Source organism: Malaclemys terrapin, chromosome 5 (genome assembly GCF_027887155.1).
Source record: "Malaclemys terrapin pileata isolate rMalTer1 chromosome 5, rMalTer1.hap1, whole genome shotgun sequence".
Classification (NCBI taxonomy): domain Eukaryota; kingdom Metazoa; phylum Chordata; order Testudines; family Emydidae; genus Malaclemys; species Malaclemys terrapin.
Window position 1 is genome coordinate 87,937,486 of NC_071509.1, and position 136,573 is coordinate 88,074,058.

The following is a 136,573-nucleotide window of genomic DNA, read 5'->3' on the forward strand; positions in this document are numbered from 1 at the left end:
GCTTACTGTGACACATGGTACCACAAAGTTATTTTGTTTTAACAATTTCTATTACAATCTCTCTAAAAGCTTTAAAACATCCTTAACTATGCTGTACTTAAATAAGAGTTCTAGAAGTTTACATTTTTCTTTTTGAATATAATCTGTGGTAGTCCCAGAAACTAGCTTTGTTCCTCATGTGCATTATGTTTGCCTGAGTCAGAAAATAAATTTAGTCAGAGCTACATTCAAGTATGCTGCAGTAAAAGATTTGAAGCCATGCTTAGGAAAATTTTATTTAATGTTTAAATAATTTGTGCAAATTGATCAATGACACAGTAGAACATGGGATCTTAAGGTCTGTCTTTGAATGCTTTCAGTAATAGGTCTGCTGCCAGCCCTGGAGCCAAGACACCACTGAGAACCTTTTCTTCTAAAAGTGGAATCTTATCCCTCACTGCTAAATGACTCCGAAAATGGTCCAGCATATTTTCTTGGATTAGATTCCACATCCACACTTTCTGCTGTTTCCGTCGTTTGGTGATCAACTCACCACTTGTAAGCATGAGATCATGAAATTCTGTCATTTTATCCCACATATCTGAAATGCCTTCTCCAGTTTTAGCAGACATGCGCATTACCTGTTGGATTAAGGAGGACATTTTAAAAGAAACTAAGTGGGTTGGGGAGGGTGTCTACACCTGAGTTCTGCGTCAGCTAGATTCTATTAAAATCACAAGTTCCAATCCTAGTAAGGCAAACTCATCCTTAAGTGCTACTGTAGACTTTTCCCCCTACCAGGCAGCTTATGTTGCATCTCCTTCTAATGAGACTTGAAAACCAAGCTTCTGCCACCTCCAAAATGATACTCTCATCCCATAGCATTTGTGACAAAGAGGATTTGCCTAAGTATTTTTGAACAAAGTTCCCCCCATACTGTCTGACGGCTTACACCCAAACAGTTGCTGCAGTTCAGTAATATAATTTGTTACTGAAGGTTTTAGGATCTTATCAAATTAAAGGTAAAATATACAATATTACTACTTAAATGGAAAGTCAATTGGATATTTGCATAACCACATTTAGAGCCAGTACAGCATTAATATGAAACCCTGCACAGTTTCAATACTATAGTAAGAACAGTATTAACTTCCCTTTGTACCCTGGAAGAGTGATTGTAGGCTAGAAAGCAAACATCCAAGCCCTTTTCAACACGTTCTAAAAACAGCCTAGTTAGAGAAGTGTTTTTATTCAGCCAAAAACCCCACACGGGTCCGATTTTTTTTCTTTTACTATTAACAGTTGCCAGAGATGCCTGGTCTGTTAAGTGTGTATAGAGAGCTTTCACGGAATGTAATAAAATCTCTAGAAATAGGTGTTGTAATGATGCTCACTCTAATATCTAATACTCAACTCTACTCCTGTTTTTTTTTTTTTCTTTAAAAACTTAAAGCTTACTGTTATAAGAATTGTTTTGGTGCTGATATTTACAGGGCAAGGATTTGTAAACTCCTTAACATTTCCTAAATAAAAAAGGATGTCTCTATAGCTTCTAGATCTAAACTTCTGCTCAGCAGTGCTGAGGAGAGTGTGGCTTCTGCCAGATTATATAAATCTCAAGTCACCTGTCACCACTCTTGCTTTGTGTTTATATAGAGCAGAAATGAACCAGACAGGGAAAGGCTACATTCCCTACTAAAATTTATGGGGTAAAGGTTTCAGCTCTGTGTAAATTGCTCTGCTGCTTGAACAAATTAATCACTAGACACTGCAAAGCACAAATGTATGTGCCACCTATGTAAATATGTTAAAAGCAGTCAATACAGTCATAAAAAAAGCAACAACACTGTTTGGTAGAAGGGCACATTCAGGTCAGTTTGCATAACTTCCTGGTTTTTGTTTCAAAGGGATAAGCCAGGGGGCTGAAAAATCTGATCAGGAAGCAAAGTAGTAGTGGCCCTGCCTTCTGCAGTGACATCCAATCACTAATGGGGTTTCACATGACTGGAAGCTGAGGCACTCTAAGTTTAGGGGGGAGAATGGGAACAGAAAACTATGACCAAGCCTCAGGCAGTCCAGCTGGATCAAACTGTCTGATAGCCCATTTTATCCAGTGTTCAAGAAGCCTCATTTATATATAAAAGCATTTTACTACTGCCTCTTTGCCTCAATTATAAATTCTAATTATTTGTATTGCAGTACCACAGGCTCAGGAACCCATTGTGGTAGGTGCTGTACACACACAGGAAGACTAGGTCGTTGCACTAAAATCCCATGAGACATCACAAGTGGGTATAACAAGGAGGAAAAAAAAAAAAAAACCATGGATCATAGTAGTTAAATAGGTTAGTATGGTTTACAGCAAGATGGTTCCCAAACTTCTTAAAAATGTATAGAAATGATTACAAATCAGCAAGCCCCACTGACCCTCGGTCTAGCCATTATCAGTTTGCTGTAGGCATCACAGCAGACGAGAGTTTTGAGGAAGGATTTGGAGGAGAGCGAGCGTGTAAGGGCTTTCCAAACTAGTTCAGGGAGGGTACCCAATAAATAAGGGATGTGTGAATGAAAGATGTTTCAGACAGAGGTGCACAAGTGGGGCAGAAGAGACTTTTATGTAAATATCCAGGTGGTTAATATGTAGTTAGGATGACGTTAGGTCCTGTAACGCACACACCACCTCTTCTGAAATAAAGAGAAGAAAATTGTGAAAACATACAAACCTTTGGTCTCCAAACCTTAGAGCGCTTGCGAAGTAGTTTCATAGCACTAACATATTCTGCTTGTATCCGCCGTGCAGGCACAACTAAATCCCCATCAGCTTTAGTTATAGCAACTAGATCTGCCATCTCAATTATACCCCGTTTAATACCCTGAATGGAATAAGGAAAAGGGAAAAAAATGAATGCTTAGAAAAACTCAGTCATAAAATAATGCTCAGTCATAAAACCTTCATAAACTAATGAGGCTTGTTTGTTTTATTATCTTACCCCCTGATTTTCTTCTTAATCTTTAGGCACCAGGAATTTCCTAATATTAGGAATGTCTGAGGTTTCATTAGTAGTTAGGCAGTTATAATGACTCTCTGAACCATTAATTCACATATTCATTCCTCTACCATGAGAAACTAACATCCTTCATGTATGTGTAGCATGGGTTGGCATATATTATCTGAAAGGAGCATAATTGAGTTTGCTAAACTAATCAGTTGTGTAAACTGATTGTTGCCGCCATGTACCTATACTAGCATTCCAAGTGAGAAGAAGTTAATCATATCTAATGAGTAATGTGGATCATAAGAGACTGGCCAGAACCAAAACTTTAAATCTTAACACCCGAACATTTGGGAAAATTCAGATCCAAATTTTGTGGGTCAAGTTGGTAAGATTCTGACTTCAGTGGGAGAAGAGCTAGGACAACACCAAGCACTAATACTTGATTACTCAGACTTAATGCACACACATATTCCAAATTCAGACTTATATTTTAGGTCACAATTAGCATTTCAAAAAGATAAATACCTGTAACTCATCTCCTCCTGCTGGTGGTAGCAGCAAAACAAACATATCAACCATATCAGCAACTGCAAACTCTGATTGCCCCACACCTGAAAAATTGAAACCAGAATTGACCTTTCACGGCCATTCTAATGACAGTACTAAGAAGAGGTCCCACTGTGGCTCCCTCTTTCTGGGCTGAACAAAGTTGGATACAATGAAGGTCAGTATGAAATCTAGTTTTAGAAAAAAATTCTCTCTCAGAACTTACAAGGCTTAAAGATATAACAGTAAGGCCCCATTGGGTGAAGTCAACACACACTTATGAAAGGAATGGACCAGAAAAGATTAAGTACCAGAAATAGACAAGGAAGAAGAAAAGCTGTAAGAGGAAATATGCATCATTCGTGCCATAAGTTGGCCTGGACAGTACAGTGGGATGCAAGTGCTAAATTTTGGATTTTTACATTTAAATCACATACCTACTGTTTCCACAAGAATGATGTCATAGCCTCCTCCCTCACATAGCAGAATAGCTTCATTTGTGGTCCTAGTCACACCTCCTAACGTCCCCCTCGTTGGAGATGGCCTGATGTAAGCATTCATGTCCCTTGACAACTCAGTCATCCGTGTTTTATCACCCAAGAGTGAGCCTTAAACATGTAACATTAACAATTTCAAAAAGGGCAAGTAGTCAGTTATTTTCAATAGTCAGTAACATAGGTGCAGGTGAGTGTCTCTGCTGAAGAATCAAATGAGAATTTCCCAGTGTTGTGTGCTAGCAAGTTCCTGTGTGGCTCTTTCGGCTTGCAAGATGTGAGAATATCACAGAAGCATAACAGCAAGTTACTGCAGCCCACTGTCCCTAAACTCAGAGGGCTTCCTCTATGCCAGCACGGACTCTGCAAGTCCCGAACCCCTATGTGTGACCTGAGTGCAGATGCGTCAGCAAACTCTTACCTGTTATCCCTCCCTGAGAGCAAAGCCTTATCTCCCATTCCATAGCAAATTGCCCAGAGATAAGCAGTGTCCTCCCAAGAAGAAACTCTCCTGTAGTCATTTTTTATTTGAATTTAATGAGAATTTATTGGTATGACAAGTGTTGCTAAAGTTTAAAAGGAGACAGGTCCTTTCAGTCCTTCTCTTTGTTCCTTATCCTGACCCCTTTCTCTGGTGATCTAAAAGTCTGTCTCCACTACACATTCAAGGAATATTCCTTCTAGCCACAACTAATTGCAGTCGTTATTCATAGTTAACCTGTAACATCTCCATGTAGTAGAATTATAACAAGTTTCAAGAGGACGATATACAGAAAATGAGAACGTATTAGTCAGATACAGCCATATATGACAAAAGGATTAAAATCTCAGTTACTGCTGGGTAGGTCCCAGGTAAGTTTGCTAAATCAAGCTTAGTCAGCATTGCCCCATAGAACATAAATTTTGGGAGGGGTAGTGTTTTGCAGATGAAACCAACTTGGGTTTGGAGAGCCTGATGCTGAAGAGCAGGTGGCCAACAAAAGTTAATCAAGTTCAGTGACACTGCAACCTCACCATGACTTACTACACAGAAGAGTCTATCTTGGAACCAAGATAGTCCCACAGAAGCTAAACAATTTGTTCCCATTCAAGGATGATAGTGTATTTTTCCAAGATCCAAGGCAAAGCAGGAATATATGGGGGGGTAGGGGGGGAGAGGAGGACTGAGTTGCAAGTGTATTCTGATGGCCTCTAAATGAAGAGATTATTTGGCATCACTTTCAGTATACATTGCAAAGTTTAACAACAACAGTACGGATCACAGAAAAGGAACTTTTCCCTTTCCCCTTACAATACCAAGGAAGTAATTTCATACAGGAGAGAGAGAGAGAGACAGACAGACACTATACAAGGCCACCAGAAGACAGCACAAGTTTGGGGACCTCACAAAACTCTGACTATGATGCCTAATTCCATAGCACACCAAAAATGACTAAAAAGCAATATATAGTTCACTAATGTAACTTTATAGGATAAAATTTCAACCACACACACCAGAAGCTCCAGATATTGTCAAGATTAAATGCTGGAGAGCTGCCAAAAAACTTTTAAGACATACTCACCACCACTTGTGCTAGAGGAAGGGTCCACAGCCAGCACAGACACTTTGTGTCCCCTCTCTGTAAGCATTTTCCCAAAGCATTCTATAAATGTTGATTTCCCAGCACCAGGGGGACCAGACAATCCTAAGTAGTAGAAGGACAAAAAACTCTAGTTTAATGAAATAGGCAATAGCCTTTACTGATCTTTCCTTCTTAATGCTCTTCACGTAATGAACTAATCCCCAACACACTCCTTTGACAATAACGTGAAGGAAATAACTTGTCTTAAAAATATATTTAAGAAAAATACTATGAAACCCTATTCTAATTATTTACTACAAATAATCTGAAGCCTGTCACTGCTAGTAAATTACCCCTCCTCTTTTGCACACACCCCCATCTCCACACAAAACCCCCTACTAATAGAGGGGTGTTTGTTTTTTTTAATTTATATTTGTCGGAAAAAGTAACTTTCCCCTTTCCCGCCTCCAGATATATCACAAAATGCAACCAATTGCTACAACTAATCACCTTCATAAACCACATACTGGTGGATTTCATCTTCCTGTTAAGACAACTAGAATTACATGTTAATATTGAATTTTCTAATGAAGAAATCCAAGCCTTCTCATTCTAGATTTGCAGTGTATTATATCAGTCTACTCCAGAGGGGATCATTCACTTCTCTAACACTTATTCATTTTGCCCATAGCAACATAAGATTGATTTAACCTCTTCTCCCCTCCCCAAACAGAAGTTTCTCCATACTGGTTTGCACTGCAGAACTTTAAAAATGCAACATGTCAAATCTACAATTTTCAGAAATCATTCAATATTTAAAATTGCTGTTTCAGATAAGAAGATGGGTGACTTGCATGCTAACTTAAGACAACTAAACTAGGACTGGCCTGTTGCTTTGGGGTTTGTACTCTTCACTAACTTTAAGATGCCCTGCTCCAGTTCTTGCTTCCTTTGGGCAGACATGCATAAGGCAATTGTGCACTATACCACTCTACATCGATCCTTCCAGTTGATATTGAAGCATCTGATAGGTTGTAAAGGGAATCTCACCCACCTCTCCTCAGCTATAAGGTAGGTTGCTTTAAGGTGAGGCCTTTACTAATGATAAAACAACAAACAATTTTTTCTCCTCCTTTTTTTGGGGAAACACATGCACCTCAAGAAAAAAAGATACAGTCATTTTGGCAATGCTCATCTAAACTTTGAATAGCTGGCGCAGCTATGCCTTCTAGCCCCCCATATTCTTCAGCTCAACAAAACTAATCCTATCATCCATGAGAAATTCCCCTTTATTCTCCCCAGAAATTGAGGTGCCATTTTTAAAGTCTCCCCAAGAGTATTTTCCAGCATTGTGGAGAAACTATTCTTATGAACAATACAAGTGACTCAAAGATGGTTACAAACTATTAATAACCCAATGATTTCAGACTATACTCCATATTTGCTTAAAATGATAAATATCGGAAACAAGAGGTGATATCATAACATCACAACAGTTACTGGACAGACAAAAGAGGACTGACCCACTCTAAAGGCTAGCGGTTTTCCTTTATTTAACTTTTCTTGTTCTCTGTGGTAGGATAATACCTTCTGAATGAGCACCTGGGCTATTTCCTTTTTCCTGCTCTGAGTTGATTCTATGAGAGTAATGGCCTCTGCCAAGCAGGCTCTGTGCCCTTGGATTAATCCACTGTAAAGTTTGTCTACGAGTCTCTGTTCCTTGTCACAAAGTCCCTGTGTTTGTTGGTCTACGGTTGCTTGATAACACATCCCTCTTTTCAAATCACTTGCTGGCAACATCCACTTTGTACAATACAAGCATACTGAATTAAAAGATTGAATATATGGAAATAATGATCCAGGAGTGAAATTTGAGTGGAAGCTTTTGAAATAAATCTTTCTAAGAAAACGGTAATGAGGGAATCTTAGCAGCAATGACAATGTGTTCATCTTGTTTGGAATCAGACAGTATCAGTGGTATCTGTTCAACTGTGTTTGCAGCCAGCCTAGGAGGAGAGAAAAAACACTTTAGTTTCTTCAAAATATCTCTAAATATTGAAATTAACAGATGTAGAGGATCAATCTTTTCAGTCAAATCATTAGTTTTTACTTTATCCATACCTGTGTCCATAACATGTACAAAGGAGATCTGCACATAAAATAGTTGTGTTAAGTACTCTCTCTAAAAGATGGCATTTTATTCTTGTTGGAGAAATATCACCATGTGAAACCTCCCATTAGGTGGATTTAGGAAAAGACACAATTGTTTATTTTTAAAGCTGAAGTTAATAAACTAAACCATTTGTTTAAAAAGTTTGTACTCTAGCTATAGGGAGAAAAAAAATCATTGTATAAAAACACTATCCTCTTGAGAGCCAGAAAGCTTTTTTTTTTAAAAACAAAAAACAAAAAGAACCAAAAAAGTTCACCTCAGCAGGTAAGAAAGCTCTCATGCACATTCCCCTTCTGTGCTCTTGACACAACACACCTTATGTTTATCCAATATTTCCTCAGGTCTGTTCTGCTCTGAAGCCCATAACAAAATCAAATAAAACAACCCTCTGGAGTTTAACTTTTGTACCTCTTCTCCAGAAGTAGATGTAGTTTAGATGCACTAAATAAATATGGGGAATTTGGAAATAATTTGATAACTTTGGGGATTTAAGATGGAGCCCTATTAGGTCTCATCTACATGAAGCTTATTTTCGGGGTGCGGGGGGGGTGTCCCATAATTGCATTCTCATAGACAAGTTACCAGAAACACTATAACACCTAGGTTTAGACACTGGGTAAAATGTTGGCAGCCACCTGAAGCTGCATCTATACTACTGCTCTGCTCAGTAGAACTATGCCAAAATTAGCAATGATGGGAACTGTCTCAGAAAGTCTAATGTAGAAATAGCCTTGCAATGCAGGAGATATTCCATTCTATAATCCTATTTTCACTTCCCTGTAAATTTCACAAGCAGCACACTTCTAGAGCCCTGTAAATTTGCAGTATCCCCAGACCATGTTTGCAGATTGCAGATCAGATGCGGATACAAATATTGTATCCACATAGGGCTCCACACACATCTACAGTCAGTGAGTTTCGGCAAACAGGCTCCTCCTGCATAGAACTGTATTAACTTTAAACTACCTATACGCCTTTTCCAAGGCACCCGGGTTGTCTTAACTGAGCTACTGTAACTCTAGTAGCTTCAGACAAAATTAAATGCATTAGCAATAGGACAAGATTTGACTACACTCCATAGCATGCACACTTTACATAATACACGGTATAATGTATTCTGCTTATTTTTACTGCAGCAAATCTTCATAAAAAACCCATAGACAAAACTGTACAACTAGTTCACTGTGATTGGGAAACACATTGACCAAAATTTTCAAATCTATGGGACTAAAGTTAGACTCCTAAATCAATATTTAGGCATCTAAACAAAGTAGCTCTTATTCTGAGGGACTGAGCATCTGACATTCTCATTGACTTAAATGGAAGCTGGTTTGCTCAACACTTCTGAAAAATCAGGCCACTTCTATTTAGATGCCTACAGCACAGGTCTTGCAATGACATCTGTGCAGGTGGATCTCTGCACTCGCACAGATGTCATTGCAGAATCGGGACCCTGACATGGATTTAGGAACCTAACTTTGGAGCAGACAAATTCAAAAATGGTGGCCATTCTGAATTACTGGATTCTGCAAAACATCAAGTTTGTTAACAGATGACATAAGGAAACTGAACCACAAAGTGACCATTGTTCATTTATTTTGACAATGGAAATTTAGAAAAGAAGAACATTGGAATGGCCAATCTGCGTCAAACCAATGGTCCATCTAGTCAAGTATCCTGTCTTCTGACAGCAGCCAATGCCAAATACTTCCAAGTGAATGAACAGGACAGGGCAATCACCAAGTGATCTATCCCATCATCCAGTCCCAGCATCTGGCAGTCAGAGGCTTAGGGAAACCCAGAGCACGAGGTTGCATCCCTGACCATCTTGGCTAACAGCAACTGATGGACCTGTCCTCCATGAACTTATCTAATTCTTTTTTGAACCCAGTTATAGTTTTGGCCTTCACAACATCCTCGGCAATGAGTTCCACAGGTTGACTGCACTGTGTGAAGAAATACTTCCTTGTGTTTTAAACCTAATGGTGTTGGGTGACCCTGTGTCTTGTGTTACTTGAAGGGTTAAACAGAACTTCTTTATTCGCTTTCTCCACACCATTCATGATTTTATAGACCTCTATCATATCCCAATGGTCCCTTATCTGAGATGAATAGTCCCAGTCTTTTTAATCTCTCCTCATACAAAAGCTGTTACATAATCTTAATAATTTTTGTTGCCCTTCTCTGTACCTTTGCCAACTCTAATATTTTGGATGGGGCGACCAGAACTGCACGCAGAAGCAGACTTGTGGCATACCATGGATTTATATAGTGGCATTATGATATCTATCCCTTTCCCAATTATTCCTAACGTTCCGTTAGCTTTTTTGACTGTCAGTGCACATTGAGTGCATATTTTCAGAGACTTATCCATGACTCCACGATCTCTTTTTTGAGTGGTAACAGCTAATTTACACTCCATTTTGTCTGATAGTTAGGATGATGTTTTCTAATATGCATTACTTCGCATTTATCAAAACTGAATTTCAGCTGCCATTTTGTTGCCCAGGCATCCAGTATCGTGAGATCCCTTTGTAACTCTCTTACAGTCTGCTTTGGACTTAACTATCTTGAGTAACTGTATATCAGCAAACTTTGCCGCAGCACTGTTCACCCCTTTACTAGATCATTTTTGAATATGTTGAACAGCACTGGTCCATGTTCAGATCCCTGTGGGACACCACTATTTACCTCTCGCCATTCAGAAAACTGACTATTTACTCCTACTCTTTGTTTCCTGTCTTTTAACCATGACCCATGAGAGGACTTTCCTTCTTAGCCCATGACTGCTTACTTTGCTTAAAGAGTCTTTGGTAAAGAAACTTGTCAAAGGCTTTCTGAAAATCCAAGTACATTATATCCACTGGATCACCCTTGTCCACATGTGTGGATCCCCTCAAATCTATTAAATTAATGAGGCATGATTTCCCTTTACAAAAGCCATGTTGAACATGATTTGTTTGGGAAGAGTCATCTATGTGCTTGATAATGCTGTTCTTCACTATAATTGCAATTTGCTTGGTTCTGAAGTTGGGCTTAGCAGCCTGTAATTGCCAGGACCGCCTCTGGAGCCTTTTCTAAAAATTGGCATCACATTCATAAGGATACAATTCTGTCAGAGGTCACGGATGCATATTGCTGAGACCTCCATGACTTCTTCAGGGGCAAGGCTGAAGCAGCTAGCAGCCCCGGACTGCTGGAGCAGTGGCCCCAGGGTGAAGCAGCGGCCAAGGTTGGGTCAGCCCCCCCCGGGATTGAAGCAGCAGCAGCCGGTGAGGGTTGGGTCAAACCCCTGGTGCCAGAGCATAGGCTGCCAGAGCAGCAGTCCCCAGGGCACTGGAGCAACAACTAAAGGTCAGCCCCAGGGTTGCTGGAGCAGTTGGCTGGCAGGGTGACCCCTCGGACCAGCAACCCCAGGGATGAGGCAGTGGCAGGGGCTGGAGCAGTGGTAGTCAGCTCCTACCACAGGAGCAGTGGCAGGACTGGAGCAGCTGCCAAAGGTCAGACCCTGGCAATGCTCTGACTGTTACTGTGCTTCCCTGCCCCCCCTGCAGTATTTTCAGTAAAAGTCTGGGACGGGTCATAGGAGTCTTTGAATTTTTGTTGATTGCCCATGACCTGTCCCTGATTTTACTAAAAATATCTGTGACAGAATCTTAACCTTACTCATTAGCAATCCTCCAATCATCTGGTACAGAGGCCAATTTAAGTGATAAGTTACATATCACAGTTAGTAGTTCTGCATTTCAAATGAGAATCCGTTCAGAGCTCCTGGGTGAATCCCATCTAGCGCTGGGGACTTACTACTGTTTAATTCATCAATCTGTTCCATAACTGTATAATGAGTCCATCATTTATCAGTTCCACCCCCATCACATTCAGGGATCTGTGCTCTCTCAGCGCTCACACGGTCAGAACATGGTTTGTAAAAGTATCATTATTTGTACAACCACAGCGCCTAGGAGCCCGCTGCACCCGCGCTGCGCAACACAACAAGGACGGTAAAGAACCGCTGGTCTACAGGGAGCTACCTGTGTAACTAATGGGCGTGGCTACACAGGTGTGAACAATGACGTGTGTAACACTACACACCTCACCCGCCGCCCTAGAGCAATCCCAATGCGCCACTCTACACAGGCCCCCGACCGCCCCGCACCACGCACACAGCCCCCCTCAAAACCCGCTCCCCTCCAGACCGCCCCCGCACCACGCACACAGCCCCCCTCAAAACCCCCTCCCCTCCAGACCGCCCCCGCACCACGCACACAGCCCCCCTCAAAACCCCCTCCCCTCCAGACCGCCCCCGCACCACGCACACAGCCCCCCTCAAAACCCCCTCCCCTCCAGACCGCCCCCGCACCACGCACACAGCCCCCCCACGCGCCCTCCTCAAACCCCCCAAGCCCGAGCCCTACCCACCCAGCAGCAGGTTCCGGCGGCTCCTCCCCACCTCTCGGCAAGGCCGAGCTGGACATCCGGGGCAAAGGGCACGGGGGGGGGGGGAGCTCCAGGCATGCGTGATACGCATTAGAGAGCGCACGATGTTTGCACGTTTCTAGAGCCCGTGTGCACAAAGAACAGAACAATCCCCCACCACACCCAGAGCCCGCTCTCTCCCTCCTCTCCCACATGTCCCCCAACACCCCAAGCCACCGCTCCCAACAGACACCCCCAGTCACTCCCTGTACACACACCTCTCCCTACACCCCCCAGCCACCCCCTGTACACACACCTCTCCCTACACCCCTGACACCCCCAGCCACCCCGTGAACACACAGACCCCTCTCCCTACACCCCCAGGCACCCCCTGTACACACACCTCTCTCAGCAGACATCCCAACACCAGCAGCCACCGCTTAGGGGTTACCCCTTCACCCCAACCCCCACACACATCCTGAACCCCTCATCTCTGGCCCCACCACAGAGCCCACACCCCCTCCTGCACCCCAAGCCCCTGCCTCAACCTACAGCCCCCTCCCACACACCAAATCCCTTGGCCCCACCACCCAGCCTGGAGCCCCCTCTTGCACCCAAAGCCCTCAGCCCCACCCTTGAGCCCACATCCCAGGCGGAGTCATCACCCCCTCCCTCATCCCAACTCCCTGCCCCAGCCCAGAGCCCCCTCCTGCACCCCTCATTTCTGACCCCACCCTGGAGCCCTCACCTCACCCCCTTCCACACCCCAACCCCCTGCCCCAGCCCAGTGAAAATGAGTGAGGATGGGGGAAAGCAAGCCACTGAGGGAGGGGGAATGTAATGAGCGGGGGGCAGGGCTAGGGTGTTTGGTTTTGTGCAATTAGAAAGTTGGCAACCCTACCCTGTACACACACCTCTCCCAACACACACCCTTAGCCACCCCCTGTACACACACACACACCCACCCCTCTTCCTACACCCCCAACAGCCACCCCCTGTATACACACTTCTCCCACCACCCCCAGACACCCAACAGACACACCACCACTCACATAACTGTCTCAATGCCCCGACAGACATCTCCCAGCACACAGACACATACACCCCTCCCTATACACTCACCTCTCCCAACACCCACCTTCATACACACCCCTCCCAACACCCACAGACTTCCCCATACACACACAGACAACCTATACCCAGACACCCCACACCCATAGCCCTTTCCCTCCCCCCCCTCCCCCCTGTACTGTTCTGCTATTACATTCTAGTCCTGGCCAGCATATCTCATGGGAACAGCCACAAAGAGGAGCAGGTAGGGTGAAGAGAGCATAGTATCCTGTCACCTGTCCTGAGCACTGCTAAACAACCCTCAATTAGACTTCAAACAGTGGGATTTCTACCCTCCCCTGACAACTTCATCCCCACAGCAACTCATTCACCAACATGCTGTCCCCCTGTGAAAAAAAGATAAGAATGTGTGTATACCTGTTTATAAAGGAAAACTGAAAAGCCTGAGATTCCACCTTGGCTGCTTTACCCACACACCCTAGCTTTTCTTTCATTTGCAAGGCCAAGGGGTGGGAGGACGGTGAGTGTGTTGGAAGTTACTGAACTTAGTATTTTCCTTATGAGAAAAAAAAAATCATCTCCCTTATTTTAAATCAATCCAGTCACCAGTGGGATTCTCACTACCTTCTCTGGCCTAGCTGGACATTTCTCTATTTGCCCACTACTTCATTCAGCATCAGTTGTATGGTCATAGGACCACAAAGATGCCATCATGAGAAAGCCCCCTAAAGTCTGACGTGCATATCAGCAGCCTGGCAAGTAGGCTGGAATACACATCAGTTTCATATAGTAGCTGCAACAGCAGCTACCCAGTTGGGTTTTGGCACACCAGAGATCCAGGGCCTGTAAGGCCTATGTGCAGCTGCCTGAAAGGAGGCTGACATGGTGGTGATCCATAAGCACCACAGGTTTTAACCATGTCTGCTTCCTTCCCCGTCTATCATATAGAATGTACTGAGCAGGTCTATAGCTGGTGATATGGATTTGCGGGTGCAGCACTGTGCACTGGACTTACAAAAGAGCGTGTAATTCAGCAAAGGGCTTGCAATTGGTCTTCAGGCTGGATGTGATTTTATCTTGGCACAGCAGACAGGGCATGTAGTGGGATCAGCTCATGCCTCTTTTGCATGGACTAATGCCCTGTAAGGATATGCCACAAATTATTATCCCCCTAGGGAAGAATGACCTGGGAACGTGCTCCAGGCTCCACCTGATTTGGAAGGCTAAGCAGGATATTGGATGGCTGCTGGACATGTTTCCTAGCATGGGGATAATACAGTTGGAGTTAGTAGTCTGCAGGGTTTGGCAGACTGCAATTCACCCACAAAAATGTGGATAGGGCCTGGAGGAGGGCCAACTGGAGAGTACTAACATGGCTGGAGTCCTGAGGTAACTTGGTTATCATCAGCCCAGCCTGTACCAAATGACGGGGCTGTCCCTCAACAGGAACCTTGGATGTAATTTAACTAATAGAGCTGCAGCCTAGTTAAAACCCTTACCGTGTGTCTTGCCTTCTTCCGTGCAGTGAGCACACCAAACTTCTTTTCAAATGCCAAGCTGCTAGATTTAACTTGCAGAAGAACTGGTCTATACAATAACAAATCCAGCCCTGGAGTCAGGAAAAATGATGGGTTTATTGACATGTTCACCAGGTTAGGAAACCAAGATCTCCTGGGCCAAGACAAGATACAATAAATAAGTGCAAACAACAATAAGAGGGAATGGGGTGAAAGGTAGGAAGAATGATGATGTACATGAAGAAATAAAATCCAGTTCACTCTGTCTCTATTGGAGCTGTGCTGGCATTGAAAGACTGATGCCAAGTCTATATCAGAAAAAGTTTGCTCGTACAGTTATACTGGCAAACCGTCCCAGTGTAGACACACTTCATATAAGAAAAAAAGTGCTTTTAATTGGGATAACTTATAGCAGTTCCCCAAGTAAAATAAGCTATACTAGCAAAAACACTTTCTGCCCGTGTAACTGCATCTACACTAGGGCTTTTACCAGTATAGAAATATTGCAAAAACGCTCCTAAACTACATTGCTATACTGACAAAGTTTCTAGATTAGACCTGGCCCAAGAGGAGTAAAAATGTATTTGTCCCTAATGTCAGGGGATCAGATTCTGAAAATACACAGAGAACAGACACGTTACAGAAGAAAGAACAGGAGTACTTGTGGCACCTTAGAGACTAACAAATTTATTAGAGCATAAGCTTTCCTGGACTACAGCCCACTTCTTCGGATGCATACAGAGTGGAATAAATATTGAGGATATATATATATATATATACATACACATACAGAGAGCATAAACAGGTGGGAGTTGTCTTACCAATTCTGAGAGACCAAGAGGAAAAAAAAAAAAAGAAGGTGCCACTTTTATCTAGTCACTTTTCATAGTAAGACCACACTTTCAGAGAAACTTTGTTTCTCATCTATCCCATATTTTCAGACAGCAACTTTTTTGTTCCCAGTAATATATTGACCTGAGTGCTCTGATCTGCAGCACTTACCTGAATGGCAGTCAGGTAATGGAGGTGGATATATCTTGGTGATACAAGACACGTTAATAATCCATATCTTAAGCGTACACAAGAATATAGACCTACATTTCTGTAAAACTTTTCCTGCCCAGGGATTGCTGCTCTCTTTGGCCAGAAGGGGAAGCTAGTACTATATCTTTGTCTAATACAGCTTGAATGTGCCTTGATTTCATTGGAATTTTTATAAATTACATCATGATCATAAATCTGTACTGTTCAGCCAGAACAGTTTTAATCACTTGCCCTTAAAAACATTCAGAGTTCATTCAGTAAGACTCCAGAACGTGTGATATAAAAATCACAGAGCTCAACCTTTGTCTATGTGAAAGGATTTAAATCCATGTTTTATTTTATCATTTAATCAAACATGACCAGCAGCGAGTGACCTTAACCCTGTTTAAAAGTCCTGGATTCTGCAGTGAACCTCTGACTTTCTAGAGCCTGGTAGAATTATGTTGTTGCTTTCTCTGTGGGCTCTGCAATAGGTCAGAGAGCTCTCTAAAGTATATGGTACTTATGGGGACTTCATATCTTGTTAGTTACAGAAGCAGATGTGGAATGCAAAGCATAATTTTAACTAGTAGTTCTGTTTTTGTGACAGGGCATTTATTCGGAAGGTGAATGTGGGGGAAAAAACGGGAAACAGAGCATATTAAAGGTATGAACAGTTGCCCTGTGGTATAATTCAGTATTTATCAGATTCTTTGTGGGTTATTGCTGAGAGGCTGAAAAAAGAGAAAACTGCAGCTTTTGCCTCAGATGACTCATGCTCAGCTGTATATGATAAACACCCTTCACCCTCTCTAAACCAAATTCAACTTATGTTGAATGTGCTTATTTTGATGCTTTGCAATTTTAGTAGAGAAGGAGACAGACTGAACCACTGCGTCTTTTTTGATCAAATATCCTATTTCAGCTTGTCAGCATTAAGCAGAAATGTCTGGTTATTTGATTAAAACTAATCCATTGCCAATGTTAGCTTGTCTTTCTCCTGATGCTGTGGGCTGTAACACTAGCACAGTCAGACATCAAAAGCTGTGTTCAATTCCTTTTAAATTTTCTAATTTTACATCGGTCACGTGGGTGTTATTTGGCAAGTTCTCTGAAGACTTTTTGCCATTTGAGAAAGGCCACTGGCTATCCCAGGTTTCAAGAGTGCACCACATACCTCCGCCAGGGGGCAGTCTGCTGCTGCCTGCCATCAAACCTTCACAGGACAAAGCAAAGAGGAACACAAAGATTGCCAGAAGAATAGCTTGCATTACATATTCATACCATTTTCTGCTCCCATTACATTTCTTCCAGGAGATCGGATTCCTGTTGTGCCATTTTCTGTTCTTACCAGTACTTTGAATACCTCAGTTAGGGTGACATTTACACAGGTGTAGAGGCCCACAGAAGGCCAAACACACTCTTTATATCCTTTGTTAAGTTCTTAAACATAACCTAGAAGAGGGAGGAAAGAGTGAACTGAGCTTGTTCCCGGTCATGTATGAAGGGACCTAAATGGTTTTGCTTTTAAAAGGTTTTTCTCTTCCCTACTGATTTATCTCAGGAATTCAAGCCTTACTTACCCCGGAAGACTATGGATGACTAGAGAGCTGCTAGGATTACAAAATTAAAAGTACCAAGGAAGATTTGCCTTTTTAAGTGAGAAGGTAAGTGGTTTTTATTCAGACATTTTTGTTCAGCTTTATTCACAACTATTTATTTCAAACACTTAAGTGAAAAGATCTCTTTAAGGCTTCAACAGCCTACCGCTTTCAGTTAAGAGCCGAGAAAACGCCCAATATACAATTCTGGGATCCCAAATGAGTCCACCATGAAACCAGGAAAGACCAGCCTTGACATTTTCAAAGTTAAAAGCAAACAAACAATACCTTTGATAAATGTCTCCATCCTTGTAGGTTTTATTTAAAGATAACTGGAAAAAAATGGGGGGACAACACAAACCTACCTTTCCTCCCACCCTCCATCCCCACTTTGCTGGTTGTTTTTAAGTGGTGATTATAGCTTTGTGTGTTGGATTTCACAAAAACTCTACTGCTTAGGGTGAGCTAACATGCTGTGTGTTAATTTGGTTCACCATTCCAATTCTCCTCCAGTTGGAGCAGCAGTGAAGACTAGGGAGCAGAGAACCCAGTGAAACAGTAAAGAAGAGGGTGAATGAAGAGCATCATTCCTCCTTCTCCTTATCGCTCATCTAATTGGAGGCAAAGGGGAAGGGTGAAGCAAATCAAGATTCTGAATACACACCAGTCCTCAATTTAATTTGGCTGGCATTCTAGGAAAAGGCCAGTGTTCTAAGCATTAAACATTTCCATCCTGGACTGAGCAAGACATACAAATTCTGTAGACATCTTCTTAAAATGAATCCATTTTTCTAACTAAGCCAGTCCCAAGAATCTGCTTTTATGACAATGTCTGTAACATTTCTCATTATAAAAGTAATATCTCCAGTACAATGTCAAAGTCGTTGCCCATCAGCCTATAGGGCTGTCACCACCTTCCCATGTTCTCTGCAGGAAGTGAAGAGAGTTTTAGTAGTTCCCTTTCCAGAACATTAATAAGCCTGTAGGACTGTCTCACATTAGGGTAGTGGTTTTCAACCTATATGGTCCACAAACTATGTCTACGATTTCGAAAGGAGTCCGCACCTCCATTTGAAAATTTTTAGGGTCTGCAAATGAAAACCACTGCATTAGAGCATGCCTACATTTAGGCATTTTTACTGCTGTGTAGTTTCAAACCAAGGTTAAGTTATACTGGCAGTGCCAGCCCCACTTCATACTGGTGACCAGGCAGCACACCTACATTGGGGGTCTGTCTGCACTTGAAACAATACAGCAGCACAGCTGCATGTGCACCACTGTAGTGCTTAAGTGCAGATCCTACCTATGCTGATGGGAGGGGTTCTCCTGTCGACGTACATAAGCCACCTCCGCTAGAGGCGGTAGCTAGGTTGACAGAAGAATTCTTCCATTGACCTAGCACTGTCTACACAGAGTTATGTCAGCTTAACTAAATCACTCCGAGGTGTGGATTTTTCACACCCCTGAGCGGCATATTTGGGTCGATCTAATTTTCTAGTGTAGACCAGCCCTGGGACTTTACAGTACTGTCGTAGTTATATCAGTGTTAAAATCATTTAATCCTGAAGAAGTGCTCTGTATAAGATCAAAAGTTTATCTCTCTCACCAACAGAAATTGGTCCAAAAAAAGATATTTCCTCACCCATCTTGTCTCTCTAAACCCTTGTGTCATATACAAGACTTTCAGATTACACTTTGATCGCCTCTCTTACCATACTTTTAGAAATCCTGGCCTGATTTGCATCAAACTGATACAGCTCAATAAATCTGACTTAACTGTAAGGACCAAATTTATCATGACCACAACTTCACTCTCTTTCATAAGTGAATTTGTGTCTCAAATCTATGAGCCTGGCCCCAAACTTTCTCGAGCCTATTTTTCATATTATGTGTCTCAACTACTCAGGGCCAGCTCCAGGCACCAGCTGAGCAAGCAGGTGCTTGGGGCGGCCAACAGGAAGGGGCAGCACGTCGGGCTCTTCGGTGACAATTCAGCAGAGGGTCCCGGTCCCTCTCAGAGTGAAGGACCTGCGGCCGAATTGCCACCGAAGAAGAAAGCGGCGGAGTGGAGCTGCCGCGGATCGCAGCTTTTCTCCCCCCCCCCCACCCCCGCCGCCACTTGGGGCGGCAAAAACCCTGGAGCCGGCCCTGCAACTACTCAGGCTTAGAACTTTAAAGGTGATTGCAAATGGGTGGGAAGAAGGACTGTGCCCTTCTCCCGCTTTGTTTGTTTGTTTTTGTTGTGTATAAAAGTAGCATTTGGGGAGGTGTGGGGGGGAGCTTTAAGTGGTGGGAGAGAGTGGGGATGACTTCTTAGCTTTAACATTAGAAATTCAGAACTTGAGTACGCTGTTTTTACTGGAAGACTGTCCAGACAACTGAAGAATATCAGAGAAAGTGGAACGTGACTAACTAAGGCCCCAATCCTTAATCATTGTGTTCAAATTAATGGGACTACTCACTACATCAAGTACATGCATAAGCATTTGGAGGATCAGCATCTAAGCAGGGATGGGGTTTTTAGTTAGACAAATCTGATTTTTGTGAATACCTATTTAATTCAAATGCCTGAGTAGAATTGGAAGAAACACTCTTATTGAACATTTAACTCCCTATCCTTTCAGTTAATAGCAGAGATCTCCTCCACTATCAAAGTCACCTAAGAAAGATCTCCAACTAAACAGAGAAAGACCAGATTTAACATTCCTGCTAGTAACAAGCAGATTTTTTTTTTAAATGGGGAAACCTTAACAGGGATCTTAAGAGAGCATTTTTACACATCACAAACCAAAAAAGGTGACTCATTCCTCTTTTCCTTTGCAGGTCACCTTTAAGTCCCACCCTGCCTACCAACTTACTTGTAGAGCAAGCTTTTCCATAAGGCATACATGGCTCCTTCATTTAAGTTTTGCTTCTAATTTTCACTTTGTTTCTCTGAAAATATGTAGAAGTCAAGAAGTGTACACTAAAAATTCCAGTATAAAAGAGGCACTGTAATTCAATGTAGTGTGTTTTAAGATGTAATCTAGTACCTTCCCTGCTTTGTAATAATTTTAGTATGGTTATTGGCAGAGAAAAATTACTATTTCAAATCAGGATTTCACTTTGAAAATCTGCTTACTGTATGTATTGAAATTAACATCTGCCGGTCTTATTAAAACAACAAGGAGTCTGGTGGCACCTTAAAGACTAACAGATTTATTTGGGCATAAGCTTTTGTGAGTTAAAACCTCACTTCTTCGGATGCATAGAGTGAAAGTTACAGATGCAGGCATTATATACTGACACATGGAGAGCAGGGAGTTACTTCACAAGTGGAGAACCAGTGTTGACAGGGCCAATTCAATCAGGGTGGATGTAGTCCACTCCCAATAATAGATGAGGAGGTGTCAATTCCAGGAGAGGAAAAGCTGCTTCTGTAATGAGCCAGCCACTCCCAGTCCCTATTCCTGCCCAGATTAATGGTGTTGAATTTGCAAATGAATTTTAGTTCTGCTGTTTCTCTTTGAAGTCTGTTTCTGAAGTTTTTTTGTTCAATGATAGTGACTTTTAAATCTGTAATAGAATGACCAGGGAGATTGAAGTGTTCACTTACTGGCTTGTGTATGTTACCATTCCTGATGTCTGATTTGTGTCCATTTATTCTTTTGCGGAGGGACTGTCCGGTTTGGCCAATGTACATGGCAGAGGGGCATTGCTGGCACATGATGGCATATATGACATTAGTGGATGTGCAGGTGAATGAGCCCCTGATGGTGTGGCTGATGTGGCTGGGTCCTGTGATGCTGTTGCCAGAGTAGATATGGGGACAGAGTAGGCAACGAGGTTTGCTACAGGGATAGGTTCCTGGGTTGGTGTTTGTGTGGTGTGGTGTGTAGTTGCTGGTGAGTATTTGCTTCAGGTTGGGGGGTTGTCTGTCAGCGAGGACTGGCCTGCCTCCCAAGGTCTGTGAGAGTCTTATTGACAGTTTTGGTACCTTTAAGTCTTGTTAGTACGGCAAAACTCAGCAATGGGAGAACTAGCTTGATTTTACTCCAGCTTATGCTTGTAACAGAGTTGTTAACTAAGTCCATGTTGCAGAATTTTTATTGCTGCTAGTGGTGATGTGTTGAGCTAGAAAGAACCCTCAATCACAGACATTGAGAGAACCCGGATATGCAGTTTCCCCAGTTGTTTTTCCCCCTTGGAAATTCAGCCACCGGGGCTGCAAGTATTTTAGTGATGGTTATTTTTGAAAAAATTATGGCTGACCTTTTTTGGAAGACTGAGTGGACAGCTAAGGCTGGTTATCCTCATCACATGATGTTGGTAATTCATACAATAATTCTAAATAGGAATTTAAAAGAGGGATCTACAGAGAGAAGATGCAGAGGGAGTCTTACCTGTTTTTTGGGGGATGTTTTTTGGGGTGGGGAGTTCTTTATGATGCATAAGGACCTGAAAGATGTGTGTTTTCCAAAGGAAAGACAAAACTGCTTTTTCCCCTTTTGGATTATCATCAATTAATGTCAAGTCTTGTCTTTTCTTTCTTTTTTTGAAGACTTTCTGGATGATTTTCAGATGTTTATTAGGAGATCTCTCAGCTTTTATCTGAAGTAGCGGGAGTGTTAAATTCTTAAACAGCTTTTCTTCCAAGAGCTATAGTTTAATAGGCGTTAAAGAAAAAAAAAAAAAGTCTTTCAATCTGAATAAATACCAACTGAGGGACCTGATCTGATTGCCAGTTCACTTGAAGGTAGTTAACACTTCTGTAGAGACTAGTCTGGATACACCCCAGTCCTTTGCTTCAGGCTAGAAACTTTTGTAGTTTAGCCTAGGCTGACCTGGACTGGTAATTTTGTTTCCATCAAAATTCTACTAAATTCTAGTTATTCATCAAGTCTTCCAGGAAAGCAGGATAGAAAGACCCAAGTTTTTAAACGTAAAAAAATCATGAAAAACCCCCATTATACCCTCCTGCCTCTGGAATGATCAGTTGATGTTGGAGAAAGTCCACTGTTTATCCACAGACCAGTACAATGTGGGCTACAGTGACAGTTTCCCTACACTGCTGGGCCTCAGTCCTGACCTGCTTCCCAGGTTAGAGTCCCCCTAATTGCACCACCTTCCCCTGAACAACTTAGGGCTAAAGTTAACCTATTTCCATCAATGTAGTGCTAGTACAGACATTGCATTACCTGTGTCCACTAACCGACTTCCTGATGGAGGAGAGGCAAAGGGACCGAAAGTTTCATTGGGAAGTGCAGTAGGACATTATGGCTTTGTTCAGGCTACAAAGGCAGATGTTGCACTACATAATGAGCTAAATGCCTACAGACCCTGTACACAGCAGCCTTTCTTCCATGGGAAACTCCACACATTGCTTCCAACACCACTCATAACACCACATGGCAGCATGGCATAAACCTTTACCTCTACCATTCCACATCCGGGGAACACAAGGAGAATCATGACTGTACCTGTACTGGCCTGTGATTACCACAGGATCCACCAGCAAGCACACTGCACTGTTTGTTTTTACCATGAATGAAGCATTTTAATATGTAAACAAATGTTTGTTTTACTTGTGCTTTATAAGTATGGGTCACCCTAAGAGTGCTGCTAAAATGTTTTCATCTTGTTTATTTGCAATTAAAGTTTGTTGCTTGTTCAGTTACACAACATAAACTTAGTTTTTGAAAACCAGAGTATATGTATTGATTAGTTTGCACAGAGTAGATATGTCACAGTCTACCCCTCTGCAAAAATAATAATGGGAGTTAGTGTAAACACACAACACTACTATGGCTGACTGTTCAAATGATATTTTAAGGCCTCCCTCAGCCACATAGCCTGTGTGTCTGGCCAAAATCAGCAGTTGACACACTTCACCCTTCCATCCTGCTGATGGCCTTTCCACTTTTGCTTCTCAAACATTATGTAATGTACAACATGCAGCAGCAACAATGGGAACATTTGCCTCGCAAATGAGATGAGATCCAATCTAGCATTAAACATCACCAGCAAGCTTTAAGTCTTCCAAAGCACATTCAACAGTCATTCTGCACCTGCTCAGCCAATAGTTCAGTCATTCCTTGGTTCTCTCAAGGTGGCCAGTGTATGATTTCATAAGCCAGGTGAGCAAATGTTCTTCCGAATCACTACCGGCATGTCAACTTCACCAATATTAGTAAGCCAGTCAGGCAAGAATTTCCCTGCTTGCAGCTTTTGGAAAAGTCCTGCATTCTTAAAGATGACAGCATCCTGCACCTTCCATGACCAGCCCACATTGGTGTCAGTGAAGCAACAAGGTGGTGGTCAGGGAAAGTGTTGGCCCCTTACTGAATGGGGGAAGCAACCTAGTGACAGAGGATGTGGAAAAACCTAATGTACTCAATGCTTTTTTTGCCTCTGTCTTCACGAACAAGGTCAGCTCCCAGACTACTGCACTGGGCAGCACAGCATGGGGAGGAGGTGACCAGCCCTCTATGGAAAAAAAGTGGTTCAGGATTATTTAGAAAAGCTGGACGAGCACAAGTCCATGGGGCCGGATGCGCTGCATCTGAGGGTGCTAAAGGAGTTGGCTGATGTGATTGCAGAGCCATTGGCCATTATCTTTGAAAATTCGTGGCGATTGGGGGAGGTCCCAGATGACTTGAAAAAGGCTAATGTAGTGCCCATCTTTAAAAAAAGGGAAAGAGGAGGATCCGGGGAACTACAGGCCAGTCAGCTTCACCTCAGCCCCTGGAAAAATAATGGAGCAGGTCCTCAAGGAATCAATTTCGAAGCACTTAGAGGAGAGGAAAGTGATCAGGAACAGTCAGCATGGATTCACCATGGGCAAGTCATGCCTGACTAACCTAATTGCCTTCTATGATGAGATAACTGGTTCTGTGGATGAGGGGAAAGCATTGAACATGTTATTCTTTGACTTTAGCAAAGCTTTTGATATGGTCTCCCATAGTATTCTTGCCAGCAAGTTAAAGAAGCATGGGCTGGATGAATGGACTATAAGGTGGATAGAAAGCTGGCTAGATCATCAGGTAGTGATCAATGGTTCCATGTCTAGTTGGCAGCCGGTATCAAGCGGAGTGCCCCAAGAGTCAGATCCTGGGCCGGTTTTGTTCAATATCTTCATTAATGATCTGGAGGATGGCATGGATTACACCCTTAGCAAGTTTGCAGCTGACACTAAACTGGAAGGAGTGGTAGATACGCTAGAGGGTAGGAATAGGATACAGAGGGACCTAGAAAAATTAAGAGGACTGGGCCAAAAGAAATCTGATGAGGTTCAACAAGGACAAGTGAAGAGTCCTGCACTTAGGACGGAAGAATCCCACGCACTGCTACAGACTAGGGACCGAGTGGCTAGGCAGCAGTTCTGCAGAAAATGACCTAGTGGTTACAGTGGACGAGAAACTGGATATGAGTCAACAGTGTGCCCTTGTTGACAAGAAGGAAAACAGCATTTTGGGCTGTATAAGTAGGAGCATTGCCAGCAGTTCGAGGGACGTGATCATTCCCCTCTATTCAGCATTGGTGAGACCTCATCTGGAGTACTGTGTCCAGTTTTGGGCCCCACACTACAAGAAGGATGTGGAAAAATTGTAAAAAAAGAGTCCAACGGAGGGCAACAAAAATGATTAGGGGGCTGGAGCACATGATTTATGAGGGCAGGCTGAGGAAACTGGGATTATTTAGTCTGCAGAAGAGAAGAATGAGAGGGGATTTCATAGCCACTTTCGACTACCTGAACGGGGGTTCCAAAGAGGATGGATTTAGACTGTTCTCAGTGGTAGCAGATGACAGAACAAGGACTAATGGTCTCAAGGTGCAGTGGGGGAGGTTTAGGTTGGATATTAGGAAACACTATTTCACTAGGAGGGTGGTGAAGCACTGGAATGGGTTACCTAGGGAGATGGTGGAATCTCCTTTCTTAGAGGTTTTTAAGGTTAGGCTTGACAAAGCCCTGGCTGGGATGGTTTAGTTGGGGACTGGTCCTGCTTTGAGCAGGGGGTTGGACTAGATGACCTCCTGAGGTCCCTTCCAACCCTGATATTCTATGACTCTGATTCCTTGGTGATCCACTAGCACTTGCATAACCATGGAGAAGCACCCGTTTCAATTTATTACTCACTGGCAAGGTGGGGTGGTGCCAGAATAGGGATGTGTCCTGTGTACCCCACCACAGTCCAGTGCTTCAAATCCATCTGCTATTTTCTGTACATTTCCAAGAGCCATAGTTCTGTACAGGAGACAGAATGGCCTTGTGCAGGTAGAGGACAATGGGGAAAAAATATTTATCTACAAATGGCCAACTGACTGATAGCAATCTAGTATTGCAAGCTTCCAGACCATGATTACCACTCACTTTTCCACTGTCAATGCAGCTCTCATTCTGTTGTCCTAACACTGGAGGGTTGGGGCAAGCTTGGCACTCAGATCCAGGAATGGGGCCTATTGCATCTCAAAGTTCTGCAGCCACTGCTCCTCATCCCAAATCTGCATTACAACATGATCCCCCATGATCAGTGCTCATTTTTCAGGACCAGAAGCACCTATCCATCATGCTTCTCCATGAATGCCTGCAACAACCTATTTTTATTTGCGGTCTCCTTCATCCATACATTAGCCTCAGGCATCTCATCTTCATTACTGCACCACTGGTAGTGGTAATTGTTGATGTTCTGCAGATACAGAATTGTGGCATCCTATATTGGCAAAAGACATGAGAATTGTGCTGAACTGTATAGGGTCCATGCTTCTGCCACAGAAATGGCAATCACCAAAAAAATGGCATATGGAACTGTGAGAATAAAAAAAAAAGTGCAAAAATTATGTGATGGAATAAACATTATGGGATGAAGAAAATGACCCTGTGGGAAACTGACTCTTAACTTCCCAGAAATCCTTGAGTGAATTGTTGGTGTCCCAAAAAGCACAGCAAAAATGTTCCACAAGGCATTGCCCCAGACAATAGTGCAAGGCACATTGTACCTAAGAGATACCACATCTTCTGTAGATACCATCACTCATGGTGAGGACACAGCACGATACAGGCAGCCAAGTGTGCATGTAAAAAGTTGGCAGCTGTAAGCCACCAAAACTTCAATCAACCAAATTTTGTAGTGTAGATACAGCCTTCGATGTGGTAGGGTTTCCAGCCATAGTAAGGAGAACACAGAATCCTGAACTCCATCTGGATGGTTACATATAAGGGGAAACTGTTTGATACATAGGAATTAAAGTGTCCATTACTAAAAGAAACTTCTAGATGGCTCTCAAGACACACTCTTTAAAAGAGAACACACTGTTTTCCTTTTTAAATAAACAAAAGTTTAAGGATGGACTGGCTATCATAAATCTGAATTCACTGCTTCTGCCCATTTAAGTTACGCAATTAAAATTATAGCATTTGTTAAAACTGGTAGCATAAGGAAAACAAGTTCAAGTATCTATTGATATTACCATAGCATTTTCATCAACATAATGGCTATATATGGCGATGCAAGACTAAACTCTTAGTGAAAACACCTCCCCCTTTTCCCTTTCCATTCACTAGAATGGTACTTTAAAGGACTGTGGCCCCTTCAAACTCAGTGTAATGCAAATGGAGCTGCAAGGGTATTCTCTCAGTGAATTATTAACATTGTTTGCAACTAGTAAGAGTATTAAATGTGCAGTAGCTGCTTTTCAAAGTTATATAACTCAGTCATTAAAAAAAACTTTGGGGAAAAAAATGGAATCAAGTCACCTGTCCAATAAAAGAGGTAGTAACTACAGAGTTTATTTGTAAAACTGGAGGCAGCATTCAGGGAATTAAACCACTAAATACAAACAAAAATTGTGCATATTGGCTGACAACTTATGTGGTTTCAGTTGGATGAAAATAAAATGCTAGCTACTGGAAAAAGGGCTTTAAAATGAAAATGACCTTTAAAATGAGAGCTGGTACATAACCCGGAGCAAAACTAAGATAAAATTACAGGGATCCTCCTCCTTCATTGGAGGGGGTAAAGCAGCAACAAATGTGGTGCCTATGAAATTTGCATCTTTATCTGGTTGGTTTCCAGAACCGATGAAAATCTATAATTCGTCATCTGCCTTTTGGCAACTGCACTTTAAAGCCTTGTTGTCTGACTGGAACATATGCTATCCAGCAGTTATGAGAAAACCATTTGGCAAAAAGTTGTGTGGAAGGAGTTGGTCAAAACAAGAGAATGGATTAGCCATGAAGTAGAGAAAAGGTGGCTCAGAGGTAGACAGGGATAAAATGCTAGTGACCCCAGAATGATGTAGTAGAAAGTCTGCCTGGAGTAATCTGTAGAGTATCAGGCACAGCAAAGGAGACTCTGAACTTAAGCACCCACTTACTTCTCTCTCCCCACACATATAGAGATGTGGGCAAAATGAACTGCGAGATGCATATGAAAGATATATTACTATATCATGACTGGTGATGGTAAGAGTTACATTGTATATTTAGGCACACACCCAAAGTAGGGTGACTGCCAGTTCACACAGTTCTGAATCATGAATCTCAAGAAGCTGAACAAGAGGCTAGTGTGCTGAACAGAAGGAACCAGAAAGTAATTAATAAATCAGACTATGAAAACACTAGTAACTTGCAAAGGGGTGAACAGGGATTTGGAATATGACAATACAAAAATCCCACCAAAACGAATGGTGCATACCATGAAAGGTTCATAACGCAAAAAGTCACAACATTGAGATATCCAAAACCTTTGGAAAGCTGAAGAAAAGTATGAACAGCTCTGTAATAGGAAAATAAATAACCCCAGAGAACAAACCATTTGCACTCATTCCAGTTAGAAAGACTACTGTAGTTGTTAAACCATGCCTATGGAAGGAGGATTGATTTTAGTGCCCTGGCAAGCAGGATACCAAGGCCAGACTATAAGAACAGATTAGTGGCTTTCTGTACTGTATGTGTTTTTGACATACACTACAATTACAAATAAATAGCAGCAGAAATCGCTCAGAGAACGTGTAGTTGAAGGCGATGTCACAAAGATCGTGACCTACAAAAACAGCTCCAGTCAAAATCTTTGAATGAGACTGTACCCCAAACAAACATTTTAAGCATTTCTGAATTCAAGTTTAGGAATAGCCATGCTGGAAAATTACTGCAATATAGTCAAAGAGATGGGGCCTCAAAATGCAGTTGATTTAAAAAAACACCACCACCACAGTAGTGACATCAGGAGACTAAGAATCCTGATACAGTAATTTGAGAAAGAGAGAAAGGTTTCAAATATATAAGCAAACACTACCGCTATTTGTTTTAAATTTTCAAAAGGAAGGCTTTCCAAAGGAGGTTTCAAAATCCTTTCAAGTTACTTACATCTTCATCAAGTTGTACATCAGACAAGTCTCACTCTCACTGCCTCAGACATCCCAAACTATTTGGAAAAAAGTGTTACATACATTTTGTAAAAATATAAAATACTAGCAAAGGTATCTCTGTTTACTAGAAAGGTTACACAGTGCAATGTAGTCAAGAACTCCCAGTGAAACCACCCTTTGTTCCAATATCATTGTAGAGTTCTCCAAAACTCGTTTGCATTGATCCAAATGGAAAAAATCTTGTTCTCAAGCTGTGCATCACTTATTGTAATATTACTGTGCTTACAAAGGCCACCATAAAGTGCAATACTGAATATACTTCTCAACAAATGCAGCTGTTGGGAACATCTCAGCACAGAGATTGGCGGGCTGAAAAGAGTGCAAAGATAACATTTATTCAGCAGTATCATTCACTCCCTTTTAAATGTGTCCAGAAATGATGTGTCCAGATTTAAGAATTAGGTTTATGTCCATTATTGCTTATTTATTATGTATAAAAAAAATGTCTGAATTGTTTTTAGAAAACACAAAATTCTGGTTTTTTGTTTTTTTAATTTTCTGAAACATTAGGAAAGTCAAATTCTGATCTCCCTAAAATAAAATACCTGGAAGATCTCTGGACATCTTAGAATATATAGACCATTAGTTTGCAAACTTTTATTAAACCAGTAAGGCTTGATTCAACAACCTCTAAACAGTAATTTACTAAAGTTAAGCATTCACAACGAAAAAGAAAATTTCAAACCATCTACTAAACATGCATTCAAGTCTCCAATGCTCAGCTTTCACTCTCACTCTTGTGATATCACCACATCATTTCACTAGTTCTCTAGTCATCAGTGGATTCCAGGCTAGACAGGAAATGAATTTCTAATGTAAAAAACAAGTAGAAAACCCATCTTTACCAATCCAGCACACCACCTTACAGGCTTTTACATGCTACAAAAAGGAAAAGAAAAAGGCAAAATGGTATTTTGTATCCATTCTAACTGAATTACCTTTTAGGCCCCATCTACACAATGTCTTACTCTTATGAAGCTCCATGTAATTGTGCCCCAGCCTTTGCAACAGAGCTCAGTCTTATCTACACAAGCAAGATCCAACTGCAGGCCTGACTCTTCCCCACCCTGTTATACCAGTTTTATGCCAGTGTAACTTTATTCAGTCAATGAAATTACAGTGGCATACCTAAGTGAAGAATCAGGCTCTGGGTTTATAACACATTAAAGCTTCATTATAGCAGCATTCCGATATGGGGAAGTCTAGTAAAAACAAAAAATTAGGCATTGTTTACACCTAGGGCCTGCTTTCTTAGAGGGCTGAAAGAAAATATCCAACTGGCTTCCTCTAGGCTACACAATTTGTTTTTTGTTCTTCTATATTACACACAAAAAATGTATTAAAAGAGAATTAAGGTTACAAAGTCAAGCATTCAAGTTAGGAAATGCCAGAATTAAGGTTGCTGTGCTCCCTGTCCCAGTCTCCTTCTCCAGGCTCCTCACCCAATCTCAATGTCTCACCTCCGCCGTCCCCTGTCTCCCCACACTGGTTCCTAGTTCTCCTTGCTCAACCAGTCAGCCTCCCTGGCTCCAACTATCAGTCATTGTTTTTCTCCCATAGTCTCAACCTCACCGCCTACTCCTTTCCCTCCCCCATCCAAGTTTGGGTTTTTTTGTTGCCTCCGCATTTGTACCAGGCACTTTATCCTCCATACTGCCAGCTGGGAGTGGAGCAACTGAAAGCACAGGAGAGAGAGGCTGCTCCCTGCTCTCAATTCTGGTGCCCAGTCCCACCCTGGCCCAGAGCAGCAATTTCAGGCAAAGTCCTTCTGAGCCCCATAGCCCTGGGCTGGAGCATACCTCGTTGCTATGTAGGGATGGCACATACAACGTCTGGTTGGCACCAGGAGCTGTGAGGGGGATGGAGCAAGGTCAGTGAGGACAGAATTTTTGGAAATTTCAGCTGCTTTTAAAAGGAAAAAAGTTCCTATGGAACATGTGCAAATTGTGGATTTTTCAAAGGCTTATAACTAGGCCAATATTTGGACATTTTCACCGGGACAGCAAAAAGGAACATCCTGGACACAAGCCACACCCTTGCCAAATTCTGAGTCCTTGATCCAAAGCATGGGGACAGTAGAGTATGTCAAAGAAAAGCTCACAAGATTATCATGGGCAAAACAAACCATTTTTCTATAGCCTCGTTCTCAAAAATGACAAACTTTCCAAAAAGGTTTAGCACGAGGCAGACACCTGGAATGGAAAGTTTAAGTCCAAAGAGTTCAAGTTTGGCAAAGTTATAAGCAACTGACAAAAGGGAAGTGTCTGGTAACCTTAATAGGTGGTGCTACCTACCCCAACTGTAATTACCCCTCACCACACACCAGATCTTACCTAGTTTTTGAAGACCAGTGTGTTTTCCTTGTCTCTGCTAGTATGAAAACTTCTCTCCCACAAAGGCTGCCAAAGATTTTTTCAGTGCCCTTTTCTGGATCTTTGCTGTCTCATTTGAATGGAGATGAGAGACTGAATACAAGTGTTGACAATATTATTCTCTAACCCCAGGGTTAATTACAGTTTAACATCTTATTTGCTCTCCTCTCCCTGATCAATAGTACATTTTTCTTCAACTGATAAGGATTGCTAGGATTTGTGTCTTTCTCCCCTGCACCTGGAGAGATTTACCACTAGTTCAGACATTTTTTCCAGAATCCTGCCACCAAGGCTTTGCAGTTCAAAGCAATCGTCTACCTGGGGAAGGAGGCAGGAATAGAATCAAAGACAAGAAATCAAGAGGAGGTGACTGCATAACCTCAGATCCATCCAGCTCTTCACTTTCCAGTGCTCCCACTGCTGTGGATAAAGCAGCATATAACTCTTGGAAAGCTATTTCCCCTCCCACTGCTTCTTCTGACTCACTGTAGGGAGCAGAACAGTAAAACGTATGTCAGGCTCTGGCAGCAACCCACTGATCCAAGTTTCTCTTCTCTATTCCCACTCAGTTCAGGGGCAGCCTGATGCCACCAGTGATTCCCCAGCCCTGAGCATCTTGTAAGACTTTGGGTGAGAGCATGTGTGGGGGAAATGACAACTGGGGGACAAACAAGAAAAAGCAAAGCACTTCACAACCAAGGGAAAAAGAAAATACAGATGCTGTCCACTGTGCCAGAGAATGGCATAAGAAGCTGCTGAGGGTGCACTTTAATTCCAATGAATCTCAGAAAAAATGGCTTGAAACCAGAGGTGGATAGCGTATGCTATCATCTGGCTCTCACACAAAGAGCCAGTAAATGCATTTCCTTTGTGTCAGTCCTAAGAATGTTCAAACAATACCTTCTCCTAAATCCTTCATTAACATAGGCAGGTCCTGAGACCAATACAGTTTTGCAACAGTGCTATTCTTAGGGGAATTTCTGACTCTGAGCTCCCAAGATGTTAGTCAGTTACAAGTCTCCAGTAAAGGGTGGAAAAGTGGCAGTTTAGTCCCAAATCTCTGATCCATCCTCACTGGAGGTATATAAAATTTCTGCAGATATTCCATACTAAAAATATATATATATATATATATTCAATGAAAGAGTCTATTAAGTTATTAGGGCACATTAGTTCTACTGAATCTATTCTATTCTCACCTGATGAAGAAATCCATTTCCCCCACAAAAATCACTCATCACCAGTACTGACTTAGCATTGCTACCAAGCTGTATCAGAAGTTAAAACGTTTTTTTCCATTTGATGCAGTATTATCCAATAGAATCTTTTAGTCTGGGTTGTTATAAAGCTGCCAAGAAGTAGACAAGACAAAGCATTAATCAAAGTAAGCAATAACAATGGTTTTATTTAAAACTTCCAGTAAAGAAGACCCTCTAGTTTTGGAATAAAAGTACTTAAAGTACTACAGAGTAAGTGAATATAAAAGATTAGCAGAAGAAAAAAACAAAACATAAACCAGTAAAAAAAATTTTTTTTAAAAGTTTGAAATAGATCCAAACAGGGTTTTTAAATCCTCCAAACATTTAACAGTTACTAGGTTTGGCAAAACAAAATTCTTTTACACAATTAAAAGCCTACTTCTTTTATGTAAACTGCCTAAAACTGCTCAATAATTCAAGAACAGACTGTACAATTTGTCTTGAAATATACAGAGCTGCAGTCTCAGGACCGCAGGAATGATTAATTTTGCCTTCTTCTCAGCTATATGAATTAACCAGCTACATAAATTGTTTTTGGGGGGAGGGAAGAGGCAAAAATAATCACCGTTAACAAGATAAAGCCACTATAAAAAAAATAAATGAAATGCACAGCAAAGTTCAGACCTCCATTTCATTTCTTTAAACTAACAAGCTACGTTTACAGTATATTCTGCATGTCAATTGCCATTTCCCCCTCCCCTTTTCCCCACTCAAATATTCCTAAATCCTCTAGTCTAAGCTAATTAATTCTAAACTTTCAAATACACTGTACATACATTTAGCAAAGAGCATACCTAACATTATTCTTACAGCAGTATGGTCAGTACACAATTTCATAAAGATTATTACACATGACCATTGTTAAACCTCCCACCCCCCCCTTCTCTCTTTCTTTCAAGGGAACAGCAAACTATTACTAGACAAATGGTTTTAAAATATTTTGTAGAAAGCCTGTGGAAAGCAGACTTCATCAATAAGGGCTATCAACCCCAGAGAACACAAACAATGAATGCTGAACATATAAAAGAAAGGTGACCTCAGAGTGCCAAGGAAGATCCCTTGGGAACACTGTCTAAAAGATTATTAGCTTGGTCATCCCTAACTATTACACAAAGTCCTGCTAAACAATTTGCATGTATCAATTTTACAAGAGACTGGTACAATGTAAACTGAAATTCTTGACACCAACAGTGTGTTAAAGGCTTTTTTTTTGCGTGCTTTTTCCCTGAATCCAAAAGTTGGTCACAGAGGTCAAGTATTATCAAGGCTCTTATTTAGCTGCTGCCAGTTCATACATGTGTCTGACTCATACATCCTTCAAGTACATGCAAGGCTCAATAGTTTCCAAACTGCAGAAGCTTGGGACCCTTTAAGACACAGAGGAAATAGGATTATGAGGTGAGCCCATCTGAGTAAGAACTTTATCCAGCCACTGAAGGGGGCCATGCAGGTGTATCTCAATCCAGCACGGAGTGCTTGTTACATCTTGGCGATGATATTCGGCTCCCCAACCCTACAAACAAAGTCACATAGAAAAGTTATTACTTTTATCTTATTTTACAATGTCAAGGAAGTGGGAAATGTTTCTATCTCATTTTATATAGTACAAAGACAACAGATATAACCTAGCCTTACAGGTGGAGGTTACCACTGTAGAGGAGCCATTTTTGCATGAGTTATGTTACCACATTTTCCCCTGTGAATCTGAAGCAGATTTAAGGTGACAGACTGAGATACCTGAAAACTGAAGTCTCACTTCCAATTAGGAAATGGTAATGCATGCGTCCCCATATCACCCAGCTAGTATGCCCCAATGTTGCCCTCGAGACACCACTCTTCTGGATTCCATCTACCCTAGGGAAGTGACCTATGAACAATCTCCCCTCCCCCCCAATGACCTTGGTACTGAAAACAGTTCAGCTACCAGTGCAAGTGGGGACCGGAACATTTTTGAAGACCATGGCAGAAAGCATTGGCCTCACATTAAGACAGTCTGACTATTAGAGTATGCCAAACCATTTTTAATACCATGGCAAAAGTGTGCACTACTTTCATAATAGACTGTTCGAATGCTATTGCGTTAAAAACAGTTTGCCCTCTAGTATATGTTGAGTCAAACTGTTTTCAAACACCTGTGGAGGAGCTAGGGACTCTTGGGGGTTTGTTGACCAGGTTACCAACCTGAGGTTATTTTCCTAAGGCAAACAAACTCAGGGTGAATAGACCGTTCAGCCCCCAGGCCTTTTTGGCCCTTGCCTTCTCTAGTGTGATTGCCACCAGTGTAATTAGTGCAAAGTCTCAGGCTGGATTTTTAATTAATTTATTTATTTTATTTATTTAAATAATGGACATCTGTGCACTAGGAACTGGATTAAGCCCACAAGCTCAGGTCCATCAGCCAGTGATTGTCTTCTTCAGCTTTCACTCAATACTGACCTGGGCTGAATAGGAAATAGTGACCTAGAAGAGGAAAGGCTCCATGTGTCCCATTATGACTCCCAAAGCAGATGTTGCTTTTGAATTTTTCACAAGGTGACATTCATTTTCATATCTGTTTATACTGACTAAAGGGGAGTCCTATAGCAGATTCATATAACAATGCATTTTGCAGAACTAACATTAAAATGCAAGGAAGCTCTGTGTCTCCCAAACCCATGGCTTTTGTGTTGCCCATGATAGTCCTAGTCCTACTGGAGATTCCCCCCAAGTCTCTCCTTTTCCAGAGGACATGGAAGGAGGCAGGACACAGTATTCTCTTAGAGGAGAGGGAAATATATTAACCGATTAAAAACAATTAAATACAAACAGGATTGAGGCTACCATGTTTGTGTATTTTTGCACTTCTGGAAAGGTACAGGTAAAAGGATTGAAGATAAAGGCTATTGGAAATCCCATAAGGCCTCTAGAAAAAGACTGAAGAAACCTCATGTACTAAGACTAAAAAGAGAGTGAGATGGGAAGATACACTGCCAAACAGATTAATAGGCATAAAAACAAGAGGTCATGGATCAACATTAAGGTGGGAACTTGACTCCATGCAGCTAGGGCCAAGGTTTCTTTACAGGATGGGAGGACTGAAACAGATAAAGCTTCCCAAAACATCTAGGACACTCTTGTAGCTATAAAAACAGCCAATTGAAGAAAGTAGTGTGCACAATAAAAAGTTGTTAATAAACTGGACAATTTTGGGGAGAACGGTGGCATTGGTCATATCCTAGATAGGAAATATCAGCCCAAGTTAACAGGGCGAGCACTGATGGGTTCTCTTTTAGCTAAAACTAAGTCAGTTATAAGATTTACTAATTATCTGGAAAGAAATCTAAAAGTTCATTGTGTAGTTTGATAAAGTAAATTATCTTTTTTGGGATGGGCTGGGAGGCAGTAGATGGACCACAGGAATCACAAAAGTAAAAAACCCACACCACACTATGTATTAACCTCAGATTAACCCGTAAGGCATATGCCCAAAGAAGTCACCTCATCCCTTTAAGGTACCACTTTAGGATACTGTGCAATTAATTTGGCAGTCTTGAAATATTTGACTGACCCTTTTATCCCAATCCACATTTCTGTCCCTCACATCATTGCTACAATCCTTACATGTACCCTGAGAACAGAACAGTATGCACTATGTTTATAGAATTTCTAATCACCAGACAGACCTCAGGGAACAATGCTACCTATCTTCCAATCACCTACATGATAGTCCCAGCTGGTATGTCCAAGAAATGCCCACTACTAAGGCAGCTTAACTTCACGATTTAATCCTTCGGACAGTAGAAGATTGTTATGGAATACAATGTGGTTATTTGAAGGGCATGGAAAAGACAAAGCCTGGAAAAGTTGCTTGTTAATTACCAAACTTTAACTTGAGCCACTATGCATCAACTCTGTTCATAAATCAGCTGTGGTAAGCAACAAAGATTATTGCATTAACTTTTCTAGATATACAGTAAAGAGAAGGAAGGAGTCTCCATGCTTGCAAAACACAAATATTCAATCTAACACTCTTGGAGAAGTGGACTAAACACTGGGTAAATGGAGAGGAAAGCCACAAAAATGCTAAAAATTCAGAAAACCTGACCAATAGGAAAGGTTAAAAAAAACCTGTGCATGTTAGTGTTGTGTAAAGAAGACTGAGGGGGACCGGATGACGGTTTTCAAATATGTTAAAGGCTATTAAATGACTGATCAATTGTTTTATATGTCCAATGACATGACAGTAGGACAACCAATAAGGGGCTTAATCTGCTGTAAAGGAGATTTAGGTTCGACATTAGGAAAAATGTTCTAACCGTAAAAGGTAGTTAAGCACTGGAATAGTCTTCCAAGGGAAGCTGTGGAATCCCCATCCTTGGAGATTTTAAGAAGTCAGAAGAACCTGTTTATTAAGAAGCTGTCATGGATGTCTAGGTTTAGTTGGTCCTGCCTCAGTGCAGGGGGCTGAAGTCGATGACCTCTCAAGGTCCCTTCTCACCTCTACATTTCTATGATTTTAATGCAGGGGTGGGCAAACTACAGCCTGCAGGATTGCCACCCCATGGCACCGCAGGGCTAAGGCAGGCTCCTTGCCTGCCCTGGCCCCGCGCCGCTCCCGGAAGCTGTCGGCACCATGTCCCTGCGGCCCCTGGAGGGTAGGGAGGAGCTCCAATTGGCTGGGAACTGAGAACCGAGGCCAATGGGAGCTTCGGGGGAGGTACCCGCAGGCAAGTAGCAGCATGTGGAGCCCTCTGCCCTACCCCCTACAGGCCGCAAGGACATGGTGCTGGCCGCTTCCGGGAAATGGGGCCAGGAAAGGCAGGGAGCCTGTCTTAGCCCTGCTGCACGCCACTACCACCCCGGAGCCGCTCAAGGTAACTGGTGCCAGGCCAGAGCCTGCACCCTAACCCTCTGCCATGAGCCCCCGCCACACCCTCCTGCACCCAACCCCCCTGCCCTGAGCCCCCTCCTGCACTCCCCATGCCCCAACCCCCTGCCCTGAGGGCCCCCCCCACACCCTAACCCCCTGCCCCAGCCCTACATTCATGGCTTTGCATGTAATTTCCCCACCCAGATGTGGCTCTCGAACCAAAAAAAGTTTGCCCACCCGTTCTACTGTAACATTCTATTGAGGCAATAAGAATAGTTGCTAGGCATGATAGAAACTACTTAACTGCACCATTATCAAACCTAAAAAAACTTAATGGGGAGAAATCTGAAACTGAGAACCTACAGGATGTACCTTTGATTTTAAAATTCTGTACACCAACAAAATGATGTTTGTCCAAGGGGATAGCTTTGTATATTTAAGGACATGCATACAGCTTTTGTTTTATAGAGAAAGTGTTAATAAAATATAACACACATTTACAATCAATGTAATTGTTGATAGGGGAACTTCTCCAATACAAGGCATGAAATGGAACGGTTTTCACCAGGATTATTTAACGTAATTCAAAAGGGAATATTATTTTGCTTACAAAACACAAGCCCAACTGAACTCTTACCTACCTTTACAAAACTCATACGGATAGTGCACATCTTAGTAAGCTCATACACTGTTTCAAAGCCATGGTTCACTGATTGAGCCAGAAGCTGAGCAAACTCTTGGTTGTTGAAAATTTTCAAACTGCAGCCACTGGGAATTTTACAAACTGTGGTTGGATGGAACCCATGGTGATAGTTGCAGTTTCGACTTTGAACAAAAATACTGCTGTCACTAAGGCATTCAGCATACACTTCTCCCCCAACATAATAGAGGTGAACTCCTAAAAGGAAAAAATATTTGTTATGGACAGGTCAAATTAATTCATCTCACATGTACAATCTGGCACACATCTTTGTGGAGATGTTTTTGTGCTTCTCCAGCCTAAAGAGAAACATTATATTTCACTCACTAGTAGGACTCTTAAAGCTTTGTTGTACCTGTACCTCCAGATTCCACCAAAGTTTGTTTTTCAAATCAACTGTTCATTGAAGTTCTGAAACCTGTTCATTAAAGTTTCACTTCTTGTAAACCACACAGAAGAAAATTACTGTAACAGTGCAAGATGACAGATTTACAGGGCCAGAACATCTGCACACATCCCATGGGTTCATACTCAGGGAACGAAGGTGGACAGAAGATTGACTGGGCCCAGGGTAGGGAGAACAGGCAAAGAATCCTCGGAAAATAGTAATACAGCTCCAAGATGGATTCTCCCCCAGCATGTACTAGCTAGGATGAGTTTCTGTTAGGATAGCTTCAACAGAGGTGCACTTCCAGGGAGCCAGAGCACAGTGCATTGTCCAGAGGAACAGCTTAAGGCCATGTGAATCCTATGGCTTCTCATGGACCCCTCAAGATCTGAGGCCATACCTTCAGCCTTTTCTATAGGCAACAACAAACCTCTATGGGATACTAGTGGAGGGTGTGGAATCTCTAGAGATCTCTCCTCCTGAGCCCCACATACAGGCTTTTAAACTTTACGAACTGTGGGGCTCAAGTTTTCCACTGTTGGAATAATCAATTTGAAATAGCAAAACCAGAAAAAACGCACAGAAGTTATTAAAGTAAATGAAATTCCGAGAAAGAAAATCTTGACGGCATTTAATAGTATGGGCCACGTAAAATTTTGCTGATGACGTAACTCCCATATCATCTTATCAACAAAACAATCTGTGGCCATGTCTTCAAGCTGTCAATATGTTCTTCTTACAAATGGTGAGATTTAAATGGCATTTCTATACAAGAAACAAAAGAATGGCCATACTGGGTCAGACCAATGGTCCATCTCACCCAGCATCCTGTCTCCAACAGTGGCTAACAGAGCTTCAGGGGAACGATCTTAAACAGGGCAGTTGGAGTGATCCATCCCTATTTTTCCCCCTCCTGGCTTCTGGCAATCAGAGGTTCAGGGTCACCCTGAACCTGGGATTGCATCCTTGATCATCTTGGCTAACAGCCATCAACAGACCTATCCTCAGTGAACTTATTTAACTCTTTTTTGAGCCCAGCTATACTTTTGCCATTACAACATCCCATGGCAATGAGTTCCACAGGTTAATTGTGTGCTGTGTGAAAAAGTACTTCATCTAGTTTATATTAAATCTGCTCCCTATTAATTTCATTGGGTGACCCTGGTTTTTGCATTGTGGGAAAAGGGTAAATGCGTCTCTATTCACTTTTTCCACACCATTCATGTTTTTATAGAGTTCTATCATACCCTCCCGTAGTCGTATCTCTTCTAAACTGAATAGCCCTAATCTTTTTAGTTCCTCCTCATAGGGAAGCCATTCCATACTCCCATCATCTTAGTTGCCCTGTTCTGAATCTTTCCAGTTCCACTATATCCTTTTTGAGATGGGGGACCATAATTAGACACAATATTCAAGGTATGGGCGCCCTAGGGATTTATACAGTGGAATTATATTTTCTGTCTTATTTTCCTATCCCTTCCTAATAGCTCCTAACATTCCATTAGCCTTTTTGACTGCTGATGCACAGTGAGCTGAAATTTTCAGAGAATTATCCACGGTGACTCCAAGCTTTCTTTCTTGAGTGGCAACAGCTAATTTAGAACCAAATAATTGTATATGTGTAGTTGGGATTTTCCCCCAGCATGCATTACTTGGCACTTAATCTAGAATTTCATGTGCTATTGTGTTGTCCAGTTACCCAGTATTGTGATAGCCCTTTGCAACTCTTCAGTCAGCTTTGGATTTAACTACCTTGAATAATTTTTCATCATTTACAAACTTTGTCGCATCACTGTTCTCTCCCTTTTCCAGGTCATTAATGAATATGCTGAACAGCGCAGGTTCCAGTACAGATCCTTGGGGGACCTTGCTGTTTACCTCTTTTCATTCGTAAAACTGACCATTTATTCCTACTCTTTGTTTCCCCATCTTTTAACCAGTACGAGAGGCCCTTTCCTGTTAGGCCATAGCTACTTAGTTTTCTTAGGAGCCTTTGGTGAGAGACCTTTCTGAAGGCTTTCTGAAATCCAAGTACCATATATCAACTTGATCACCTTTCCCACATGCTTGTTGACACACTCAAAGAATTCTAGTAGACTGGGGAGGTGTGACTTACAAAAGCCACGTTGACTCTTCCCAACAAATCATGTTTATCTCTGTGTCTGATAGTTATTTACTATAGTGTCTACCAATTTGCACAGTACTGAAGTTAGGTTTACCAGCCTGCAACTGCCAGAATCACCTCTGGAGCCCTTTTTTAAAAACAGGTGCTACACTCGCTACCTTCCAGTCATCAGGTACAGAGGCTTATTTCCAGCAAAAGGTTTCATGCTGCAGTTAGTTCTGCAATTTCATTTGAGTTCCTTCAGAACTCTGGGTGAACACCATCTGATCCTGGTGATTTATTACTGTTCAATTTATCAGTTTGTTCTAAAACATCTTCTACGGATATCGATGAGGGACAGTACTTCAGATGTGTCACCCAAAAAAGATAACTCTGATGTGGATCTCTCACCCACATCCAGGGGCAACAGGTTTGTAGAAATTTTGGTGGTGCCCAGAGCCCTCTGCCCCCCCGCACCTGCCTAAGGCGCTGGGAGGAAGTTTGGGTGGAGGGAGGTGGTCTGGGGTGCAGGTCCTGGGCTGGGACAAGGGACTGGGAGGAAGTTTGGGTGCAGAAGGGGTGAGGTTGGGCTCTGGGAAGGGGGTGGGGGAGGGGGTCTGGGATGCGGGGGTAGGGGTGCAGGAGGAGGGATTGAGGGGTGCAGTGCATAGATTGGGTGTGCAGGCTCTGGGAGGGAACTTGGGACGGGAGGGGGTGCAGGCTCTGTGAGGGAATTTGGGGGCAGAAGGGTGTGTGTGTGTGTGTGGGAAAGGGGTGGGGTGCAGGCTCTGGGAGGGGGTGTGGGTGGTGCAGCGCTTATCTGGGGCTCCCAGGCGGGGTGGGCCAGGTGGCCTCCGCATGCTGATACCCCCAGGCACTGTCTCGACAGCTTCCTATTGGCCACAGGGGCGCTTGGGGCGGGAGCAGCACGTATGGACACAAACCCAACTCACCCCACCCAGGGGCTGCCAGCCACATGGAGCAAGCAGGCAGGAAGCCGCCCAGGTTTGCTGCGCTGCCAGTGGTGGGTGGGGGCCCTGTGCTGTTTTAAATCACCCGGGGACGCACCGGGGGGGGGGGGGGGGGGAGGGGGAGAAGAGGGGAAGAGAAGCACCTGGGGGTGGAAAACAGGGCTGAGAGAGAAACCCGGCCTCAAACAGTGCTGGAGCCAGGCCCCAGGCCAGGAATATTCCTGGTGCCCAGGCACCACGGACCCATAGAACTTGCCACCTATGCCCACATCCTGTGTAGTGAAGACCGATGCAAAGAATTCACTTAGCTTCTGTGCATGCTCCTTTAACACCTGAGTTTAGGGGCACCTGTTCAGCAGACTTCCTGTTTCTGATGTAAATATCTTACTGTTAGTTTTTGTCTCTTTAACAAGTTCTTTCCTGGCCTGCCTTATTATACTTACACACTTAACCTGCCAGAGTTTGTGTACCTTCTTATTATCCTCACTAGAATTTGACTTCCAACTTTTGAAGGATGCCATTAAATATGAAATCAAAATTAGCTTTATTTTAAGCACGGAATTCCTGCCATCATTCATTATATATAGGTACTTATTTTATAGCTTTCTTGCATTTTCCATCCTGCATTGGTATCTGGCCCAGTTAATGTTATTGTATCTCTGGTATCTGTACAGTTAATGTTTCAGTAGAACTTTGCTTGCAACAAGGCTGCTTTTAAAAGTTTACTTTGTTCATTTTCTATTTAAAACTATAAAAGTACATAGATACTTTCCAGGGTGGGGGAAAAGAAGAGAAAGAACGAGACTTAGTGGCAGAACCTCTGAGTATGAACCTGAGAGCAGCACAGGTACTAACATGGAAAAAGGATGCTTTTCAAAATAAAACTGTATGAAAACTAATCTCCCTGTGGCACCAGCTCAGTTTCAAAACAGTTTCCTGTGAGGTCCAGAACAACATCACTGTAAGAAACTGATCTCTGAGCATAAAAAAAAAATGAGTAGGGAGACATTCAAAGACAACTTTCCCTCTAAACCCATTTCATAGTACATCAATTTAAAAGGCAATATAGCCCTTTCCCTGAAATACATTTTTATTCCAAGGACCCCTTTCTGGAAAAAAGGTCAATAGAATTTTTTCCCTGCCTAAAAATGCACAAAGTACTTTCTTTTATTTTTCACGCTACATGGCTTTTTATTATCTTGAAGTTTTGAAAAGGTCTGACTGTCCATTTTGTTCTAATGGAATTTTTTCAGCATCTAGATACCACACCAATTGGTGCTCAAAATATACACCTATGGTTTGGGCAAATCAAACCCCTACCACCTCACCTCACCGCTCCTCCAATTAAATTGTTTTAAAAAGCAAGTTTACATTATTGTTTGTATTACAATACCACTGCTAGGTGCAGTGGTATTGTAATACAAACAATAATGTAAACTTGCTTTTTTGCTAATGTAAACTTGCTAATATAACACATTTGCTACCACAAAAATTAAAATAAGTAAATTTGGATTTAATTTACATGACAACATTCCTCTCAAAATGGACTATTATGAAGCTAAATTAAAAACAATCAATTCTTTTGAGAGAAGACTGTCAAAGACACAGACAGGAATACCATGAACTGTCCTTTGGACTTCTGAAAATCCCTCTTTTAAACTGTATTTGGAATATTACTTTAGCAGGCCTATACTCCTTTAAGGGAGTTTAAGGCCCAGACAATTTAGCTATCTTTAATCCAGAAAAAAAAAAAAATTATTTTGTTCAGAGAGCTAGCTGCAGTTATATAGTTCAGATTTCCAGAATCATCAATAGCCGGTCTGTGTGAGAGAAAGAAACTGCCTTAAATTGTTGTGCTAATTAAAATTAAAATCAATGAGAGTCTGCAGACAATAAAAAAAAACTGATTAGAAGATAGAAAGCTTCCTGCAATTATACAACAGGTGAGAACTTACAAGCATATAGGACTTGGCAAAGAAATGATATATTTGCCAGTGTTTATCATATACATTATGAAGTCATGTTCTAATGGTCTGTCCTTGAGGCAAGAAGCCCAGATTGCTGCATTTAGCTAGAAAGCAAAACAAACAAGAGAAAAACTAAATGCACCTTTGCCAATATGCCGCCTGGTGTTCTCAATGGTGGAATTCCGGTTAACATTAGAGAGCAGCCCAAGGCAAAATCTGTTCTTGTTGTTTGAAGGATCAGTAAAACCATCTACCAACACGCTGGTGGAGGAGGCATGAAATGCCTCCCCAACACGATTGTTCAGCTCATAGTAGACAATAGAACACCAGTGTTTTGGCTCTTCATAAGCAACTGCCTGAACATCTGCAAAGAAACAAAGAAAAGGTTACAATCAATGGCACTGCAACTAATATGTGTCTGAACTTTAAAGTTCTGCAACCTGTAGACCTTGGCTTAAGATCACAGAGAAATTCTGGATAAATAACTGCTAATTAAGTGCAGTCTATGGAGTTCATCTATCATTTAATTATTAAAAAAAAAGAAAAGAAAAAAAACCCACTTTTCAGAGCCAAAGAAAGAATTTGTACAAATACAGTTAAGATAAAATTACTTGCAAGACTTCAGACACAGGAAAAAAATATCAGAGCTGGCAACACGTACTTAAGAGAACATGTTGTGGGCTCAACAACCACACCTATCAAGCACTCCTGCGTTCTTTGCAACATGACCTAGATCAGCACTACCCTGGGTGTTGACAAATCAGTGAAGTACTCCCTCAGTTTATTTTACAGAGCTACCAAATTTTAAAAATATTCTACGTTACAAAATTCTGTATTAACAATGAGAAATCACATAGCAGAAATTGTCAGAGAACAGCTGGAGGTTTTCACAACTGCCTAGGAGACAGCTGGGATTTTGGCCACACAGACATGAGTGAGACATGGCTTGGGTTTTTGGTATCCAGGTGGCAGATTAATCTTTTGCATCTGGGAAGGCGATGCACTTCTTTTCCCCATTCACCTACTGGACAGGTGCAGAAATTACTTTAAAATTTGGGAAGAGGATGTTTGAATTCTTCATTTCTCTGCCCTACAGGCCACGGGATTGGTTCACAGTGACCTTCCCCAGTATCAGCCACTACAATCCAACAGTGGCAGTGGATCTTCGCATATTACAGTTGATGGTTCTATTAAAGTGATCAGCAATGAAATAGTCAACGTGCAGGTAGTCACTAGATTTCAGTGTTAACACCCTAATGAGATGCATAAGCAAATTTCACATTTCAGAGCATTTGTTTCATACTCTTTGCAAACTCAAGCAGACAGTACTGCTTCAGTTTAGATTCTGAAGATTTTTTCCCCACAATCAGAAGGGATAGGAGGCTTTTCTAAAAAGAAAAAAACAAATGAAAGCTTAGACTTTGGAACACAATTATGCAACAATTTAAAAATATGGAATCAGGGGAATTTACAAGGCTATGAAATTACATTATACACAGGAACCAGAATATAGTATTTTGGGCTACAAAAAAGGGAATGAAGTTCAGCAAAATGCCATGGAATAAAGGTTTATGCATCAATATTGAACAAACCTTTAAATACTAACAAATAAGAATGCTTTAAGATTTCATGAGATACCAAATGGTCATTAGGTAACATCAGGATCCCTCAAAACTTGTTTTTCCAATATTCTGATAATGGCAACAATCGTTCTTCCATAACAAACAATTCCTTATTCAGCTAGCAAACTCTGCAACAGTTTGAGAGAAAATGTGTATCCTGAAGCATCCAATCTTCTGTTTGCGCCTGCCTGCCAAGCTCTAAAAATACATGGATGTTTTAAAGGTAATTTTTTTAATTTTTGCTTTGGGATTTCCCGCTTTGCATGAAGGACATTTTCTTTGACAAAGGAGTTTCAAACAGGGTGTCCAACAACAGTATGTGCTTCTTTGGAGGTTTCCACTTAATGGAAAAGGAATGCCCAATATAGCTACAAATTATTAAAATCACCTCCAAATAAAGGAGGTTGAATAAGAGATGGGATGTGGCTGTTCTGTGTGTGAGGGTTTTAAAGTGAAGACGACGACTATTTCTGGGCTTAGTACACACAGTTTAGGAATCTGAGATAGCAGCTCTGCAGATCACAGCCCTAAATGCAAGCTGAAGTGCTAAAATGACAACGACGTTGCAGCAATTTGTTTCTCCTTTCAGCGCATTCCCGATGCCAACATGAACTTTAAGACCAACATTCTACATTTTCCTTTTGCTTAGAAAAATGATTTTCATACACTGATTTTTTTCTGATAAAAAGGACATGAGCAGAATTTTAAAAATATAAAATGTGATTATCAGGCCGACAAATAGTAAGAAAGCATGTAGCCTATGCAACGGCAAGCGATGAAAACTGTGCGAGAGAAAAATCTTGGTGCAGGGTTTTTTCTAGTGTGAAGTCCACTGCGGACCAAGAATATGCTGGGAAATGCTCATGAAAAGGGGTTTAAGTTCTGTAAAGCCACAGTACTGTTAAGCCTTTTCAAGTCATTGTAAAAACAGCCTTTAATTACTAGTAAGGGGTTACTACACTTTGCTTTCAAATTAAGTTGCCAGTAACTACCAAAGCTACCGCTTTGCCCCAGTTCTCAAACTCAGGAAGAAATCTTGCCAGCTGGCCATTCTTACAGAATGAATCATATCTCTCTCACACAGATTTCATACTAACTTCCTTACGTTTGCTTTAAGTCATGCAGAGCAGGTGCGTTTTGTCTCTCCATTCCCAGCATGGGCCAACAATGGAAATTACCCAGCTTCAGTGACAGGATGCAGCTTGTTAAGTCAAATCTCTTAAGACTAACAAATCTCCATAAAGAACATGCTTCTAAACATTTGCAACTAAAACATTTAACATAAAAGTTTATTGAAACAATTGTTTTTATATAACTACAGCAGACCTTTTAGGAGGGCAGTTAGACACTGGATAGGCACCACAAACAGACAGGAGCTCAAAGAATGAGCAGACAGATATAAGCAAAGAAATAAATTTGTCTTTTTCCCTTGCCACTAAAGAAACAGTGAATTAAAAGAGACTATTAAACTTACTAGCAGGAAAAAAAAGGATTTAAAAAAAATAGACCAAGTAGAAATCTTCTCTTAAGAATGAAAAGAAAAATGCAAGCCATTTCCTTTGGTTGTTAAGGGTCTCACATGTGATGCAAAAATTCCACAGCACAGATATAGTGTATTTACAAGAAAAAAAATGTGCAGAAGTCTGCAGAGTTAGGTATAAACACTGATAAATGTACTTTGGGCCTTCATCAGCTACAAAAGACAGTACACAATAGTGTATAGATCAGCAAAACAACTGAAAATGCCAAAGATGGTGCTTATCAAATGCAAGCTCACTCTGAAGAAGGAAAATAAGTGAACACAGAACCGATATAAATTATATTAAAAGAGCAGATATATTTGTGAGCCCAGACATTTTAAGCTTAACAACAAAACTTGTATGAAATTAAACAATAGCTAAATTGTTCATATGCTTGTAATCTTTATAATCATTCTGGCACAGCGTTCAACTTGCTACTCTCTCCCCTGGCTGGATGCACGGCTGTGCGAGCCTAAGTGTTCTCAGAGGGGGCTATTTCTCACCATGTGTTGAATGCACTAAATCCTTTACTCAGCAGTTATATTTGCAATGTGTTTAAAAAGCCGTGTGTAGAAAGTTGCCTGTGCCATAGGACGTAAAACAAAATGAAAAGAATTTAACACATTTTTCCTGCAGCAATACCACCTTATACTACAATCTCACAAGCTAAGCAGGGTCATACCAGGTCACTACTTACATGGGAAAGGAAACATTCCTCCCCCCAAAGCTCCCAGAAAAAAACCCAGAGTGCTGCAAGAAGCAGTGTTGGCAATTCAGTGTCATGCTCTTCTCTAGAAATCAGAGCTAAGCCAGTGCAATATAACGGCGTTTAAGAGGCACTTTGGTTGGACGTACTGTGTTTCAGAAGACGAAGCATATGGAGATCCTGACCCTTTGTATTAAAACATTCATAGGACTTTTCACAAGTGTAAAGATGTTAGTGCCAGTGTCCTGACCAAATCTCAATTTAGGCAACTATATTCCCTGCTCTAAATTCACCCACCCACCAACTGGATATCAACCGTACAACATCAGGCACTGTCTCATTAAGTCACTATAATCATAATAGATACCTTTCACTGCCTGTTAACAGGTGTGCTGTGTGCCATTACACACAATTACTATACTTTACCATAAGAACTGTTTAACTTCAGTGACTGTTACAAATGAGAGTTTGTAATAATGCTTTTGGATTCTTCAGGTTGGAAGTCAACATTTAAAACGTAAAACATGGTGATGCCTTAATTTAGTCATGTATGGTCACTTAGACTTTTTTAGACCTAGAGGCTCATAAGAGAGTATAATTTCACTCCAGCTGGGAGAGGAGGGAAAGGAATCCATATTCCCTTTAGTTTTTCTTATTGTCTATAGTTACATATTTCCATTAAATAATATGAATCTAGATCAATATTCAGCTTAAAAAACTTATGAGACTCTGCACTTTAGAAACCAAGCAGAAAAAAACCACATATAGAAGCATTTTACCTCCTCTATTTATTTCTGGGGGAATTGAGGGTGCCATCATGTTGGTGTCCATTGGCTGTGAGCCATCCTGTGTCATCTGATCTTCCGGAGGCAGGTAAGCAGGAGGGGGAGTATCAGCTAAATATAGAAAAGGCAGAGATACAATTCCTTCCCTCTCTTTAAAATGTACATATATATACACACCCACATAAACAGTTCAGCGTTAAGTTGGAAATACTTTCAGCCTGACTCAGCCATAACTTCCACCCACTCATCAGAATATCTCAGAAAGCGATCATGGACCTTGATTCAGGGAAGCAGAGGATTACTGTGTATGAAAGAATATAAGTAATTTTTATTGTAGCTATAACTATCAACCCACAAGTGAAAGCTTGGCTGCATTTCTGTCAACAGTGCTTCAAAAGTTCAAAGCACTATATATACATTAAATGTCTCCATGCTCAGCACTCTCAGCCCTACAGTCATACAGAACATGAACAGAACACAGGCACAGGATTTGGAGTCAAGAGGTTCTAATCTCATTAATGTTGTTTCCAATGTGGCCCTCCATCAGGGTAGTATCTGAACATACCGCGTGTGTTAATGAATTTCTCCTCAACATCCTCGTGAAATATCACCACCAGTTTATAAATAGGGAACTGAAGGACAGAGATTTAGGCCCAGATTTTGAAAAGGTATTTAGGCATTGCTGTGCTCACTGTTGCAGTACCTAAAATGATTTTAAACAGCCTAAGTCTCATTGTCAAAAGGGATTTAGGCTCTTAGGAGTGCCTTAAAAACTCCTTCCTGACCCCCACAGACTTTTTGCCCTGGTGCATGAGATTTGATTACTACCATTCTGCACCAGAGAGCAAGTAGGCAGCCTATGCAGCACTGTTATCTCCATCAATAAGTGAGTCATTAACTATTATGACAAGTAACCAAAAGGCAAACAGGCCAATAACTACACCATTTCTTTCATGCAACTTTCTGGCCTTCAAAATCTCAAGCTAGTTAAAATTAGTAACACAAAGCTCTCAACTAAGCATTACAGTAATACTACAGCTATGTTTTTCCAATTTTCACTATCCTTTTCCACTTGACCTTACAAACAGTCCCCTTTATGGAGAGTAGGCAGCATGGAATAGAATTCTAAGTTTGTGGGGTGAGGATCAAAATTTTGAGTCTTTATTAGGTCTCTAATGAACTTTGAGACATTTGTGTAATTGCAACTGTTATGCTACTGTTTGTATGTCTATATAGTACTGTGAGAAGGCCATCATTTTAGCCAGCATATATAAAATTTTCCACATTTCTAGATATAGTCCTGCTCCCCTTTCATATTTTCACAACTGGGTCTCCTCCTGCTCTACTAACTCAAAATGGGTGTCTGCCAAGAGACCTATCTCAAGGCAATGACTCAGAATACTGAGTCAGGGCTAAGAGAGCCTCAAGATGGATGCCTTTTCATCTTTTCCACCACAATGCTCTCTCATTCAGTTTCTTCAATGCAGCTGCTGACTCTGCTTTACCTCTAGCCAGGAATGCTGGCAAAGACAGGACTCCTCAGAAACCAAATCCAATGACCTATCATAAAACATCTGGCATGGGGATACTGTAGGAGATCTTTCCCATTACAGACAAAGCATGGGACCTCTGTGACCTGATCTGTATCCACTGGGACAGGGAGTCCCAGAGCCTAAATCATAATCAGCAGTCTTTCAATAAAATGTGTGTGTGTGTGGGGGGGGGGGGGGGGGAAGGAGTGTTAACCATAAAATGTACTGATTTTTCAGAAGAAATTACAAAACACATGCATGCAGCACACACAGTTCTGTAGTCTTTACCCATCAAGGGAAATTCTTGAAGACAGCTATCAGTAGTTAACTTCAATGAACACCCCCTTTACACAAGAAATTACATGTCTATATTTGCAAATCTCTCTCCCCTTCGCTCCTCCAGCCCCAAAGGAAGGAAGGCAGCACACTATTTGCCCAGGCTCCTTCTCCCAGCAGCAGAAAGTTAAATCAAAAACATCTTTCAGAGGCTGCTTTCTTCATGACACTTAGTCATGGACAAACCAGGCAAAAAGATAGACATTTCTGTAAAAGTCTATAGCCAACAATCAAAACAGAAATAAAAGGCAACTGTTCCACTGTCTTTAAGACAGACATGCTGAAGGTTTCTTTCCAGGGCCTCTGCTAAGAGACTGTTTTGCAGCTGAAGCATTTGTTTCTTGGGATTACATCACCATTTGAATGAATTTAATCAAGTGGTGGTAGTGTAATCCCCTTGGGAAACATCTTTAATAGAACCATAACCTAAATGCTGAACTTAAGAGTAAGTCTCTTTCCTGAACAAGGACATTCTGTAGCAATAGTTGTCAGAACATTAGATGTGCATAACACCCCTCCTCCCCCAAACTATATCAGGACTCAATGCTGCAATAATACACTATTCCCTCCCACCCCCACCCCTCCAAATACAGCTGATTTGTAAAGCAAAAACAAAGTATTTTACCTGCATTAGAAAGAATACTAAAAATTGAACATTATTGCTAGGCAGCCTGATTTAGTCGCCACGTTAGGTAGCATCTCTTCAACTAGCTACTGAATACACTTAAGTGCTGGCTGATGACGCTTTTGCTTAACGATACTTGCAATATCTAGCTATACTCTCCTTAATTCTTACAGAAGGTGAACTTACCTGGCATCTGGAAAGGACTTCCTGGATCCGAGCTAGCAGGAGAGTGTGGATAGGTGCTATTGCTGCTTCCAGGGGAGTTGGGATAACTACTATTGGGGGAATGGGGGAATGGATGACTGTTGGGTTGCTGGAAAGAGTCCGGGAAAGTGGCATTGTGTGGCATGTGAGGCTCATTTTGTCCCAAGTTGCGGAATTGAGCCAAGAGACTGTGCTGAGGGTTGTATTCACTGTGTCTTGGAACCAGCACTGGAGGAAGAACTAGAAGGGCAAAAAGAAAAACAACATTGAAGATCTGATCCCTAAGGGTTATATTATGCAGAGACATTTGTACTTAGATGAAGTAAAAAGAGTTCTTCAGAGTCCCTTATGCCATATAGATGTGTCTCAGAAATGAGGTAGTCACATTCTAGGAACATATGTCTAGGCAAGAACCCTTTCCTCGTATCCTGTTACTGCATAATTTAAATTCACAATGATCACACTAGCTGTCTGGATCCCCAGCCATAAACTTGTTTTTATGGAAGGCCAGTGTAGAAGAATAAAGGGAAAAGCTATAACAACCTTTTCTTTTTTTAAAAAATAAATGATCAGAGATGCAATGTATTTCACAATTTAATGCTGACATGTAGTTCATGTTAGTGCACTTGGTTCCCATGCTAATCGTTTAATGGTCTGTAACCCAAAACCCTGCTAATAAGGACAGATTTTTTTTTTTTTTTTTTAAAAAAACACAATGCTAATACTACATGGGCCTGGAACTAATCCTGGTTCCAACAGCTGTAATTTTATTTTTATCCTACGCAACGTTAATTAAAAAAATGTTACTAGTTTAACCCTCTATGCCAATTTACCAACAAATGCCAAATTTAGAGAGGGTTATATAATGCAATTAAAACAGAGCAATCTGGCAAACGAAAGTCCCACCCTATGTTACTATGGGACAAGCGAGATACAGGTCAGAACTTGCTAGATCACACTCTCAAGATCCATACACTCCAGGGAAACAGATTTCCTTTTAATTCATTTTAACAGAGGAAATGAACAGGACACCAGATGTGTTAAAACATAATAATCTTAGTCAGCTCTTTCAACCCAGCATTTCTGCCTCCAAACTCCTTATAGCAGTGGCAGAACCACTCAGAAGTTTATCCAGCTCTTTTAAAAGCACAGCTGTAGATTTTTATTTTGGGAAGGGGTGGGAGGAAGAGAACCATGGGGGGAAGGCGCACACAACAGTGGGAGACACATGGAACACGATTCCTTTTGTTCCACCCCACTTCACTCCCAGGCTAAGGAAAACTTGGGGGAAAAAATCCCTTTTGGAGCCTGCAGAGAAGGAAGGAGAAGGGTGGGAGGGAATAGAAGAAATACAGTCTCTTACCCCAGAGGCTTATGCTGCCTCTCAACTTGGTCTGGCCATGTGAGGAAAGGTCTAAGACCCAGATGAAAATTATGCATGTGGCACTTTGAACAAAGGCCTTCTCATTCCTCTGTTTAAAACTCACTCTCTGATGAAAGCAACTCAGCTGTTTACCTCAACTGCACGAGAGGCCACAAGAGTGTATGCAGTGTTTCTTGACTTTGATATATTATGGGGAGGTTTTATTTAGAGAAGCTAGCCCAAACCTGCAAATCTTCACTCACTCAAAACAGTCCTGACAACATGGGGAATTTATACTTAGAGAAAGGGTTGCAGGATCAGACCCTTGGACTTTAAGGTCAAGCTGCAAGTCAAATCAGTACCAATTTTACATACACATCCAATTTCACCGACAGCGGCTTCAGCACAGTTTTCACTACATTTACAATCCTTAAACCAGGGGGTCATTCTTTAAATGGACTGCTTCATAGTTAACTGTGTTCATTTTATGAGTGGAATGTCACACTAGAGGATGAATGTACGTTATGAGAGGAGGTTTCTTCATCTTCCACATGCTAGAAGTTCTTGCTCTTTGGCCTAATACATCACCAGGCAAATGAGTAGGAGAAACATGTTCATTCTATCGTGCATATTCCTTGCTTCTAAGGAACTATTTTAATTAATAACTGGAGAAAGTCATTTAGATTTACCCCAACATTCACCTCAATATTTCAAATCTTACCAGTTGCAACACCGCACACATCAAATTCCAATTCCTCTGAATATTAGGATTCCTCTTTTCATTAAAGTTCGCTCTGAAAAACTTTTGGGTTTCTGAGCACGTCTTACTCAAAGTTCAAATAGTGTATTACTTGCCATAGCAAACATGTGTTGGCCTAATAAATAAGAAGTGAAAAGGGTAACAATGAGAGTTTATGTTTGAAGATATAAAGATGGGAAAGGGAAAAATAATTCTTCCTTACTTTTCTGGGCATTAAAACACGGCTTCCCTATATATCTATTTCCTGCGGATGAAGGTCAAACTTTTCTAAGCGAATATCTGAAAAACAAAGTACACCATCTACCTTTCCCACCCCTACAATGACATACATGACGTCACAGGAAGCCATGCGATTTATAGCATTTTTTAAAATAGCTGGAGGAACAGGATATTTTCAATATGGTTTTAGCAATTAAAAAAAGCAGTATCAGATTTTCCCAAGGCATGCACACACTATCTCCAGTTGGAACAGAGCCCTTCTTAAAAAAAAAAACAGGAATAAGTACAGATGTAAATTGTACATTTCCCCCTCCGTGTCTTCCCCTCCCCTTGCTCTCCAACCATTTCCAGGTACATGATGTGGCTTTGGCGGGTGGAGAAGAGAAAAGAACTTGCAAAAAAAAAAAAAAAAAAAAAAAAAGTATTGTATTACATCATAATTTAAGCATTATTCCAACTTGTAAAAGAGTTTTGAAGATGTAAAACATTACTGTGAAGGAGCAAAGCAGGGGTTAAAGAAAACCTGTGGGCTCAGCTAGCCCCACTCTGCTATACCTGCAGCCAATGCCAGGCCAATAAGGGGGAGAAAAGAAGTGAGCCAAGCTCAGTTGGGGGCTGACTGGCGAGGAGACAGCAGCAGTTTTCGTAGCTACTGGAGACAAATAAGCCTTCCCCTGCCAAGGGGAGCCTACAGCTCAGCCCCAACTGTGGGGTAATTGAACTAGCAGGGCCCTGCCCCAGATTAAAGAGACTAATAGGAAGTAGCTCAGGGCAACAGGTCTTGAAAGCTCCCCCTCCCCCCGCAGAGAGGCAGATCCATCAACCCCTGTTTAGGGGTCGAACTACACACGACCCTGGGGAGGGTCTGGGTCCCCCCTCCAATCCCTCTGCCCAACAATCTAGCCACTAGGCCACCGAAGGCTCTATCACAAGTGGTAGAAAATGCAGGCAATGCCCTAGTCCCTGCCGAAGGAAATTTAAGAAAAAACAAAACAAAACCGAAAACAAAAAGGTTTCAGAGTAGAAAGCTCTTGAATGGAGATAGAACAGATGCTGAAATGGATGGCCGAGCAAAACACACACCATCAACAGCAGCAACTCCTGCAGTAGATGGCCACACAGCAGCAAATCCACGAATTGGCAGTCCAGCTAGGGTGACCAGACAGCAAGTATGAAAAATCGGGACAGGGCGTGGGGGGTAATAGGAGCCTATATAAGAAAGACCCAAAAATCGGGACTGTCCCTATAAAATCAAGACATCTGGTCACCCTAAGTCCAGCAACAGCAGCAGCAGCTGGTCGTCCAGCAGGTGCCCTCCATACTGCGATCGAGTGCTCCAACAGAATCAACTAACCTGCCCCATCAGGCTTACCAAGTTGGAGCCTGATGATGATCCTAAGTTTTCTTAGAAACTTTTGAGAAGGTAGCCACTGTAGCCCTGAGGCCAATTGACTGCAGTGCTGGCCCCATACTTAATCAGGGTAGCACAGACCACATATCATGCTTCAGACCCTGCAGCCGCCAAGGAACATGCCCAGGTTAAGGCAGCGATATTCGATGCCCTAGTTATGTTGGAGGAGACATTCCGTCAATGCTTCCAGGGGGAGCGGTACCCACCGAGAACCCAACCACGCCTGGTCGCCAAGAAGCTGCGGTACTCATGCAGAAGATGGCTCAAGTGAGAGGCAAAGTCAGGAGCGCAGGTTGCTGAACTGGTCCTGTTAGAGCAGTTTGTCCAGATCCTTCCCCTTGGGGGAAGAGAGTGGATGTTGAGGTACCATCCGGAGACCATGACAGATGCTAGCTATCCAGCTGACTGAGAATTACCTAGCTGCCATGTCCCCCTATGATGACATCCCCTCAGGGACCAGCTGTAACCAAGAGCCCCATTATATGTCTCAGATGATGATTTTTAGTAAATGGCAGAGTTGTTTCAAGACTCTACAAACATCCATATACCACCCCCAAACAGAGGGCCTGGTGGAGCGCTGTAACAGAACCTTAAAAACAATGCTCCAAAGGTTCGTCCTGATGGATGTCTGACACTGGGACCAGTTACTCCCTCCTCTTCTATTCGCAGTCCAAGAAGTTCCCCCGTCTTCCACTGGCTTCTTGCTATTCAAGCTTTTCTATGGGAAGCAGCCCCAAGGGATTTTAGATCTAGTTCGGGAAATGTGGGAAGAGCAGCCATCTTGAGCTAACATAGTTCAGTACATCTTAAGCCTGTGGGAGAAACTTGAGGCTTTAGGTTATTTGCCAGGGAGAGCCTCTTAGGCTATGTCTACACTACCGCCGTAAATCAACCTACGCTACACAACTCCAGCTACGTGAATAACATAGCTGGAGTCGACGAACCTTAGGTTGAGGGGTAGAGCACAGGGGTCGACTGCAGACCAATTTGCAGTCGATTTGGCGGGTCTTTATTAGACCTGCTAAATCGACCGCCGGTGGATCAATCCCAGAGCATCAATCCCGGCTGTAGTATAGACCTGCCCTTATATGCCCAAGAAACTGCCTACAATAAACTAGCACGCTTCTGAGAGTTTCAGATACTGGTGATCAGATACTGTTGTTATTGCCCAGCCCAGAGTCGAAGCTCCTAGCCTGCTGGCAGGGAGACCTATGAGGTCATCCGATGCGTGGGACAGGTGAAATAAGAAATCAGGCAAACTGACAAGCGTAAGCTACAACAAATCTACCATGTGAACTTTTAAAACCGTGCAAAGCCCAAGAAAGCTTATTAATAGCTCCCTACCCACCAGGGCCTGAACTAGGCCCTTGGGCTGCAGAGGTCTCAATGCCAGGTGTGGTCAAGATTGGGGACAACAACCTTACCCCGAGCAGAGAGACCAGGCATCATAACTGATCACTGCCTTCTCCTCTTCCATGTTCTCTACCTTACCAGGGCAGACTCACCTGATAACCCATCAGATTCAGATGGAACCGGGAGTTAAGGTCAGGGAAAACCCTCGGTCTCTGCCTCAGAAGTTAAGGGAGATTGTGAAACAGGAACTCCACTCAATGCTAGTGTTGGGGGTGATCGAAGAGTCTGGAGAAGCCCCGTGGTACTGGTCCCTAAATCCAATGGGACCACTCAATTTTGCATCGACTTCTGCAAGGTCAATGCTGTATCAAAATTCAACACGTACCTGATGGCACACAGATGAGCCACTCTGGACTTACAGGGATATTGGCAGATCCCCCTCACATCTGCATCCAGGAAAAAGATAGCTTTCTCCACCACCTTGAGGCTTTCAATTCCAGACCACACCCTTGAGATTGCATGGGGCCCCAGCCACATTTCAGCACTAATGGACTGAGTCCTTCGCCCCCATAGCTGGTATGCAGCTGCGTACCTAGATGACATGGTGATCTATAGTCATGACTGGTAGACCCATTTGAAATACATGGCCGCAGTGCTACAGTCCCTCGAGGCTGGCCTGACAGCAAGCCCCACTAAATGTTACCTCGGTAAGGATGAGACCACCTACCTCGGGTACACCTTGAGAAAGGGCACAAACTGACCCTTGATTAGCAAGGTCCAGGCCCTCCCAGACAAGCTCCCATCTTCCTCGAAGCAGCAAGTACACCAGTTTCTAGGTCTGGCCGGATACTACTGCCGCTTTATTACAGGGTTCTCATCCATTGCAGCCCCTCTTTCTAATCTATTGAAGAAAGAGCCCCAGAAATGATCCAGTGGACCAGAGTCTGTGAGGAGGCTTTTCAAACCCTGAAAGCCCAGCTTTGTTGAGAACCAGTCTTGTATAGCCCCAACTTCACCAAGGAGTTTTGTTACAGACGGACGCCTCAGAAATGGGCCTAGGGACTGTTTTATCCCAGGTAGTCAGAGGTGATGAATACCCAATCTTACACATTAGCCAGAAGTTGTTCCCGAGGGAGAAGGCCCACTCCGTAATCGAGAAAGAAGCCTTAACAGTAAAATGGGCTGTGGATTCACTCTTATCGCCTTTGGGGTGCACCCTTCACACTAGTCACTGATCACGTCCCTTTCTGCTGGCCACATGCCATCAAGGATACAAACCCCCGAAATATGAGCTGGTACCACTCCCCTCCAGCCCTTCTCCTTCCTCATTCAGCACTGAGTTGGGAGAGCCCATCTGAATGCCAACTTCTTCTCATGGGATGGTGAAGAGCAGTTGGAGGGGAGGCAGACCCCAAATTGTGTCCTAAGGGGGAAAGGATATGTGAAGGAGCAGAGTAACTGCCGCCTGGCACAGTAGGAGTTAAAGAAAACCTGTGGGCTCAGCTAGCCTGGCCCCCTACACCTGCAGCCAATGCCAGACCTGAAGGGGGAAGAAGGGAGCCTGGTTCAGTTGGGGGCTGACTGGCGAGAAGGCTGGAGCTCTATGTTTGGCTGCCTGAAAGTAAACCTTCCCCTGCCAAAGGGAGCCTGCAGCTAAGCCCCAAACTGTGGGGCTACCAGGGCCCTGCCCCAGACTAAATAGCTCAGGGAAACAAGTCTTGAAAGGCCCCCCTCCACCCCCACCCCCCGGCAGAGAGGCAGATCCATCAACCTCTGTTTAGGGGTTGAACTACACAAGGCCCTGGGGAGGGTCTGGGTCCTCCTCCAACACCTCTGACCAATGATCTAGCTACTAGGCTGCCTGGCCACCAAAGGCTCTATTACAATTACATAAATGCCAATTTTTTTTAAACATTTTGAAGAAATTTCAGTCTAGTCTACGGGGTAGGCAAAGCAAAGCAAAGCCGGCCCATCATTATCCCCAATTCAAGCCACCCATACCCTTTACCCCAAAATCCTTAAACTTGAGTTACGTGGTGCTTTTAATAGGCGTCGGCTGGCCCATCAGGCTACAAACTTAGCAGCTCCGAACACACACTAGACAGTTGGAGTGCCATTTCCAACTGAGTGAGAGCTGCCAACTCAAGAGAGGAGTTGGCTCCAGTTATCTGCACTCGAATTAACTGGGCAGGGAAGACATGGCCAGAGATTGTTCAGAAGTATGGAGGAATATGTAACAGTTCAAAATGCTAGTGTGAACACAAACCATTCTTACTCCCCCGTTTAAGTCTGTAGGCTTCTGGTTATGTTGAAGACCTGAATCACATGGAACAACAAATTACCGAGGCTCAGTGCAGCAGAAAAGGATAATGGAAGGGGAGAAAGCATGGGAGAGCATGTTATTTGGTGTTAAGCCAGCACAAATGTTGCTATAAAATAAAATAATCCAGTAGGGCATATCTTTGCTGTGGAGAAACCTGAAGGACACTGCTCTAGGTGACAGGAAAAGGGAGACATTTCTTCAAGCTTTCTCAATGAATAAGAACAGATACAGTGAGAAGCAACAATATTAGTTTTACCTGAGACAATCTTTAACTTGTTTCTTGTTAATACAGATATCCCTATTTAATGAGGGAAATATGTATTCATTAAGTGCTTTTCAGAAAGATGGCTAACAAAAAGGTACCATCTAAACTGGACAGATCTGAGAGTCACATCTGTCTGCTTCATTAATTAAAGTAAGGTTTTTATCTACCAATTAGAGCAATAGCTCAACAAAGCAACAAAACAAAGAGCTAGATTCTAGATCTTCTCAAACACCAGATTATTTTTTTTTACTCCAGGTCTAAAATTTGGTCCTTAGATAAGCTACGCAACTCCACCGAAGACTGAGGACAGCTTCTGCAGTCTGGGGATTGTACACGTTTAATTAAGGACATAAAACAAAGGTTCTACAGGCCAAATTATTACCACTCAGTGCATTAAAAAAGGGGTGGGGGGGACCGGCTTGACTTTCAGATTTCAGTTTAAGTTTGCAGAACTGCAGCTAGAAAAACATCTTATTCGTAAACAGAGTAAATTTGCATCTGGAGTCAGTCACTGATATTTACATATAGATTTACAGAGACACTATTCATAGTAAATAAGAATATGACCACATTCAGTTCCAAGCATGAGCTTGGTGCTGTACAAAAGTACAGCAACAGGGCCATTTCAAAGAGCCTACAGTACCAACACACACACAAACTAGCAGAAACAAGAAGCCATAAATGGCCAGATGAAATTTCTAATTACAGTAGCATTTTTTACTTCAATAGTAATGGTAATCTTTATGGAAGTAGTTTAGGGGAAACCTATTGGTCCCTATTCTTTGTGCTCTGTTTTTCTGTACGTTGAGTCTCTCCATTACTTCATTCTGTTGTCCAACCAATAGTAGTGGAATAAACTAGCGCAGCACATGCTTCTAACACCCAGAGAAGAGTGAAATGTGTGCAATTTTAGTTAGTTTCAACTTTATTTCTGAAATACAGAACAGAACAAAATGGGTGGAGTAAGAACAAATCTGAATTTCCTTTTTAAAATCTTCATGTTTAGAAGTGTAAAAATTAATCCAATTGAAGGACCTGTAACATTTTCAAGTGAGGGCATGTTTTCTCCCTCATTTGGTTTTGCCATCATCCTACATGAGCGCAGATTAAAGGGTTTAGTTCCCTTGCCACCCGCAGCTTTGTATTTACCTCCACCTGCTAGCAACTAAACTTTGGTAAACCTCTCTCTGTTTGAGACAGAATCTCAGAAGCCAAGAACTGAATGGAGGAGACGGGAGGAAGGGAGAAGTGGAAGAGAAAGGAGAGATACTTTGATCATCCATCCTCCACGATGTTAAACTACTTCTTGAACTCCAGGTACATATGCAAATTCCAGTTTTCCCATAAAAGTTATGAATAAGACGATGAATTGCTGTTGCATTTTCACTATTTACTCCTGGTGGAATTCTGTGCATAATATTTTCAAATTCTGCAAAATTCTGCCTACTTTGTCAAAACACCACAATATAATCATACCAGTTTCAATTGTTTTTGGTAATTTAGTTCAAAATAGCTGTCAGCAAGTATGTCTGTAACAATACAGACAACAAAAAAGATTCAGTAAATATTTTTTGACAAAGTTTCCTTACTAGACATGTTAATACAGAGCTCTGAGTAATAATTCATTTAAACTAGAATACAGAACCATATTTCCCACATCCCCCAGAAGCAGTGCAAAGGCTGGGTGGAGTCGGGTAATGGAGGAGCTGAGGGAGAGGGAAATAATTGCTGGGAAGGAGCCTGGGTGCGAACTTGGAAGGTTATTGGGTGTGGATGGGAAAAGTATGGAACAGGTTTTTTTGGGGGGTGGGGAGAGACTGTTAGGGAGCTTCCCCCAGGCAGACCCTGGCTGACCCAACTGACTCTCCCATTCAGTCAGGCACGTGTCCCTCCATCCCCACTCAGCCACACTCCCCCAATCCGCATGTGGCCCTGCGCCTCCACTCCCCTCTGTGGCCCTGCACCTCCACTCCCATTCTGTCCTCCCCCACTAGCCCTGATAAGCCCGTCTGACTGCCCAGCAGCCCCACACAATCTGTCTCCCCATAGCCCCTGTCTCCTGACCTGGCACTACAGGCACTGTGAAGGCGGCTCTGCAGGCTCTCTCTCTCTTCCCTAGCTGGCTGGGAGCAGTTGCTTTGTTCTATTGCCACAGTGCCCTCTGATGGGCAAAAGGTGGAACTGCAGCACCTTTTCAACAGAAGCTTTTTCTGCTCAAAAAATTAAAAATATGCACAGCTCATTAATTACGTACACACACAGTGGCACAGAATAGGAGTAACTATTAAGATTGTAGTATGCATCTGTCAAGTCATGGTACAGTCAAAGGAGCATTTGTACAATTCCTGACACATTGGGGCCCCCTATCCCAAATCAGGGTCTCTGGGCAGTACCATATACCACACACACACACACACACTTTCAACTGCATTTACCCACAGTCACTTGCTGTTTTACTTGAAATGTTCAATTCAGAACAAAACCTGCAGTTTAATTTTTAACAAAAGAGAAATATCAATAGCTAAGGGAAAATAGAAATGTGAGGCTTGCGCTCATAATTCAAGATGGAAAATCTTGTATGGATGAAGTGGCAAAAGAATGATTAGGAAGGAGAAGGAAATCCATATGGTAACAATTTTAGCCTATAAAACTCTAAAAAGGTTTAGGTCTTAGATTAAAAAAAACCCCACATCTCCCTCCTATTCGATTCCTCAGCAGTTGAAATCAGGTGTGACATACTGGCTAGCAGCCCCTCAGTTTAAATAGAGATGGTTTTAGTGCATTTTAAGTTGAGGACTCAAGTTGAATTTGCTTGACTTTCTTTGGCATCTGTAGCGTTAAACAGTTGATGTGAGCGTGCTGGTTGGAACCTTTTGCCAAGAACCCTCTCTTCCTTGCAGAGGTTAAATACTGAGTGGAAAGAAAGTTTTGATGCACTTAATGTTTCAGATAGTGCAAGAGAACAAGACTCTCCTTGGCAAGCATAAGTAGTCTTTAACAACAGGACATGTTCCCAAATATAAAGACACATTTCTACAGTGTGGATTAAGTTGCTCTTAACAATAACTAATATTGTTATATCCAAAGCTGGTCTCAGAGGACCTAGCTAAATTATGCTGTTCTAACACCACCTGGTTCAAACAAGGTTTTTCTATGCCATGTGGTGGTGAAACTTTGCTTTACTTTTTCTCAGAAGTAGAAGTGCCAAGATTTTAGCTGTTTGCTTCAACAGGACTTAAGTTACAGTAACTGTAAATGGAAAGGCTCATTAATAGCCATCCAGCAGTCTGTTTTGGGTGACTATGATCAGACAGGCACACATTCCAGGCTATTCATTCAAGGAGACAGCTGAGAGTCTGGTTTTCTTAACTTTATTTCTCAATTTCAGTAGACTTCATAGCTCGATTTGTCATTTTGCATATTTGCTACTGAAGACTTAGTTTAAAACATTTGTTGCTTCATTTACTGTAATTTTAAAATCAGACATCTGGTAGAACACATTTGGCAAGTAATATTAGTAAGTTTCCTGCATTATAATGCTCAGTTAACATTGGAGGCTTTACTTGGATGCCCACTGATTCATGAAATTGACATTTGTTCAAAGTGCTTCCAGAATTCAGCACTAATTACATGCCTATGATTAAAGCAACACTTATTAGCTTGTGGCAAAAGTAATTCTGACAGTTCTGTAGTGGATAGTTAGTAGTTTGACAGTGTATGTTAATTTAATGACATTTAAAGTGATCGAGCTTCTCATTACACCTGTAAGCAGCACTACCAATTTGCCATATAGATGAAAAGATTTGCAGCTTCAAGTCTGGAGTGACATTTGACAGGAATTTGGTTAATTTTTAAAAGGATTTATTCTTATTAAATCCATCAATAATGGGATCCCCTTCTCTGGTTCACATTGGAGAATGACAAAAATATTTCCCCAAATTGGGTTCCCTCCCAGTTGTTTTCAGTGATGCATTTTAGAACTGAAATTGGCAAAAATTAGATGAAGAAAGCTCAATACCACTTGCCAAACAAACTGGCAGTTGTCTGCTATTTTGGGGAAACATCCTAGAATTGTACACACCTGTTGTAACATGCTATTTTTAAAGCTACGCCCAACAGTAATATTATGAAGCAATATGACAAATCCTCTCACCAGTGACACTCTGCATTCTCCCATCCCTGAACTTGCAGAGCTATAGGATGCCTAATAGAGAAAAAAAAAGTCTAGAAACAAGAATTTCACTAAATACAAGTCAGACCGTTTTTTCTTTTCCTTGTTTAAGTCAGCTAGTGACTAACTCCCTGTCTCCAACCCCCCTTCCCATCCCTTTCTTCTTCCACCTCTAATTCATCCTGTCTCCATTTTCTTGTCTCCTCTTGGATGATTTCCACTCAATTTATCTTCGGTCTTTGAAAAGGACACTTCATTTTTTTTTCCTCTCCATTCTCCAGACTGGAGCAGCAACAGCTTCTCCTTTGCCCTTGTTCTTTTATAGTCTCTCCCCATTGCTTTCCTCCCCCACCTCTAATTCTATTACTGTCTAATGTTCCCCTCAAAAAGTGCTGGCAGTATGGGAGTATTGCACACAGCTGGTCCACTCTGCTCCCTCTAGTCTTCCTGATCAAAGCTTTCCCATCTGGCCGGAAACAGAGCAGAGAACTGAGTGCTGATCAGAGTTCTCCCAGGTGTTGGAAGGAGGAGGGAGTTACTGATCAGTCCTGGAATCCTTACACTAGCCAGACAGGTCACAAGATAGTAGTGCTTAAGAATAAGTTTGCCAATTGTTGTAACTTCTCTCTTGGTCCCAAATTCAATTCTGAAATGATTTAGCAGCTGTTACCTTGAGAATCACTAGAAAAACCACACCAACAGAAACTGCATACCAAGTATGGAACCCAAGGTTCAAATGATAAAGTACTAATTTTAGTGATTTGATTTTAGGTTGGCTAAAACTGCATCAGAATTGAAGTGCAGTGAAAAAAGCAAGATAATAGGTAAGAATGAAATGATATTTAAAGGGCCAGAAACAGTTGCAGGACCAGTAAAGTTTTCTAAATAGTGATCCTAGGACCAGAGAGAAAGCCTTTTAAATCCCCATAAGGTGGATTGGGGGGGGGGGAATCCAGTTTGGGTACAAATTTCAGAGGCACAGCACAACTTTCATTATTTTTAACACATACACGAACAAGTTTTTAATGAAACATGAGACGAAATGCAAGCTAGGACACATTTTAAAGTTGATTTATCTCAGGACAGTGTGGATCTCAAACTGGCTTAGCCAAGACTGTCACCACTTAAGGGTTTTCTCCTCTCTGGTGAATCACAGGGTTGCCTTTGTGATCAGAAAAAAAAAAAATACTTTTTCACTCTAACACAACACACCACACATCTGTGTCTGATTATACAGGCTCGATTTAGACAGCAAGTTACTCAGGAAAATGATCAAGCCAAATCTGAAGAACCATGCGGAGGGCATGAGAGGAGTCCATGCTGGGGATGAAGACAACATGACATGGCTACTGTTTCTCAGAGTCAGACCTCTGCTGCTAAGGCAGCAAGAAGCCTCCTATACATTTAGCATGTTGCTTCCTACCCTTAACTGACCTGCACTTCGAATCCCAGGTGCGCTGACTGACTGGAACATCAGTCTTCAGACTGAAAATAAAAACTGGTCTCTTACTTCAGTTTCCCAGTAAAGGCCACCAAGTGGCAGTTGTGCTTCATATGGCAATTTGGGCAGGGTACATGCATTACTAGTCATATCAACTCTCCTCAGCCTAGGGCATAGGCCACAACTGGCTGCACAGAGCCAGAGGAAGAGTTTAACAAAAGGAATAGGCCAGCTGAGCTAATCATCCATTTCATCCATTTGTTATTGGTAATTACAAGGAAACTGGAGCAGGAGCAGACCAGTTATTTTCAGCTTCAGATTAGATGCACCAGTGAGCCAGACAATACCTATAGGATTTTTGAAGTTTAGATCAGCAATTTGCGCAACTAGTTGTGAGTAATTATGTTTTATATCACCCTTTTGCTATGTGTGCATCTACAGTGCCTAATTCAACAGGGCATCAACTGCTTTTGCAAACTACTGCAATAAAAATACCACCACCACCCACATCATTCAGAGCAGGAATTGGGTTTACTTGGATTAACGGACAACAGGTTTTTTCCTAGCCTGACTGCATGTTAAATTCTCAACAGTCTTTAGAATTTGATGGTCACCTCAGGTTGGAGAAAGTCAAAAGTGCAAGGGATTGCCAAAAAGGAAGACTTCGTGTATTGTACATAACCACCCTCCTTCACATGAGTAAATATCAGAAAAAAAGTTAAATTAAAAAATTATGGATTAGAAATTTCTGCTAGCAAATTAATTAGCTTAGACTCTCAAACTCATTTAGCTGTTTTACTTTCCATTCCTGTTCCCATCCATGTAATTAATAGATGTTCCAGTTATCTCATGGTTATTCCATACCATGAGCATGACTACTGTTTTTAAAATTTCAGAATGATATATAAAAGACAACCTAAGGTTTGGTTTTTAAACCATTTTTTCTGCCTGTTTTTAAAATACATTAGAAACTCAGGTCCTGTCTCGCTTGTATGACTATGATGACCAGAAAACTAGTGAAATGAAAATGCAAGAGACAAGATAGTAAAAGTGATTTTCGGTCAAACTGTTTCCAGTTTATTAAAAAAAAAAAAGTTCTTACACCCCCATATAACTCAAAAGATTAAGTAGCAATTGGGAGAAATTAAGCTTTGGTTAAAGATTCATCACACTCCTCCTCCTTCAGTTAAGGCAAGAGAGTTGACAACAAGTTCCCCAAGCAAAACTTGAGGTGTCATTCCTGATCTTTCCAAGGGAAGGAAAAAATAAACCCTTGACCGTCTCTCTCTCCTTCCGGCCACACAAAAAACCATAATCCCAGCTTTTAAAACCGCCTTTAGGTCACCTTTAACTAAATCAAGGAGTGAAACGTAAAGAGTCAAACAGACTGAGTCATGCTAAATAGGCCAGTCAGATTTTTTCAAGAGGTTCTTAAATAAAAGTTTTGTGCAAGTTTTAAAAGCTTTGCCTTGCCCTGCCAACAGCAGCCAGTCAGATTTGATATAGCCATTAAGTACACCATTGTCTGCACTAGCAAGTGTGCAGCATACAAATGACTCTGCATAAAATGACAACAGTTGAGCTATTCCAACACAGTTGTAGAAGGTACTGCATTCCAACAATTTATAGCTGTTTGCCAGATGACAAGCTTCCCTCAGCATTTTCTTCCTTATACCAGCAGTCTACGAAGAAGCATGCTTTCAACAAAGCCTAGATTCTCCAGTCTTAAAATTCCCAGGAGCCTCCTCTCCTGCCCTTCCCCCAGTGTCTCATAACAGCCAACTCTTATATTTTCAGCCTCCTGTTTGTTGCTTTTTAAAAAAAAAAAAAAAAAAAACCTTATTTGAATGGGATATTTTAAATTTTAAAAAGTAAAAAAAAATAATGACATCTGGGGTTAGAAATGAGATGTTCAAATCTGTAGGTATTTTCTAAAATCTATATGTTCATCTTGTGTACAAGAGATGAATATCACTTTAGCACCACAAGTTTTAAAAAGCAGAAGTGTCCATAAAAATTTGTGGCCTTCATTCCCCAGTGTGATTTTATACATATCAAGGGTAGATTTATTTTATTATGAACCAGCTTTTCAAAAAACCCAATAGGATATTGAAATGGAAAAATGTATGTATGTATATGTGTGTATACATATACATATATACATACATATACATATATACATACATATACATACATACATACATATACATACATACACATATACACACACACACACACACACACACACAGAGTATACAATTCCCCCTACTTTGCACCTTGTCCATATGAGTAAAAGCCTCCACCGTTATTTTAGAGGAAGGGTGTCAAACATATGACCCATGGGCCAAATCAGCTCACATGAGGTAGTGAAATTTTGGTCCCACTTACATTTCATCATCATCACCATCAACTATTAATTCCTGAGAATGTTAGAAGATGAAACAGGGAAAATGAGAGTGAAAACCTTAAAGGGGGTAGGAACTGAAGATAGTTACAGGGAAGAAAATGAAGAGGAAACAACTGAGGAAACCTGACAGACAGAAGAGGACAGAAACAGAGAAAGGAAGAGAAACCAAGGAGGAGACCAAAACCAAAACACAACCAACCACTCAGGGTACTGAATGGACCAATAAGATACTGAATAATAAATACAACTTCAGTTGATACAGAAAAGCTGTATTCTCTCGTAGATCTCTCTGCAAACATCCCACAAACATCAGTGGGACATTAACTGTGCACTGAGGAGAGTACAAAGTCCTGAGTTTATATCCCAGCCCACCGCCTATAATAAAACATGAAATCCATCCCTCCTCCTCCTGACACCCCCGTGCTAGAATTTTTAAACTATCATGTCTAGACATTGCACAGGTCTCAGAACAGTGCTCTATTTTAATTATAAACTGCCAGATCTCCCACTCCCATTCTCTCCACCTCTGCTTAACTCCATTCCTGTCTGTCCTTACCGTCTCCTCCCTGCACTGCTCCGCTCACTCCTACATCCCTTGGCTTTCCATTTAACTGATCCCCTCCTAAGTATTCCACCCCCCAAAACAATGGAACTAACACGCCATTTATCATCATTATATTGCTCACTCAGCTAGTGTGTTTTACACCTTCCACCACCGCATGGCTGTCTTGAATGTTTAGACAATATTGTCTCATTGTTTCCTTGTACTCTCCCATGTCTCTGTTGTCTCGTCTTTTACTTGGATTGTAAGCTCTTTGGGGCAGGGACTATCTTTCTGTTCTACTGGGTGTTGGTACAGAGTTGAGCTCAAAGGGGTCTTGGTCCATGCTTAGGAGTCCTCGGTGCTACTGTAATACTACTACTAACAATGATAATAAAACGTTTAGTTTCCTTGCGTCCATCATAATTTTATATTTCCTTTTATAACAGGTGAAGCGTGGAAGGGACATCTCCCCATTTTACAGATGAGAAACTGAGGTTCAGGGAGAAGAAGGCCCTGATCCAAATTCCACCAAAGTCAATAGAAAGACTAAGGATATGTCTACACAATGATTAAATAGCCGCAGCGGCCCGGGTCAGCTGACTCGGGCTTGCGGGGCTCAGGCTGCAGGCCTGTAAAATTGCAGGGTAGATGTTTGGGGTCAGACCTCAGCCCGAGCCCAAACATCCACCCTGCAATTTTACAGCCCGAGCCCCGCAAACCAAAGTCAGCTGACCCAGGCCAGCCATGGGTGTGTAATTGCTATGTAGACATACGCTAATTCAGTGGCTCTCAACCTTTCCAGAGTAGTGTACCCTTTTCGGGAGTCTGATTTGTCTTGTGTACACGCAAGTATCACCTCACTTAAAGACTACTTGCTTACAAAAATCAGACATTAAAAATACAAAAAAGTGTCAGCAAACTATTACTGAAAAATTGCTTAACTTTCTCATTTTTACCATATAATTATAAAATAAATAGATTGGAATATAAATATTGTACTTACATTTTCAGTGTATAGTATACAGAACAGTATAAACAAGTCATTGTATGAAATTTTAGTTTGTACTGACTTTGCTATTGCTTTTTATGTAGCCAGTTGTAAAACTAGGCAAAATATCTAGATGAGTTGATGTACCTCCTGGAAAACCTCTGCGTACCCCCTGGGGTACGTATACCCTTGGTTGAGAACTGCCCTAGTTCTCTTCAGTGGCCTTTAGATCAGGCCCTAAAGCCCTGATTCAGCAAAACATTTAAGCACAAGTTCAAGTTCAAACTGCATTCTGTTCGGCAGTTATTTCCAGAATATTTTGATTGAGAGGACTGCACAAGGCTTGTGTGAGCTTTTGAACATTTCCATGGCCTCCTAAGTATTTGAATATGTTCTGTCCTCCCTTTAGCTGGGAAAATGTCCTAAGAAACTGGAGCCTATAAGGTGATTCACCAAGAGAGTGTAGTTTTTCCTTAAGATGAGAACTAGAGAAAGTAAAGTGGGGCTTTTTTTTTTTTTTTTTTTTTACTGCTCAACTAAAATCTTTGCATTCAAATATTTAACTGAATCTGGATAACATTTCTTTAAATGAGTGTCCAGGAGTCAAAATGTACAATCTTAGCTTTATTTCCTTAAGACACTATTTAAAATAACAAAACTGAATAAAAGTGACAATGACACTAAATCCAGGAAGATAAGTAAATGGATGGTTTGTAAGCTACCAAATACAACCTTGATGACATATTTTAGATGTTACATTGGAGGGTTTACTGTATATTTTATTTGCCTATCTTGCTGCAGCATCATGATATTTTTGTAGTTTCTTTTTTAAAAAAATACTCTGCAACCAGATGAGAACATTCTCAAACACCAAACCAGTAAGCTGTTGCCAACATTAAATCAAGCAGAGTTAGCATAATGTTAAGAAACATGTTCTAATAGCAGAAGTCCTATTGCTGCTCAATGACTTAAGATGTTATTTATTTATTTATTTAAATATAAAGGCATCCAAGCCTTCAGTACATTGGGATACAGACCACATCTGATCCAACTGTCTATGCATAAAGGACATAGTCGGGGACAACTGCTCATTTTAATATCTCACGTCTAAAGAGCAGAAAACTTTAAGAGTTTATAACTAGGTTTCTCATATAGGACCATTCTTTAAGCTTCTGCTGCATAAAATGTGCATGTTGTGGTATTAGTTTAGTTGTCTGGATTGTTTCCAAATACATACTTAAATGCTGAAAGGAAATAGTATATAGCACCATAAATATGCATTGCACATTACAAAACAGAGCTGCAAAAAACAACCACCTTGAAATATAAGGTCTTATCTACACTGTAGTTTTTAGCCACCTATGTAGCTATGCAGATATAATTGCTGGTACAAATCCCTAGTATAGATGCACTGCACAAATATAAGCCATGACGAACTACTAGTTCATTGCAGCCACCAGGGACGGCTCCAGGGTTTTTGCCATCCCAAGCGGTGGGGGGGGGGGGGGGGGGCGGGGGGAAGCCGCGATCGCGATGGGCGGCAGCTTCACTGCGCCGCTTTCTTCTTTGGCGGGACTTCAGCAGCAGGTCCCTCCCTCCGAGACGGACCGCCACACTAGGGATTGTCACTGGTGCAACTACATCTGTACAGCTACACCAGTGGTGACTAAAGCCTCCTGTGTAGACAAGTCCCAAATACATAAGCATATGCTTAACTTAATTCATGTGAATACTTCCAGTGAACTGAATTTGACTACTCACAAGAGCAAATAAAGCCTGTGCTTAAAAAGTGTTCGCAGGATTAGTGCCTTAAAAAGGCAAGAACAGAAGGAGGTGGTGCCAAACAAGGATTTTACATTTTAAGAGTGGAAAAAGGGGGGGAAAACCAACACATCTGTAAAGTGCATGAAATGGATTTTAAAATTATGTATGTGTATTTAGAAAAAAAAAAACTATTGGTCACTAAAGTATTATAAGCCAAATTCTGAACCTTTCTAGAAAGAATACAGAAATGCAACTACAGAACTATAGTAAAGATTGTGCCAGTAGCTAGAGTTCAACTCTGATCTGGAAGGTCCAAATCACTGCTATGAAGTTTGTACACGTATATGCCACATTTTCCCACAGCGCTACATTCCACAGAAAGACACTTTGCTGCCCTAACGTGCTATTCCACTAATAAATATAATTATTCCTTTGTGGAACCACCTAGTAACAGCCACATACCATCCTCCCAATTGGTTGTCCCCCTTCTGAACCTCAAGGATATAAAGATGAAAGGATCTCTTTGAGAATGAAAATTCTGACTTGGCCAAATGGTTGCCTATATTTTTATTTTTTTGTGAGAATTACAAGTCTGCACATCGAGCCATATTTGCAAAAGAGAGAGTTACCTGACTAATGTTGACCTTCAGAGCACTTTAGGATTCATTAATCTGCAAGCCTGTATAAAACACGTATGGAGAGGGTGAATGACTTACCTAATATTAAACTCAGTGGCCAAGCTAGGAGAAGATAGACATCCTGACTCCCAGTCCTGTGTTCAGACCACCCTTCCGTATAGCCATAGAACACGTTTACACATATTTATAGCCCCCAGCATGTGAAAGAGCAAGCTACTGTATTATCACTTCTCTTTGAAATTATGAATAGTCTGAGACATGACATTCATATTTGCTTAAGTTTAATAGGATACCAGCCATCTGATCACTTTAATTACTAGACTTGTATGTTACTATCTAGATAAGAATTGAGAGTGAGAGAGAAAACTTACCAGGACTCTCCACCCGTTTGTAGTGGTAGGGATTGATGCAAACCTCCTTCTGTTTTGAACCGAAGGGAAACTCACAGCATTCCAGTGGTTTCAGTTCATGATGGCTCTGGAGGTCTGGCCAGCGCCACACTCTACAGTAAATCACATGTGGTAGCCCTTTCCGGTGCGAAACTTGAAGCCTGCCATCCAGGGAACGGGGAATTGTAACACAGTTGCTGGGCTGACCTGGACAGCTTAATGCTTTTTCCAGTTCCTCCATAGCACCTTTTTTCTTCTTTAGTTTTTTAACTAATGCATCAACAGCTTTCTCTGCCCATTTTTCTTCTTCATCCCCTTGCTTCCATCCCAGCAGCCTCTTAACTGCTGGGCTTGTGAAGGAGAATAAGCTTGTCACATTCATGGTGATCAACTCAGTCACACTGGATACCGAAGAAACAACAGAAAAGATTGCTCCCTGAAAAATGGACTCAGCAGATCTTGTATATAAATGGGCACCAAAGGTTTGCCTGGATTTATACTGTTCCCTTTGGCTTTCCGATTCTGAAGTCTTGAGAAACTGAAACTAACATTCCAGCTTGACAGAAGTGATCTTTGTGTTTCAAACTGAAGTCCAGCGCCTAAGGTGGGGGGGGGGGGGGAGAGGAGGGGTCGGGGGAAGAGAGAAGAGAAAATTTGTTTTTAGTAAGTGACAACAATTAAACATGTCTAGATGTGAAACTGGAATGATAAAAACACACAAACCAAAAACCTCACATATCCAAGTGCTGACAGCCTTCAGAATCTGACTAAACTGGCAGCATCCAAGTTATTACAGAACATGGATTGATTTGTGCACGACACTGGAAGAGGGGTTCTCAAATACTTCAGCGTGAACCACATCTTGACACTGAGTGAGTTTCACAGATCACTTCTCTTACCATTGACAATTGCACACATTTCCCTTTTTAAAATAAACCTAAATAAATTAAATCTGAAATTATGACAATTTATGTTAAGGCCTAAACTCACTATGATGATCAGTTACATTAAATTTAATACTACACTGTACATGTGTGCTGCTGAAGTTTTTTAAAAAGGCAAATCACTGAACCAATAGAAGTCACTGGATAAGCACCAGGACTCAGAGTTTACTGAAGTTCTAAACCAGCTTAAACATTATTATTAATAATAACAGCAGTAGCCTGTTTTGCAGGTCCAAAAGAATATTTTCTTCATTTTAGTTTATTCAGCTAATTCAGTTCAATGACTAGTGCATTCAAAATTAAGAAAATCAAATTGGAGTAAGAAAAAGCAGGAAAGTTTCTCTTCTTATGTCCAAGAAAAAAAAAAACCACCATGGTGTGAGCTGATGAGATCTACTAGTTTTAAAAAATCTTGAAGGACATAATAACCAGAAATAATCAGTTCAATTCTCTAACTACAGATAGTATCTCCTCTGTTTATTAAGATCAGTTTTAAATAAAAAACATGTTTGATTAGGTTTTGCCCCCTTTGGTGTAACCAGCACATTTAAAGTGATTTTACCGAAGGAAAAAAAAAAAAAAAAAGGCTGGTTCAGTGCAGGGGACTCAAACACGCAGCCCCCCAGAGTTATTTCCTGTGGCCGCCAAGCTCCCCTCACTCCCTGCCTCCTCTCCCCTCCCTCCCCAGTATGCCATGTCCCCGCTCCTCTGCCTACAACTGTTTGGTGGCGCTTAGCGCTTTCGGTGGGGGGGAGAGGAGTGGGGAGCCATGTGCTCAGGGGAGGCAGAGAAGAGGCAGGGCAAGGGTGGGGACTTCAGTGAAGGGGCTGGAATGAGGGCGAGGAAGGGGTGGGGACTTCGGTGAAGGGGTTGGAATAAGGGCGAGGAAGGGGTGGGGCCTCATGGAAGGGATGGAGTGGGGGGGGTTGGTGCAGGCTTTTGTATCTTTATATGAAAAGGTATCAGTGATGCGGCCCTTGGGCCAATGTAATCCTCATTTGGCCCTCATGGTGATTTGAGTTTGAGATCCCTGGTTTAGTGCATTTTAAAAGAAATCCAATTTCTATGCAAACAGCTTGTTGCAAATCGAAAGTAAAAAATTAAGCTAGTAAATGAATCATTCACCATTTTCTAACAGTGAAATATAAACAATAAGAACCTGAATAAATCTGTTAAAACTATATTACTGCTTAAATAAATGTCTGTAGATACAGTATATCTTCCTGGTTAGCAAAAAAAGTACCAAATTTAGTGTAAAAGCTATGTTTAGTTGAAAATCAATGTTTTAATGTTACCAGCCAATGAGAGTCAATCTGTCTTTATAAAAGAAAAAGGAAAAAAAAAAAAAAAAAAAAAAGCAAAACTACAATACATTAGTTAAATTAAGGTTTCCTTCTTGCTGATTTAAATCATGATTAAAATTTATGATTTAAATCAACCCACCCTGCCTTCCATTCACAAATTTAACAGCCCTATGGAGTTTATAGCAAATGCTTAGGTGGAAAAAGTATTTTTAGCTGTCTTCATCTTAGCAGCTGATAACAAGGAGAGCCAGCAGCACATGACCATCCAGCATTCTGCAGATCACCAGTGATATAGGGACCAGAGTTTGAAAGCCACTGCAACTAGAGAGTTTGTGAATACCGTGACCTGAAATAAATTAGGTCAGCTTGTTCATCTCAATAAGTTATTTTTCAAAGACTGACTTAAAACTTAACACAAAAGATTTAAAACCAAGGATCTCTTTGTCAATACCCAGGTCACATTAAAAAAATGCAAGCCACACATGCAGGCTGTAGAAAGTAGCCATCATGACTTCATATGGACCCCTCCCAGGGGCCACATGATAGTTTCAGGTTGTTATTTTAAATGATGAAAAGACAATTTTAGATAACTGGGGTAAACTGTTGCCATCTGGGGAAAAAAACAAGATGTAATCACATGCAGTTTTGAACAGAATCATACACCAAGTCTTCAGCATTAATTGTTGGTACATAACAAGAGATATCTTTAAAGTGACAGAAGCTATGTGTCACCAGATATATTTTTACATTTATTTAGTGGACTCTGCCAGAATGAGGATTTGTCACCAGTTTATTCAGTGGTTTTGCCATATGCATCAACATACCTGGAGTACTTTCAATTAAAATGAAACACCTTAAAGTATTTTGTCATGAAAATGTTCGGATAATGTTGCTCTTGAAGTTGTATGAAATATAAAATATGCAAAAAATAAATGTCAACACTGTTTATAACTAATCCAGGTCTGTACTTGGTGCTAGTTTATCCCACTCTTAAGAAAGCTTTAAGAATTCAAGTAATCAAATTTTGTACAGTATTGTCAATGAAATGGGAAGATTTTCATGAGCCTGGAGCAAAATTAAGAATATATTCAGTTACCTGGACATTTGCTGTATTTGATTAACTCAAACTCAATTACTACCACTGAATGTGCTCTGGATATGATTTTTTATTCTTATGTGCACTGTGAAGTGTTCCATTAAGTGCTGTGATAAGTTAAGAACCTCATCATCAGAGCTCCAAGTCTGGTTAGAGTATACTGGCAAGTAATGGAAGTTAGTCTTGACTCTCAGAATACTCTCTAATACGTAACAGAGAGAGAGAGAGAGAGATTTTCCTCCTTTCCCAAATGTGGCTGTGACTTCAGGGACACATCTAAAGTAACCAGCTGTTTGAGGTCTGATCAGATTTCCAAAAACTGCACAGGCTAAAAGCATTCCTTTATAAAAAAAATTAAAAATAATAATAATAAAAAAAGGAACCTAACAGGTTAAAAGTTTCAATTTAAAAAGAGCCTTCTCTATGTTACTACAAGCTTAGGTTATTCCACATGAAATAATTTTGAAAGTTAACATTCCACTCTTTATGTTGTTGGTGTCAGTAGGCATTACCCTTGGTAACTCAGGGGGGTGGAAGACCACGAGAGTCGATGAAGCCCCCCCCACTCTAGGCCAAAGTGAACCAAAGCCCCTCCATGTTAAACTTTACTAACCTCACAGGCCAGCAGCTAGAAAGTGGTAGTGATAAGGGGAATCTACATGCTTCTAGTTGAAGGACAAAATAACTTGCAGAAGGGAACATTGAGAACAAGCTACACTGCCAAGGTTCTTTAATTTAACTGCTACAGGGGGAGGAAGGGGGGGAAGGTAGGGAAGGGGGGGGGGAGGAAGGAAAGGATAAAAAGGGAAAAACTGTTTGTATCAGAGCGCTTGATTTGAGACATGCTGGTCTCCTAGTGCCTATTCAGAGCTCTTGAATAAACGTTGTCTGCTTCTCCACCCTGGTGTGTTCATTGGCGCGAAGCACACCGGTCAACGAACCCCACTGTTGCCCCCCTCAGGCCCTCTGTGCCGGCAACAATGTCAATCCTTCCAGATTGGACAATGAAAAAAACACATCAGTTTCACTTTTATTTATAGTCTGCTTCCAGGTTCACATCCACTAGCACAATACTACATGCTTCTCATTAAGTTTTAGCCATTTGAATGTTTATTTCCTCTTTTTTTTTTTTTGAACTGTTTCCATTAGAATGGAGAGATTTTAAACTAATCAATTTTATTTTTACAAACCCTAAATCTTGGGCCTACATAATGGTGTCCTTTTAATGCCAGTTGCTGAACATTAACTAGTTGTGGGTATCTTCATTCGGGCTTCATTTATTGCTACTGAACTGCTTTAACACAATAGATCAAATCCCGCTTGCACAAACTAGTAGTCTCATTGATTCTAATGTGGAAGGTGAACAAGATTTGCAATTTTTTCTGCTTTCAAAAATAACTCCATCACAGTTTTAAAAAGTAAGTGTCATAGCAAGGTATTCTGTACATTTAGCGGTGGCTAAAAACACACACTCTATAGAAGCAAGGACTTGTACACTAGTTCTACAAGACTCAACAGGACTTATCCCACATTTATATTTCACCCATCTATACTACATTGCATAACAACAGACTAGGGCAGGGTTTTATGAACCACATTTCTACCCCTTCAAAATTCCTTTACATCCCAGTGGCAACTGCACAGAAAAAGTAATATTAGGAAAGCCTATATTTCTAGCCATCATTGAAGTGCATGAAATTTAGCAACTGGAAATGCCAACATCATATGACTAGCCAGCTCTCTATGGACATGCACCATAGTCTGCTTTAGGACTGCTTTTTTTTTTTAAAGTTACTTACATTTTGCTACGCGGGATAATCTATTCAAAATAAATGGGACAAAGACAACACACATTTCTAAATTAATTGTGTTGAAACGGTTACACACTGAAGTCTGCTATGAACTGCTCTAACACTGAATTCTAGTGTCAAAACAGTATTAAACTAAGAAGAAGAAAAAAAAGAGATAGCATAGGTGGAGTTTTTTCATTTCCAAGAATTATAAAGTGTATCCATGGTTCTGAGCTTTTGCCAGTACATTCCGTTTTCCTTTCTACCACTTTTGGTTTTTGCAATGCATCATTTCCTGTATTACTTTTACACAAAGTGGTCTTATCAGTTTAAAGAGCAAAATAAAGTAACACAAGTCAGCAGATGACAGATTTTCTCCTCTCTTCCCCAGAAAATACACGTGCCCTTCTCGGGGAAAAAAAGTGTCTGCTCAAGTCACTACCAGTCCTTGAAGATAAGTATGTTTATCCCAAAGGTATTGTACAATCAGAAAAATAAGATGATCTCCATATGTTCTTGACCCCGGTTTAAAGGAAATCTAGTTCCTGTCCAGTTAGCAACCAATCCTTGTGTCAAACCACACAAACCTTTATTTGTGTATTCGGTCTATCTGTGGCTAAGCTGAAATCAACAAACTTGTTTCAAACGCAACTACCTCTTTGTATTCTTTCTTCACTTTAGCTAGCTTTTATTTAGTCTTTGGACCTTTCAGAAATACTTAAAAACAAGCAGTTTAAAACAAAACTGCCACAAACAGCTGTGTTATTTGCTTTGTATTTAAACAAAACTCAGCTAGGCAGCTTCCCTAACACCGAGATTATTCTTTCTAGCATCCAATGAAGAGACAATTATAACTAAGAATCTGTCAGCAACACCGAGTGACTAGTTTGATGGTGAATATTTTACTGCCTTCAAATGCCCACAAGACAGATTCCTACAGACCATCTTCATTTGGATAAGAGGTTGGTTTTTGGTGGGTGGGGAGAGGGGTCAGAACAATCAAATTACCACCACTGATGGAGGAAGGGAACCAACCCCTAGCCCCAGGTTCAGACAAACAAGGAGGTAGCTTTGACTCTTGTACTGACTTTAGTGTTTACTTTAGTGCTCAGTGGGGCAGACAAAATAAAGAATTCCAGTAAAAAGGTTTTAAAATGAGTACAATTCAATAAAAACCAAACAAATTCAGGCATAAAAATTGTGAGACTGCCAAGGGGGAGTGGAAATCAAGGAAATCCACACAACCCCTAAGAGAGGTTTTTTTTTTTCCCATTCATTTTTCCACACCTAGTTCCATGGTTCTTTTCTCAATCTTCATTAGTTATTAATGGCATAAAGAGATAATACAACAAGGGGTTTTAATTTGCTTCTTAGCAAATAGTCATTTGATTCACTTCTCTGAAAGAAGCTCACATCTTTACAGCTAGGGTGACCAGACAGCAAGTGTGAAAAATCAGGACGAGGGGGGGGGGGGGATAATAGGAGCCTATACAAGAAAAAGACCCAAAAATCGGGACTGTTCCTATAAAATCAGAACATCTGGTCACCCTATTTACAGGGATTCGTTTCTTTCAATACAATATTTAGCACTTGCAACAGAAAGAGTGGCTCCTCCCTGCTTTTGGTTCCCACTTTGCTCCCTGCAAAAATATTTTCCCCACACAAAACTATGCCCTGGTCTACACATAAAATTTAGAGCAACCTAGTTACAGCACTCAAGGGGGTGAAAAATTCATACACCACCCCTGAGTGTTGTAGTAAGTTGACCTAACCCCACGTAATGTAGACCTGGCTAGGTCAACAGAAGAATTCTTCTTTTGACCTAGCTACTACCACTTGGAGAGGGGGATTACCTACCTCAATGGAAATACCTTCCGTCTACATAGGGAGCATCTACACTATGGCACTACTGCTATGCTGCTGTAGTAACCATACCAAAGTTAGTAGCTTCTCAGCTAAAAGGTGCTGCAACAGAACAAGACAGCATGAAAGCTTAGTTTATAAAAAGCTCTCCCTTTGCCCCCCATTCTTGCAGCAATCAGTGAAAAGATTTGTTTTTAATTCATGTTGGAACTAGGTCATGGGAGAATTGAATTGTCACTGATTCAATTATAGCTGTAGGTGTATATATGGGGTATGAGCTATGAATACAAATACCATGGATCAGAGTACTGCACTGCAATGAACCACAGAATTTCTCTCGTTTGTGTAAATTTTACACAATCTGTATATTAATTTTTGTGTGGAACATTACAGAAGAGAACAGACCATTTTTCACACCTCCTCTAAACTCGTACCCTCTTAGGATCCTTTAAGTGTGGCCAACTATGCATACCCAATCTTTAGGCTGACCAGACAGCAAGTATGAAAAATCGGGACAGAGGGTGTGGGGGGGTAATAGACGCCTATATATGACAAAGCCCCAAAAATCGGGACTGTCCCTATAAAATCGGGACATCTGGTCACCCTACCAATCTTCCTTCAGTGGGAGCGGAGAGAAGTCCTCAAAGTGGGCAACAAGAGATTTTATTGTTGGTAACACAAGCTTACCCTTCTGAGCTACAGATTCTGATAACTTTACTTACACTAAAGAGCAACTTCACAAGTGCTCCTGGTGAAGTCACTGAGATTACTCAGGGAGTGAAGTACCATCCAATGGGCCCAAATTAATAGCAAAAACAAGCTAAGTCCTGAAAGAACAGAAAAGCCTCTAAACCAAATAATTTGGACTACAGCCTGTCAGTTTTACAGACAGTCAGTTCAGATAAACTCAATTTATGACCATTTTATAATTAAAAAAATAATCAAAGCTTATAACATAAGCTTGTAAATCACAAGATAAGCATTTTAGATGCCAAATTCAGTACTAAAAAAAAAAAAAAAAATCAAGAGGTAAAAAGGGGAAAATGTGTCTTTCCTTTTATCTTAAAGCCCCTAGTGTGATTTTTTTTAAGTAAACACAGAGATCATTCCCTTTCCTGACAGTAAGAACTGTCTTTAAAAAACAGGTGTTGTTTACAACAATAACACACATCTGTGTGGGTGTGTTAATACACACAAAGGCAGGATAGCTGAAACCTCTTCCTATATTTAGATCTGTCTGGTCAGCTCTAATTGCATAATTTAATCAGGACCCTCTGCAGCGGAAATACATCCATATTCATCACAGGCATCAAAGGAAACATCTTTACAAACTATATCCTTTTACAAACCAACACATGGTCCCGCGCCATTCTCCCAATTGTTTAATTCCTCCTTTGGGAAGGGCACGGAATTTTATTTCTTTTTATCAGTTGAAAAAAAAAAAAAATCACTTCCCTCTAATTCTGCAGGGTAGGGCAGGAGGGGTTTCCTTCACAGGTGAGCTGAATAAAACTTGTTGATTTGTCACTTTCAGGAATTTTTATTTTTTAAATGGTTAAAATGTACATTTAAAAGGCAAAGGAAAATTTGAGAAGCCAGATCATATGTTAAAATCAAGTTTGTAAAACACAAGATTTATTTTGTCTAATTCCAGAAGGCAGCATAGTCCAGTGCATATGACATGGGACTGGGAGATGGAATAGAACCATAGCCTGCTGGTCCATTTTAGGATTTGCCTACAATGGGATATTTTGCATCAGAATAGCTATATCAAATGCAAACCCAGTGAAGCTGCAATGACTTTTTACACTAGTACAATGAAACTTCACAAAGGGATTGCACTGGTGCCTCTACATAGTACCAAAACCAAAGTGTAGAAAAGCCCTAGAACTTTTCTAAAGTCTGATCCTGATCTCATGTATCAGAGATTAAGTAATTTATCTCTGCACCTCAGCCTCCTCATCTCTAAAATGGGGACACTGCTTTACCAAAGTACACAAGACAAAATCTGAAGGAAAAAAATAAATGTATTTATACAGTAAGATATGTTTTAATCAAAGCTCAGCAACACAGAAACAGGCTCCTCAAAACCATGCCAATATTATTTTTAAATAATTCTTTAAAATATCTGCTTTTAATAATTATCTTTACAAACTCTTGAAATAGCTCCTTCCCTTCCATTTTACTACTAATTTTTTTTAAATGCTATGCATGTAGCTAGGTTTATCTCCAAAGCATCTCTTAGCAAGAAAATTCTCTAAGTTATTTTTTTCAATTTATAGAATCAATTTTATAAAACTTTAAATCACCTTTATATTAAATACAATATAGATCAGTCATTACTCTATCTCCTCAGCTACTTCATTTTAAAGAAAGATCTTTGTTTTATTAAATCCTTCAGTTAAATTGTCCAGCAGTCCCTTTAAGTGTTGTAATAAGAACCCATCTGACCCACAAATGTAGCATTCTGGACAAAGAAAGTGTTTAAAGACAATATAGCTTCAAAAGCCAAGTTTATACAACCACTGAAATAAACATCAAGATCTGCCAGATTTCCACCCTCCAATGAAAAGTTTGTTTAACTACTGCATGGCATTAGTGGTCTCTTGAAAACCAGGACTGGACTTCCATATTTCATTAGACCAGCTCAGTCTGGGCTTACAGAATAATCAGTGAATAGCAGCTACACTTTCAAATTGCAGAAAGTGTTCTTTGGCACTATCTTTTATTCAATATTTGTCAATCCACCTGAGTATGCCATACTCTTAACAAGCAAAAAAAAGAGGCAAAGATGGGAAAGTTTGGAATTTCTTTATAGCTCATAAAAGGAAGATTGTTTTTAAATTGGAGATTTACAGGAGAAACAGCATATCCATGCGTCCACACAGTGCTTGGTAGCCTCAAGGAAGACCAGATCAGAAAGCTTAGCTATTCATATTCAGATCATTCATAAACAAAAAAAACCCCAAAACAAACAAAACAAAAAAACAAAACAAAACCAACCAACCTACTAGATCCCAGGTGGTAGTGATCAAAACTCCTGTTGTGATGTGAGAACAAACATATTGGGCTTGTCTACGCTAGAAAGTTATATTGTTTTAACTATACCAGCATAATCCCCCTAATGTGGATGTTTGTCAGTAAAAGGTGCCTTACGCCATGTGGAAGGGGGAATAATTATACTAATTATACTTTATATAAGCCACCTTTGTACCACTATAAATGCAGAAACACTAGGGTTTTTACCAGTATAACTACTGGTTTAAGAAAAAACACACCCACAACCAACCGATCACACCCTTAACCAAAACAGTTCTACTGAAGTATAGACCACTGTTATCAGTTTATCCCCAAATTGGCAAATGACCCCTGGACACAAAGACACCATTTGAGACTGGTACCTTGTGGGTAAGCAAGGGCAAAGACTGAATAGGTGGGAAAAATCAAGACAATCTCATTCCTTGAGGTAGTCCCTCCATATGAGAGTTAAGGCACTAAACTTAGGTCTGGTCTATAGTTAACTCTTTTACCAGCATTGTTATGCAGGTTAGGAAAGCAATTTTTTTTTTACACTTACATAGTTAAGCCAGTAAAAGCCCTAGAGTAGATGCAGCAATAGAGGCAATGTTACCTAATGGCTAGGGACTTGGAAGACCTGGGTTCTATTCCCAGCTCTGCCACAGACCTGTTGGGTGACCTTCAGCAAGTTATTTCACCCGTGCCTCAGTTTCCCCACCTTTAAAATGGGGATAGTGATACTTTGGTAAAGTTCTATGAGATCTACTGATGAAAAATGCTATACAAAAACTAGATTATTATAGCTTATGCTGGTCCCCTGAAATGGCATAAGCTATACCAGCATAAACACTTGTATAATTGCATCCACATTAGAGCTATACCAGTACAATCACACCAGAAAAACCCTTACTATTGCCCAAAGCAACTGTCCCACACCATGCAGGGGGGTGGCAACATAGCTATAGGCAATTTGGCATTGACAAGAATCATGCTGCTATTGCTGCAGGGCCCAAGGACAAGTGCACTCAGGCTGAAACCTGCAGCACAAGCCCCTACTACTCTCATTGATCTCAACCAGTCCTATGACAAATGGAGACTTTGTAATCACTGCCTCCAAGGAATGATACAGCAAGGGTCCATGAACCTTGGATGTGCGCCTCCTTTTTAAATCACAAACAGAAGGGCACAGGCCTATATTTGAGGAATAAAATAAAGCTAGAAAATTGATGAATGAAGCAAAAATACCTATCACACCCTGAAATCAAGGTATATACACACAATTGCATGCCTGCTGTTTTCCTCTGTCCTGGACATTAAGGCCTTGGAGGATTTTGTTCCAAGGGATGGAGGCACCGATATACAGACAGCAGCAAATAGATCATACAGCGCACTGCAACAGGATAATTTTAAAGGAAGTGAAAAAACATGCCCCTGCTATGCTTACAGGAAATATAGATGTTTTACAATAAAAGGAAACTGTTACAGTATATTCTCCTGGTCTTCTGGTTGATTCTGTGGGTTATTTTGTTTATGTTCTAGGAACAGGAATCAAGGCAAGTAAAAGGCACTAGATATCATTTTCTTATCTGAGCTTCTCCATTATTAATGTGCCCTACATTATTCTAAACCAAGAAATATTACTTGGGATGCTGGGTGCACTTGCACCTTTTTCACACTAATTGACTGACAGCAGACAATCAGTTCTCCTCCAAAACAACTGCAGAACTTCAGTGAGCTCCACTAACATATAACTGATTAGTTACTGACACTTTCTGACTTAGCTAGGAATAGTCACATGCTAAATCAGGTCCTCTCTCCTTTGCAGATAGACCCATATAAAGCTAAGGACAAGAACTGAATTGCATGAGTTTTTGCTAACTGGTCATGCCAATATCTTTTCCTGCCCCACCACCACCACCACATGCTGACAACTTGTGCTTAAACTTTTATAGTAACAGGTGTTCAAGATGATGTACTCTGTGCGGATCCCATTGTAGGTGTACATACACCCCACATGTGCAAGATCACAGACTTGTGACCAGCAGCGTCTGTTGAGGCCGTGCATATGTCCTAAGACTCCTCATGCTCCTGTACAAGGGCATAAAGGATGGGGCAGTTGCAATAATCTCTCAGTTCCCTTACAATTTGAAGCCGGTGATAGTTAAGAAGGGCAAAATAAACAAGTGTGGCGATAGTCTGGATGGTCTGGTTCTATCTACATAAGAAAGCAAACTCCTGGAGCACATGTAGTAGTTTCTTCTTTTAGTGGTGGTTTCAGCAAGAGGACAGGAAGCTTGATCGACAGTTTAAATAAAATCTGAGAACACCTTAGGAAAGAACTTCAGGTGAGGTCTCAGCACTAACTTGTTCCTGTGGAGAGTTATAATTGAGATTGGCCATAAGCATTTGAAGCTCGCTCACTCACTCTCAGCTGAAGTCAGAGCCCACCAACAAAACCAAACTTCAGAGCGAGGTCATGTGCGGAACATTCTGAGAAGGACCACAGTGAGGTCCCAGGTTCTCTGACTGGTGATGTAAAAGTTTGTTGATAAACTATAATACCATGGGGTGAGAAACAACCAAATAACTATACAGACCAATGGCAAGGTGAAATTGCCATGAGGTAGCCTAAATAGAGCTGAGTGGAAGTGCAGCCTGCTTCAAGCATAAGAGGTAGTCATGAGTCTTTGGTTCTAAGGCCTGAGCAGGGTCCAGATCATGCTTGGCCACCTGTATTGAGAACCTCTTCCATGACTACCATCCATCTGATGATATTTCCCTATTCTGAACAAGAATTTCCTGGACCTGGAGGAAGCAGACCCTATTTGTGGTACTCAGCCAACCAACAGCCAAACTGTCAGATGCAGTGACTCCGGGTCTGGATATAGTATCAGGCAGTGGCGCTGTGAGATCAGGTCCAGACAGCCCAGAAGCTGGATTGGTGACTGAATGGATATTTTTAAGAGATCTGTCAGCTAAAATTGCCTTAGCCAATAGAGAGGCAATGAGAATGACCATGGCCTTATCTCTGCTGATGTTGGAAATCACCCTGGAAATTAGGTGAACAGGTAGAAAGGCATAGAGCAAACCTCCATCCCATTGTAGGAATGGGCTTATTCCACCTAAGCAACAAAATTTATAAAATATAGCATTGTCCTTGCTGGCAAACAAGTCTAGCAGGAGAATCCTCAAAGACAGAACATCAGCTCCACTATCGATCTGTGCAAGGATTATTCATTGGTTGGTCACAGATTGTCTGCTCAGGACATCCACCAAGTTAGAATAATAATAGTAATATTAGGGTTGGAAGAGACCTCAGGTGGTCATCTAGTCCAATCCCCTGCTCAAAGCAGGACCAACGCCAACTAAATCATCCCATCCAAGGCTTTTGTCAAGCTGGGCCTTAAAAACCTCTAAGGATGGAGATTCCACCACCTCCCTAGGTAACCCATTCCAGTGCTTCACCACCCTCCTAGTGAAATAGTGTTTCCTAATATCCAACCTAGACCTCCTCCACTGCAATTTGACACCATTGCTCCTTGTTCTATCATCTGCCACCACTGAGAACAACCTAGCTACATCCTCTTTGGAATCCCCCTTCAGGTAGCTGAAGGCTGCTATCAAATCCCCCCTCACTCTTCTCTTCTGCAGACTAAATAACCCCAGTTCCCTCAACCTCTCCTCAGAAGTCATGTGCCCCAGCCCCCTAATCATTTTCGCTGCCCTCTGCTGGGCTCTCTCCAATTTGTCTACATCCCTTCTGTAGTGGGGGGTCCAAAACTGGACGCAATATTCCAGGTGTGGCCTCACCAGTGTCGAACAGAGGGGAATAATCCCTTCCCTCGATCTGCTGGCAATGCTCCTACTAATACAGCCCAATATGCCATTGACCTTCTTGGCAACCAGGGCACACTGCTGACTCATATCCAGCTTCTTGTCGACTGTAATCCCCAGGTCCTTTTCTGCAGAACTGCTGCTTAGCTGGTCGGTCCCCAGCCTGTAGTAGTGCATGGGATTCTTTCTTCCTAAGTGCAGGACTCTGCACTTGTCCTTATTGACCCTCATTAGATTTCTTTTGGCCCAATCCTCCAATTTGTCTAGGTCACTCTGGACCCTATCCCTACCCCCCAGCATATCTACCTCTCCCCCAGCATAGTGTCATCTGCGAACTTGCTGGGGGTGCAATCCATGCCATCCTCCAGATTATTAATGAAGATATTGAACAAAACCAGCCCCAGGACTGACCCTTGGGGCACTCCGCTTGATACCAGCTGCCAACATGGAGCCATTGATCACTACCCTAGGATCTAGCCAGCTTTCTATCCACTTTATAGTTCATTCATCCATTCCATACTTTTTTTAAACTTGCTGGCAAGAATACTGTGGGAGACCATATCAAAAGCTTTGCTAAAGTCAAGATATATCCACTGCTTTCCCCATATCTACAGAGCCAGTTCTCTCATCATAGAAGGCAATCAGATTGTTGTTGACTGTCAAGAGGTGAAGGGCCATTGGTATCAGTCTGTTCCCCAGCAAGACATTAGACAGGATGGTTTCAGTGCTCCATGTCATTGCAGAGCTGGCTTGGCGGTTGGACCCAACAAACACATTGAGAGAGGTACCCTCCCTGACAAAGACATGTTGGGTCAGGTTGGGGTGTTCATTGGACCATCTACGAATTCAAAGGACCTAATCCGTAGACTTTTCTGGAGTTAGAGATGATTGTCCTGGAGCACAGAGCTATCAGGCTGGCTGTGTGGAGCTCTAGCATGTCCTCTGGAATTTGGTAGTGCAAAACTTCATGGACAACACAGCTATGTGCTGCATTAAAAAAAAGGGGGGGGGGCGGGCGCACCTTCTCTCCCCTGTGGTCTGGGAGGCCTGCTAGTTCCAGACTTGCTGGAGGGGCTGCAGGTGAAGTCCGGTAAGCCATGGTGTCATGTACATGCATGCTGACATTTGGCTAATATTGCAAGACAAATCCATGTTGTCGTAGTCTGTTTTAATGTCAGCTGACAAATGAATGGATGTAATGTCTGGAACCTATCCTTCTCAGGTGGATATGCATTTTCAGATCTGGAGTTCAGCACGGTTCCTATGAGGGAGCGAGAGATGATTTTTTTATTATTATTATTGTTATTTTTCATTATCCATCAGCAGGCCCAGCTGAGTGAACAGGGAGAGAACACATTCCAAACTCGCTGCAGTCTCCTGCTGTGACTTCCCTCTGAGCAGATGGTCATCCGGATAGGGGTAGAAGTGAATGCCCTGGCTTCTCAGGTGGGCCACTAGCACCAGTACACATTTTGTGAAGACTCTTGGTGCTGTGGAGAGCATGAATGGCAGTATCTTGTACAGGTAATGAGTTTGCTCCCCCCACAATGTAGTTCCCCAGTGATCTGAGGGTGGCCCTAGCATCCTTTAAGGAGCAGAGCACTCATCAGTTCTTTTATTGAAGATCTCCACCTCCTTCAAATGGAAGGTCTTGTATGATGTCCTGGATCTTTCCTGATGCTAAAAGCCAGGAGGCCCGCCTCATGGGCACAGCCAGTGCCATCAACCTGACCATCAGAGGCATTGATGGCTGCCTGTAAGGCTGTTCTGGCAGGCAGCTGGCTTTCTCTAATGATCTCCTTTAACTCCTCCCCAGCATCCTGTGACACTTGCTTCAAGAGGAGAGGGATCTCTGGCAAGCTCTAGGGTCACTCTTAAAGGATAGCAGGGAAGTATCCCTGCTTGACACTGGGAAGAAGGTATAGTGTGGTGATGGGGAGGAGAAGTATTCTTTAAACAGTGGGGCTGAGGGGTGATGTCTCTGCTTCAGAGTCCAGTGCTGTTAAGGCCCCCAGAGGGGATCTTGATGGCTCCTGGGAGTGGACCTTCGTCCCATAATCACCACAGTAAATAATTCATTGGTGCCATTTTACTTAGTGCCACCCTCCAGGCACAGATTTAGGCATCCTGTCCTTGGAAGAGTGATTTATTTTCTCCTCTCTATGGGCAGTACCTCTCTATGCTGGGAGCTGTGTCTGGCTTTGCTTGGCCCTTCTTTTCAGCCTCATCTTTGTGTTGAGGCACCAGTGCAAGGTTCAACAATAGCTGTTGACTGAGGAGCCAGTGCAGAGGCCGAGGCCAGCGCTGAGTTTATTGGCACAGATGTCAGAATGGCAGCAGTTTCGGGGTTGAGATAGCAGCAGTTGGAGCTGACAGCCATGGTCAATTTGACCGATATCTATTTTGACAGTTTTCTTCTCTGCCTTCCTTTGCAAGACTCCTTATGTGGTGTCTGCTTGGAGGGGCACTTGCCGAAAACTACTATTTGAGTTCCTTGGAGGTGCATGTCTCCTCCAGGTCTGACGTGATACACTAATGCACATCAATCGCTCAAGTAGACATAGTTGCAGCCATAGATCCCTAGACTTGCAAGTCCTCGATGAGAAGGATATACACATCTAGTACTTATCAGGGATGTGGCTCTCTCCCAGACAGAAAAAACATAAGCCAGGGGTTCTCAATCTTCTTCTTTCTGAGCCCCTCCCCGCCCCCCCCCCCACATGCTATAAAAACTCCACAGCCCACGTATGCCACAACAACTGTTTTTCTGCATATAAAAGCCAGGACCAGCATTAGTGGGTAGCAAGCAGGGCAACTGCCCAGGGCCCCATGTCACAGAGGGCACTGTGAAGCTAAGTTGCTCAGGCTTCAACTTCAGCCCTGGATGGCAGGACGTGGGGCCCCAGGCTACAGCCCCATGCAGCAGGGCAAGGGGTATGAGTCCACAGCAGGTCAGAAAGGGCTTCAATCTTGAAGGCTGAGAGTCCAACATGGCAGTTGACTCAAGACACATCACCCAGCTGTACCTGAGGAAATGGGGGAAATCTTCCTGTTTGTTGGGCGATCTTTGTTTTGTTCTTTGTCAGAAGTTTCCAAATGATATAGGTAATCGAAGATAAGGGTAAATAAGTATTTCTTCAAACTATGCGTAAAAGAGGAGTCTGAAGTAAGAGAAGGGTAGCAGGTCAAACAGTCACCAGGTTCCATCTTGCTGCCATGGACAGTAAAGGGGAACTGCAGGAGGGTCAAGGCTACTCCACCCTTTATCCCCTTGTACAGGAGCATGAGGTGGCACAGATCACACTCATGGCACTGAAACACCTAGTAAAAAAAAATCCGATCTTTGGGCACCTACATACTCAAAGAGCCACCTAAGCTTTCATTTACACAAAACAAATAACTCCCTCACCCAACAGTGCACAAAGATGGCTTTAAATAATAAATCGAAGGTTTTGTCTACATTAGATAACTAGTTTGTTCCCCCTCAATCACTTGAAATAAATGCACTTTATATCCATACAAAGAGTTTCTTCCTGCAATAATCAGGGGCTGTAAGGGATGTTCCAAACAGGCCTTGATTTTCAGGGATAAACAACTGAGTCTGAATTATTTCAGTGCCCATGCAGACCAAGCTGCCTGATAAAGTGTTTAAAATAGTTCTCCCACCATTGGGGGACAGGGAATGTTCAGAATAGAGCTATCAACTGCAACTCACAGCTGCCTCTGCCAACAAACCTTCTGCAGTTCATCAGTTCAACACTCCTACCATTCCACTCTCCACCTATTGAAATACTCACCTCTCCATAGGTCTCTTCAGCTTTTCCCCCAACCTCCAAACTCATGTCCACAGCTGTACAACCACCTGTGGTTTGGTGAATGCAAGCCCCATTCTGAAGGTTCACTTGGGGTTGATCAAATTGTGACCTGTAGTTACAAAGCCGAGGTAGACTATTTTTGTCAAGGTCCAAGATCTCTTGATCCAGGTATAGTCAAGGTCCAGACGCCAGAGAAAAACAACAACAACAAGTAAATAAAAAGATCTGGGGGTCCATTCAAAAGCACCTGGCAGTCTGGATTTGACCCCCAGTCTGCCTATTGACTACCCCTGACTAAGCCAACTGTGGTTTGCCAGCTGGTGAGAGCATTAGTGCTATGATAAAAGGTCAATTCTAGGAGATATCAGTCCAAGGGCTTGTCTACATTACCTGCTTGATCAACAGGCAGCGATTGATCCAGCAGGGATCGATTTATTGCATCTAGTCTAGACATGATAAATCAACTGCTGAGCACTCTCCCGACAACTCCGGTACTCCACCAGGGAGAGAGGTGCAGGCTGAGTCGACAGGAGAGTGTCAGCCATCGACTTACCTCAGTGAAGACACCATGGTAAAGTAGATTAAGTACATCGACTTCAGCTACGTTATTCACGTGGCTGAAGTTGCGTAGCTTAAATCGAATCCCTCCCCCCACCCCCGCCGAGTGTAGACCAGGCCTAAGATGGCTCCACTGTCCCTTGCCCCATTACTGACTCCCAGCCTGAGAAAAGTGCCCACTTTCCCTGCAACAGTGCTGTTCTATTAAAGAGGGCAAGCACTAATTGAACAACATCCCGCCACCCAAAAAAAGGCAGAGACCAGCCTTCCCACCTGCCAGTTAGCCAGGAGATTGAGAAGGGGGAACCCTGGGGGAAAAATAGGGCCTTTTCTGTGGGAACATTCTGAGGGACTTAGGTGCCCCTCACCTTCCCCCACTACTCTACTCCCAGTCCACAAGCCACAGGTCGTTTGCCAGATGAGGACACAAGTGGGTAGCATTTCTGGTGGGGAGAATGGGAAGAAGAAGTGGGTGCATGGTCAGGAAGGGACTCTCAGTCAATAAACTATGGAAAGTTCAGTGGCAGATTTGTCCGAGGCTTTAGGACAGTCATATCAAGGCTAGGTTCTAGGTGCACTACAAATGTTAATAATGGTGTACCCAACTATGTCAGGTATCTGATTACATCTGACAGGGCTTTATGCAGTTCTGTCTACACAGCAGGATATATAAGCCAGGGACATACTTATGAACTATCTGTTAATAAGAGCTGATTGAAAATTTTCAAAAGTCAATACTTTTTCCATTGCAAATAAAGGACAAATATTTTCCAATCAGCTTAATTGACTATTATATGGAAAAAAAGCTGTGTGTGGATTCAGCCATATTATTACCTTCTTACAAATTTAAAAAAAAAAAAAAAGTGGTTCAGCCATTTTACCACTACTTTGTGTGCAAAAGCAGTTAAGCAGATTCCCCCCCCCCCCCAAACCGTCTTGAACAAGTTATTCACCTCAAACAAACAAATCCATAGGTCCGATACCGAACTGATAGGTGACTAGAGACGTTCTGTGATGCTTCTAAAACTGTCTAGTCCAACAATTCAATTCATTAGGACAGTAACTATACTGGTTACCCTAAAACTACATCCAAACAAAACACACATAGCCAGTTTAAAATACAAGTAGACATTTTTCCTAATCATTGACACTATTACCTATTGCAACACTTAAATGGCAAGCATTTGTAGAATTGTAAAATGACTATTACAATCAGACAGCATTGCAATACAATTGTGTCTTTATATACAAAAACATTCAAAATACATCGTCCATATCCATATTTTAATAATAATTATAGATTAACATGATTTCTCTGAAATGATACAGGGTTTGCCACTACCAGTCCCTCTGACATATAAAGATGCTTCACTGTCTATACAGAAAAATGGGGAGGGAAGTCAAACCTCTCTGGCGTGGTTTGTTTTGTTTTGTGTGGGTTTATTTAATTTATTTATTTATTTAATAGCAAATCTCAGGTTCTCCCTTCTCTCTCTTAGCTAGAAATTCTGGCATATTTGGGACTGTAACAAAATCTCCCTCCCAGCAAATGGAGAAATAAAAAGTATTCTTTTTAAACTGGTGGTTCATTCAAATGCCCCAATCAGGATCCCACCTGTGTTAGGAGAGGTGCAAACACAGGATGACACTACCTCCGGCTTAAGGAGTTTACAATTGCAAATTATTAAACAGAAATTTCAAGGAAGCAGAAAATATATTTAAATAAATTTGAGGCCGTTTATACAGATAATAAGTGGCAAAAAAAAGTGTTTCTTTAAAGGTGACCCAAAAAGCAAATGCAATTGCTTCCTAAATTTCCGTATGAGAAAAATCTCAAAAGGCCTTGAAAAAGGCAGGAGGCGGTTTATCAATTCCCTGGACTCTGTAGTACTCGAGACTCATTAGCTTACAGTGGTATATCATCGTCAAACATCTTACTCCTCCCTCTTTCCTTCATTAGCAGATGTTTGTAGTAAAGCCAGCCTTTGTTTTTAAGAGGACTCCTAAATGGATTCTTAAAAGTTCTGCCAGCAACTTTAAAATTAGTTCCCCCTTTGTTTTAAGTAGCAAGAGAAAGGCTTTTCTACTGATCACAAGCCATCAGATAAATTTAACAGTATTATTTTGAAAAGAGTAAATATATTCTACCTTAGTCCAGGTCCACACATGGAAGGCATTACCAATATTCTAGGATGGATGAAGCTTATCATGGCAAAACTGCACTTTTATCAGTATAGCTATATCAGTTCCATTTAGGCTATGTCCACACCGTACTTTAGTCGCTATAACTTTTGTTGGCCAAGGGTGTGAAAAAACCCATTCCCTTGAACAACAAAAGTTAATGACGAAAAGCGCCAGTGTGGACAGTGCTTTGCTGGTGGGAGACACGCTCCTAGCAACAAAGCTACCACCCCTCGTTCGGAGTGGTTTTATTTTGTCGCCGGGAGGGCACAGCTGTACCATTGTAAGGTCCGTAGTATAGACGTAGCCCTAGACCTCATCATCTCTCTGATGGACGTAGTTACACCAGCGGAAGTCTGCAGTATTCGCCTGGCCTTGGTAGATGTTTTAAGGAGCTGCAGTACTCCTGATTGAAATCTTCATCTCTGACTAGATAATTCCTGTAGCTGTCTTGGGGCAGTAACTTAAGTGATATCCAGATACGACAGAGTGCTAGCAGCAGCACCCTGATCACTGATGGTGCTGCAGCATGAAGTAGGCTACCAGCTCAGCTATGAACAATTAAATACTTTCTACTGTAGGAACATAAGCACCTGGGTGGTAATTACTGGGCTCACAACATAATTGGGAGGATACAGGTAGAAGGAAGAGGCAGAAAGGGGGAGCTTTCTACAGTGTTAAGTCTGAACACAGAAATGGTATTCTTAATGAAATATTACAGCTAGCCACAGAACTTGTGCAATTGGCTATAGCCATTGTAATAGTAGGGATGCTGGTGCATAGAGAGATAGCAGGCAACAAATTGGCAGACAAAGGCAAAAGGTAATATTACTCATGAACAAGTTAACCTAGTAATCCCCTTAGCAAACTGGAATTTAAACACCTAATCAAAAATGAGCTAAGGAAGGAATGGCAAGAACTGTGGGCAAATGAAAAAGGGAAAAAATTCCGAAAAGTACAGTATGTCCTACATTTGACCGTGTTGACATAATCAAAGGCCCTAAGAAGAAGAACAAAGTGGCTCTATTTAGAATTATATCAGGGCATTGTAGTAATTTATTTCTAATTAACATGCACAAAAATAAATTATGTATGACATGTAAAGGTCCATGCAGCAATAGATACTTTTGGATTGTAAAGACGATACCAATGATAGGAGCCATTTATATAGAAAAATAAGAAGCCTTAAAAGTAACAACATTTTCCTTGCAACATTTATGAAAAATACAAGGAAAATGGGGCTCAATAATAAAAGCTCTTCTGCAATTCTTTAAGAACACCAGGAAAGGCATGAGAACCTAAGTCATGAAAAAGATACAGAAGTACAGTGCATTCAACGATCACAGACTCAGGAACCAAGTCTGCTACTCCACAAAACCAAAGAAGGAGCTCAGAAGGGAAGCTCAGAAAGTGAGCTGTGCTGAAGAGGGAGGCTGCGTGGAAAAAAGCTCTTACTGCAAGGTGCCTGTGTTATGTTTTGTGTGAGAGAAAAAGGTGGAAGTATACAAGGTACACATAGTGAAAGGAAAAGAGCCTTGGCGTATTTATGACCATGAGGTGACAGAAGCAGACTAGACAGCACAGCATGCTGGGTAACAGAGAGCACTTTGTGACACCATGACAAGGATTTTTAGCGATAATTCATACTTGCAAGGCACTATCACTTCACCTTGTATTGCATTCCATCCCTATCCGTCTCTTCGTTCCTTGGCCAACTGTTTCTCTCTCCCAGAGAGAAACTTTGCCCAAGCTGTTTTTGAATAATCAAACAGTTTAGCAAACACTTGAACCCTCCTAAGCTACCATTGTTTTTTGCTCTGGGTTACTAAAGGTCAAACTTTTGTTTTTTAAGTGATCTCTCTCTCATCTGTCCAGAAAGCATGCTTCAAGGCTTGAAACTAATATCTGTGTTTTAAATATTTCAAAAGAGACTTCTCTAGATTAAACCTAATGCTAGAAGTTACACAAACTATAACTTACATGTTTAAGGTAATACAAAGACAGACTTTTCCTCTACCTCCTACATCCCAAATGGGAGCACTGAACACATCAACACCAACAGAAATAATAAAGGGACTATTATTAAAGATGCTACACTGCAAAACCAGCAATGGGCAAAAATGCAAAACAGGAAGCTGTAATCACTGAGATGGTAACCTACACATAGCTAGGTTTCCTAAGGTATTCAATAAGGTTAAAGTTTACACCTTTTAGAAAAAGTACGGTTCATTCTATTCACCAGGTCTTCATTCTACATAGTTCTACTAAATAGGTCACTGATACAGTAATATCCTCTATGAACCAATGTAGGTCCCATCCTCACTAGCACAAAGCTAATGGAATTAGATGTCTAGAGATCAGAGAAGGAGACTGCAAATCAGGAAACCCTCATCCAATGTAAATCAACATCGACTTCAATGGCATTGATCTATGCGAGCTGAAGAGCTGTTACACAACTCTGATTTTAAAGTTGATTTAGCTAAACTGTTGGTCTTTAATCCAGTGAGAAAGTGCCTAGGGCCTGTCTATGCTGGAGAAACTATCTTTAGCACAACAGAAGCACAATACAGAAAACCAAAGAAAGTGTGCTATCAAATACAAGGACTTCAGGCTCATTGTATATCATAAGTAGTAGGACCTGAAGACCTTAGAAGAATATGGTGTTTTCACTAGTGAGACAAACCCCACAGTTCAGAGATTTTGCACTATTAATCATTTAAGAATTCAAACTGCTTTATTGAAGTGTGTTACTCTGGATGGAATTCTCACAAGAACAGGTTCTCTCTCTGTTTCCTACTTTTGATCAAGTCAAAAATATCATTAGAATGGCCCTTCACCTTACTTGGCTTCTCGCCAAAAATGAGAAAGAGCACAAAAAATAACCGAAACTTCTTAAAGCCTTAAAAGTTGAACGGGCTTGCTCATCCCATCTCTTCACTCCTTATGTTCTCAACATTTCTCTGAGATTTCTGTACGTAAGGGAATAAAGCTGTCGTTTGCCATCATTTTGCCTCCTTGCATCATATACATCCCTGGAAGGAAACCTTCATTTTCCAACTGTCCTACCGCTTTGGTGACTGACTGAAGGACCAGATAAGAAAAGAGACTATTTCTCTCTTTAAGGCAGTACAATTACAGGTAGAATAAGTATTAAAAATCTACCAGCTCTCCACACTAGACTACATTCCCATTCAAAAAAAGCTACAGAAGTGACAAACAACGTATTGTTGTTGCAAAGTTTGTATAAAGTCTTTAGTCTCAAAAGAAAAAAAAAACTGCATAAACAGCATTATCTGCTTTGGTGTACAACGCCACTCACCCCATAATAGTAGGAATAGGACCAGAACCTTCCCTAATTTAAAATAAATTAGTCTTTGGCTAGACCATTAACACCTTTCTTGTCTTTCACAAAACTGCTCAGCAACCTTAAAAGCACAATTGGGCAAAGAATGGGCAAAAAATTGTTTTGCAAGCCATTTTTCTTTGTAAAGAAACAAGAAAGCAAATGTGGTTTGTGATTCTCTGGTATGCTGGGGATGGCCAGTGGAAAGGGGAGTGAGAAAAACCTTTTATTGTTCATTATCTTGTGTGTGTCATACCTAGAGAGTCTGATAGGAACTCAATCATGCTCCCAAGCTCACAGATAATTACTAAAGAATAATCAGGAGGAACAGCAAGAGATTTAAGAGTTTCAGCAAGTCCTCGATTCACTTCTTACTCAGGTATGCTTTGGAAACAAATATGAGAGCCTCCTTTCCCCTGTATCTAGGAAATAAGCAAGTTGCAACCTGTATATTTTATCCATTAATCAAATCTGCTTTACGTGAGAGTCTTTAGCCATCGGTGCATGCAAGGTAGGAAGCTTTCAATTTTAACTACTTTCCACCTCAAGCCGCACTGAAACCTAATTACATAAAGAGTGCAATGTATTGGTAGAATAAAGATAAATATGCAGTTCATTAACACATGAATGTGAACAAACACAGCAAATGTTTCCCCTCCTCCCCCAAACATGTTTACATGTGGAAACCACAACAGGATTCTTTAGACACATTTCACATTTAAGCCAACTTTTCTGCTTTAAAAAAAATGGCTACATACTAGTTAGTTTACTTTGATTCATTTATATACAAATGATTCTCCACCTAAATAATTTCATTGTTTCATCTCTCTATTTGACCCAATTAAATTACAGCAGGTTTAACATTAAACACTGCTGATTTTAGGCAGACAATTAACGTACATGCACATTAACATGGCATATGTAAGAAGTATGAGAAACTCAAAGATTTACTATAATCTAATGTAGTGAATTTAAAGTAAGTCTCTACTGTAGAATAATATGCTACATATGCAGTATGCTGCAAATACTGCTAATTTAATGTCATATAAAATGTTTAAAATATTCATATTATACAAGTTTGAAAAGACGTTAGCATTCTTCAATGTGTCTAATTTTGTGTGTATAAGACTATAATCACATAACTGTAGCTAGTATCAGCTCTATTTGTCCCTCCCCAATTAATCTATAATTTTCCTGTAATTAAAATTGCCACAGTAGTCCTAACAATATTCTGTGGCCTCATCAACACAGAAATTGCATTGCTTTAATTAATGAGTTAAAAAACCCCAATTCAGCTAAATCAGTGCAAAGCCTATATATAAATGCAAGCTAACTTGATATAAACCAGTTGAAAAGTAAACCAGTGCAAGCCCTGCATAGGCATAACTAAATAAGTTCCTAACAGATTTTAGTTAAATTGGTTCACTGTATATGAACAGACAATGCATTACAAAAGCTGGCTATAAATTCTGAAACTCAATTTATACTTTTATCTGCTAAAAAAATAACTTACCTCTGGGTACAAAACCTTTGTGATAAGGAAAGGTCTGTGAGCTTAAAGCTGTTACCAATCACTCTCCTATTCAACTACATTATTGAGTGAGGAGGGGGAAAACAAATGAGGCACTATCAAATTATCAAGATAAATGTTTTTAAATGCATACTCATTTCTAAGTTATGCAACACTGTGCTGATCACTTTGGTGTAACATTTTAATAATTTCAATGACAAAACTTGCAAGTTAAATATTTCTGAAGAAATAGTTAAATTATAAATTTAGACTATCTGCAATAGACAGCTCTAATTAAGACTGTCTGCATTAACATATTTAGACAATCACATCTGTTGCCATGTAGGAAAAAAAGTCCCTCTTCTAAGCACAAAAATATGAAATAATGCTTTAGAAATTATTGGTGAACCACATTAATGATTTACTCATATGCCAAGTCAGCAGTAACACTTGCCTTTGGATAATACTGCTCTGAACAGTACCTAAATATAATTTTATGAAGGCATGTTTAAAAATAATTTTCTTTTCTCCTTGTATTCCAGACGAGGCCATGTCTACATGAGGAAATTGACTGGAACAGCTCCAGTATAATTTAGGTGTTCTGGAATAACTCCCTATGTGGACACTATTCCTGAATAAAAGCAATTTTATTCTGTAATAGTAACTTCACTTCCAAGATGAAGTAATTATTCCACAATAAAGTCACTTTTATTTCAGAACAGAGTGTCCACATGGAGGCCGGGGTCATTCTGGAATAGTTAAATAAGAATAGTTATTCTAGAATAAATGCCAGTCAATTTCCCCATAAATCTACAACAGAAATTCAACTGAACAAATAAACACTTTCCTACCACTGCTCTAGGATCTTAATTATCTTGCAACTGTTTAAGCATGCCAGGTATTCCATACACAACATTGCTACACTGGACAGCCCTGGAGTCACCACAATGTTAAACTGTCATTTCAATGGAAGTCAAGTACAGAGGTGGTGCACCAGTGGCCACATTGTAATATTAAAATATCCCAGGCACAAAAGATATGGCTGCGCAATTAAGTATCTAGTTCAATGCACTGTACTATGAGGAAAGGCTGAAGGAAGTGGGTATGTTTAGTTTGGAAAAGAGGAGATGGGGGTTGGGGAAAGGGACATGATATCCGTCTTCAGATACTTGAAAGGCTGCCATAAAAAAAAAAAATGGAGAAACATTGTTCTTTTTTGCCATAGAGGACAGGACAAGAGTCAATAGATTCAACCTACAGCACTGCAGATTTAGATTAAATCTCAGGAAAAAATCTTAACTGTAAGAACAGTAGGACCATGAAACAGATGGCCTAGGGAGGTTGTGGAAGCTTCTTCACTGGAGGTTTTCAAAAGGAGGCTAGATCTTTCTTGGATGGTTTAGACAAAAAAAAAATCCTGCATCTTGGCAGGGGGTTAGACTAGACCAGTGGTTCTCAACTGGGACGCTGCGAGCAGGTTTCACAGGGTCCGCCAAGCAGAACCAGCATTAGACTCGCTGGAACCCAGGGCAGAAAGCCACAGCACCACTGCATGAGGCTGAAGCCCAGGGCCCTGAGCCCCGACACCTGGTGCTGAAGCAGAAGCCTGAGCAACTTAGATTTGTGGTGCCCCATGGCGTGGGGCCCCTGGCAATTGTCCTGCTTGCTATCCCTTAATGCAAGCCCTGACTTTTATATGCAGAAAACCAGTTATTGTGGCACAGGTGGGCCGTGAAGTTTTTATAGCATGTCTGGGGGGGCCTTAGAAAGAAAAAGGTTGAGAACCCCTGGGCTACATGACCATTGCAGTCCCTTCTAATCCTTTGTTCCCACAAAGACTAGTTAAGAGAACCACACTTCATCATATGCCTCTGATCCAATTCAACTATGGGGCACATTTAGAGCAAACAGAAATGTGCAAAAAAACTGAAGTTACACTGGGTAAGTCTACACTGCATCTGGGAGTGCACCTATCAGCCCAGCTCCACAGACTTGTGCTATCAAGGCTTACATTAGCACAGGGGTGGGCAAACTTTTTGGCCTGAGGGCTGCATCGGGTTTCGGAAATTGTAAGGAGGGCTGGTTAGGGGAGGCTGTGCCTCCCCAAACAGCCAGGCATGACCTGGCCCCTGCCCCTTTTTACCGCCCCCATCCCGCTTCTCACCCCCTGACGGCCCTCCCCAGGACCCCTGCCCCATCTGCCACCCCCCCTCCCCGCTCCCTGTCCCCTAACAGCCCCTGGAACCCCCACCCCTGACTGCCTCCTGCTGCCCCATTCAACCCCCCCTCCTTCCTGACTGCCCCCCAGGACTCCTGCCCCCATTCAACCCCCCCGTTCCCTCCCTCTGACTGTGCCAACCCCTATCCACACCTCAAACTCCCCTGCCCTCTATCCAACGCCCCCTGCTCCCTTACCGCGCTGCTTGGAGCACCGGTGGCTGGCAGCGCTACAGCTGCGCCGCCCAGCTGGAACCAGCCACACCACAGCGCAGGTCAGGCCGGGCTCTGCAGCTAAGCTGCCCGGCCGCCTAGAGCATTGTGCTGGCAGTGCAGCGTGCTGAGGCTGCAGGGGAGGGGAAACAGCAGGGGAGCTAGCCTTCCGGGCCAGGAGCTCAGGGACCGAGCAAGAGGGTCCCACAGGCTGGATGTGGCCCGTAGTTTGCCCACCTATACACTATCACATTAAAAATAGCTGTGCAGCTGGGGTTGGAGCTCAAGTTCTCAAGCCTGGGGGATGGGGTGGGACTACTGCCTGAGCTGCTACATCAAAGCAACATCTGTCTACACAGCTATTTTTAAGTGTGCTAGCACAAGCCCCAATACCACATGTCTGTGGATCCAGTCTGAAAGGCTCACTCCCAGATGCTGTGTAGACATACCCTTCAATTCTGTTAATCTGGGCTCTTTTGCATTCCTTGGAATTGGACTATTTTTTGAAGTGTTTGGCTTTTCTTCCCTAAAAGACAGCTTCCTTTATGCAAATGAACATTTGTTCTCCACTGAGACTGTATATCTCTGTAGTCAGCCATCAGCAGTAAAATTCTGTCCCTCTTCCCCCTCCATACTTCACCCTACAAGGGAGTATGATCTTTAAAGCCAGAGGCCTGTTCTACACACACTTCTTGTGCTGGTATAACTATTTCAGTTTGGGGTGTAATTTTTTTTTACCAAGATAGTTATAACAATACAACTCCTTATGTAGATAAGTTATATTAATACAAAGGGGTCTTATACCCGTGTAGCTTAGGCCCCTTCCCATAAAGTATACCTTTATACTATCATAACTGTGTCCACACCAAGGAGGTTAAACTGCTTTAACTATACTGGTTGCAACTTGTGTATGTAGATGAGCCTTAAGACATTCACATCATAATAAAACATGCTTAAACTAACTAAGTTTGTTTTAAAATTTACTTTGGCTTAAAAAAAAAAAAAAAAAAAAAAAAAAAAAAAAACCACACACACACACACCAATTTTTAGAAATTCAAGAACCAGTATCCAGAAAACCTTCTTTATAAAAATGGGTGGTTCCAATTATTTCAGACATCCTTACCCACACAATAAAAAAGTAAAAGGGATTTCTGAATACTAATGTTCAGATTAGTTCTGCAGGAACTGGAATGGAAAAAGACTGGGCAACTTGGTCATAAAAAAAAATAAACCACAAATAAAAAGAACATTAGAAGAGTCACTTCATTAACCACAAGGCAGTCTTTGTGACCTCATGTCCATTTTCACAGGTTTTACAGTCCCTCTTTCAATAAGGTTATTTCATTAGTCTGTTTCACCACAGCACAAGAGAGCACCTTATCCCCATTTTACAAATATTTCTCCTAAAAATGGGTTTCAATGCTTTACTTCCAGCTCAGAAAGTAGCTTACCTAAAGGGCATCTTGTTCTGATCGGACTGAACTTGTCTCTTCAATCTTCCCGTAATATTCTATTGATTTTCTAGTGCTTTCCATAGCCTCTCACAAATCCATTTTAATCTGTAGTTATCACAGATAAATACAGATGGATGCAAAAAAACCTAGTTTCTCCCAATTAGCAGAGATCATATATGATACAGTGGTGATTTCACACAAGTCAAACCAGATTGCAATTAAGTCTACCACCACCAAAATACCAAACCAAAGGACACAGACAAGAGCCACAAGCAGGATTTGCCATGTGTGCATTGTGAAGATTTTACTAACAGTACAAATAGCAAGAAGATTTAAGATGCTTAATATACAAAACAGTTAGTTTATGCCATTAGAAACTAGTATGCCACAAACTATTTACAGGAAAAAAATCTGTTTAAAAAAAAAAAGTCACAGTTGACTTCACTAAGGAAAGTAGTGAGCTATGGACAAGCAGGATTTAAAATCAGTTAGTTTTTAAAATAGGTCTGGTCATATAATTCAACATATGATCAAGACACAATATACCACTCAGTTGTACAGAAGCATTTCAAAAGATACATTCAGAGTCACTACTTCTAGTAGGATAAAGATCACTAGTAGACTGGAAAAAAAGTGTTAAACCATTTGCCTGCTTTCACCACTTTGTGTAGTCAGCAAGTAAAGCCTGATCATTTTTGAATCTCGGGAACTGTATAAAATTCAGCTTTTCCCCCACCCAATAAGAGAGATGTGGTCATTCTCCATTTCAATTGCTAATGACTGGGAAAAGGAGGTTAATAATCAGGGTACCTCTGCTCACACAATTCCTCTTTATATTTCAAATTCTCTTTATATAAAGTGTTTTAAGTTATACACATGGTGCTCTCTGCATCACGCATTTTTGAAGCATAACGGGCCATGCCACACATGTTTGCTTTGGTGCCCCCATAATGTGGTTTAATTATGATGACTGAACTAATAGGCTCACATCACAGACTTTTACAGGTTGACCCCATGTCATTCTGATGTATCATTTTGCACCAGTTCAGTGCTGTAAATCAATTTAAGATCTCCAGCACGCTGAAAAGGCTGGTAATGATGCTTTCTCTGCAGTCTCTGGGGACTCCACATTATACACAACCTACATTATTTATAAAGCGGAGATGATGCCTCCATTAGCCTTGTAAGACTACAGAAATGAAGGCTTTTGTATACACACAACTTGGACTGGGTAGTGCACACTATTGTATTTTAAATATAACAATCAAACTTATTACTCCCTACTTTTTTTTTTTTTTTTTTTTTTTAAACGTGGCTTCTAAATTTCAGTCTTTAACTTGCACCCATAAAGTGGCTCAGAATTTAAGGAGGGTCTATAAAAATCACTCCAGTATTTACAAAAACTGGTGCAGCAATGTTATTAACCATTGCATTGCTTCTCTTTACATTTCATCCCTTTACTTACTGGTTTGAACTTAACACTATATTTATCAACTTCCAAACTCTTGAATTGGTAGATACTACTTAAACAGCTTGAGATCCTTCAGTTTCTGTATATCTAGTCTCTTTCCTCCACTGTACTGGATCAACGAGTATACAAAATGAAAAGTGGAGAGGACAACATAAGGAAAAAAGTGTATTTGATTACATACCAAGGAAATGGAGGGGTCAAAACTAAAGCAAGGACAAATCCCTACCCTTAGGGTAATCTGATCTTGCCTTGAACTGATCCTTTCTGGAGACTATGTAAGGCTCCTGGATCACCCAACTCCAGAGAAATCTCTGTCAAGCCCCAAATTATAGTGTGAAATTAATTACAAGATCAGAGTCTGAACAACAGCACAGGAATATCAAATATATGGGTTTAGGGTTTTTCCATCTTAACATTAAAAAACCCTAAAGACAGCCACCACTGTAAAGGAGTCACAAAAATGATTTAAACAAGGTGCCATAAGAATCTTCTACCAACTGCCCTGCACAGAACTCCTATCCAGATTGATATTTTTACATTGTGAGTTGCAACTGGAAGCAAGTCACCAATAAATTTAATGTAGTAGTTACAGACAAGATTAAAATCAGTTTTAACACAGCAAGTTCCTTTACAGGATTCACTCATTGTTTGACACACTGAGGTGCAGACGCTTGACTACATGAAGACTAGCAGAATTTAAAGAAAAGTAGTCTCTGTGGGTTGTTAGTCTCAGTTTTGAGTTTCATGTTGTGTAACATACAAAATCACACACAAGCTAAGTCTTACAGGGAAGGAGAAGTCAGAAAAGGCAAGAGTTGCCAGTTTTTACATGTAGAGCTGTCCGAAATATAACCTTTTAACTAAAATGCTAATTTCTAGAGACATCATATCCTATTATGTCTGCCATAAACAAAAGCAAATATATGCCCAGCCTTAATCTGAAATATACACCAACGGTAAAAAAAGTAGAATTAGATGTTTCTGACCATCAAATACTCCACCCAAGAGAAGGGTGGCACCTATTCTTAGATGCGATGAACATCAGTTCTTTTTCCTAACTGAAACTACAAATAAGCATATGCTCTACAAGCAAACTGCAAAGCCAGCCTGCACATCTTCTGTATTTTTATAAACTGCTAACGAAGGGACAAATATTGTAGTTCTTACTCAATCAAAACTCCCACTGACTTAATTAAAAATGATAGGGTCTGGCCCAGCTACTTTAGAAAGCATGATTGAACACTTGCACATGGACATATCTTAATAAAATTTAAAGATACATCTATAGCTGGATAATCTCATTCTGTAAAGTAGAAGTAAATTGAAAATCACATTGAGAGAAGAAAAATCATGTGCATCCAAACCTCCTAATAATCAGAAAAATTTTAAGTGAACTTTGCTTGACCTCTAAACAAATCTTGTTGCAAAAAGCAAATCCATTAGGAGGAACCAAGATTTGGATTAGCCAAGTCATTAGAGAAATGCTTTTCCCAAATAAAAACAAAGGGCATTTGCCTTGTGTTAGCCAGAGCTTTACAGGAACTGTTACAAGTTTCTCCCACTTGGCTTTAAACACAATGGGGCCAGGACAAAAGTCTGAAGCAGCAGAAGCCCCAGGAATAGGGTTTTCTAATGAGAGGGGAAAAAAGGGAGAGAGGAAGAGGGAAGGAGAGAGCTCTTGGCGGGTCTATTTTCTCTTCCTCCAGCCCAACAAAGAAATCTACCCAGAAACTTTAAACCAAGGAAGGCAGCAAAGAAGAAAGCACAGAAGTCACAGGTTTCTCTGCACCCGCAGAGACGCCATCATGCTGGAGAAAAACCCTGTCCCCCCTCCCAAAAAAAAAAAAAAAAAAAAAACCGTCCCTCCTTACCCAAAATCGTGATGAAAAGAAGAAGCCCGGACCCGAGCCTGAGGTTAGAAATAACCGGGGAAGGGGGGGAAGCAACAAGCCAAAGCGTAGCCACCATTCAAACCACTTCCCTGGCTGCAGCAAGCCCTGCCCGGCCCCGACCAGCCAGCAAGCCCCAGGACGCAGAGATGGGGTAGGAGGGGTCCCCGCCCAGGCACAGGAGCAGGCTTGGGAGAGGGCAAAGAAGCGCAAAGTTGTTACCGGCTGCTGAGCGGCGAAGCGGGCAAAGTAGACACCGAACGCCGCGGCCGCTCGCTCGCTCCTTCCTCCCCGGCTGCTGCTGTTGCGGCTCCAGCCGCCAGGCAGCCCTGCACTCGCTCTGCCTCTGTGCCTGGATTGATCTGGTCTCACTGGCGTCAGGCAGTCGGAGCCGCCCAGCCTCCACTTACCCCACTGCCAATATAACACACACACACACACACACCAGGCCGGCGAGGGATCCTCTCCAAATTCCCACCCCCGCCAGCAGCTGCAGCTGCCTTGGGGCCCCTCTACAAACTACTGGGTCGTGCTCCTCCTGCATTGCTGGATTAGTTTGGTTCGTCAGGGCCAGCCTCTAGCGTTCAAAAATCACGAAAGTGACTTAAAAAGCACCGTTTAAAAAAACAGTAATACATTTTGGCTACTTTTTATTTTCCATCTGGTTTCGCAGTCTTTAGGGTACACTTGCTTCACGTTTCAAATGTGTAGCCTGCAAACATGAGGGCTAGTAATTTTTGTATTATTATTATTAAAGCTGATATTCTCACAACAATCTCGTGTTTCCAGGCGTTGTAGCCCCGATTCTGCGGTGCAGTCTATGCTTTTTGCAGAGATTCACCACCACAGAGCTCATGCCGGGAGCAGAACAAAGTTGTTGAGGAAGAAGACTGAGAGCTTATCTACACAGCGAAATTTCCTGGCAGAACTTAATTTAAACCTGTATAATTATACTGCCATAGTAATGCCAGTAAATTTCTCCATGTAGACAAGAGCTAAGTATTCTATTAACCTAATTTTAAAATACAGATAAATTGAAGCACAGAGAGGTTATAAGGCCCTGATGCTGCTGACACTTTTGCACAGGAGTAATTTTACATGTGTGAGTAGTAGTCCTGGATTACTCATACATATAAAGTAACTCGTGGGTGTCAGGCCATGTCTACATTACGGGCGCTACAGAAACATCCCTACAGTGCCATAGCTACACCACTGTAACCCCATAGTGTAGACACAGCCTACAGCAAGGGAAGGGATTTTTCCTTCACTGTCGGAACACCACCTCCCTGAGCAAAAGTAGCTAGGTTGACAGAAACATTCTTACATGATCCTACCCCAGGGATTATGTTGGCATTGCTTCCAATGATCAGGTGTATGTAGATTTTTGACACCTCTGAGTGCTGTAGCTATGTCAACCTCAAATTTTGAGACCAGGCCTCAGTATCTGCAGGAACCTCACCTAAATGACTTGCCCAAGATGACAAAAGAAACCTATGGCAGAGGTGGGAGTAGAATCTAAATTGTCTGGCTCTCAGGCCTCTGCCACAAGATCACCTTTACTCCCATACAGGTTAATAATGGAAATTCAGCCACCTGTCTGGTAAACAGACATACAATCAGTATAATAAACACAACAGTGGAAGACATGGGAATTTTGGTAAAGGACATTGGGGGGATCTCTCCCCAACTCAAGAAAAGTATCATGGGTTCTTTAATGTCCACACAAAGCAGCCAGGGCCTTCCTTTAAAAAAAAGGGGGGGATCATCTTGGATTAAATTTTGTATTTTAAATAAACCAGTCCCTTTACCTTTTACCACTTGCACCTTCTATTATTAAAAATGAATGGACTCTAATAATCCAGTTTACTCTGAACCATTTATGCTGTGTTTACTTTTTGTACTTTATTCAATTTGGACAATTAAATTAAACCACTCAGGTTTCCTTTTCTGGTCCTCATGCATCAGTAGAATGCTGCAATGTATGAGTTGAAAATACTACTGTGAAATGCTTACATCCAAACAAAATAAAATGTTTCAAATTATTTTTAAGTGTAATGAAAACATTTATAAATAGAGAAGTGCAGAAGAAGGATAAGCTAATTGGCCTATATTGTTTGCATTGTGGTAAAACCTACAAACCCCAGACAGGGGTCAGGACCCTATTGTGCCAGGCATATACACACAGTGATAAGATAGTCCCTGCCTCAAAGATTTAACAATCTAAGAACACCAGGACCAGATCCTTGAAACCAGGTGTTGTTCCACTGACTTCAGTGGGCCCCAATGGGTAGAAGAGTCTGCCCATACAGTCCTCACTGTAGGACTGGACCCTAAGGGGATGTGACAAGAAGCTAATTAAGTACTAAGCAGTGCAGTTTGTCAGGTGTCTTGTTAAATCCACAATTTTTGCTATTTTGTGGGGGGGAAGGTTGGGGTTTGTTTGGTTTTTGTGAGGGGGAGGTGGGTGGTGTGATGTAAAGGAGTTATAGTGCTTTCTATTATTTAGTTAACACTTCTTCGAGGGATGGGGAAGTCTAGATTTTATAGGCTACCTATCCTAAAAAAAGAACAGGAATACTTGTGGCACCTTAGGCCTGGTCCACACTAACCCCCCACTTCGAACTAAGGTATTAACGTAGCTGAATTCGAAGTACCCTAGTTCAAACTTACCGCGGGTCCAGACGCGGCAGGCAGGCTCCCCCGTTGATGCCGCGTACTCCTCTCGCCGAGCTGGAGTACCGGCGTCGACGGCGAGCACTTCTGGGATCAATCCGGGATCGATTTATCGCGTCTAGACAAGACGCGATAAATCGATCCCAGAAGATTGATTGCTTACCGCTGGACCCGGAGGTAAGTGTAGACCTACCCTTTGAGGCTAACAAATTTATTTGAGCTTAAGCTTTCGTGGGCTACAGCCCACTTCTTCGGATGCATAGAATGGAATATATATTGAGGAGATATATATACACATACAGAGAGGAGATATATCTCCTCAATATATGTTCCATTCTATCCAGCCGAAGAAGTGGGCTGTAGCCCACGAAAGCTTACGCTCAAATAAATTTGTTAGTCTCTAAGGTGCACAAGTACTCCTGTTCTTTTTGCAGATACATACTAACACGGCTGCTACTCTGAAACCTATCCTAAAAATGTGTACTGTAAACAGGTAATTAATTGAAGGGGTGTGTAGAGGCATGGGGAAAGTCAGTCATATGGCAAAGGGCCAGATTTTTAAAGGTAAAGATACAGATAGATATCTAGTGGGATTTTCAAAAGTGATGTAAATTTCTTTGGTGCTTTTGAAAGTCCCACTAGGTGCCTATCTGCATCTTTAGGCACCTAAATACCTTTGAAAATCTAGCCCTAAGAGGCTGCATGCAAGAAGGCAGAGAATGAGAGTGGGAGACAGATGTAAAATGAGAATTTATGTAGGTAGAATTTCCTTAATTGTTTCTTCTTTACCATTCAAATTAAAAACATCCATGCCAGTATTATGATTCAGTGTTGTCTTGTCTTATTTAATACATTCATTATTTTGTGTAACAAGTACCTAAAGAAATGCCACTTTTCTGAATAGCATAATTGCTCTCAGTCTCTGGAATTCTTACTGTGAGATGTGAGATCAGAATTTACATGCAGATTATGACAGATGATTTCTAGTTAAAATCAGCCTGGCAGCAGAAGTTTCATTTCGCTTGTTCCCTGGGTTTCTGTTACAGATAGTGGCTTCTGTTGGTGACAATGCTGTGCTGAACTCCCTAGTTTTGCTTCATGTTATGTTCACCAAATTTTTGCCAGGTGGATAGCCAATAATCCAGTAAAGCCGGTATTTTCATGAAGTGTTATTCAATATTGATCAATGTGCAATTTTTTACCTGAATCAAATTAGCTGAAACCATTTTCCTATCATTCATATTGTATTTTGCACAGATCAATACATAAATAAATGGAAGTGGGGCATTTTGTAAGAGGAAAAGCAATGTTTCCCTTCTCATCATTGATAATGGGTTTTTCACAACTCTAGCTAGAGATCTGCAGTTTCATATTTGACTTCTTCCTCCAGCTCAATAGTAAAACAATACTGATAACAATACTGCTCTCCCCACCCTCTACCCGGGACAGCCCACTTGATCATTCTTTATGTTTATTTGTTTTTTAAATAGGATAGGTGAGGAAGAGATAGTAATGAATGCCATATAGGCCATCTGCCTAACCATTATCATTAGAGGATATGAAGGGAGAGAGGCAAGCAACTATGTAAATCTGTTTGGGGAGGATGTCCCATGCATGAGGGACAGCATGTAAGAAGACCACAAAAGTGCTTGTAAGATGCTACTGGGAGAACTAAAGGACAGAAGAGACTGGATAAGTAAGGTGGAGCTAAACTATGAAGAGCCTTGAAGGTAAGGACCATATATGGTCCTAAGACTGACCAACTTCTACCAGAAAACTTTTGATCACAGTATGGAAATCCATCTGCGTGGACCCGATTGCATAATAGGGACCTATCTTTGTTGCCATGTTTGCTACCATACACAAAAAAAGACAAGGACCCTAAAGAAGCCCATTTAATTTCTTAACATACAATTTCTTCCTGAATTAGCCCACCGTGATTAAGTAAGATTTATACAAAATAAACATTGAACTGATAACTTTATAAGATTATTAAACACATTTCTCTCTGTTATATTAAATAATACTTCTGCAACAAATCTATCTGGAGATGACAAAGAGGTCTTTGATCAGGTTGAATAATCATTCTTCTTTTCTACTGATGGGATTTGGACCAAAATTCATTACTTGGATAAGATTAATGTATCCAACTATAGCAGCCAAGATCCTTATTAATGGTTATGATTCCAAAAGCCTGCGGCTGAAACATAGTACTACACAGAGCTAACCCTTATCTCTCTTATTGTTTGCAGTTATTATGCAGTCTGATGCAAAGAATTCATTCCAGCAATGGTATTTTTGGTATAAGAATGAGCAATATTGAACAGCAGATTGCATTACATATGTTGAGGATACATTAATTTTTGCCAGTAACCCTATAGTGTCCCTAGCCAATATATTGAAGCAATGTAACATTTTTGGAGAATTTTCTGGATTCAAAATGAATTACAATAAATCAGAGCCTCTCCCTCTAGACTTTGCCCAGGGCCATTCAGAGGCCTTTGAAGATCATTTAACTTTGTCTTGTGCACCACTTTAATTAGGGATATTGGAGTCCATGTAGCCAAAGATTTTTTGGACCTTTTTAAATTAAATGCTTTCCTTTAGCCACTCAACTTAAAAGATTTACATAACTGGAATAACCTAAACCTATTATTGGTTTCTTGGAAGACACCACTAGAATTAAACTTCACTCCCATCTTAATTACCATTTTCAAGTTCTTACAGTCCCTGTCCTATTTACATCTCATTAAAAAATTACAGAGCAGTATATTAAAATTTATGTACACAGGTGTCAAATACAAAATTGAAACATTTTTTTTTATCAGAAAAAATCAACAGTGGTTTGGCATTTTCAAACCTAGCTCTTTACTGTTTGGCAACACAGTTAGGTCCATTAGTTGACAGGTACAGAAATGGCTCCCAATATATCCTGTATCAATATATCTCTTTCCTTCTACAGTTTATTTATATCTTCACTAATGTAATTAACCTATTTGTTAACTGATGAAAAGCACTGTGTAAAAGCTAGGTATTATTATTTATTACTATTAATATTACTCACCATGCAGTGGTTATTAGCTTTTCTAAACAAAGGGTTTTTTTTTCATTTTGGATTGTATATATGAATTATATTTATACACCAGGCATAAGAGCAGGATTACATGTTTAGTAGTGGAAGGCTAATTGAAAGAGGTCTAAAGTGGAATGTGGAGATTAGTAAAGTTATTCTGAGCATTGGATAAAGGAGGCTGTTCCAGGCATAGGGTACTACACAGAAAAAAGCAACAAATGGGACATTTCTCTCTTGTATGGCAAGAAACCAGGAAAGACATTGTGCTTCTGTTGTTCATGGCCCAACTGGATGTACATAGGATTCCTGGCAAAGCACTCATAATTAAGTTTTTCAAAGATATAACTGTGCCCAGAGGATATAGAACAGTTTTATGCCAATGCAAATAGTTTGCCCTCTCATATTATTGTGCCTTACTCTATATTGTGTTCACCAATTATAGAAGGTTCTGGGCTCTGTACTTGAAACATGTAGGCAGCCAAACCTTAAACAGCAAGTAAAATCTGCAGAGCCCTGCAAAACCATTTTTGCGGATTGGATGCAGATAAAAATTTTGTATCCACACAGGGGTGTAAAAAGCTGGGCTGCCTAACCTATTGGCCTGGGGCAATGTGTTCTTGTCTAGTACTTGACAACGATGGGCTTGAAACAAATGTATATGTATTATTTTCCATTTGCACTTCCTGGCGCAAATTATGTTGCAGGTCTCAAAAATCCTGACAGTAACACACGATTACACAAGTTGTTGAAAACATGTACATAAAACAGGAACCACAGAAAGGTAGGACTGGAAAGAACCTCAGTAGGTCATCTAGTCCAGTGGTTCTCAAAGCCGGTCTGCCGCTTGTTCAGGGAAAGCCCCTGGCGGGCCGGGCCGGTTTGTTTACCTGCCGCGGCGTCCACAGGTTCGGCCAATTGCGGCTCCCACTGGCCGCGGTTCGCCACTCCAGGCCAATGGGGGCTGCAGGAAGCGGCGCAGGCCGAGGGATGTGCTGGCCGCCCTTCCAGCAGCTCCCATTGGCCTGGAGCGGCGAACCGCGGCCAGTGGGAGCCGCGATCGGCCCAACCTGCGGACACAGCAGGTAAACAAACCGGCCCGGCCCGCCAGGGGCTTTCCTGAACAAGCAGCGGAATATTCACACCACTGAGCGACATAAGTTTTGCCGATATAAGTGGAAGTGAATACATAGCCTAAGTATTATCTAAACCGTCTCTCACAGGTATTTGTCTAACCTGTTGTAGAAGGAAAGCCCTAGAAGAATAAAACTAACTTCAAACTCCATGCCTCTTCCAATCTTCACCAAGCTTTCCTCCCCTTCCCCCCCGAGATAAAATAGCCAAATTGTTGACAGGCAAGTAGAGTAATACTAAATACAAATCTCATCTATACATTATGTACTATTATACACACACACACACACACACAACCACTCATCAGTTAAAAAATGCTAGAGCAGCCTTAATTCGGGAGCCCTTGTGTATATGCAGTATAATACAATCTTTAATGACATGATCACACACTATATTTTCCACAAGACCCTTGACTCAGACAGTGCACAGGATGGATGGAGCTCAAATAATGAGCAGCTATTCAATATTTTGCTTTCTTCTTGTTAAATGTGTGGCCCTCATCCTTATTTATTACAGACTATTCAAACCCTGCTCTGAAGACAGAATTATTAATTTCCTCAGGGGTTTTCTATGGTACTCATCACTGTAGTAGCTGAGTGTTTCACAAACATTGATTAATTTATCTTCACAAAACTCCAGTGAGGGGACGAGGTGCTATTATCCCCATTTTACAGTTGGGGAGCGGGGGCACAGATAGACTACGGTCCAAAGTATCCCCAAATTTGGGAGCCCAATCTGAGACATCTAAGACCAGCATTATGTATCTCTTAAGTGTTCAGAGTTCAGCTCCCATTCACTTCAGCTGCATCTGAGAATGTAGCACTTCTGAAAATCAAACCCCAGGGTCTCAATCAGGTACCCAGAAAATGAGGAAATACATAATTAGTGTCCACCTGCAAAAAGTATGGGTGAAGTGACTTACCTAGCATCAGACAGGAACTCTGTGGCAGAGGCAGGTATAGTTCCCCAAGGCAGCATTCACCTGCTTAACTGTGAGACCATCCTTCCTCATTCTGTAATCCCCTGCCTCATTCCCAGTGCACCTGTGGCTCTCTGGGCAGGACTTGCTATTGCTGTCGCTGCTGCTGGAGGAGGTGGCTGCTGCTGTGCTACCCCCGCTTTGCTGCCTGCTGGGTGGGGGGCGGGAAATGGCGTGGAGCCTTCCCTCGTCGCTCCTGCTGCTGACGACCATCTGCTGGCCTGCAAGGCTGCTGGCCTGCCTGCCTCCACTTACCCACCCTGCGACTATTGCAGCAGAGACTATTATCACATGCCCCCCTTGAAATTTCCCTTCCCCACAGTTTGCATTGGGCTGGTGGGCCTTCTCCTCCCCATGCCTGCCCATCAGTCCCTCCCCCTCATGGTATGCAACCCTCCCCACTGTCTCCCATGGTCCTCCTCTCTTCTAGTTCACTGCTCCCCCCATCTTTTGTGGTCCCCTTCCGCTTGCAGTTTGCTCCCTGGCCATGTATGCTCTCTCTCTTTCCTTGCAGTTCATTGCTCCCTTCCCATCCCCAGTTTGTTACCTGCCTTCCCTGCCCTGCCCAGCCCCCCTCATCCCCTGCTATTTTGTTATCTGTCCTGCCCAGAGCTCCCCTCTCCTATTGCTGTTTGGTACCTACTCCACCCCGGAGCCCCTCCCCCACTCACTGGTACTTGGCTTCCCAGCCCAGTCCCACCCTTCATTCTTTGTTCCTCTCTGGGTGCCTTCCCTATCCCCTTACTGTTTATTTCCCTGCCTCCCCTGTCCTGCCCAGGACCCCATTTGTCATGTCCCTGTACCACATATGGACTAGGGTGACCAGACAGCAAGTGTGAAAAATCAGGACAGGGGGTGGGGGGTAATAGAAGCCTATATAAGAAAAAGACGCAAAAATCGGGACTGTCCCTATAAAATCGGGACATCTGGTCACCCTAATATGGACTGGCTACAGAGCTTGCTTAGACACCAGATGTGTTCATCATAAGATCCTTTAATGCTCTGCCAGGTCTGGTAAAAGTTCATTTAAATAAGGTCTTTTATACATGGTGCCACCTAGTGGCTGAACAGTATAATACAGTTTAGCATTCCACTACATCTCCCCCTTCCTTCCATTTACACTATCACGCTATCTTTGAAGTTCAGTGTGGATCAATCTGTTGTGCATCTCTGAATTGTACTGGTTTTCTAATTACCCAACCCCAATTTGTTATAACTTGGTCATCTGGCTGTCCATTAGTTGCAACGCTTGGCTGTGGTTTGTTTGGAATCCTTGAGTCGTCTTCTTGTTCTGCATCTGCCATCTGTAGAGTTTGCTCTGTTGATTATAGCTTGTTCCTCAAAAAGAACAAGCTATAGATGCAGACAGTTTCTCTTGAACTCTCCACTGTTGGTCTCGATCACATATGATCTGGGAGCTGAATTATTTTTCCTTACGATCGCTGGAGTTATCCATTCTTTTTCTCCATCCAATTTGACGTGAACATAGACACCAGCTTCTATACCTGGCAGTTCTCTAAGTGATGTCTGTTGTAAAAGTGTTCATAGGCTCTTTTAGCCTTTTTATCTGAGTTGGCTACTCTTCATGTCTGGCCACTTTGGAGATAGATTCTTTTCCAAAGTTGGAACAGTAGTTCTGATTTGTCTTCCCATCAGTTGTTGTCCTGGATTATATCCAGTAATTGCTATTGGTGTTGATCTGTAACTCAGGAGAACAAGAAATGGATTTTCCTGCTGTAGGATTTTCTTGGCTCTCTGTACAGCTCTCTTAGCCTCTCCATTTGCTTCTGCTAGCATTAGGATCAAAATCATATTTTGTTTGAAAGGATTTAAATTCTGCTGCAGTGAATTATGGTCCATTGTCCATCACTAGTTTTTCTGGAATACTGAAGTAAGCAAAATTGCACTTCATTTTCTCAATAACACTGTGACATGTTATGGCTTTCAACTACATTATTTCTAAATACCTGGAAAAATAGTCCACAATGATCAGGTAATGATGTTCTATGAATTCACATAAATGTGCAGCTAGTCTCTTCTAAGGTCTGTCTGGTAGAGGTGTTGTTATTAAAGGTTCTTTGAGTTGGTCTGTGACTTCTGCAATGTTCATATGCTGATACTTTATTCTTTATGTTCTTGCTGATGTCTGGCCACCCCACTGACTGATTGGCCCATTCATGGCATTTAGTTAATCCTTGATGTCCTTCATGGATGAGGTTTAGGATTTCTCCTTTCATTTACCAGTAGTTTGGAATTACAATTCAGTCACCTTTATTCATGAGTCCACTGGACTTGCTTAGTTTTCCACGCACCACAAAGTTCTCTCTTGTCACTTCCTTAGGGTCCTTTAGATACTTGGGCCAGCCAGCCCTAATTTAATTTAGAACTTCCTGAAGTTGAGTGTCTGTCGAGGTTGCTTTTTGTAGCTGGTGTAGTCTCTTTTCTGACACTGATCTGTATGTGTCCACAGCATCCACACATGCCTTTACATCATCTTCACGCTCACTGGTAGTTGAGTGCAATGCTGGGCTCCGTGACAGTGTGTGCTAGTACCAGATTTTTCCAAGGAACATATTTAGCAATTGGGTTAAATCAAATTAATCTTAGCAATAGACATTGGCATCTCAGCAGTGCTTGATCCAGGTCTTTTCTGTTGATGAGGGTTACAAGAGGTTATGGTCTGTTATCCGTGTAAGAGAATCCAGTCCATACAGATATTTGTAAAAGTCCTCACATTCCCATACACTGGCCAGGCACTCTTTTTCAATTGATCCATATACGTTTTCTGTTTCTGTGAGGGTGCGAGAGCAAAATTCAACTGGCTTCCACTCAGAGCCATGTTGTTGCAATAGTACACTACCTATGCCATATCTGCTTGCATCCACACTGGCCATTATGGGTTTGTTCACATCATAGTACTTGAAAACTGGAGCTGCTGAGATAATTTCTTTTACCTTTTTAAAGGCAATATTTTGATTTGGCCTTTGTAGCCAAGATGTGTTGAACATTGATAGTTCATTCAGAGGTTCAGTTATTATAAAAAGGTCTTGTAGGTATCAACCAAAGTAATTTACCATCCCCAGTATATGTCTCTGTTCTGGTACATTAGTTAGTGCATTCAATTCTCAAATTGCTTTTACTTTCTCAGAGAGAGGACTGATTCAATCTTTGTTTATTGTCTGTCTCAAAAACGTGAATGGGGTGGTGGAAAACACATTTTCCCTTGTTTAGTTTCTGTCTGAACTGACTGATTAGGTTTAGGATTTTGTGGTGTTTGTCCACCAAAGATCCATGTGTCAGAATATTGTCCATGAAAATGACAATGCCATCTGTATTGGTTAACAGTTCTGACATCTTTCTTTGGAAAATTTCAGGTGCACTGGTAATTCCAAAAGTTAATCTTCAAAAGCAAAATCTCCCAAAGGATGTGATACATGTAGTCAGTTTAGCACTTTCTGTGGGTAAAGAAATTTTCCAGAATCTGCTTGAGGCATCCTGCTTTGTGAATATTGTAACTTCTTTCACTTTGGGGAGGAAGTTGTCCAGTGATAGGAGGATATATTTTTCTCTCACGACTGATGCATTAAGTCTTTTAAGATCCACACGCATTTGTATTTTTCCATTTTTTCGTTATAACTGGTACCAATGGGGCACACCATGCTGATGGCTCAGAGATTCTCAATTATGCTAATCTATTCCATTCTCGTTCACTCAGTTTCCACTTTATGAAGTAATGGGATAGGAATCCTGCAAGGTGCATGTACACTATATGGTTCAGCATTGTCTCTTAAGGTTATTTGTACTGCATCTCCCTTCACAATTCAGTATCACCAAATATTCCATCAAATTCTTCCACCTTTCTCACTAGACCCATCATGGCTTCCATGCTGCACCTGAGAAGGCAGTTGGTCTGTGGTCCTTTGACCACATACACTCTGAATGAATAGCTTTTGTCTCTTTTTCTGTAAGCTGTTTTTGTGGTGATCTGGCCCATGCAGTTCAGAGTACTTCTGGGGCTAATTAGAGCTTTACTAGGTGATGTCAGCTCTGGGAAACATTGAAGGTGATTGTCAGTTCCTTCTGAGATGAACTGTGACATCAGCTCCTGAGTCAATTGTAAAGTCAATAGTCTTGCCATTTCATTCTCTAGGCAGGCTCTATGTCATCACATGTGATAGATCCCAGAAGCAATGGGTCTTGATTGTCTGTCATATGAGTCAACTCCCTGACTGCTTTGGACCTGAAAACAGTTGCAAAATGTCCATATTTCATGCATTTATTACACTGGGTACTTCTAGCTGGACACACAATCTCCTGGAATATCACTTTTCCCACATGTTGTGCATGTAGGCTGGAATTTGTCCCTGTGAGCCTGGTAGTTCACTCTCCTTACCTCAGGGGTTTTATGATAATGACTTCTCACTCTCAAGTGTCTGTTCATAGCTTCAAAGCTAATTTCAGGTTTTTCAAGTTGTTCCTGCCTTTTGTTCTGTTGTTTGACTAATTCTGACTGTTTTGCTATCTGTATAGCTGTGGCAGGGGTTCAATCTCTCTTCAATTGTAGCTGCTGTGAAAGGTTTTTATCTGTTAACCCAATAACCAGCATGTCTCTGATATTTTCATGTTTTGCATTCTCAAAATAAGTGTTCAGGCAATGTTTGCAGCTCTCTTATAAAACAGTCAACATTTTCCCCCAGTTCTTGAATTGTCTGGTGGAAACATACTCTCATAAATCACATTTCACTGAGGTATAAAGTATGTATCAAACATAGCCAGAACCCTTTCATAGTCAGCTTTGTAACTGTCTTAAGGAAAGTCAAAGGATTTAAAGATATGCTCTGCCTGCTTCCCCGTAGCATAGATTAAAGACGATAGCAGTATCTCCAGTTTCTTTGTGCAACTTGGTAGCAATGCAAACTCTTGCAAAATATTGTTTCCAGTCTGTCCAAGGTTTGTCAAAGCTGAAGCTCTCTGGGGCATTGAAGAGTGGCATGTTGAGGAGTTCCTGCAACTTTTGTAGCTTTGTTCCCTTCTATTTGCCTTTGAGGAGCAGTGGGCACTATCAGGAGTTCTCTGCTCGATTTTCCCTTCCAATGTCCTGATTTTAAACCTCTTTCTTCATTTGTTGTCCCCAGTATTTATGAGGGGGAGGGCTTATAGCTTTGGGAAGGCTTAGGCCCACCATCTCCTGGCAATAGGGTGACCAGATGTCCCGATATTTCCTTGTTTGTCCCGCATCCCGACCGATGTTTGGTCGGGATGCGAATTGTACCAATATTTTGCACTGCGGCACACAGGCAGAGGGGGCTCGTGCCCCCCCCCATCCCCAACTCATCCCCGGCTCCACCCCAACTCCGCCCCCTCCCTGTCCCATTGGATCCCTCCCCAAATCCCCACCCTGGCCCCGCCTCTTCCCCAAGCACGCCACATTCCTCCTCCTCTCCCCTCCCTCCCAGGCTTGCGCGAATTAGCTGTATGGCAGCGCAAGCGCTGGGAGGGAGGGGGGAGAAGCAGGACGCGGCAGCCCGCTCAGGGGAGGCGGAGGTGAGCTGGTGTGGTGGGGGGTGGGGCGGGGAGCTGCCAGTGGGTGCTCAGACGCCATCAATTTTTCCTATGCTCTGGCGGCTCTTTTTTTTGCTCTGCTGCCGGCTCTCGTTTTTGTCACACACACCACCCTCCCTCCCGTGTCCCGATATTTCATGTCTCTCATCTGAGCACCCTACCCGGCAACCACAATAGGTACGCACCTTCCAACTTCCACAACAAATGAAGCAAGATCCTATAGACAACAGTCTCATTCACTACTTATCCCTGATTCTTCCACAAAGCAGATCCATGCCATGCACTGGGTGAGACGGGAAAAATAGAATGTGGTCATATAATTAAGGGCTGTCTCATATTGCATAAGCACAAGAGGGCCAAATTAAGGTTGCAGAGACAATCTTACTTCTACCGTATCCTAACTTTTGGGTGCTAGACTTTGCAACCTTAATAATGTTCTTTTAACGTAGTTCTTCTCTGCATATTGTCCTAGGTTTTTAAAAAAAGCAAACTGAAAGAACAGAAATTCTATTATGTGGCATCACACTGATACCCACCTGGGACATCAGCAGGGTTGGAACCTTTAGATCCATCACAACAGACCTCTCCACTTGAGCTAATTGAGTAACTGACAGCAGTGGTAGGTTGTTATCCCTCTGTGGACCAGCACTAGAGGGGGATGAGATATTGTGCTAGTGGGTTTCACAGCTATTTTCTGACAGCTAAGGAGTGGTGAGACACAGGAACTTTGAATTCCATCCCAGGCTTTGAAGGGGAGTGTTCTCTAGTGACCACAGACCTTTCTTCCCATTCTCCCCAAGCTTAACCCTGTTCACTGCAGCCTATTCTTGACCCCGACCTGTCTTTTCCCACTCCATCTTTTCCTCCCAGTCCTGTTCTCCCCAGCCAGTCCCAGTCTCCAATCCATGCCAAATTTCAAGTCCCTCCACCAAAGTATGCAAGGTGCAAGACCTTATCAAAGAAAAGGTTGCCAGAATTCAACATGAACAAAACAACATTTTTCTCTAACCTTGTTCCTTAGAAATGACTGAACCATTCTGGCTGAAATTTAAAATCAATCAGTCCAGATATAGGCAAACAACTTGCATAGAAAATTTCAGCTTGAATGGTTTATGTCTGGCAAAGGTACAACCAACTGAAAAATGGTTTTATAATGGGAAGTGTTTGGCAACCTTAATAATAGGTGGCACTACCAGCCCTGCCTGTAATACAGTTTGAAAGGTCAGATCATGATAAACACATGTGCAGATCATGCTTTGGGTGGAAGTGAGAGGGAAAGAATGGGCTACGCAGCTGATCAACACCTATGAAATCATCTTTCCTGCATCCCTCTCTCAAGAATCCCTGAACACAGCAAAATGTCAAATACAAAAACATAAAACAGTTGCCATTTGGACTGAAGTAGTTTACTATGTAATGCATGAAGAACACTTGTGATAGCTATAATATCGCCTAAATGAATATGTATTAATCATTCTGCATGGAAACAGAGAAGGGCAACATGTGATAAAGTATAGCAATAGAGAGTACCTCAGCACTCATGAAATACAACATACAGTTGTCAGAGAGCAACCAGCTGAAGGGGCATAACTCAGATTTATGACCTGCGCTTATACAGTCTTACACTGTGATCTCATCAAATCTCGAGTAAAGCAGGTCAGGCCCGGTCAGTGCGTGGATGGAATATGCTCAAGGAAAAACACAGCTATTGCAGGAAATTATGGTGATGATTCAGCTGCTGATTCTTCCTGCTGAGTCACTTTTGAAACTTTGCCCCACCACTGATCAGATCCTCAGGTGGCCAAATTACACCAGCAGAGAATCCGACCCAATGTGTCTAAGGGAGGAGCCATCTTTTAGATGGGAAATTAAATAAAAATCCTTGCTTGTGATTAACTAACAGTTTTGATTTTTATGTTGGAGTACAGGAGTCATAGGAAAATTCCAGTGTAGGCAATACATTTTTACTCTCTGCATTCCCCCCCACCCCCAGCATAGATATCACATTTTGTTTTTTAAATGGATGTTGTACACTTACTTATTCAATATATTCGCACTGACAGGCTTTGTAGAACAAGTATGTTTTCAGAGGGAATTTCAATGAAGTAAGGAAGGTTGTTTGATCCTTCCCTTCTTTTGTTCAGAGTCTTCCACAACACACAGTTTTCTACGTAACCTTTCTACTCTAATGCAACACAAAGAAGAAATTGAAATTGCTTAACAACTGCAATCATCATAAAATGTACCTAACAAGAGCCATCTAAAATAAATATACACCTCTACCCCGATATAACGCGACCCGATATAACACGAATTCGGATATAATGAAGTAAAGCAGTGCTCCGGGGGGGGGCGGGGCTGCACACTCCGGTGGATCAAAGCAAGTTCAATATAACGCGGTTTCACATATAACACGGTAAGATTTTTTGGCTCCTGAGGACAGCGTTATATCAAGGTAGAGGTGTATTCTATAATCTATTCTTTGTAGGGGGAACTCCCTTAGAAAGAGAAATATTCCCTTTCCATTTATTTTCATCCCACCCCACTTCCCATAACTCATATTCACCAATATCTTTTGTCACTTCTGATATGTTTTACATCTAATTTTGATGTTAAGTTTCTTGGTACAAATACCGTATCTATACATCTGACTTCAAAGCACTATACATACCCATTGCATCATATACAATTGTCACGTTTTAAAAAAAATGTGAGCATTACATTAAAAAAAATTAAAGAAAGTGACATCTACACTTCTGAGGGAATTTAGGTAGGTAGAATGTAATTACCCTAACTAGAATTTGGTCAAGACGTTAGGTTAACACCACTAAGCACTCATGAAAAGTGCTTGTGGGATCTTTGACAACTGAAAGTGGTAAAAACATTGGTTTCAGATTGCTTTCAAAATATAGCACCTTCAGCTCATTAAGGATTAAAATAATTTACAAACATAATGCTATACATATCTCTTTGGGATTTGAATATATATTGGTCTATCTAGTCTATACACAAGTACATACATACATTTCTGGATTCTTCAGGATGAAAAGCACTCAAATACATGTTATTTCAGCTGTGTGTCCTTTTATCTTTGGCAAAAGCAAATCAGAGAGGCAGTACCTGTTTGTTCTGTCAGAGGAATAACTTTGATTTGTGGGGTATAATCACATTAAAGATAGCTCATCGGTCTCCCAGGTACTGCAGTGCCATTTATAACAGACAATTATCCCTGCTTGGAGCAGCTCTCATGATCTAGTGATTGTAAATGTCTGTTATCAAAGCAAAACTAGCTAAATGCTACATGTTTCTCTTTAAAGCTGATTTGATCCTCTGGTGCTGTCCGTCATCCTCAGAGTTTTCCCTAGTGTATGGCTATCAGTTTTCAGTGTAGTCATGCTCAATGCTGACTTTTTGATGTGATCTAGCAGGGCCAGCTTCAGAGTAAGTACATGGCTTACTGTTCCACTCTTCTGTGGGCAGGGACTATACAGTATTGTACAGAGAACAAGCAGAGCAACATGCCTGTGTCTACACTAGCACTCTTCAGGAAATCTTCCACTATTACACTATCACAGATGCAGCTCCACTTGAGGCAGCAATGGTTAAAAGACATAACAAATGTGTTTTTAACACTGTGGCCTGGTCTACACAGGGCAAGATTGTCAAAACATTAAAATTGGTTTTAAAATTAGTTGGAGATGCAGAGAATACAAGGCTCCAGGAGCAATAACTGCTCTGAAAGCCATTTTAAATAGACTGGTTATAATAAAAACAGTTAGTTGAACCGATATTAGCAATGTTTGGAACCCTAATGTAGACAGCCCACCAGATGTTAAGACCGTTTTCAGCACTACATCATCTAATTGCTGGGGGTAAGTAATCGACTCAGTGCTGAAAACAATGCTGGCAGCTGCCAGGCTGTCTACGCTAGTGCTCTTAACATTTTCAGAAATGTCCCTATTAAAACAATTTTGTCCCATATATACAAATACACTGTCAGCGACAGGTCATTTTCCTAGCATAGAGGACTAAGGCCCTGAGATTTGAGCAGGCAGACCCCTATGATAGTGTATGGGCCCACTGATGTCAGTGCAACAGGGATCTCATTACAAAACTGGACCTTTAAATTGACAGTTTCTGGTCCAGTCCTCCAATCATTACCATGCATAGTACTGGCTAACATGAATAGACTCAATGCAGGTTTGGACCTTTTCTTAGTGAATTGTACAGCACCAGTAACAACATTGGCGCTTAAATATATTTTTAACAATATTAATTATAAATTGAGTATTTTATCACTAATTCTTATGAATGAGCTTTACTATAAACATCCTTCAAGAAGCTTGAAAATAATTTCTAATTTTGCTTATTTTCATCTGACACATTGTTTATTCCCCTATATTACTAATAAAGCTAATGACATTGTTTCCTTGTTTGCATGCTGGCATCGGCAAATGGTTTGACATTGTTCCGGTGACCATGTTTGTTCACTTTTGCTGCACAAGCAACAGGAATAATTCATGGGTGAAATACTGGCTGTTTTCAAGTCAACAGCAAAACTCTCATTGAATTCAGTAGGGCCAGGGTTTCACCCCATATGTTCTGGAAGAAATCCACAAAACATTGTGGCTGTTTTTCATTTATAAAAATACCAAACACAACCACAATCCAAATGACAATGAACATTATTAAAAAACAATTTTAAAGTCCATATTTACCCTAAACTCCATTAGGACTTTTTCCTGACAAATCAATCAATTGTAATTAAAAATTCAGTTTTATTATCTAAATAATTTAAATACTCAAGAGAAACATGATACAAAGAAATGTTTGACAGCTTTTACTTGCCTTTTAGAAGCTTGTGGAGTTCCACAACTGTTTGTTTCTTGTTATCTTTCCAGTGCCATAAGTCTGGTCTATACTAGGACATTTATCTGTTGATGATTATAGGTGTCAGTAATGGGTGTGCTGAACCAAAGCTGAAAATAGTTTAACTTCCAGTCTAGATGCTGTTGCCAGCTCTTGTGATTTTATCATGAGTTTTGTGATATCTAGTGATTCTCTCAAACCCCATCTCCTGGAGTAACAGGATTACATGAGAATCTCAACTTTCATTACAAAAGTAAGGTTCTAGCCCTCATGGTTGCAAGACAAAGCTTGAAAACATGACCTAGGCATACCCTAAAGGCTCAAAAAACAGAAGGCAAAGAAAAAAAACTCAAATTATTATTATAATTATATAATTGGACTCTATAACTTTTATGTCACTAGAGAGCTATTTAAAAATAATTTTGGAACAACTGAAAGACTTCTTGGATGTTCACGTATTGGATACTCATGATGCCTCACTTCTGGAGAATTTCACACTATTTATTTCAGACCATTTTTCCAGGTTTTCAAGATCATTTTGAATTCTAACTCTGTCCTCCAAAGTGCTTGCAACCCCTCCCAGCTTGGTATCGTCTGCAAACTTTATAAGTGTACTCTCTCTGCTATTATCCCAATCATTTATGAAAATACCTAGGACAGATCCCTTCAGGACCCCACTCAATATGTCCTTGCAGCTTGACTGTGAACCATGGATAGCTAATCTTGGAATACGCTTTTCCAACCAGTTGTGCACTCACCTTATAGTAGGTTCATGTAGGCTATATTTCCCTAGTTTGCTTATAAAAAGGTTATGTCAGACAGTATAAAAAACCTTACTAAAGTCAAGATATATCACATCTACCCTTATCCACAAGGCTTGTTACCTGTCAAAGAAGGATATTATATCGGTTTAACATGATTTCTTCTTGACAGATCCATGATGACTGTTACTTATCACTTTATAATCTTTTATAAAGATTGTTTGATTATTTACTCCATTATCTTTAAGGCGGTGTTTCCCAAACTTGGGACGCTGCTTGTGTAGGGAAAGCCCCTGGCGGTCCGGGCCGGTTTGTTTACCTGCTGCGTCCGCAGGTCCGGACGATCGCGGCTCCCACTGGCTGCGGTTTGCTGCTCCAGGCCAATGGGAGCTGCTGGAAGCGGCGGCCAGTATGTCCCTCGGCCAGGGCCGCTTCCCGCAGTCCCCATTGGCCTGGAGCAGTGAACCACGGCCAGTGGGAGCCACGATCGGCCGGACCTGCGGACACGGCAGGTAAACAAACTGGCCCAGCCTGCCAGGGGCTTTCCCTACACAAGCAGCATCCCAAGTTTGGGAAACACTGCTTTAAGGATATCAAAGTTAACGTGACTGGTCTATAATTCCCTGGGTTGTTCTTATTCCCTTTTTATACATAGGTACTATGTTTGCCCTTTTCTAGTCCTCTAGGTTCTCTTCATGAGTTCTCAAAGATAATTGATATTGGCTCAGCAATCTCATAAGCCAGTTCCTTAAGTATTCTAGGAGGAATTTTTTCAGCCCCTACCCACTTGAAGTCATCTAATTTGTCTAAGGGTATGTCTGCACTGTAATTAGACACCCGTGTCAGCTGACTCGGGCTCTCAGGGCTTGGGCTGTGAGGTTGTAAAATTGTAGATGTTCTAGATCGAGCTGGAGCCTGGGCTCTGGGACCTTCCCCCCTCATCTCTTCCACTCTGCAAACACATATTATAAGCAATATCCTCACCAGCAATTATTAATTTATACAAGTGCTCAAAACAATAGTACCTGCCAGGTACACAGGTGTTGTTTATTCAAAGGTAGGGCACAGCCCGCAACAACATTTAGAAGGGACTTCAAGGCTTTTAGTGGGACCATGCTCTTCTAAATAAAGAAGCAAAAACTATTTATACAATAATTTGGGGGGTTTCCATTATATTTGTGACTGGGTTTGTCATATCTAGGTATGGTGCAGGATCTTTCTGAGTTCCCACGACCATTCTGTATTTCTTTCACAATAAGTACTATAATTATAGTTCTAAAATGGGCTAAAACAAAATAAATAGAGTTTATTTTTTTGTAATGTGGTGTCACCGAGGTCACTCACTGCTAGCAGTGCCTCCTGCTGGCCACCCTCGGAATTAGTTCCACCAGGCTTTCATACTCCCTCGGGTGGTGTCTCCCACCATCCTGTCTCGCTCTGGGGCCACGCTCACTCTTGGATCTGCAGTCTCCTTTTCGTGGCTTGGCCTTCTAGCCAGGTCACTAATATCCTCCCCTTCCGGGGAATTCAAAGTCCTTCCAGACCCGCTGTCTGTCTGGCATCTCCAACACCTTTGCCACTTTCCAGTAGGGGAACCCAGGCCCTCCCTCTAAACTGGGTTCCAGTCTAGGGACCCTATAACAAGCAGCGAAGGTCTCTTCAGTCTGGCCCCTTGCCACTGTTTCCCTGGGCTTCTTTCTACTCATCTGCCGTCCCCGCTCTCTGGACTTGCCAGCCTCCCAACTCCTTCTACTCAGCCTACTTCCCTGCCTTCCTGCAGCCCTCTTGTGCTCACTGCTCCTGGGCTTTATACAGTTCCCACCTGTTCCTCCTAGCTGAGCCTACTTCTAATTAGTGCCATGCTCCCTGGTTCCTCCTCCAGGTGCACCCGGTGGAGTTGATTGACTTGCCAGGCCAGCTTAGCTCCTTTCAACCCTGTGTGGGGCAGCCACCACATCACACCTGGTCTCCACAGTCAATAGCTTGACAGTAGGAACTGCCTCCTCTTTGCTGTACCCAGACAGAGGGGAGCCTTCTTGGCCTCTCAGGTAAAACACAGTTATGTAGTACTGCCTGGCAGGTCTTGTGAGCACCCTGCAACACTTTCAACAAGGTGGAAATAGAAGAATTAAAATCTTCTCTCTTCAATAACTTTATGAATAATTTAGGAATTCCCCCCTTCTCCTGTTTGTTTCTTATCTCCATTGATTATTAGACAATACTCTTTACATCTAGACTATGCACAGGCTTGTCTGTAAGGCAAGTTAGTTTGCTTAAAGCTGAACTGTAAATCTACAGTGCATGACTGTGCCGCACACTTAGTCACCTTGTGGACCTTGCTACTGTGCCCTAAAAGTTCCGTAGTGCACTTTGACCTACTTCTGTTTGAAACAGCAGTAGGTCAAAGCACACTATGGAACTTCTAGTGTGCGGCAGCAGGCTCCATGCAGCCAGTCAGTGTGCAGCACTCTAGTGCACTGTAGATTTATACCCTAGCTTGCTGCGCACTAATGCTCCCCAGAGAAGTGCCCTTAATTTTGGCATTTCCTAACTTTTGAGTGCTCAACTTTTCAACTTCAATAGCATGGGTTATGGAAAAACAATACAATAAAATAAATAAAATAGAAGAAATAAATAGCAGGCCTTCTCAGGGGGAGCACATGAAGGATCTAGTGTGACATGTATTCTTCTCTCACTCTGGCTGGTGTTGGTTCAGTGAAAACCTGCCATTTCAAAGAAAATACTCTCCCAAGTTAAAAGTGTGCATGTGCCCACACACGTGCTCTATAGCAAAAGAGCACTGAATGCTGCATGTGCTCACATACTTGGACACCCACCCACCCACACACACAATCTGTAACAAAGGACTACTGAAATCTACATGCACTAACTCTGAGATTTGTGCTTACTGAAGTCAGCATTCTAGACCTCACTTAGGGCCTGTACCTGAGTGCTGCTGTCTGTCTGACATCTCCAATGCCTTTGCCACTTCCCAGTAGGGGAACCCAGGCCACCATATAAACTGGGCTCCAGTCCAGGGACCCTATAACAAACAGCCAAGGGCTCTTCACAGTCTGGCAATGTGGGTTGTGCAATGAAACTCTCACTACCTCAGAGAATTATTATCGTTAACTTTTATATTGTGGTTAATGCCTACAGGCTCAATTCTGCAAGGCACCGAACAAACACATTGCAATGGCAGTACTTTCCCCAAGAGTTCACAATTAAATGATAAACTATAACAGGGGAGTGAGCAAAACACATGGCCCAAGAGGAGAGGGAGAGAATGGGGTAACAAAATAATAAGCTATTTTAGCACAGACTACATGTGTGCTCATCTAGCCCTTAATCCCGTAAGGATAATCAAGGTCAAACCGTATTCACTTTAGTCATATGCCCAGGGCCATTGACTTCACTGGGCCCTAGTAAACAAAATCTGACCAAAAAAATGAGGTGGTTGGGTAGATATGAAAAATTTTTTGTTTGTCATTGCCCTGGTACTGCCCATTAAATCCAAGGCACAGAACATTTATATATCACATACGAGATACACAAGATAACCAAAGCATGGTGTTCTGGCAGCTAGAAAGCATTGATTGTCTACTCCTGACCCTGTACTAGTATTTTGTTATAGCACTCCCAAAGTTATTACCCTGTATCTAGATAAGGAAACAGTAGACTCCACTTTAGCTTTCTTTCCAAAGCAGGTAGATGACCCCACAACTGAAAAAATATGGCAAGTATTTATTAAGTGGACTCACTATTAAACACAGAATAAAACATTTAATGGATCATTCTGAAACCTTCCTGGAATTTTGTTGCCATTTCTGAGAGATGATCTGCACATTACTTCAGACTGGTATTATATCTATACTGTAGGTAAAAAACAAGAGTAATTTTTAGGAGACCATGAAAATGTACACAGTGACATCTCTAAGAATGGAATCCCAATTCCAGTGTGAGGAAGACAGCCACATTGTAAAAACTAAACAGGAGCTAGGGAATATCTTACAAGTATTTTTAAAAGCAAACTTCCAAAAATTTGAACAATGAAGTCTCAAATAATATAAAATGGCACAAGAACTTAAATACAACTCAATTAACTTGGAAGTCTACTGAATCTAAAGGTCACCACTTTGCTTAAATAACCTGAATCTATTATCTGTTCAATTCATTAAAAAGTGTTGAGGGGAGAGGGGATATTTACACTGTTGCTAAATTAGCCTTTTCCTTAAGGGCCTGATCCAAAGCTCATGGATGTCAATATGAGTCTTTTTATTGACTACTATGAGCTTTGGATCAGGGCTTGTGGCATTTTTTGGATAACAAACACTGTTCAGTAGTTAAAGTTACATACAGACTTCCATTAGAAAACTCTGTTTTCACAGGCACATAATTTTCTTAAAAGATAAAACATGCTTCATCTCAAAAACAGTGGATACTTCTTGTGACTCGACCTCCCCTGCACACACCCCTTCCTCCCAGCAAGCATGAACTATAAAGGGACTCTGTCTGGTCACATTCTGCCCCATATTTCATTTTGTAAAAACAATGTTTTGTAAAACCTACTGCCACCAGACATTTTTCTATTATTCTTTTTTTAATTCCAGTGTAAATAGTTACCTGGAAAACAAAATCCCCCTGTATTGCCTGACATTCAAACACTGCAGTATTGTGCTGATGTAGGAGAACCTGAAGGGAAAATTAGCTAGTAGCAAAAGTGAAAGTGACTAATCTATTTCTATTATCTAAAATGAAAGAAATGAAAAAATTAAACAGCATAGATAGTGAAAAATAAATTAGAGTTTTAAAATAATTTAAATGTTAATAGTCAGAAGTGCAGTTAATAACAGAAATGAGGAAATGAATTTTCTTAATATATGATTTTTAATCTGACAGTGTCACTTTGAAAGTTGTGATTACGTGGCTAGTCCTGAACAAACTTTCGTGGCTAAGACTGGAAAAAAATATTGAAGTGATCGACAAAATGTTTTTGCCTATGCACAGTACAATGTTTCCACTAAGTTTAGAGTTACTGTACAAGATTATTTATAAGACTGTGGAAAAGCATAACCTCAGAGCCAGATTTAGCATTTTTGAATGGGGCGTGACATTTTTTTTGTAACACCGATTTCCTCAGAATTAATTAATTTCTCTTCACCAGTATCTTACCAGTCTGCACAGGGTTGGCATGGGATAATAAAATCATCTTATGACTATACCCCTAATTTAATGGACTCATTTTACATTAAAGCATGCATGCTGAGAGGACTCTTTAGGCCAGCTGCTTTTCACTTTTAGTTTTCCCAAATAAGTGGGGAGGGTGTGCGCTTCCCCTCCCGGGCTCCAGCTGCGCTGGGGAAGCGCCGGCCGGGGGCGCAGGGTCTGGGGGCTACCCGGCAAACCGTGAAGCCGGTAGCGCTCGGGCAGCCCTTTTCGCGTGGCTGGGAGTGGGAGGCAGGAGGGGGCAGAGTTAGGGCGGGAAGGGGCGGAGTTAGGGCGGGGCTGTGGTGGGGAAATGGGCGGGGCCAGGACCCGTGGAGGGTCCTCTTTTTTTATTTGTTAGATTATGGTAACCCTACCCCACAGTGAATGAGCACACACCATACCCATCAAACTACCAAGCAACACTACTGTATGTGCATTTTACACTATCTGATTATGTTACACAGAACTGACCTTTTGGCTCTGCAAAACCTGTGTTCAGAGGACAGGAAAAATCTGGTCAGAGTTTCAAGCAGAACAGGGACAGATGGTATGGAGAAGAAGAAAGGTCTTTGGGCTTTTGTGAAAACTGACAGTCTAACCAACAACAGGAGCTAAATGGAATATTTTTCAAATGAACAAAAGAGCACTGTGTTATTTCTTCCCAGAAAGGCATTAAGAGGATGGGACAGAAGATAAAAGTTGCCTTCCAGCCATGTGATATTGTGGATCCCTAAAGTTTGGCTTTATTAATACATTTAGTAACTTGCCGTTGCTTCTGCACCTACATGGGGATCTGCTAGCATGCACCGTGCCTCCAGGAAAGGCAGCGCTTGAAATCTGAATGCCTTATGCCTTTGTGGTGGAAGAGGCCACAAATGGGGATGAAGTTTGATCAAAGTGCATGGAATCAGCCCAAAATAACACTAAGATGTATTCTACCATCAGAAAATGCAGGTCTGGAAGGAAAGTTCTGAGCATAAATTAATGCTGACCTTAGCCAGGGTAACTTGCTCTCTTCAGTGTCTGCAGCTGTGTAGTTACTAGGGAGTTCTCTGGCTCCATATGCTTTTTCACATCTGTCAGCTCAATCAGAGATACAATTTTACTGCAAAAATCTAGCACTCAGGGACACTGTGTGGATTTGTGACACTCCCTGAAGGACTCAGAATCTTTAAACTAACAGATTACAACAAAACACAATATAATATTCTCATCTGTGATAGTTATAATATTGCTCCAAAAGTCTGCATGTCACAGAATGTAATGGAAAATGATATCCATTTTCCTTTGGTCAGCTCCCTGAAAATCCAAAACATGGGTAAACAGAGCTACAGAATATGAGACAATAAGTTTGGCACACATTTGTGAAACTTCATACTTATGGGATGAGCAAAATGAGTAAACTTTTGTTTTAATTGCCTTACAACACCATGTGCGAGCAAATACAATGGAAAGGGAACAGATTGCAAGGGGGTTATAAGTGACTTTTCCAGCTGTTGCTTATACGGCAGTCTAGTGACTCTTCATCATTTTCAACATCAGATGGATAGGTTGCTTCCACACACTGAATTTTATAGCCTAGCAATATACTATTCTTGACAAGCAGGCATGGTAAGGTAATGCAACAGGAGTGGCAACATTTTGTAACATGTGGCATGCATGTCAGTGAAGTGAGAGATATGTCACATTTGTTTTTGTATGCACTTAAGATGTGTGTTGCCACAAGTTATCATGTGTCATGGTATTGTTTAGATCAGTGGTTCTCAACCAGGGGCACATGTACCCCTGGGGAGCGGGGGTCTTCCAGGGAGTACATCAACTCATCTAGATATTTGCCTAGTTTTACAACAGGCTACATAAAAAGCCCCAGCGAAGTCAGTACAAACTAAAATTTCATACAGACAATGACTTGTGTATACTACTCTATATACTATACATTGAAATGTAAGTTCAATATTTATATTCTAATTGATTTATTTAATAATTATGTGGTAAAAATGAGAAAGCAAGTAATTTATCAGTAATAGTGTGCTGTGACACTTCTGTATTTTTATGTCTGATTTTGTAAGCAAGTAGTTTTTAAGTGAGGTGAAACTTGGGGGTACTCAGGACACATCAGACCCTGAAAGGGGTACAGTCATCTGGAAAGGTTGAGAGCCACTGGTCTAGATGGCAGGGTGACTATAGCCTCAATGTTGTGTGTGACATGCCTCTACTTCAGTGGAACGTATGCTCAAAAATGCTGCCATCCTTAATGTATAATATTGCCTTGTGCAATGTTGTTCTTAATTTTATTCAGCCTTTGGTGGAGTGTGATATATTGTTGGTCCATAATTGCGAAAGATGACATGTTTTCTAAATATTATTAAAGATATCTTCAAAACTATATCCTGAGATTTCCCTAAAAAACTTACCTCCCCTACCCCCATGTAATCCTGCTATGTAAACTTTTAATTAAAATAAAAAATTCCATCGGAACCTCTTCTCAAACTATATTTTAGGTAAGGAAAATACAGATGGAGTTACAAAGGTAATTGCAAGCCAACAAAATTTTAATTAATCTAGAATGACTAAGAACATTATGTACATAGGCAATAAAATAACTTATTGTTATTTGCACACTGTCATCTCTGTATGTTCATTGTTGTGAATTGGTGTGTTACTTAAAGTAACTAAAATTTAAGCAAGGGTATGTCTACACTATGAAATTAGGTCGATTTTATAGAAGTCGATTTTTAGAAATCGATTTTATACAGTCGATTGTGTATGTCCCCACTAAGCACATTAAGTTGGCAGAGTGCGTCCTCAGTACCGTGGTTAGCATCGACTCACGGAGCGGTGCACTGTAGGCAGCTATCCCACAATTCCCGCAGTCGCCACTGCCCACTGGACTTCTGGGTTAAGCTCCCAATGCCTGATGGGGCAAAAACATGGTCACAGGTGGGTTTGGGTACATGTCATCAGTCTCCGCTCCCTCCCTCCGTGAAAGCAACTGCAGACAATCATTTTGTGCCTTTGTTCCTGGGTTACCCATGCAGACGCCATAGCACGGCAAGCATGGAGCCCGCTCAGCTCACCGCTGCTGTTGTGAGCATTGTAAACACCTCGCACATTATACTGCAGTATGTGAAGAACCTGGCTAAGAGATGGCAGCTCGAGGATGATTGTGAGGAGGACATGGACACAGACATTCCTGAAAGCACAGGATGTGGCAATTGGGACATCATGGCGGCAGTGGGGCAGGTTGATACAGTGGAATGCTGATTCTGGGCCTGGCAAACAAGCACAGACTGGTGGGACCGTATAGTGTTGCAGATATGGGATGATTCCCAGTGGCTGCGAAACTTTCGAATGAGTAAGGCCACTTTCTTGGAACTCTGTGAGTTGCTTTCCTCCACCCTGAAGCGCAGGAATACCAAGATGAGAGCTGCCCTGACAGTTGAGAAGCAAGTGGCGATAGCCCTGTGGAAGCTTGCAATGCCTGACTGCTACAGGTCAGTCAGGAATCAATTTGGAGTGGGCAAATCTACTGTGGGGACTCAGTAGTGTAGCCAGGTTCTAAGTGCAGGGGGAGCAAACATAAAAAAGGCGCCCCCCCACTTGGCTCCTTCTCTGGCCATGCCCCCCCCCCCCCGGCTCCTCCTCCGGCCGCTCCGCGCCCCCCCCTCCCACTGGCTCCTCCGGCCATGCTGCATCCCCCCCCCGGCTCCTCTGGCCCACGCTACGGCCATGCTGCGCCCCCCCTCGGAGGGGCTCAGTCCGGGGGAAGGGGGCTGGACACGGCCTGGCCCGGCTGAGGAAGTTTTTAGGGTGCGGTCGGAGTGGGGGAGAAGAGGCGAGAAAGTTTCACGCGCCCTCGGGTGGGACTCACCAGCTGCTGAGCGAACTCGGAGGAAGCCATGGCACCGCGCCGGGCGGCCGCCGCGGGAGGGGGAGAGGAGAGGTGCGCGGGAAGCTCCAGGCGGGCTGGAGTCTCGGACGTGATGTGAGCGGGGAGCGGACGGTCGGTCCCTGACCCCCTCCTCCCAGACACCTCGCTCATTGGCTCATTAGGTCCGCACATACCTGGCTGTTCAGGTGCCTCTGATGAGCGACCTCCTCCTCCCCCACAGCGCCAGGGCGTCCAGCTCCTGCTGGTTCCCGCTGAGTCCGGTGCGACCTAGGAGCTGGCTCCCCACGGGGAACGGAGTCTGTCCCTGTGGCTTGGGCAGGGAGCTTCCAGCTCGTCTCCTCCTGGGTTGGGAGCAAGTGCCGGGCTTGCCGTCCCTCCTTCCCAGCAGGGGCTCAGGCAGAGCGGGCTGGCGGCGAGGGCTAGCTCTGGTCTCCTCCTATGAAATCTGGTCTTTTGTGTGCTTTTACCCTATACTATACAGATTTCACGGGGGAGACCAGTATTTCTCAAACTGAGGGTCCTGACCCCAAAAGGAAGTTGCAGGGGAATCACAAAGTTATTTTAGGGTGGTCACAGTATTGCCACCTGTACTTCTGAGCTGCCTTCAGAGCTGGGCTGCCGGAGAGCAACGGCTCTTAGCTGGGTGCCCAGCTCTGAAGGCAGCACCCCGCCAGCAGCAGCGCAGAAGTAAGGATGGCAATGCCATACCATGCCACCCTTACTTCTGCACTGCGGCCCTCAGAGCTTGGCAGCCAGAGAGTGGCGGCTGCTGACTGAGGGCCCAGCTCTGCAGGCAACAGTGCAGAAGTAATGGTGGCAATACCATACCATGCCATCCTTACTTCTGCGCTGCTGCTGGTGGCGGCTCTGACTTCAGAGCTGGGCTCTTGGCCACCAACAGCCGCTCTCCAGCTGCCCAACAAACCCCCCTACAACAGCCTTGGGACCCACCCCCCCAACTCCTTTTTGGGTCCCTACAATTACAACACTATGAAATTTCAGATTTAAATAGCTGAAATCATGAAAATTACGATTTTTAAAATCTTATGACCTTGAAATTGACCAAAAAGGACCATGAATTTGACAGGGCCCTAAGTATAGGGAAGGATCTTCAACCTGTTTCTCACATGATTTGTCTGCTCAGTGCAGATAAGGCCAAACCGTTGTTAAACTGCGCTCCAGACTAGGACCCTGACTTTTTTGTTACATTGGAAGGAAGTGACTTTTTTTCCCTCTACACTTTCATCCTTGGAATTCTCTACTGGCGGAAGAACTGTGGTGGATTTACCATAGCTGCATCTTATCTCTGGCAATGTGGCAATACTTTTGTAATGGCTTTCTGTACAGGCCTTGCATTTTGGAACCACGTCTAAAGGGATATGACAAGAACAGCTCACACATCACACTTGTGCTGCAACCCCTCTTTTCCAGACAGATGTCTGTACCCTGTAACTCTACATTCCTCCACTCCAGACACGTCTCTCCTAGCAGCTCCCTGTTGGCTGTTATGCCACTCTTCAGCTCGGCACAGCTGATAGGCAGCTGTAGTTTCTTTCCTAAACTGGTACTACTGCAGCTGTTAAATATATGTTGTCTGGTTATCCAGTCCTCAGGGTCCTCCTGCCCACCTGGCTCCCTTTGCTGCCACAATCTTTGCTCTCCTGGCTGCATCTCCAAAATGGTGTTCCTCTAATTGTGGTGGCATCTGAATCTCTGAGGTTGGGCAGCCAAAGACTGAGGCATCTAAAATTAATAGACACTTTTTAAAAAAATGGAGGCTGTGAAATCCAGTCCACAGGTGAAATCCTGGCCCCACTGAAGTCTATGGGAGTTTAGCCAATGACTTCAATAGAGACCAGGATTTCACCACAAGCCTTCTTACCAACCACGAGGGCTCTTGCAGGGCTCATAGCTTATCTCAGCCCAGCTATTTTATGCTGTTGGCAATTTTCCCTTCCTGGCCATTTCTTATTATTTATTTGACATCGGTATGTCATTATGGATCATTTCTGTTGTGGCTCTGTCGGTCATTCTTGGTGAAGCCATTTTACTGTTAACATGGCAACCGGGTGTGTATAGCTGCCTGCCTTAGGACCAGAGAGGTACAGCAACATGGAGCTCAAGCTGAACAGTTGCTCTGCTGGTGACTGACTGACATTAACCAGAGCAGTAGCAATGGTACTGCCGGTGTCAAATAAATATTTTAAAACTACAAATGGAGGCTGCACTGAAGGCATCATCTGGGGCCTGACTTAAAGCCCACTGAAGTCAATTGGAGGGGGGAGAGTGCAGCAGGTGAATAGGCCTCCTGTATCCAAGACAGCAGCTGCAAGTATGGTGCATCTGTCAAGGGAGTGGGGTGCTGGGGGACAGAGGATCATGTGTGTGGGGGGGCACCATAATTACTGACAATTGTGATTTATATTAAAAATCGTGTAAAAGTCAGTTGAGTATGCACACAACCCTCTGGCCAATAGGAGCTCGGACCCCAGTTTTTTGTTGGGGGTGGTGGGAGGGTTGGGAGAATTGTGCCTTAAAAACATTGTAAATGCCAGCAACTACGCCATACTGTTCAGTGAGCCAAAAAACAGCTAGCCATAGTGATGCATCATTGACAGAGTGCTCAGTAGATCAGCTAAACTCCAAGGACCCTATCTGCCCATTTCAAAGGTATGAGTAACACTAAAAACTGCTCTACGCTGGGAAAAATTTCCCCATGGATTCTAAGCATTGATGAACCTGTTTGACTGAAAGGATTTTAAAGCTAACTGGAGATGCAGTGTTGAGCAGACTCCAGAGGCCTGGACCCACACTACAGGTCCAATTGCTTTTAAAAACGGATTCAATTTTTTTGGAGATATTTCCCTAGTTTAGAAAATGCACCATTTCCCCCACTCATTCTCTGGCTGTGTTTAGGCAACAGTTGCAAAGAAACTTAAAAAGAACAGGAGTACTTGTGGCACCTTAGAGACTAACAAATTTAACTCCATCTGAGCTTGTCTACATTACAGCTTCCATAGGTACTACCACGAGTATAGCTGTACTCATTTGGAATTATGGGTCCAAAAAATCTCTGTGTGGACGAAGTCTTATTGACTTCAGTGTGAGTTACTCATATTCCACAGAGGAAAATAGGATTAAGGATTCAGTTTCAATCTGAATTTATACAAATCAAGAGTTATATTTTTAACAATATTTTTCCTCACCGGTTCTAGAGAGATTTGTATGGCAATGAAAGGAAAAGTCAGAAGAAATTATTCTGTGATTTACTGCCACTAAAATGTTGATCAGATTAGCAAAACAGTACTATTCACAGCCCAAGTTTCTTTCTTCCTTTGATACCTTTGAAATAAACTCATTGCAGATTTCCTTTGCACTCCTTGTAAGTTGATTAGCCGTTGTTCATTGTTTGTAAATTTATAGTTTCCGCTTTCTGAAAGGCACCTAATGTAAGGCACCTTTATAGTGCTGGAGCTTTGTATTTACCTGCAAAAGCCACAAGGATTACTGTTACACTTATGTGTGAAAAGTCACCTTCTATGCAAAAAGTTCAGCCTTCTGTCTTTGTTCTGATGCAGGTGTGGGTTAAGTATTTAACAAATAGGTGCAAGTAAAATTTCACACTATTTTGTGAAGACTGGTCAAATCCAGTTTAGATACAAACTATCAAATAAAAATACATTCCGGTTCAGTCCTTCTTACTATGTTTAATTATTAAGCTTATAGTGGCATGTCATTATATAAATCACTGGAATCCTATGTTCAGTTCTTCTGGTCACCCTATGTCAGAAAAGCCCTAGCAGGAATAGGAGGAATTCAGAAAGGGGTATGGAGAGACTTCTGTATGAGAGACTGAAAAGACTGGGGCCTGGTCTATACTTAAAATGTAGATTGACCTAGCTATCTCGCTCTGGGGTGTGAAAAATTCATGACCTAACCCCTAGTGTAGACACAGCTAACTTCATTGACCCAGCTACCACCTCTTGGAGAGGTTCCTTAGGGGTATGTCTACACTACGAAATTAGGTTGAATTTATAGAAGTTGATTTTTTAGAAATGGATTTTATACAGTCGATTGTGTGTGTCCCCATTCCAAGACCATTAAAACCATTAACTTGGCGGAGTGCGTCCACAGTACCGAGGCTAGCGTCGACTTCCGGAGTGTTGCACTGTGGTACTATCCCACAGTTCCTGCAGTCTCCACCGCCCATTGGAATTCTGGGTTGAGCTGCCAATGCCTGACGGGTCAAAAACATTGTCGCAGGTGGTTCTGGGTACATGTTGTCAGGCCCCCCCTCCCTCTGTGAAAGCAATGGCAGACAATCGTTTCGAACCTTATTTCCTGGGTTACCTGTGCAGACGCCATACCACGGCAAGCATGGAGCCAGCTCAGCTCACCGTCACCGTACGTCTCCTGGGTGCTGGCAGACTTGGCACTGCATTGCTACACAGCAGCAGCTCATTGCCTTTTGGAAGCAGACGGTGCATTACGACTGGTAGTTGTCGTCGTTGTCTCCTGGGTGCTCTTTTAGCCGACCTCGGTCATTCTCTTTTTAAGTTTCATCTCATGGAGATTCAGTCCTGCCTGCAGTCGTACTGCACCATCTTCTGGCGAGCAGCCAGGAGACGAGGATGGCAAGCAGTTGTACTGCACCGTCTTCTGGCAAGCAGTCAGGAGACGAGGATGGCTAGCAGTTGTACTGCACCGTCTTCTGGCAAGCAGCCAGGAGACGAGTATGGCTAGCAGTCGTACTGCACCATCTGCTGCCAGCCTAAGATGTATAAAAGAGAGATGGAGTGGATCAAAACAAGAAAGAGATCAGATTTGTTTTGTATTCATTTGTATTCATTTGCTCGCCCCTCCCTCCCAGAATAGCGGGGCGAGGGCTAGCTCAGTGGTTTGAGCATTAGCCTGCTAAATCCAGGGTTTTGAATTCAATTCTTGAGGGGGCCATTCTGTGTGACAGTTGTGTGTGTTTCTCCTTAATGCAAACCCACCCCCTTTGTTGATTTTAATTCCCTGTAAGCCAAGTTGCCCCTCCCTCCATCAGAGCAACGGCAGACAATCGTTTCGCGCCTTTTTTCAGTGCAGACGCCATAGTACGGCAAGCATGGAGCCCGCCCAGATCACTGCCACAATTATGAGCACTGTAAACACCATGCGC

The 136,573-nt window shown here is 41.9% G+C and overlaps 2 protein-coding genes across 6 annotated transcripts; both read right to left on the minus strand.

Moving 5' to 3' along the window:
• Positions 1 to 255: 255 nt before the first annotated feature.
• On the minus strand, positions 256 to 12,235 carry MMAA (metabolism of cobalamin associated A). Of its 4 annotated transcripts, none has more exons than XM_054029808.1 (7): positions 12,170 to 12,235; positions 7,101 to 7,583; positions 5,578 to 5,700; positions 3,959 to 4,129; positions 3,501 to 3,586; positions 2,703 to 2,852; positions 256 to 620 (listed from the first exon to the last, which is right to left on the minus strand). In XM_054029808.1, exons 2-7 carry the CDS (start codon positions 7,525 to 7,527, stop codon positions 333 to 335), a joined length of 1,245 nt encoding a protein of 414 aa, XP_053885783.1. In that variant the 5' UTR covers positions 7,528 to 7,583; positions 12,170 to 12,235; the 3' UTR covers positions 256 to 332. The 4 variants fall into 4 exon arrangements, with proteins under 4 accessions (XP_053885783.1, XP_053885785.1, XP_053885786.1 ...); XM_054029810.1 differs by lacking the exon at positions 12,170 to 12,235 and adding an exon at positions 7,699 to 8,532; XM_054029811.1 differs by lacking the exon at positions 3,959 to 4,129.
• Positions 12,236 to 32,531: 20,296 nt separating this feature from the next.
• On the minus strand, positions 32,532 to 103,656 carry SMAD1 (SMAD family member 1). Of its 2 annotated transcripts, none has more exons than XM_054030619.1 (7): positions 103,484 to 103,656; positions 70,743 to 71,359; positions 50,707 to 50,964; positions 48,022 to 48,138; positions 43,537 to 43,758; positions 37,906 to 38,162; positions 32,532 to 33,928 (listed from the first exon to the last, which is right to left on the minus strand). In XM_054030619.1, the coding sequence occupies exons 2-7, from the start codon at positions 71,140 to 71,142 to the stop codon at positions 33,785 to 33,787; spliced, it is 1,398 nt and encodes a 465-aa protein (XP_053886594.1). In that variant the 5' UTR covers positions 71,143 to 71,359; positions 103,484 to 103,656; the 3' UTR covers positions 32,532 to 33,784. The 2 variants fall into 2 exon arrangements, with proteins under 2 accessions (XP_053886594.1, XP_053886595.1); XM_054030620.1 differs by lacking the exon at positions 103,484 to 103,656 and adding an exon at positions 103,244 to 103,445.
• Between the last annotated feature and the right edge of the window lie 32,917 nt (positions 103,657 to 136,573).

What these genes read in the sequence shown, in the direction of transcription:
- SMAD1 (XM_054030619.1), bottom strand. Translation starts at nt 71,142, where the DNA reads ATGAATGTGACAAGCTTATTCTCCTTCACAAGCCCAGCAGTTAAGAGG. An exon ending in AAGTCCTTTCCAGATGCCAG is followed by an intron (nt 48,139 to 50,706) that starts GTAAGTTCACCT and finishes TTCTATATTTAG; the next exon opens with CTGATACTCCCCCTCCTGCT. An exon ending in CAGGCGGCATATTGGCAAAG is followed by an intron (nt 38,163 to 43,536) that starts GTGCATTTAGTT and finishes TTTTCCTTTTAG; the next exon opens with GAGTTCACCTCTATTATGTT.
- MMAA (XM_054029808.1), bottom strand. Translation starts at nt 7,527, where the DNA reads ATGAACACATTGTCATTGCTGCTAAGATTCCCTCATTACCGTTTTCTT. An exon ending in ACCGCTAGCCTTTAGAGTGG is followed by an intron (nt 5,701 to 7,100) that starts GTCAGTCCTCTT and finishes TCTACTACTTAG; the next exon opens with GATTGTCTGGTCCCCCTGGT. An exon ending in CATTCTTGTGGAAACAGTAG is followed by an intron (nt 3,587 to 3,958) that starts GTATGTGATTTA and finishes TCAATTTTTCAG; the next exon opens with GTGTGGGGCAATCAGAGTTT.